The following is a 144,179-nucleotide window of genomic DNA, read 5'->3' on the forward strand; positions in this document are numbered from 1 at the left end:
GGTTCAAGTGATTGTCCAGCCTCAGCCTCCCAAGTAGCTGGTATTATAGTTGCCCGCCACCACACCCGGCTAATTTTTGTGTTTTTAGTAGAGACGGGGTTTCACCATGTTGGCCAGGCTGGTCTTGAACTCCTGACCTCAAGTGATCTGCCTGCCTCGGCCTCCCAAAATGTTGGTATTACACGTGTCAGCCACCAGGCCCAGCCCCTGCCTCATTTCTCAGTCAGGAAGTTACAAGTAAATAAACAGCAAATAACTAGTTTCTTTTTAAATAATGTCTAAATGTTCATTACCGTTACTAGATCCTGTTGCAAAGTGTTCTGAACTGAAACAGCAGAGTAAAAACCATTTGTTATGTACATTTTAAAAGAAAGGTGAGGGTGGGGGCAGTAAAGACCTTTAAAGACAAATGCACTGAAAGAGGACAGAGAGATCCTAATGTGTGTGTTCAGAAAACCACCCACTGGCTGTGATTATTTCTTTTTGGCTGACCTGGCACCAAAATGCTCTGTGCAGTGAGTCACCATGAACAGCGGGTTACAGTCAGCTTTAGGTTATCTGTGGTGATGCAGAAAAGCACACACAGGCAGTGGTAAATCTAAGAAATTATATTTGGTCTCTGGTATGCATTTTATATATGTGTATTTTCTTTTTCTTGGCAGGAGACTTACCTTCTTAATTATGTTTCCCTTAGGCTATTATTAAAATGAGTCTACATTCCCCAAGCACACCCCACTGACAGCCATAGGAAGGCAGCCCATAAGTGACAGGGTAAGATCTACCTGGTATTTAGTGTTTGAAAATACACAATCACTTAATAAATCTGTGTGTAGGTTTGTGTACACACACACACACACACACACACACACACACACACACACACGTCTTCTAATCCTACTATGCAAGAAACACAGGAATTAAGAATAACATGGAGTGGCAACAAAGTTGCTGCCAAAGCCTTCCCCAAAGACCAGAGAACACGATCATAAAAGCCTCCTGGGGTCATCACACATATACCTTTCTCTTTACTCTTTAAGCACACTTATTATCTTTCATCAGCTTTTACCTAGTAGGATTGATGCGTGAAGATCTTTGTCTTTCCAACAACCCTGTGCTTTTTTTCAGAATTCCTAACATTTAAGAAATGTCAAAAGTAGAGTGGAATGTACATTTAATTGCACATGTGGACGCTCATGCTGAGGAATTCATTTCTTTAGATTTTACTGAACTCAGAAGTCTCTCAAACACTGATTCATAAAAATTCAACTTTACAAGAAAACTGAAGTTGGAACAATTTATTTGCATATTCTAATAACTGAACCATTGGATGCAGTAACCAAGGTGTAGTTAAACATTTTCCTAGTACCCTCATCTCTATTCTGTGTGGTGGTTGATGCTGCTTCAAGGCATCTGGACTTTTTTTTTTTTTTGGCTTAGAAGTAATTTTTTATTACAGATTCTATAATTCTGTTTAATATCATGATAGCTTTATTTCTTACTTCTTTTTTTTTTATTCTACTTTAGGTTTTAGGGTACATGTGCACAATGTGCAGGTTTGTTACATATGTATCCATGTGCCATGTTGATTTCCTGCACCCATTAACTCGTCATTTAGCATTAGGTGTATCTCCTAATGTTGTCCCTCCCCACTCCCCCAACCCCACAACAGTCCCCGGAGTGTGATGTTCCCCTTCCTGTGTCCATGAGTTCTCATTGTTCAATTCCCACCCATGAGTGAGAACATGCAGTGTTTGGTTTTTTGTCCTTGCAATAGTTTACTGAGAATGATGTTTTCCAGTTTCATCCATGTCCCTACAAAGGGCATGAACTCATCATTTTTTATGGCTGCATAGTATTCCATGGTGTATATGTGCCACATTTTCTTAATCCAGTCTATCGTTGTTGGACATTTGGGTTGGTTCCAAGTCTTTGCTATTGTGAATAGTGCCTCAATAAACATACGTGTGCATGTGTCTTTATAGCAGTATGATTTATAGTCCTTTGGGTATATACCCAGTAATGGGATGGCTGGGTCAAATCGTATTTCTAGTTCTAGATCCCTGAGGAATCGCCACACTGACTTCCACAATGGTTGAACTAGTTGACAGTCCCACCAACAGTGTAAAAGTGTTCCTATTTCTCCACATCCTCTCCAGCACCTGTTGTTTCCTGACTTTTTAATGATGGCCATTCTAACTGGTGTGAGATGGTATCTCACTGTGGTTTTGATTTGCATTTCTCTGATGGCCAGTGATGATGAGCATTTCTTCATGTGTTTTTTGGCTGCATAAATGTCTTCTTTTGAGAAGTGTCTGTTCATGTCCTTTGCCCACTTTTTGATGGACCTAATAGACATCTACAGAACTCTCCACCCCAAGTCAACAGAATATACATTTTTTTCAGCACCACACCACACCTATTCCAAAATTGACCACATAGTTGGAAGTAAAGCTCTCCTCAGCAAATGTAAAAGAACAGAAATTATAACAAACTGTCTCTCAGACCACAGTGCAATCAAACTAGAACTCAGGATTAAGAAACTCACTCAAAACCGCTCAACTACATGGAAACTGAACAACCTGCTCCTGAATGACTATTGGGTACATAATGAAATGAAGGCAGAAATAAAGATGTTCTTTGAAACCAACGAGGACAAAGACACAACATACCAGAATCTCTGGGACACATTCAAAGCAGTGTGTAGAGGGAAATTTATAGCACTAAATGCCCACAAGAGAAAGCAGGAAAGATCCAAAATTGACACCCTAACATCACAATTAAAAGAACTAGAAAAGCAAGAGCAAACACATTCAAAAGCTAGCAGAAGGCTAGAAATAACTAAAATCAGAGCAGAACTGAAGGAAATAGAGACACAAAAAACCCTTCAAAAAATTAGTGAATCCAGGAGCTGGTTTTTTGAAAAGATCAACAAAATTGATAGAACGCTAGCAAGACTAATAAAGAAGAAAAGAGAGAAGAATCAAATAGATGCAATAAAAAATGAAAAAGGGGATATCACCACCGATCCCACAGAAATACAATCTACCATCAGAGAATACTACAAACACCTCTATGCAAATAAACTAGAAAATCTAGAAGAAATGGATAAATTCCTCGACAAATACACCCTCCCAACACTAAATCAGGAAGAAGTTGAATCTCTGAATAGACCAATAACAGGTTCTGAAATTGTGGCAATAATCAATAGCTTACCAACCAAAAAGAGTCCAGGACCTGATGGATTCACAGCCGAATTCTACCAGATGTACAAGGAGGAACTGGTACCATTCCTTCTGAAATTATTCCAATCGATAGAAAAAGAGGGAATCCTCCCTAACACATTTTATGAAGCCAGCATCGTCCTGATACCAAAGCCTGGCAGAGACATAACCAAAAAAGAGAATTTCAGACCAATATCCTTGATGAACATTGATGTAAAAATCCTCAATAAAATACTGGCAAACCGAATCCAGCAGCACATCAAAAAGCTTATCCACCATAATCAAGTGGGCTTCATCCCTGGGATGCAAGGCTGGTTCAACATACGCAAATCAATAAATGTAATCCAGCATATAAACAGAACCAAAGACAAAAACCACATGATTATCTCAATGGATGCAGAAAAGGCCTTTGACAAAATTCAACAACCCTTCATGCTAAAAGCTCTCAATAAATTAGGTATTGATGTGACGTATCTCCAAATAATAAGAGCTATCTACGACAAACCCACAGCCAATATCATACTGAATGGGCAACAACTGGAAGCATTCCCTCTGAAAACTGGCACAAGACAGGGATGCCCTCTCTCACCGCTCCTATTCAGCATCTGGACTTTTGAAATCATTGAAAGTACTTCAAGGCCAGTGTGGTGGCTCATGCCTGTAATCCCAGCACTGTGGGAGGCCAAGGCAGGAGAACTGCTTGAAGCCAGGAATTGAAGACCAGCTTGGGCAACATGGCAATACCCTGTCTTTACCAAAAAAAAAAAAAAAAAAAAAAAGCTGAGTATGGTGGCGTGTGCCTGTAGTCCCAGCTACTTAGGAGCCTGAGGTGGAAGGATCACTCAAGCACAGGAGTCCAAGGTTGCAGTGAGCTCTGATGGTGCCACTGCACTCCAGCCCGGGTGACAGAGTAATACCCTGTCTCAAAAAAAGAGAATACTTTATTAAAATAGAATAAGAGTAAATTCCAGGTCACAACAGCTCCTGTGAACCATTCCTAAGCATGAACAGTAGTATTAATGTGCTGTGTTCTGAGAGGATCTTCCGAACTGCTTTGGCTAATGTCTTCTGCACTAGAGATGATATGAAAACAAACTACCAAAAATAAACCTTAACAAAAACAGTGAGCATCCAAATTGTACACTCTGGGGTTATAGTGCTATAATGCCAAACTATTCCTCACTCTATTCAATGTTTGTTTCTTGAAAAACTACTTAATCTGGGCCAAAATGCAGTAAAACACAACATGTGCTACCACTGAGAAGCCATGCCTTTAGAATAGGAATCCTAAACTTAATTACAGAGCTGTATCCTTAGAGTCTCCTATTCTCAATATTCAAAAAATTAACCTAAAGAAATAGGACATTATAAGCATAAAATGCTGCCTTTCTGATGGGTGCAGTGGCTCATGCCTGCAATTCCAGCACTTTGGGAGGCCGAGGTGGGAGGATCACTTGAGCCCAGGAGTTCAAGACCAGCCTGGCCAACATGGTGAAATCCTGTCTCTACTAAAAATACAAAATTAGCTGGATGTGGTGGCACACACCTCATAACCCCAGCTACTCATGAGGCTGAGGTGGGAAGATTGCTTCAGCCAGAAGGCGGAGGTTGCGGTGAGCCGAGATTGCGCCACTGCACTCTAGCCTAGGGGACGCAGGGAGCCTCTGTCTCAAAAAAAAAAAAACAACCCACAAACAAAAATCAAACAAAAACGCTACCTTTTATATGACAAAAAGGAGTAAACTTCTATTCATATTCGCTTGTATATGCATAAATAAACTTTGGAAGAAGACACATAAGTAACTAGTAAGAGCTTACTTGGAGTGTGGGGACAACTTGGCAGATGGACGCAGCAACGGGAGGAAAATTCACTCAGTCTCTTGATGTATGTTCTGTTTTTTAAACCCTGTCAATATATTACCTAATTAAAAACTAAGTACACAAGTAAATATTATTTGGCATTTGGCTCACTGATAGACTAGAATTCCTGTTACCAAATGTCATCTCTCAGATATTTTTCACATACATAAAAAGGAATTTTAGAAGAATTTTAGGAGTTAAAAAGTAGAAACTGAGTTTGTGAAGTGTATCATGGTGTGCAGTTATATTTTTTCCCATGAAGTTCAAAGTCAGAAGAATTTTATGAGTACTTAAGGTAGAAAGTTACATTTGGCTTAGCAGTGACATTACGCGCACACACACACACACACACACACACCCTCCTCTAGTAGATAACTGTTAGTATTTTGCCATTGAAAGTAATGGCAAAAACTGCAGTTACTTTTGCACTACCTAATAACCTACTACCCTTTAGCTATGTAAATAGACATATTCTGCTAACAAAGGGGAAGCAGAAATTTGTGTAGCACCATTCACACCTATTTTTATTTTGATTCTGTAATCACAAATGACAATTTTTACTTCATGTGAACTGTTAGGTTTTCAACACTCAGTAACTAAACTTTAGAAATCTACGTCAATCCTTCGCAGTGTCTTTTAATCAAAACAACAGGTGCTAGTTACGATTTTTGAAATAAAATATAAATCTAAGAGTTGTAAAATGTTTCTTTAAGGTACAGAGTAAGTGACGTGTTTTAAAGAAAAATAATTTATAAATGACTTTGTAAAACACAAGCCCTTCACATGCTGTTAACTTTGGAAAAGTCAGGTCTTCTCCTAACAAGGCTTTTATTCTACTTCATACTCCAAACTCCTAAGGTTTTAAAATATTCAACTTGCCTTTCTTCTTTTTTGGGGAGTGGGGGTGAGCTTGCCAGCTGGTTAGAAGCCAAGTTATCCAGTCAGACCTGAATGGAAAAATCTATGATTTGTTTATTTCATAGTTGAAGTTCAAAAGCGAGAGACAATTTAAATAATAAAAGAGTAACAGGAAAAAATGCAAAGAAAGAAAACAAATCAGTAAGAGTTTAGAAGAACCTTCAAGAATATTTAATTCGGAAAATGTTATTGGTTTAGAGAATTTGACTGGAAGAAAACAGCTGGGCAGAGTTCAAGGTTTTAAATTAAAAACAATCTAACAAGGTCTATGGGGATAACTCTCTGAGCCATATTTTGGAGACCAGATTCATTTCTACCAAGTAAAAGTAATAGCAGCCTAAGCTAAAAAGGAAATTCCTCACAACTGAGGTAGTTACTAAGTATCAGCACATTTTCCAAGTTCTCACAAGGCCCCTTAGCTATTTACAATCTATTTTCCCTCATATATAAATGGAGTGCCTTTTCAATTTTATGTCTTCTGTGATTTGTTTAAAAAAAAAAACACTTATACACACCAGCCAGAATATGCCTATTTTATTAACATCATGCTTTAATAAATAACTGGCTACTTCTAATAAAATTAAGCCTCTGTTTACAACAGCCCCCAATATTCCATTTTGACCACTCTGCAGAATTTGGTGTAAAAAGTTGAATGAAATGTAGACCCTGAGCTATCAAGTAATTATGTTTCAATATAAAAATAGAGAATTACTCTTACAACTGAAGATTGAACAATAACACAAACAACCTCTTTGTGGGTTTTAGGTTCGGTAAAATTAGTCGGGAACTTAATGGCTGTCTAAAGCAGGAAGAGACAGAATTTTAGTCTTTCTGAAGACTTCTGGGAACTCCTTTGAAAGTGATTTGTTACATTATCAGAGTTTTATGAGCTATCATTTGGTAAGGACACAAGGAAGGGATTCCCAAGGCAGTTGTTAGTCTTTGGCCTGGGACAACAGATATGGCCATGGCCTTTGCCACTTCACCCACGTGGCTAAAGGTCACCACTAAGATGTAGTATTCTCAGCTCTACCTACTCCCACCCCACCCCATCCCCCAAGAAAAACAACACGTACAAACATCTGGACACCTAGTTCTCCCCTAAATGGGCTCCTTGGCTGATATCTTGGATCATAGCACATTGCTGTGAACCATGGCAAGTCCTTTGTTTTACTGATAAGAGGGGGCTGGATAAGAAAAAGACTCAAATGAGACACCTTACACTCTCTTAAAACAAAAACTGGGATCCCAAAACAAATGGAGATACACATGCACAGACAAAAACTTTGCCCGAGTGTTGACAGCTATTCCCTGAGCCCAGGCTGCACCCCAGTTCTGGCTAGCTCTCAGACAGCTCCCTGTACATAGTTGGGTTTGAAATCTCAACCACTCTAACAAAGGGGATTAAATGAGATTGTTGGTCACTTATTGCTGCCATTAGGTTATTAATTCCAATAGGGTCAGTGTGAAAATGAAAACTAGCACAGGGTGGGCTAGCTAACCTGCCTGGTTTTAAAAAAAACACCCCCAAACCCAAGTGTGAACATGTGATAACTGGGACATCCTGAATGCCTTCTATCTTTCAAGGGGGATGATATCCAGAATCTTTTTCTAAATGGGTTACATTTTATGTATAAGTGGGTTCAAGAAATGGACCTAGAGTGATCTTAGCTATGTAATTCAACTCATTCAAAGCAGTAGTCTGCAGTCTCTTCCAATTATCACCAATAAATGAAGCACGTATAACCTTCTTCTCAGATTGATGCTTTGAATACAATCTGACAAGTGGCTCAGAAGCCTGCTTGTGCCCTCACATTCTGTCCTAACTTAATAATAATTAAAAAAAAAGAAAATAACCTCCACGTCTCTCCAGATAAGGCAACTAAAATAACAGGGAGAAATGGAAATTTTACTGCTTTTTGGGCTTTTTCTTTTAATAAGATAACATGATAAATAAAACCTGCTTCTGTACAGCTATTTAATATTTCAGAAATACGTACATGTTACATGCCAAGAAGGGACCCTGGTTTGCTTGTAAGAAACAAGGCGAGATCATAGTTGGAAAAAAAAACCCACAAACGAAATGAGAAAAAAACATACAAACAAATAATAGAGTGATAAAATCACAAATGCACAACTAACTATAGTTCTGTACCTACACTGTTAGCCACGTTTAACATGGTTTGGGGGAGCAGGAACCAACTCAATGCACAGTCCCTTTTCCTCCCAAAACTGAATGAAAAAACAAAGTCAGCATTTCTTAAACCAGTGGCCACATAGTAAAAACTGTACATTGTTGTCCATTCATTTAAAAAGCAAAGTCACTAGGATGGTAGAAAAGTGATAACTGGTGCCTTTTAACTTTTTGATGAACACTTTTTCTCAGAGTTTGAGAATTATCTCCACTCTCTCTGCATAACCAGGAACAAGATGCAGAAGACAGTGAGGAGGTAGGCCTGTGCCCCAGGACGGACACCAGCACTGTCGGCTTTCTCATTGGCACTCTTCCCAGCATGGTCAGTGGCATTGTAGTCAAACTCTGAAGGGCACTGCTGATACTCACAGCCACTTCCACTTCCTTCTCCACTACTTTCATCACCTAGTTTAAAAAAAATGGAATAGAGATTTCATTCCACTTGTTCTCATCAGAAGACATACAAGAGCAATTTGTACTTTCAAACCACAAATGCTTACTGATATCAAAGAAGTCCACGTCATTCCCATTGTATGCATTCTTCATCTTGCTGGTCATCACTCGAAGAGCCATGATTTGACGAAGGATCAGTATGTCTGGTTTGCTGGTGTCAACCTGGACCTCTGGGTTGTTGCCCTGGTTGGCCAATCCATTTCCTGTCACTGCAAACAGGTACCTGGAATGTAAAATGACCCCAGTAAGATGATTCGTAAAGCGAAAAGATTTTATCTGTCTGCCCCACAAAGTGCTGGGATTACAGGCGTGAAGATTATGAAGATTATACAAGAGATTATCAAATATTTCTGCTAGATTCTAGTATTTCCACTAAGCAAAATTAGATGGAAGTTCTTCAATTCCTAATGAACTCTAATCTTTCTTGTTCCTGTGGATTCCTCATTTCTCCAATTTGATGGAAACCTTCTTGAAAGCTATCGCAGCACTTTTGGAGGCTGAGGTGGGTGGATCACTTGAGGTCAGGCATTCGAGACCAACCTGGCCAACATAGCGAAACCCTGTCTCTACTAAAAATATAAAAATGAGCTGAGTTTGGTGGTGTGTGCCTGTAATCCCAGATACTCAGGAAGCTGACACAGGAGAATCACTTGAACCCAGGAGGCGAAGGCTGCAGTGAGCCGAGATTGCACCACTGCATTGCAGCAGCAGAGATTGCAGTGAGGTTGCAGTGAGCCAAGATTGCGCCACTGCATTCTAGCAGGGTGATAGTGATACTCTGTCGAAGGAAGGAAGGAAGGAAGGAAGGAAGGAAGGAAGGAAGGAAGGAAGCTAGCTATTCCTCTTGAGGAGGATGGTGGGTTGAAGTAAAGAAGTACGGGTACTGGCTGGGCGCGGTGGCTCACACCTGTAATCCCAGCACTTTGGGAGGCCGAGGCAGGCAGATCACAAGGACAGGAGATCGAGACCATCCTGGCTAACATGGTGAAACCCCATCTCTACTAAAAATACAAAAAAAAAAAAATTAGCTGGGCATGATGGCAGGCACCTGTAGTCCTAGCTATTCAGGAGGCTGAGGCAGGAGAATCGCTTGAACCCAGGAGGCAGAGGTTGCAGTGAGCCGAGATTGCGCCACGACACTCCAGCTTGGGCAAAAGAGCGAGACTCCATCTCAAACAAACAAACAAAAAAAAGTATGGGTACTTCTCTAAGTTACTGAGCGTCTAAAGGAGGGACACAGGGCATCAAGTCAGAGAATGGAACCTTTGAGAACCGGTTATTTATGAGGCTAGGCCATTGGGCAAAGAGCCACAGGCATTAAATATTTTAAAAATAATGACACCATTGGAACGGCCCTAATACGAGACTATAACTACTGTCAAACTTTTGACTCAGCACTCTTTGTAAGTAACTGGGTGCCTTCTCAACACTCCTAGTGCAAAAAGCCTGTTCCTAAGAACGCCTAGAAGCCTTCCATGTTATTGCTACCTACTGTGAATTGCTTCCTGATGCCTCGGTTGACAATTGACAGAACCCTCTCTGAAGGTCACCCAGGCATCTAGGAAGGGAGAAACTTCAAATTCATTCAACAGACACTAACCTGCTTTTGCCTTTCCCATTCCAGCAGTCATCCTCATTGCCATTTCCTGCAGCCATCCTCTCATCGTTGCAAACGTTGCTCGGAAGGGAGGACCAGAATTTCTTGGCCTGTTTCAGTTTCTCCTTGACATCAGTAACCTAATTATGAAACAACAAAAAAAAAGATCATTGTAAGACAAGACAAAACTACCTACAAGTGTGGCTTCTGGCCATTTCCCAAGTATCTCCAGAGTGATATGCAATTCATTTTCAACTTTAGTTAGAAGAGGAAGATGCAACTCCAATTCGTATCTTAGAAGTACAAAACCACTCAAATGAATATTTGAAATGCAAGCTCCAAAGGAGTGGCCTAGACCCTTGTCCACCTCATTGTAAGTACCATCTGAGACCTACCAGGTTCCATGCCCTGTAGGCACAAAGATAACATGCAGTCTCTTCTCCTAAGGCTTTCAGAGTCAGGATCAAGCACGTATATTATGCACTCTGTGAAACATAGCTGCTATTGCTCTTTCTCTCCATCCCTGTCTCCTCAGGCTCCCTCTTCTGTGTTCCTACTACTGTAGGAATAGTTTCTTACATTTTTGTAGCATATTACTGTGGATAAAGCAATTTGCCTACAGTTATTCACTCTTCTCCCATCTCAGCGTTTACTAAACATCATTTTATGTTAATAAGCCTGGAACATCTACTTCTCCCTCTTTGCCTCCTTGTTGGTGCCTTTTGAGAACAAAGATCTGCCTTATTTCTCTGAGCTTCTCTGTGCCTAGCACAGTGATGGGCACATAGTAGATGTTCAGTAAATGCACAGTGAATCTAAAGAGAAGTTTTGAGACAAGACTTATTGCATCGTAACTCCTTGACTACTCAGGAACTTTCCGGGCTAGAAAATGGGACAGGCAGATTGACTGACATCCACATCCTATTTGCTTGAAAAGTGACACCTGAAAGACCCACACTTGTTAGCCTTCCAGCTAAAAATTCATTTTGAGCAAGAGTTTTCAGTTCTTTGTCATTAAACACGGCCCTTCCTGCCAAAATGCTCACCAGTCGGTCCAAACTAGTGCCAGCTGCTGTGGTTGGGCGTTCCTCGGGGTGATGTGGTCTGAAGCGAGCACTGAAGGCACTTTCAGAGATGGAACGAGAAATTCGTCCAGCTGGGAGGGCCTTGGGGGATCCACATCCCTGGAAAACCTGCATTAGAGTAAGTGTCGTCATGTTAGGGAAGTCACTCCCAAGGCGGGGGGCGGGGGGAGGGGGAGGTCCCTAGCTCCCGTTTCCAGCATCCTGCCTTCATTACCTTCTGAGACACTTGAACACTATTATCCTGCATGTTCATAATAGCATCAGAAATCTTCACATCGATGGGATCCATGACCGATTCAATGTTGAAAGGACCCTCTAGCCTCTCTGCCACCATCAGCATAGCATCTAATACGAGGTTTGGGGAAGAACAATACAGCATAAAAAGTCAATCATTAGTTTGGCCTTGGGTAAATCAATCTGATTCTTTTTTCTGTCTGTTTCCTGCATGGGGGCAGGGGAAGTAAGGCATGGATCATAATGAATTCTTATTTTTATATCTATTTCCCTTACACCAAACTGCATTTAGTCACTATGTATCACTAGCTCTCTAAAGTGTGAAATGGCCAGATGAAGGCTTAGTTCTACAGCAAGGAAACCCAATCAGAAACTTTCCTCAATACTGATTATTTGTGTGTCAGCTACTGTCACTGTAAGGCTCTTAGTTAGCTCCCAGATGACAAACCTAAGGCTGGAGACAAAATAACATGCCAGTTCTCCCAGAGACTTCCCTAGGATCTTCTCGTTTCACATTCCATTTATAAGACTCAAAAACATAAATTAGTTAAGATGCTGGCATATTAATTCTTTTCTTTCTTTTTTAAAAACAAAACACCTCAGATCCTTGAGTGCACCGTTGGATAATACAAATGAAAGGGTTCCTAGGAATTCTAATGACTTTTCAAATAATAAAACTTTGAATAATCCAATTTTTGTATTAAGAAAAACTTCTCATTGCAAATACAATGGCTTCAATTTATCTTAAGGCATGTACCTCCTTTTTTTTCCAAGTGAGAAGATGACACAAGACACAGTACACAAAATTAGTGGGCTCACAGTATATATCTTCACCGATTATCCTGCTTTAGACTCTGGAGTAGCATGGCATTTTCCAGTAAGCACTGAATCGCTTCAATAAAATACACTGTCTTTGTTTCCTTGCCATATATGTCTCTTAGGATTATGAGGCTTAGTATTTTTGCCTGCTACCTGTTTTACAAAATTAGAACTTGGAAAGGAAAACCCCAAATGACAAAAAGGATGCTTCATTAATGACAAACAGTGAACTTTTAAACTTGTTTATTCCCCCTTTACACTCTAGTGCTTAGTGCATGGCAAGAAAGGAGTTAGACCCACATTATCTATCATCTTCAGGTAGTGCAAGGATGGTTACTAGAAAGAAGGGCTAGTTTCAGAAGATTGTGTCCTTCCCAAAGAACACCGCTGACAACTGCAGCCCCCAGCTGAGCTTCTACCTAAGCTTTCTAGTGGAAAGGAGCATAGGCATCACCGTATCAATGAAACCAAATCTAGTCATCAACCTTTCACCTTCAACCTAGAACAAATGCTACACAACATTTTAATGCACGGGGTCATTTCTCTAAACTACAATTCCGATGTCACAAACCACAAATAGATTTCCGTGAAATGCAATCTTTAAAACAGTAATAACAAATGAAGTTTCAGAATGCATTGTGGTAAGCGCCAATCAAGTGATGCTTCTAACTCTAAGTAAGGGCTGAAAGCATGAATATACCATTGTACTAGAGGAGAGAAAAAAAATGCTTTTGATGTGCTAGCAAAAGGAGACTTTTGTAAACAAGTGGAGCACAACTTAAATGTGTTCATCATTGTCAAATCATCAGGGCTGCCACGTACAGAAAGCACATTCCTTCGTAAGCTGAGAAGAAATCACCTGCTCCCAATAAAAATATTATGAACAGACAGATTAATAAACATCTAAAATGCAGACGTTTAAATAACAACAACAACAACAACAACAACAACAACAACACCCAGTGCATTTTGTAACTCCTTATTCCCCTAGTGGCAAGGAATGGCCAGATCACTAATGTGTTTGTGAAAGACTGAAAGGAAACATAAACCCCAATTCTTCTGGCTATTTGGCGTCTTTGTAAACTCTGAGCCAGCCGGCTATACACAAGAGCCTGGGAATGGAGGGGGAAGCTGGGCCTTTGTTGGGGCCGGTGCCATGGCGTTGCGTGTTGCGCAGCTGAAGAATGCGACTGAAGAGCATTCTGCCTGCAGTCTGCAGCCCGGGAGCCAAAGCTGCCTCTAACCCCTGGAGGAAGTCATGATTGGCTATCAATCGGCTCTTCTGTAACAGCAGCCAGCCCTGATAAGAAGCCTCAAGAGAAAGCCAAAGATGATTGGTTTGGAGTTTGGGTTTTCTTCGGGCTGATACGAGCCACGGAGGCCCTTGTTTGCGGGATATCTGACTGGCTCCTGCCTCCTGCCAGGACCTGGCTGGTGCCCCCGCCAGCAATCCCAATACTAAATTCCCACTGGCAGCAACATGCGACATTAATAGGGTTGGCCCTGAGTCAAATGAGTGTTAACACAGCTACAGTATGTGATGGAGAACAAGTTGCACCTTAGCATAATTTATGATTCTCCAGAAACTGACTTTTGTTGGTGGGGGCAAGGGAGGTATTTGGTTTATATTTCCAAGTGAAGGTTTCATATAAACCAGCCTCTTATAAAACCAAGTTCTAAGGTGTTTTAACTATTTGGATCCATCCTGATAAAAGGTTGACAAGACTTCAACATTTACTAAAGGGTCTCGATTCATGGCCAGTTACAGATGCAGTTAAGAGAGGAGAGGAAGAGCATGGCAACAAGAAGACGGATTTGGAAAACCGGTTCATCCTTAGTCTCTTAAAGGGTCTAGTCCAACTGCATGATTTCAGTGCTCAAGACACTGGCACTGAGTCTCCCCCAACACCTCCAGCAACAAAGCATCCCCTTCTCACTAGGGAAAGCGATTCCTTTTGCATTGTGCTGCCAATAATCAGAAACCCACATCTTCAGCCCCCCGACCTGACTGGAAGAACAAAAGGCAGTTTCCCGACTTAACCCCAAGATCTGATTTAAAGAAGGGGGAAAAAGCCCTTGACCATTCATTAGCTGCAGTCATTTAAAGGGGAAAGAAAAATTCCTTGCAAAGAGAAAAAAAAAGAGAGAGAGACAAGAAATAAAAAAAAGAATTTACAGCAGAGGCATGTAAATTGGAACTGAATTCTACAACCACAAAGCAGATTAATTAAACCCTTGTGAAAAATTCATGAAAAAGCACTGGAGATTAACAATGTCTATTACTCCTGGTCTTTTGTATCTGCTTATTAGAAATAAAGAATAGTATACCCATTAAAAACAAACTTTAGATACAATTATATACCTCACCCCTCCAAAAAGTTATCACTTAAAATAACTGGGGAAAAATCGATTCAGAAATCCTATCAACTTCTACTTGGGTTTAATTTTGTTTCTTCAAAGATAACAAATGTAATTTTAAAAATGCACAACAAGAACAACAACAGCAACTTAAGTCCTCTTTGTTTTAGAGTAACTGATTTAAAACATCAATTAAGAAAGCCAGAGTGTGGTTTTGATTTGATATGGACCTGTAAACTCTAGGAAAAACACGTAGGAACATTTGTATTTTAATATAAGGATATGAGTTTAGTTATAGTTGCTGCTAGACATGTTACAGTATCAAAATAGTGGCAAGGGCCATGCCCTTCTGCATTCCATTCCCAATGTGTCTGTAGAAAAGTTAGCAAAATTCGATCACTGTCACCATACATTTTTTTGGTACCATATGGCAAATTCTACTACCTTGCCTGGAGAAACAGTGAATTATAGGGGAAATTGAAAAGGATCACCAACTTTCTTTAAAAATTCAATTTTGCAAAAGTGAACTGCAAACTTGACATTTGGGTGTGGGGATGAGTGTGGGATTAAAAAGAGAGAGAGAAAACAAAAACAGCGACTTTTAGATCTGGAAATTCTATGGGTTTTTACTTCCATGAGAAATATTTTGAATCAACAATCTCTCCCATGGCTTCATTCTGGCCATGATGTGCCATTTGGCCTGTGTGTCTTTGCTGGTCTTATGCCTTCCCTTTCATGAGATTCTGCTTTTCTGTGTGTAGAAGATTTTTTCAGGTCTTCTAGCTTTGAGCTATTTAGGCTACAATTGTGCTGAAGTGCTTAATATTCACATCTTTTTTTTCCCCCTGTGTCAGTGTTCTTAAGAATCTGTTGGAGCCAATTTATTGATGCACTTTCAAACGGAGTTAATATGGTAATTAGCTCTCACACAGACTAAAACGCATTCCCCAACCTTAACACTCCTCACCTCCCCCCCCAAAAATCAAGTCAGAAAACTGCATGCATGTTCCCATGATTTGGACAAATAAGTGAAAAACAGGTGCTTATAAAGACACTCAAATTCGGCAATTATGCAAAGGTGACTAGGGTGGGGAAAAACGTGAGTTTCTTTTTGTGAGCTGTTAGTATGTGTGTGTGGTCCTACTAACACTCAGCATAAGGAACTTCAACACTGGTTACTGTTGCTTCAGGCATCAAGGTAATTGACAACTGGACATTTAAATTCTCCTTAATTTCTCCTTTCCCCAAAATCATAACTAACCTTCTCAGCAATTGGCCACTTCATTTACATTGCTGTCTGGGTTCCGAGAATGGTTTTCTAGGTGGAATATATATGCAGGAATACGTATCCCTTAAATTCTCAGGGCTAAAGTCCTTTCACTCTCACCAGAGCAGACTACTACTGCTAAATCGTATACAGAAACAGAATCCCTGAATTTCTCAATCAGATTTCACCTGATCCAAATAACAAATGCATATCTGGCCGGTTTGCAGAAGATTTGGTTGCAGTGTAACAGATATAACATTTTAAAAGCCACTTTCACAACTCCATGAGGACTGTACTCCAGCATTTACATGGATACAAGCCTATCATCATCAACATAACCGACTTTTAGGGGGAAAATATCAAAAAGACACTTTCTCAGGGAGTGGCTCATGCCTGTAATCCCAGGGCTTTTGGGGGACTGAGGGTGGGAGGATCGCTTGAACCCAGGAGTTTCAGGTTACATAGAGCTATGATTGTGCTGCTATACTCCAGCCTAGGTGACAGAAAGAGACTCTGTCTCAGAAAAAGGCATTTTCTCATTATTAAAACCTGGCAGCCACTGTATCTATTACCTTCAGAAATGCCACCATTAGTTTGAGGGAACATTCACTTGTAGTAATGTTTTTACTATTCTCAAAGTAGTTGAGCATAGTCAGGATTCTGACAAACTCTAAATAACTAACACTAAAACAAACAAATTTCATAGCTGCCAATTACAACATTCCTTGTGACTGGAAGCTAGGCTATCTCCAGCAACACAAATATGTTAGCCACTTGCTCACCTATGAAATTGTTCCATTCAAAATCGAGATCCCCTTGGTTGGCCAAACAGCCTCTCATGATGTTTGAGCAGTAGTTGTAACATGGCTTCACAGTCACGAGACCCCGGCAGTGGGAGCAGTAGATCATCTTCAACAGGGCATGGGTACACTGGGCTGTGGGGTTTACCTAATGTGTGAAAAGAAAAAAAGACAGTAGTGGCAGGGATAAAATAGAGACAGAAATTGCTTCTATCACATTGACACTGAAGGCTCGGCCATGAACTTAAGAATGAGTTGTGATTGATCACAATTAGTAAGCCCGGACCACCTCCTGAAGACATAGATTAGATAAAAGATACGTGTTGGGACAGGGGAGAGGAGGGAGATGACCCAAAACAAACAAGGTGCACCAACTCCCACCCTGTAAACACACATTCCTCCCCCACCCCCTTCCCTCCTGGAGTCTCTCTCTCACACACACATAAATTGCTCAGTTATCTCAAAATCCTTTTACAAATAACTATGCAGGGTGAGCCATGAAATGCAGTGGAGGAGACTATCTTCATGTGCCCACCATGCACGCCCTGCTAATAGCCTCAACCATCAGTGTTTGTCTTTGCCAGACTGGAACAGAAGCACATCTTCTTCTGAATTACATTGACTATAAGGCTGTCCTTTGAACCCTAACCCCAAATCAAGGTTTAGAAGGGTACCTACAGTGTCTTCTGCTCTGTGCCAAGAGCTGTGCAGAAAGCAAAGTTAATATATTCTACAAGGCACAATATGAGTAATCTTAAACTTAGGGGGTGTGTGAAGGTTTTCCAAGGCTTGGGAGTACTAAAGCACAGAGTGTTCATGGAACACTTGATGAAAGAGGTGGGGCTTTGGTTAAATTTTCAAGAAAGGGGCTGGACTTCAGTGATCAAACAAAGGGAGAGCATCCTGAGTAAGTTCAATGAAATGAACAAAACCTGTAGGAGAGTACAGGACATATCACTGCATCTCAGAATGGGGTTGGGGAATTGTGGGAAATAAGGTCAGGTACACAGGAGTATGTGTGTGGCCAGAATTTAGAGAGGCTTAAACATCAGGCAGAAACTGGGACACCAGTTGCCGGGCATGGTGGCTCACGCCTGTAATCTCAGCACTTTGGGAGGCTGAGGCGGGCAGAGCACGAGGTCAGGAGTTCGAGACCAGCCTGGCCAGCATGGTGAAACCCCGTCTCTACTAAAAATACAAAAATTAGCCAGGCATGGTGGTGTGTGCCTGTAGTCCCAGCTACTTAGGAGGCTGAGGCAGGAGAATTGCTTGAACCCGGGAGACGGAGGTTGCAGTGAGCCGAGATCTTACCACTACACTCCAGCCTGTGTGACAGAGTGAGACTCTGTCTGAAAGAAAGAAAGAAAGAAAGAAGGAAGGAAGGAAGGAAGGAAGGAAGGAAGGAAAGAAAGAAAGAAAGAAAGAAAGAAAGAAAGAAAGAAAGAAAGAAGAGAGAGAGAGAGAAAGAAAGACAGACAAACTGGGACACCATATGGCAGGACACATGGGGCTACGACTGGAAGTTTGTGAGGAAGGAAATAAAGAAAGACAGAAACATTACCCAAGTCAGATTGGGCTGGCTGTCCTCTCCAGAGAAATGGGACTTCATTTCATCTAGTTTTATAAAGTGAAATTATTTAGGGTGTAGAAGAGCTGATTCCATCCGGTCACTTGTTTTCCTCAATGCTTAGAAAGGATTGGGGCTAGGTATAGCATTCTAGCAGCTAATTAAAAGTTCCTGTCTCCTCATTCTCTCTGCCCCACCCTCCTCTTTTGGAGTCAGTATCAGAGGATTAGTGCATTCTTCTGTGTAAGTACCCACCAGTTCTGCAAACACAGACTTTTGGAGGCAGATACCACCACAAGGAAGATATGCTGGGATGCAGGGCAGCCCGGCAATGCACTTCACCTGCTCTGGAGTGTTACTTTGGATATCACTTTATCAGCAGTGCCCTTAGGAACAGGAACAGGGGATTAGTGGTGTCAGGAGAAAAAATAAAACAGTCAGGCTCCTACGTGATGCATGCGCACATCCATTCCCCTCATCCCAAACAAGGCTCTAGCCTAAAAGGGGGGAATACGTGTAACAATAAAATGGTAATTGTATACACTACCTTACCAAGAATTAAGATTTTTCCACAGTTTTAACCATTCCCAAATGTTTTCCTAGGCACTAAATTAGTCCTAACTATGTATTAATGTACAGTAAAATTTTGGCTAACCAATATACCCTGGAGGAATGGCCTTTTCTGGATAGCCAGATTTGCTGGACAGCTAAAAGTTAATTCCTTTGAAGTCACAGATTGTTAAGACTTCCCTACATGTCCCCCTCTCCTTTTATAAAGGAGCAAACAGGACTGGAGTGGGGAGGTGGCCTGAGAAGCATAGGATCACAGAAGTCTTAGAGTTGGAAGGGACCAGAGAGATCACTGAGTGTTGCTCTCATATTTGATAGGTAAGAAAACCAAAGCCAAAGCCAAAGAGATTAAGCAACTTGCTGACAGTCACCTCACAACAGCAGATTCCAGTACTGTACCTTATCAAGCATTTGTGATGAAAAGATTTCCCAGATGTATCACGTTTCCCTGCCAGATGACAGGAAACTGTAATCTTAGGCACTGGTTATTTTCTACTTTAGTAATTTAGTTGGGTTCCACATTGATGAGACTGCAAAATGGCTAGATTTTAAAGAGGTAAAAGTTATGCAAGTAGCTATGAAATGAAAAAAAATCACTGAATAGCACGTGACATCTGTTGAATATTATGCTTATGAAAAAAAATCACTGAATAGCACGTGACATCTGTTGAATATTATGCTTAAGAGGAGACAATGCCCTCGTAAGAAGAAACGTAGAAAGCTAAGGGGTCAACAAATAGTTACTGAGCACCTACTATGTGCCAGGGATTATTCTGGAATGCATTTGAATTTAGGTAACAAGGCAAGTTAAGAATTTCTGTATTAGAATACAAAACCTGTTCTACAAAATACAAAGCAATTCCAAAGTGGTACAGGACTTTAGGAAATGAGCAAAAAGTTTAGACCCAAAATAGTTATATTCAGAAAACACCTTTTTTTTTTTTTTTCCAAAGAAGTCCTTTCTCATTCTTTTAAAAAATAACTCTAGGAAGTGGTTCATTGTATTCTTAGTTCAATTGCAAGTCAAATCATTTATGCAACAGACCTTGTAGTACCCTCCCCTAAAATAGGCTGATGGAGGCTCAAGTTTTAAAAAGAGACCAAACTAAATGACACAGTAGAGTTTTATTAAGGGAAATTATGATGCTGAGTTTGGCAGAGTTCTTCCATTTCATTATTTGGCTAAGTGCTGGCTCATGCTCTGTACATGATTTGTTGTGTAACTACCAAAAATGGTCACAGGCGACTCAGCTATAACATGCTAGGGAAATACTAAATAATACCAGAACTGAAAAGAGAGATGAGGAAGTTATAAGAAAAATGGAAAGAGAAAGGACACATAAAATATCAAAGTTAGAAAAAAAATCTGTCTTTTGTCTCATAACCACTAGTCAGACCACCATGCACTATTTCATATGAAGGGAATTCAGAATCTGGGAAGCAAATCCGTTTTAGTGGGATGAGGCCCTAATATAAAGGGAAGAGTTTTAAAACAGTCACGAGACCTAAAGAAACAGGTCTCCCCTGCAAAGTCTCATCCCCCTAGAAGAAACAGCAATAATGCTAGCACTGCCCAGGCCTTTGGGCCCCACCCTTGTCGACCTGCCCAGGCTCAGAACGGTGAGCCCAGAGTGTCAAGGACTCTGGACTACCCTAGTGAGTAAATAAAATGGCTGCCTCTCTTTTGGAGTCTTTAAGAGCCAAAAGTGTGCCACCACCATGGAAGAAAAAGCTACACAGTATATGGCACATGTTGAGTACCCTTTATCAAAAATGCTTGGGACAAGAAGTGTTTGGGTTTTTTTTTTTTTTTTTTGATTCTGGAATATTTGCATTATACTTATGGTTTGAGCACCTCTAAACCAAACACCCAAAATCTGAAATGCTCCAATGAGCATTTCTTTAAGCATCAGGTTGGTATTCAAAAAGTTTCAGATTTAGAGCATTTAGGATCTTAAATTTTCAGATTTGGCATGTTCAATCTGCAACTTTAATTTAAGCTCTCTAGTGGAGCTTCTGGTGAAAGTCCAAGATCTCCTGGATCCAATGGTGACACTTACTGTCACATGGTAATATACCAGGCACTGCTGGGGGCTCTTTCATTAGCCCTCAATGGTCTCTCCACACTATTAGGGGCAAACCTTTCACCCTTAAGCAAATATAACAGTGGACTAAGTCAGACTTTGTTCTGGGGCTTTATTCATTTTGAATAGAAATTCAAGTTCATTCACATTCTACTCCCTGGTAACCCTCAAAATCAATTACTTATTTTGAGTCTTCAAAAACTTATTTGCTGAAGTAGATTTATTCCATAAGACCCAAAACCAAGCAGTAGATCATGCCACACAGGGATTAACAAAAAGGTCTTCCTTTAATCTTCAGTTATGTATTTATTCTCCATGACATGGCATGGCGTGCCACTTAAATTGTTCAATTTGATTGCTACCTTGGGGCACAGCTCTTGACTAACATTTGATATGTTTTTTTCTTTTATTTAGAAGGGTTGGTTGAGCCTAGATATTAGTAAGTTCCAGAATCCTTGGGGCTGGGGTAAGAGCAGGGGTAGGAGTTATGACTACTTTTTACGAAAGTCACATTTTTCAGACCTCTCTTAATGATTTAATAGTTATTTATTAAAATCATATGAAGAAACGGGAAAAGAAAAACTGTACACTCCTCCCTTCCCCCTTTAAATAAAAAGAATGGTTTAATGATCTCTTAAAGAAAATGCTTCTTTAGCTTTTATGGTTTCATATCATGAGGGTTTTGATGTCAAGATTCAAGAGAAAATTTTTCTGTTCTATGGCAGAGTTACTACTGATAGATTTTACTGGATTTTATTGGTTTCTGTGACACATTTACACAGTATTTAGTATGTGCCAGGTTCTGTTCTCAGTACTCTACATGTATTAACTCATTTAAGCCTCAAAATAATCACACAACATGAGTATTATCTCATTTCACAGATGAGGAAGTGGAGCCCCAAAGAGATTAAGGGACTCACACAAGGTCTTCCACTAAATGGCCAAACCAGGATTTGAATCTAGGCAATTTGGTTCCAGAGTAGGTGTACTTGACTTCCATGATATGTACCTAAATGGCTTCTTTTGAGTAACAGACTATAGGAACCTTGATGGCAGTACATAAGCCTAATCCTTTTGCCAGAGCTCCTAGAACTAGTACAGTATCTCCATGTACAATGTACACTCCACTATGGAGCTGGATGTTTTCTAGTGACAATTTTCAGTTTTCAATGTTTATTGACCAAATGAATCAATTTTTATGTTGGAGGGTAATTTAGGATGCAACTGTTCTACATGGAGCAGTATGTCACTAGATACTTGGATAACATTGTTTAGTAAAACAATAATGACTTACTGAGCCAGTGCTGTGTATTTAGAACTGTTCAAGGTGCTGCGGATGAAAAAAATGATATGAATATATATGTATTACTCATCAGTCCCCGCTCAAAGAATTCAAAGGCTCAAGAAAACACTGCTGGATGCGAAGAGAAAAAAGTTCACTTGAACAAAACCAACCAGAAAACAATTACATATTTTACCAATTTTAACGTTTTGAAAGAACTATAGCTAAAGCAGAGACGATCAATTCCAACTATAAAACGGGACGTAATGTGCATAAAAATAAAAAGATTTCTACATTATTTACATAAGAATTAGGTTTGATTCATTTATTTTTGTGGGGTGGTATGATAGAAAGGGAATATCATCTGGACTGAGTACTTCCATATTAACTCATATTTCAAAATCAATCTCAGTTATTGACTCATAATGACAATACATTGATACCAAATTTCCAAGCCTATAAAATCCTTCAAGACTGACCGAGGTCTTTCTTAATGATAAAGTAACTGTAGGAGGTACCTTAAAATTTAATATTTTAGCAGCCAATCTATGTTTCATGATAAAAGTCAGTGTGTATGTGGGGGGGAAGACGCCTCATTTCCTTCTCAACTTATTAAAACTCTTTTAAAAATACTCATTCTTGCCTTCCTCAGGATATATACATTTATCATGACATCTGCATGCTATATCTGCTATAAAAAGCCTTTTCTGCAAAGACTCTTTTCACATACATTGAGACTTTCTATCCAATAACCTGCATTTTCCAAACACCACATTAAAAACTACTGCAAGCAGCCTGAAAAAAAAAAAAAATGCTGGAACAGAACTCTTCACACAGCCTGGATTTCATTTCAGTAATTCAGAACGAGCCTTAAGCCACATTACACAGTGATGATAGTCAACACGCTGTACTGAAGCTAGAAATGCATTTCCTTTTAGTTTATTTCACCTCCTAACATACATTCATTGCACTATTTGTTGTTTTTGTTTTTTGCACAGACAATAGTAGCAAGCAAGCAGAAAAGGTCTATATTTTATCTGTTGCTTGGTAACAAAAGCACCCGATAGAAATAACAGAACTATTCCCGAAATTACGGTAAGAGTGATAGGGAACCCACACTTGCCATGGGATGTGATGAGTTTCTTCAACAATTTCCTAACCAGTTTTGAATTCAATGCATATACATACACAAAGAAAGGAGGATGAGAAGTTCCTAATGATTCCTCTAATAATAAAATCTAAAAAGCATAACAAAATATTCAGTCAGGAATATTTCTGGAGATGTTGTAGATAAAATTGAAGCTTCATAAATACTTGAAACGTGTCTTGTCTTTCTTTCAAATTATTAGACTCAGTTAACACTTATAAGTCAAACCCCTTGAAAAGGGCTCTATTTTTGTTTTGTGAGTATGTAAACTCAATTTATTCAATTTGACACCTCCTGTACTCCTACCATCCTCACCCCTTCCCCACTCCATAGCTTGAGTCCCATCTTCCTCTTTGCAATTCTAGATTTTAATATTGTGAGTGGAAAAGAATATTGAGAGTTGAATATGTGTCTACACTTTGCTTCTTAAAAGCTTTTTGCATTGACTATTTTTAAAATTTATATTTATAACGATTTTGGGAAGTGGTAAAATAGTTTGTTTAGTACTCTTGTAGGCTTCTTGGTTTCCCACAGTTAATTCTGAGAATGATGTCCAGAAGAATGCAACACGGGGAAGGCACAACTGCTTACTTCCCCTTAACCTGGGAGGTGGGGAGATGCAAAACTAAGGCAAATAGAAATAAAGAGGGAGCAATGAAAATTGTTTTCAAGGCAGGACAGTCATTTAGACATCCCAATGGTGAGGCACTGATTTCTAATTATAGCTTCTGTAGTTTGGGGTGGAGTGTAGACATAGTCCCATTATGTCAGTGTTAATTGAAACCATGAGAATGCAACTCTCTTTGGCATAGGAGCTATTAATTTTCATGATGCATGTAACCACTTGTACATTTCTGAAAGACCACAACAGACTTCATCCTTCCAGGCAAAACTGCTGCTACAAGCAGGTAAACAAGAAATGTATCACGAACCATGACAAATAACGATGGAATAAGTAATACAAAGATGTGTAGTACAAGGGTGTTCTTGAACCATCTGTTACTAATTAAAGGGGCTTTGGGGAAGTTTGAATTGTAAAGCTCAATGGAGTGAGCTGAAGTCACTGGAGATATGGGCCCAGAAAAAACAAAAGCAAGACAAGTGTACTTCAACTATGAAGTGCCTTTCTCTTGAAGTAACTTAAGCTTGCTGGTGCTAATGGCCTTGCAAAGGTTCAGTGATAATCAAATCATTGCTCAACTTTTAACTGCAACCCCTTTGCTGCAAAAGTAAACTGGACATCCACTCACGAAGAGAAAGTGGGAACATCTCTAAGTATGCAAACAAGACCATGATGCTTTTTATATTTCACTTTAAAGACCTCTTTGTAGGCCGGGCACAGTGGCTTATGCCTGTAATCCCAGCACTTTGGGAGGCTAAGGTGGGAGGATAACTTGAGCCCAGGAATTCGAGACCAGCCTGGGCAACATAACAAGACCCCCATCTCTACAAAAAATAAAAAATTAGCTGGGTGTGGTGGCACGTACCTGTAGTGCTAGCTATTTGGGAGGCTGAGGCAGGAAGACTGCTTCAGTCCCAGAGGCTAAGGCTGCAGTGAGCCATGATCATGCCACTGCACTCCAGCCTGGGTGACAGAGCAAGACCCTATGTCAAAAAAAAAAAAAAAAAAAAAAAAAAAAGAAAGAAAGAAAGAAAGAAAGACCTCTTTGTAGACGAAGTGGCTGATGAGGTGGCTCTCTTCAATTAGGGAACACATTCCTTACTTTGAAAGGTCTTTTTTTCAGGCCCGAAGCAATTAATATTATTAGGCACCAAAAGAAGAAACGTTCGTTTCTTGGGTTGTTCTAGATCCACTTGCAAACTGTGCTTCTTGGGCAAGGGTTAGCAGAGGTGGGAACCCATATATATAAAAAGCATTACTTGGGTATCCAAACTGGTAGAGAATCTTATTTATAAATTAATCAAATGAATTTTTCAACATGTTCATTTTGAAATGTTTTTGATAGCCAGATCCTTTTTTTTTTTTTTTTTTTTTTTTTTTTTTTTTTTTTGAGACGGAGTCTCGCTCTGTCGCCCAGGCTGGAGTGCAGTGGCACAATCTCGGCTCACTGCAAGCTCCGCCTCCCAGGTTCACACCATTCTCCTGCCTCAGCCTCTCCGAGTAGCTGGGACTACAGGCACCCGCCACCACGCCCGGCTAATTTTTTGTATTTTTAGTAGAGACGGGGTTTCACTGTGTTAGCCAGGATGGTCTCCATCTCCTGACCTCATGATCTGCCCGCCTCGGCCTCCCAAAGTGCTGGGATTACAAGCGTGAGCCACCATGCCCGGCCACGATAGCCAGATCCTTTATTGTCTTCCCAAAACCACTGTATCTCAAATTTTTTAACTGGCTGTCATACTCCAAAAATTAATGTAATAAATATTTTCTCAGGTATGCAAGTATGCCTTGCATGCTTGTATGCAGATGCATTCCACAGATGGTAGATATTTATAGAATTCTTGTTTCAGCACCTTTAGAAACTGACTTGATGCCTATATGCTTTATTCATTTAGATAATATAATTAATTTAATTAAAGGGTTTGATTTCAATTCAGTCCTTAAATTTAGAAGTTCAGTTGTGAAGCAAAAACATTGTCTTTTTTAGGCATTCCCAGTTGTGACCACAATACTTACAAGTAGCCACAAAACTTTATTTTCAGCTAAAAAATTGGCAAGTTATGTTTTACTCTATGTAAATTCAGCCATATTGCTCCTATTCACTGTCTTCCCATACAACTACACAATTATCTCTTAGGCTGACATGAGAATATAATGACTATAGAATAGAGATCAAGTCTAAAAACAAAAATTGCTAGGGTTATATTTAGAAAGTAAATTTTTCAAGGCCAGGCGTGGTGGCTCATGCCTATAATTCCAGCACTTTGGGAGGCCGAGGTGGGCGAATCACCTGAGGTCGGGAGTTCAAGACCAGCCTGACCAACATGGAGAAACCCCACCTCTACTAAAAATACAAAATTAGTCGGGTATGGGCGCATGCCTGTAATCCCAGCTACTTGGGAGGCTGAGGCAGGAGAATTGCTTGAACCCGGGAGATGGAGGTTGCAGTGAGTCGAGATTGTGCCATTGCACTCCAGCCTGGGCAGCAAGAGCGAAACTCTGTCTCAAAAAAAAAAAAAAAAAAAAAGTAAATTTCTCTAAGAATTTAACAATACTAAGGTAGACAGGGAATCTTTTTCTTTCTATTAAGAAAAATTCATGCCAAAAGCAACATCAGAAAGTGATTATGCCTGTAATCCCAGTGCTTTGGGAAGCTGAGGTGGGAGGATCGCTTGAGGCCAGGAGTTCAAGACCAGCCTGAGCAACATAGTGTGACTCTGTCTCTACAAAAAACAAACAACCAACCAACAACAACAACCACAAAAACCCAAAAATTACCCAGGCATGATGGGTACTCACTCAGGAGGCTGAGGCAGGAGGATTGCTGGAGCCCAGGAGATCGAGGCTGCAGTGAGCTATGATCGTGCCACTGCGCTCCAGCCTGGGTGAAAGTGCGAGATCCTGCCTCTTTTAAAAAAGAAAGGAGAAAGAAAAAGTGATTGTGACTATTTCACATTGGGTCACATACCTTTGTTGCATAAGTAAGGATGTCTGAATCTTAAATAAAAAGTCAAGCTTCTTGGTTTCCCACGGTTAATTCTGAGAACGATGTCCAGAAGAACGCAACACAGGGAAGGCACAACTGCTTACTTCCCCGTAACCTGGGAGGTAGCGAGACGCAAAACAAAGGCAAGCCTTTTCTAGCCTTCAGTCCTCTAACCTGCAATCAATTGTCTCTAAACTTCTCAGTTTGGCTACCCTGCCCATCCATGTTTGTAGGTTCAGTTCTCTAAAGTAGCTCTAACCTTGCAAAGTGAGGCTAACACCAAGGCAGGCTTGAGTCTGCTGTCTGGCCCTTTTTCTCCAAGAATCAACACTGAAACTCGAAGGGGAGAGGGTTAACATAAAGCAAGTACTTTTCAAACTAGCAAAGGGCTCTTGACTCTCTTCTCTTTGACACAAGTGCACACGCACATGCACATGCATGCACAGATGTCCAAATCACACGGCAGTGTCTTTCTGCCCTTTCAGTGGAGGATGAACATGAGGAATTGTTGAAGGAGGGCAAATGTGCTGGGTGTACCACAATGCAAACAACTTTGATCTGATTCACTGTGCACTGTTTTAGGGATTCTGACAAAAGTATGTCCAAGATTAATAATGGTTGCTGGGGTTGGCAGAAGTTCAAGAATCAGATATTATTCCTTTAATTATAACAATCACCTCCCCACTTACCCTCAACTCCACCCTCATATGCCCCAATAAATATTTGCAATTTACGATGAAAATATCAAAGAAGGAGTGAACAAAAACATACTAGAAAGAATTGTTTCCTGACAGTTTATGGCCTGGAGATGAGAGAGAGAACAAACAACATAACAAATGCAATCAATCAACTAATCCTTATTATCACCCAATTCTAACAAGAAAAATCCCATGAGCACCTATTTTTCATAATAAACCATTCTTTAGCATCTTTATCTTCACTCTGGTGAATATAAGTTTTCTCTCCAACTAGAATGACCCGCGTATCCTGGCCAGTCCACGACAGTCCTGGTTGCTTATTAACAATTAGTGACACCTGGCCAGCACGGTGGCTCATGCCTGTAATCCCAGCACTTTGGGAGGCAGAGGCAGTCAGATCACCTGAGGTCAGGAGTTCAAGACCAGCCTGGCTAACATGGTGAAATCCAATCTCTACTAAAAATACAAAAATTAGCTGAGTGTGGTGGCACATGCCTGTAATCCCAGCTACCAGGGAGGCTGAGGCAGGAGAATCGTCTGAGCCTGGGAGGTGGAGGTTGCAGTGAGCAGAGATCTCGCCACTGCACTCAAGCCTGGGTGACAGTGCGAGAGTCCAAAAAAAAAAAGAAAAAATTAGCGACACCTGTTGTCGTCTGAGCCTGGGAAGTGGAGGTTGCAGTGAGCGGAGATCTCGCCACTGCACTCAAGCCTGGGCGACAGAGTGAGACTCTGTCAAAAAAAAAAAAAAAAAAAAAAAAAGTGACACCTGTTGTCTGTGAATAATTTGTTAATAAGCACCTCCTGATTTAGACAGTAAGTGTCCTGTTTGGACAATAAATTATATGGTCACCCTAACTGTAGATAAACTGTAAGAGGCAATCAGGTGTCTATTTTCACGTTTGTAGTGCTGTCCAGTTTTTATGCTGTCCATTCTTCCAGTCCTCAAAACAACCATATGGCCTCGGCAGAATCTGCTGTTGTTGTGCATCCAGGCTTTTTAGCAATGGCCTACAATTTGGCTTTCCCTTTGAGGGACTAAAGTTGACAGCACTAAGATCAGTCTTGCAAAGATCACTTTGCCCCAGTATATTTATGTTTCTTCCCTGGTATCAACTTATGGAAAGGTAGAGGTGGTAGGGTCTTCAAGAAGTTTTCAGATTTCATTTGGGGGAGGGGAATGGCAGTGAAGGAGCAGTGGAACCCCTTTCCCCTTGAAATCTTGCTCAGATCCCTACTGTGTGAAGTCAAAGAAAGCAAAGATTCTCTGGTGGAACTGGGAGATATAAAGGCACAGTTGCATAGTCTCACCCACAAAAGACTTCCTTCTCCGTTGCTTCTACACAAGGAGGCCCCTAAAGCAATATCCTGCTCAAGAACAGAGTCTATTGGCCAGGCGTGGTGGCTCTCACCTGTAATCCCAGCACTCTGACAGGCCAAGACAGGCGGATCCCTTGAGGCCAGGAGTTCGAGACCAGCCTGGCCAACATGGTGAAACCTCGTCTCTACTACAAATACAAAAAATTAGCCAGGCGTGCTGGCACATGCCTGTAATCCCAGCTACTAGGGAGGCTGAGGCAGGAGAATTGCTTGAGCCCCGGAGGTGGAGGTTGCAAGTGAGCTGAGATCCTGCCACTGCACTCTGGCCTGGACAACAGAGCAAGACCCTGTCCCCACCTCCCAAAAAAAAGAACAGAGTCTATCTAGTCCAATTTGCTTAATTTCCCAATGAGGAAACAGGTTCATTTCATCAGCTCCTAATCACATATTACAATTTCACTTTCTGTATTAGTAATTCTACAAAGTCATAAGTCAACAGCAGTGTGGTCCACACTAATTGTCGTAGAAACCTGTCTTCCAAAGAGCTCTGAGTACACCTTCTAACAAGGAAACATATGCTCACAGAGATTAAATGCTTTCCTAGACTATAACTAGTAGGCTCACAGTCACACAAAACAACCAAATGTGGAGCCTGTGTGTATGTTTGTTTGTGTAGAAAGGAAGTAGAATAAGAGCTAAAATGGGTATGGCAGTATTAACCCACTTTTAAGATTCCTGAGTAAACATATATTCCCCCTTCTAAGAATAGCTACAAAAAAAAAAACCACAATAATAATGATAGGTGAAGATTCTGATCACAGTATTGTTTAGTAACTCTAAAACGTACATGTGTAAGGACAGTGTGTGGGAGAGAAGAGGTAAGAGAGGAAGAAAAGGCTGCTATTGAGCCAACAGAATTCTGGTGATTTATTTTTCTACCTTTCCCAAACGTTCTTTTAACATGAAACAAAACAAAACAAAAACAAAACAGAGAAGACAAAGAGTGCTTACCACGGAGACCTTGCTCACGACATCTCCCGCAACCGCTAAGCCTTGAGCAAAAGTACGGGCTGCTACAAAGGCACGAGTAACCTGGAGCTTCAATTTGCGAGGGACATCTCCGAAGGGCTTCAGCTGCTCCGTATACTTGCTCACACATTCCAGATACTCATCTGTAAAGTGGTACTGGGAGTTCACCAGGCGGAACATCCGCTCCAGGAGGCGAGCCCAGAAGTCATTTAGCATTTCTTCCAGGTTCACATTTCCTACCACGTAGTAACGTTTCAACTCTACGAAGAGATCTTTAAATAGCTCAGAATTTTGCATGTATAAATGGCCATATGTCTTCACAAACATATCATTCAGGGATTTCTCTGCATTTTCAAGTAGTTCTTTGAAGAATTCTAAAACCAACACCAAAAAAAAGAAAAGAAAAATGAAGAGTTTTCAGTGTTTAAATAACTGCTTTTCCAGTAAATTTGAAAACTGGAAAAAAAACCACACAATTAAATTGGAAAACACGTTTGTACACAGGGTGAATTTCTTTTGGGGAATGTGGCATCTCAGATCATTTGCCAATGAAAGGAAACCTGTGTCACAAAGTTACCTACATAGGTGTCTGAGAGAGGAAAAAAATGAAAATTTAAACCAACAACTTCTCAGGAGTCAGTACAATACACACATTCTCTCATTCTGTCTCTCACTTTCTCTCTGTCATAGGTGGATAAAGAAACACTGGAAAAAATGTGCACATGAAGTCTAAAACATGAGATTTCCCTCAACTTTTTACTTAAGAATCTAAGCCAAAGTTAACCATGCCTTCTAATTGTAACCTAAGAGCAGGACAGGTGTTTTCAAAAGTTGTTATTTTACTTGGGCCTGAATTTTTTTTCATTTCTCCTTTTCATTTATCTATATGATCATGCACTATAGCTGCCTGGAAAATGCTTGAGGCTAAAAAACATAATCAAACACCCCTACAAGCAAGCACATAAGTTTTCTGAAAATAAGTTCCTGGGTGTTTCTCTATGACAGTAGCACAAATTGGGAGTATCCAGCTTGATCCTGGGTTTCTAAGGGATTTATACAATAACATCATGAGACTCTTTTCAATATTCCTTCTGATAGTGTGTGTGTGTGTGAGTGTGTGTGTGTGTGTGTGTGTGAGAGAGAGAGAGAGAAAGAGAGAGAGAGAGGGAGAGCACATGTATAATGGACTTAATAAATACAGTATATTTATGAGACAACATAAAAAAACTGAAAAATGTAAATGAGAATATCTGGTTATTTCAGATTTACTTTTTGGCCACCATACAGCCACAGCCTAAGTGTTAGAGATTTTAATCTCTTAACTACAAATGGCAAACTAGTTTTCTCCTGAAGCGTTCCTCAGGAACTTCAATGAAAAAACAAGCCAACGGTGTACCTGTAACATTAATCATTCTTAAAGAATCTCTTGCCTGGTATAAAAATAAACACCTCATGATATCAAGTTTATAAGCAGGAAATATAACAAATACCAAAGCAAAATATAAGGACCACATCAAATAAGAAACTGCCTCTGAGTAAATATGGAACAGAAAAGAAAATATGACACCTACTTCAAAGCCAGAACATTGGTGAGCTTATCAAAATGCAATAGTTCTACAAAACCGTTCTCTTCTCACATTGGGTGGGCAACTCAAGAGACTGGCCACTAATTCCAAATAGCTTTTCAAAACCTGGACTGAAGAAACTGAATACTTTTGCAGGGAGATGTATGTGTGTGACTTTCCTGACATGCCAAGAGATTCTATACCTATGTCTCTCAGCCCCTAACTCATCACTTAGTGATTCCTTGAGGCCTGAGAATGAAGTCCACAGTCCTCCCTGGTTCCAGCTTTTCAAACATTGTAGGTATGGCTTCTGTGGGTTTTTTTTTCTTTGCTTCTCTCCTTTTCCTTTTATCTAGTTCTTTTCTCTACTATTGCTTGCCTTTTATTTACTGGGCTTTCTTCAGAGAAACAAAGGGAAATGGACTTCCTCTGCACAGTAAACAAATAGGCAGGTCAACTCATCCGCATTACAAGTGTGCAGCCTGACATTTTTACCAAAGCTCTCTCCCTGAAAGTGAGTGGGCAGAAACTGCACAAAGAGTTAGGTGAACAATATAAGAAGCATACCAATCAGCTACCTAGGATGGCCTTTTATTTTCTCCAAAATCCCGAGTGGTTCTCAAAGTGTGGGCCTGGGACCAGCAGGATCAGCATCACCTGGGCACTTGCTATAAATGCACATTCTCGGCCCCACCCCAGACTTACTGAATCAGAAACCCTGGAGGGTTCCTTTTGCTGGGCATCATTCCATTTCTGCTATGGGTACTCTCAGCACCAGCTAGGCAACTGGCTTGTCTATAGGCCAAATGGCTTGGTGGACAGGCCAAAATTTTCAGCTATCTGTGATTCTGATATACCCTAAAGTTTGAAAACAACTGCTCTAGCTGCTGAAACTTCTCCCATTTCACCTATCAGTTGCAATCACCAACAACTCAGGGGCTGTGTTGAGTGTGAAGCAGTCAGGACAAGCATTAATGTTTTAATTAAGAGAAAATATCTTTCCAATCAATTGTATTTTCAAATAAATTTATTGCATTCCTAGGAATGACTTTTTTATTGTCTTGGGGACAAATTTTCTTGTGTGGAACTCTCTCAACTAAGTGTTAACATAGATGATTAAATGTATGCAGTACTTTTTAGAGTTCAAAGTTGAGAAGGGACCTTAAATGCCATCTGGTCCATGTCCCACACCATGCTTGAATTTTGCTAGCATCCTTGCCAAGTGGTGATTGCTCATGGAGGGCATAAAAGGCACACGTGGGTTGCGTTATTACATGACCGGTGTGTTGCACACATAGCTATCACATATTGGAAAAATAAAGCTTTGTCATCATTGAGAACAATATGCAAGCCTTGTGTGTCAATCCAGTGCTATTAATATTTCATGATCAAAAAGAGTGGATTCCAACAGCAACCACAGGTCCTTCCTTATATTGAATTTTTATTATATTGCTCATAAAATTGGCACATATCAGCAGAAATTGGACATTCAGAATTATTTGACTTGTGCTTTCAGACTCATTTAGTAAGTAATTCTCAAAACTAACTTGCATTTTTAAGGAACGTCACCTAGAGTCATGTTGGTTTTTAGGGGTGGGGTGAGGTACGGTGTGACATTTCAAGCTTAGTTTTAATTTAAAACTTCTAATAAATGTCAAAGTTTAGCCTTTTGACAAAGTGCTGCAAGTCAAACAAATACTAAATCACTGAACACTTTACGGAAAAAGTAAAATATTATCTATCTTGGAGTTCCTCATTCAGGTCAAGAGCTTATGGGTGGATGCAGCCATATATAACATAGCTACTTTGGAGTACAAGAGAAATGGCCTAATGAAGAGGAGACCGATTTGAAACTGACATGCCCCTGTCCAACATCCACCATGGACCATACTTTGGTTTCCATGACTCACATTCTGTCTAGAAAAGTTTTTTTTTTTTTTTTTTTGGTGCGTGTGTGTGTGTGTGTGTGTGTTTATGCTAGTGTGTACTTTAAGAGCCTAGCTTGGTGCTATATACATACTAAATCCTAATTCATTTCATCATTCAGAAAATTTATTTTCTTTCCTTCACATTTTAAAAGGCTCTTTAATGTGGCTATATAAGTTGCAAATATAAAGACCATTTGGGTGAGCATGTGGTTAATAAATGCTTGAGAAATTCTATAAAACTGATATAACGAGTTAAAACGTCACAATTTCTCCAAATGGGTATGCAATTTGACAAGTATGTACTGAGTGGCTCTTATGGGCTCAAATCAAAGCACATGGTGTTTTGCCATGCATCTTAACCTTCTTCCTGCACAATCAGACCATAATGAAAATTTCTGGTTAGATAAATTTCCCCCATCCAATTCACCTTTACCATACACTGCCACTCTCCACATACGGTTTTATGAGAATACCAGAGATTTTTTAAACATCTATAAAATTGTTAATCCCTCATTACATGCAAAAAGTTCCTAAATACTCATATATTTAATCTATGAGAGTCAACCAGACAAAAATCAGGGGATCCAGAAGACCCAGACTCATTTCTTTTTAGATGGATTCTTACTAGCCCTGTTGCTTGGGACTATTCTACCTATGCCTTTTGCCTCAAAGGGACCTCATAAGGATGGCAGACATCATTTAAATTCTAAAATCCATAGCAATTAGGTACAATATCAACCAAAGCATAATAATTTGCTATTAGAAAGAAGGAGAAAAAATCCTTTTGCATCTGTTCCTCCTATTAAACTAGCAGCTCGCATGTTCTTGCATAATTCTTTCACATCCCCAATCCTCCTTTCTATTCCCATGACATTTACTTCTACAATGAGGAATGAAGCATAAATTAGCCATTCAGATCCTGGTCCACAGCCATCAATAGCAACTTCAGTAATCGCTGCAATGTTCATCTCCATTTTTTTTTTAATCATTCTCAGAACTCAGAATCAGGGTCAGATCTTAACTGCTGAAGAAGAGCTGTACAGGCCCTAGACACCTAGCAATCATCACTCATAATCATTATGCCTGAAACTAATTACAATACACTTGGTGACTAAGAGAGAACCAGCCAAGAGCAATGTAAACCAGGATTCCACAACGATCAAAAGCCAAGCGAATTGGAAGTTAGATCTGTGCAGCAATTGCTTGTATTCATGTAAAAATGCTGCTCAGGGAATCTGTTTTAAGTAAAGCTACTGGTGTCTGAAATAAAGTTTGAGAGGTGGTGGTTTGCAAGGATTTGAAATATATAGTGTTTGTGTTCAGCGTTTATTTGCCCTTCAATTTTCAGTTTGAAGGCTTAAGTATATACGTTCTAAAGATAAAGCAGCTGCTACTCCTTGAACTCATGAATGGCCACTCAACACAGGATGGAAATAAACACTGTAACATGCTATGAATCTACAGCAGGAGGACACAGTGGGAAAAACAGGAGATCTCTCACTTGGGGACTGTACGACCTTGCTTGGGCAAAAGGCCTAATCTCTCTGAGCCTCTTTTATCCCATCCATAAAATGGGGCTATTATCACTCACCTCATATGGATAATGCTTGGCATAAAGTAGATGCTCAACAAATAAACATTATTACTAATATGTGAGATGATAGTGTTGTCACTCTTAGAGTTTCTTTGTATCTACAATCCTTTAAAAAAAATCTTTAAAGACTGGTTTTTATCTTTCCTAGTGGAGTCAAACATTATCCATCTGAGGGGACATAAATGAAGCCAAAGCTGCTGGAGGTCTTCTAAGAAGACCCAAGGCCTTATAAAATTGGGAACTGTTTATCCTAAGGGAAATGTTTAATGGTTCTATCTTTAAAGGTTGTGAAATGTCCCAGACATCCATGAGGGTGGGAGTGACTGCTGGGTGAAAAATAGGGAATGGGGAAACCTCACCCTTGAGAAGAGAGCTTACATTATATTAAACAAGAGAATATCATACACACACCACACACATACAAAAAATAAGAATTAATCAGCAGGTCAACACCCCCCACCCATGTATTTCATTTACATACTACCTTCTTTGCCAGAAGTCCACTTGGTATAAGGATTGAGCTAGGGAAGTGTAAGTACTTTCCAGTTCTAAAATCTAATCATTCTACATGCAAGTAGTACTAATTTAACATGGGAAAAACTAGAGTGAAAAGACAAAACTTTTCCATATAAAAGTTTTCTATGTAAATATCCTGTCTTTTAAAAACGAGAAGAACGTCATGTACTTCTGGAACTTCTATCCCCAGCTACTTGTCTTGTATCAAATAAACATTCAAAATTCTTGAAATAGGCCAAAGAACCTCCAGTTCTGCTACTAAATGCCACATTAGTTGCTCCTTTATAAACAATCAACTGGCTATTGATTAATGAACTAGAATGCATTCTAGAATTAACCCATAACCTTAAGAGATTGGGGCCCTTTTCATTTGATCCATTTTTTTTGGTGCTATAAATTACCACCTGGTATTTACATTATTAGGAAGCTGCCTTTTACATATAAGGATTGATTTTTCTCTTACTATAAATGCTGTATTTCATACCCCTGGTGTGGCATGCAAACATTAAGTTACTAGATCAACAGAATGCTGAAAAAAGAAGCCTCCTTGTAAATGCTACAAATCATACCTTTCAAACTTCTAAGAAAATTTAAAGAGTTACACCCATCTACTCTTTCACCTAAGATCAAGTAATTAATGAAGAACAGCAAACATAAGCATATAAAAATGTAAGGAAAAAAAGGAAAAGCAGCAAGCATTTTACTGACAACCCGAAATTTGGTTTATCACTATCTCCTCCTGTTTTGCTTTTTTGGTAAAGTCTGCATATGTTTTTTTGTTTGTTTTTTAAACAGGCATTTTTTCTCGAGCATGGCATAATCTCACTCTTCTAAAGAGTGCCTAGTGCAGGCTGGTGTACCAAAAGATCATATACTCAACTTATGCTTATCAATTGATAGCAAATCAATATGCTGCTCCTTGGCCAGGTGCAGCAGCTCACACCTGTAATCTCAACACTTTAGGAGCCCAAGGTGGGAGGACTGCTTGAAGCTAGGAGTTTTAGACTACCCTGAAAAGTGAGACCCCATCTCTACAAAAATTTAAAAACTTAGCCAGGCATGGTGCTGCATGCCTGTAGTCCTAGCTACTAGGGAGGCTGAGATGGGAGAATCACTTAAGCCCAGGAGTTCAAGGCTGCAGTGAGCTATGATTACACCACTGCACTCCAGCCTGGGCAACAGAGTGAGACCCTAAGTCTAAGGGAAAAAAAAAAAACAGGCTGCTCCTTGGTAGACAGGCCAATCACCAGCTGTAGCTCTTATTAGGAGCTATTAGCATATCACAGAGTACTAGGGGATTCTGCCAAAATAAGATCAGCCTTTCTTCCCAAAGTTGCTTTTATTCGTGAACACATTTTGAATGCTAAGGCTCCAAGGGAATAAATACAATGTTTACTGATGGCCCCCATCTTTGGCTAATGTGGCCAGGGACACAGGCTCAGTATTGTAAGGTCCCTTTTGCTGAGCATCATTCCATTTCTACTAAGGGCACTCTCAGTACCAGCTAGGCAATTGGCTTTAGCATGCCCAGAGTTCTGTGCATTCAGAAATGCCCAGAGAAGGTTTCAGACACATATAAGTAAGCTAGGGAGCTGGAGGAGCCATTGCAAGTGTTCCTTCCATGTACCAACCTCTATGTGGATCAGTCAGAGAGGTACCATATAGCTTCAAATACACATCTCATAATAGAGTCTATCTGTTAATAATCTAATGTCAAGAGAAAAATCAGGCCATGCACAGTGGCTCACGCCTGTAATCCCAGCACTTTGAGAGGCCGAGGTGGGCAGATCACCTGAGGTCAGGAGTTCGAGACCAGCCTGACCAATATGGTGAAACTCTGTCTCTACTAAAAATACAAAAATTAGCCAGGTGTGGTGGCATGTGCCTGTAATCCCAGCTATTTGGGAGGCTGAGGCATGAGAATCACTTGAAGTGGTTGAAGTGAGCCGAGACTGAGCCACTGCACTCCAGCCTGGCCAACAGAGTGAGACTGTCTCAAAAAAAAAAAAAAAAAAAAAAAAAAAAAAAAAAAAAAAAAAAAAAAAAACAAACAAAACAGAACATGAAACAGCAAATCATTATGATACCAATTTGCATGTATGTATATGCATTATCTATGTACACAAAAAGATGAGGCAAATACAAGAGTGACGGTTGGGTGATGGGGATCAATGATAATTTTTTTCATTCTATCTTTCTTGATTTTGTTCCCCCAGATATTTCAGTGACATTTTACAATCAGAAAAGTGATATACCTTCATGCTTTCAAAAGTAACTTTATTTCTCTTTATTCCCTTCATTCTATTTAACCACTGGAGGATTTGATGTATTTTTCTACTTTTCCAAATTTTCTACAGTGATCACTGTAATACTTAATAAAAAGAAAAACATTATTTTAAAACTTCGCCAAAGCAGTTTCCATATTTTTCATAAAGAAATATATAATTTTTTTTCTAAAAAGTATTCCTCATTATAGCAACTTGAAAAATATGGACAGGTATGAAGAAAATATAAATATAATCCCCACTGCTAAAAGACAGTAACAATGGCTTATCAAATTTCCTTCCTCCCTTTTTCCTATGAAAATACACGTTGTTACATGGTTGAAATAAAAATCTATTTACACCGTGTTCTTATGTAACACTATATGGTTAGCATTTTCTATGTGATTAAAACTTCTTCAGAAGCATCATTTTTTTTTTCGAGACAGAGTCTTGCTCTGTCACCCAGGCTGGAGTGCAGCGGTGTGATCTCGACTCACTGCAACCTCCACCTCTCTGGTTCAAGTGAGTCTCCTGCCTCAACCTCCCGAGTAGCTGGGATTACAGGCTTGCACCACCACACCTGGCTAATTTTTTTATTTTAGTAGAGACGGTGTTTCACCATGTTGGCCAGGCTCGTCTCAAACTCCTGACTTCAAGTGATCCACCCATTTTGGCCTCCCAAACTGCTAGGATGACAGGCGTGAGCCACTGCACCCAGCAGAAGCATCATTTTTAATGACTGCATACAATGACACCACATGGACGGAGAATAATGTAATCATTGTGGGGCATGCAAGCTTATTTCCAATTTCCTACCACTAGCAATAATGCTGTGATGAACATCCTATTAACATTGTACATAAGTGTTTATGCAGATCTTTCTTTCCTTGGGATGCACATCCAGAAGTGGAATTACTAAATCAATGAGTATGAACATATTCAAAACTGCTGACACATTGCCAAATCTATCTGCAGAAAGGGTGTGTCCATGTACCATCCTTGCTGTTAGAGTCATATTTATTATAAGAGTTTCCATTGCTCTGCTAATTCTTCCAAGAGAGAGGGTGATGAAGATGGGTGTGGACAATGAACAAGAAAGGGCTGAAGCCTGTCTGGATAGGGAATTCTCTCAGTCAATCGGTTGGAGTCCGTGCTAGATCAACTAAGCCCTATTCTTTGCCTGGACAGACAGACACATAGAAGTAGAGCAGGCAGTGATGAACAATATTCCAAACTCCCAGGCCCAAAGAGCAATGAACCAACAGAGTTGATAAAAGCAGTTCATTTGAAGCTCCTCTATGTATTTACTTCCCTCCAGACAGATCCATTGCTTCTTGCTGATGTCATGCCTTGTGAAGAAGTCAAAGCTAATAGGAGAGGCCCAAAGTTAAAGTGCTTTGGGCTCTGTATAAGCTAGCTGCACATGCATTTTCAATCTGATGAGATAGCCAATGCTACAGCCACAATTGGTCACACTTCAGATAACAACTCAAAAGGCAGAAAACCTTTGTCAATAGAGAAATGTGTGCATTTTGTCTGAGCTTTTGATTTGATTACAGTAAGCTGGCAGTGGCTCATTCTGGTCAAGTTTCACAGAGAGATTATAAAAGAATTAGCAAAAGTAGCTGGCTTTTTAGTCTCTTTCATATGGAAAGAAAAGAAAATAGAATCATAAAGGAAAGAGTAGCAGTGCTTTCAAACTAAATCAGAGACCACTGGCATAATCTGGAAGAAACACTGCATTTGCAGGAAGGCCAGAAGGCCTCATGTCTTTCTCTGTACTTTCGAGGCTACTCAGCCTATGAAATGTTGCCCACTGTACTGTAGCAGAGGTTTTAGAAAGCAGTGATTTTTTTTAACGTCTTAATGAAATGTGAGGTGAGGATTAAAAGCCAATCAATGTTGTATATTATGCTATGCATATCTATGACACACTTATAGACTTTTTCCAATCTAAAACCCTCTCAGGGGATCTTTAGTAAGTGTGACTATATAAACGACAATAATCTATCTATATAGGTAGAAAATAGTTAAAGTCAGGGGTCAGGAAAATTCCAGAAATTTCAGCTTAGTCAATGGCCATGAAGCTTATCTGGACATATTTGTCTTTTAAGGTTAGCAGACAGCTCGCTTCCACTGAGGTCATGCCTTTCACGGGCATATAAATTTTAATGCCTCCCACTCACTGAGCCTCTGCACTGGTTAATGGCTAATATGAACTACAGAAAATTTGCAGTTAGTGATTAAAACGCAGATTCTGCTAAGTCTGAAGAGTGCTTCGTGCCCTGCCTCTGTGAAGTGATAGGAAACAAGGGGCCTTAGGGTTTAAGGGAAGGGTAACTGCTTGGTTTACACTTGGCCCATGCAGATAGATGGGACAGACAATTATTTCTTTTGTGTGCGTTTTAAGCTAATTCAGAAAATTTCTACTATTATTCAAGTTAACAAGCTTCAGGCTCATGGGAGGGTTTTTCAAAGACCTGGTGAAAGTAGCTGAGAGTTAAAAAATGATAGACGGAAAATAGAGGGTACCATACAGACGGCTAATTAACATCTTGTAAGGCCTTTCACTAAAGCAGCTGGTCTAGTCACATGTTTAAAAGATTCACAGAATTGGTAGAATTGAAAGGGTTTTAGAGAGCATCTAGCTCAACCCCCTCATTTTATGGATGGGAAAACTGAGACTCAATTAATTGCCCCAGGTCACAGTCACAGTGGGTTCACTGCAGAACTAGGATGATAATTCACTGAGCACTGCCTCCCATCTAAAGTTATTAAATTTGCTCTAAAAATGATAAATTAAAGGAGTTTTCCCAAAAGACTAGCATCAGACAACATACATTTCCTTAGTTCTTTAAACATGCAGAATATCTACAGTTTGATACAGGCAGTTATGTAGCAATGACATTACTTCATAGCTATAACATCATTTTTACTATGTAATTCAGGAATACATTTAACATGGCAGCTGTAATCACCTTAACCTATTTGGGATTTTAACTATGCTTCTTTTAAAAACAACTATTTTCTCACAAAATGCCAGGCATTTGGGGGCGGATCTTTATGCTGTGGTCCCAAAACACGGATTATGCCCCACTTCTATTTCTATTCCCTTTGCCAAGCAATTTTCCCTAACTCCCTCCTGAATTAAGTATGTGATTAGCATATTCATGAGATGACTGATTCAGCTAAGTTAATTAGCAGCTCTACTATCAAAAAATTCCCAGAATTGGCCAAGAGGGGGAGCAGCTAGCTCTGTCACTACCACAATTTGGCTCTGTGTCTCCAGCAGAAAACAGATTTCTGGTATTAAACATCCTAAAAGTTAAAAAGTGGGTTTAAAAAATGACAGCATAGGAAAACACAGAAGCCAGTCTTTAAACTCAGTGATATAGATTTAAAATATAAGAAATCTGATAATTTTTGAGGGGGAGGAAGTGTTCTCTTGTACTTCACCCAAATCCAAACACTCACACACACGAGTTTATACCTTAAAAACTGATATAGACTGTACAGTCTCTTGAGATGTGCAAATGATAGAAAATTAAAAGTACAGAACAAAAAAGGGCCTTAGAGGTAAGGGAACTGGGGACTCATCTCTCAAATCCAATGACTCCAAAAATGTCAGAGCTGGCACTAGAACCCTGACCAGGGTCAATTGAGGAAGAATGATGGAAAACTGGGATAATGGGATAATTTCCGGTAACAGAAGGCTAACTCTCTACAAGCCCCCAAACTTTATTTTTGTTGAAAAGTTTTTTTTTTTCAATAATTACTTTAAAAGTAATTATTTCTACCTTAGAAAGAAGTGGCATCTCATAGACACAGACAGGTTTTTTGATGATAGACAAAGTTGTCTGGGGTCAAGGTCACCACTTTGAATTTACACTGTAAGCTTGCAGATGACAAAAGGTACTCCCTTGAAGTTGCTTGACCCATAATATTTCCATGTGTCCTTTTACTATTTCCTTACTATATGTCCCCAGCTGTCTCTGTGCGACTTCACTGCTCCATCTTGGTTCCCTACCACCATCTTTTTAGTCTGCCCAACTTTCTCTCTTCAATTCACACCAAGAGCCAGGGTTTAGCTATTATAATAGTTTGGATAATTCTTTGACCAAAGCATCCACCCTTGAATTTCTGAGAGTCAAGACATATCCTATAGCCTGTTAATCAATGCCCTTGGATCGGCAGGCATTGAGAATTACTGGCAAGTCCTAATTGACAGCCTTAAAAATTAGTCAATCATCGCCAGGCACGGTGGCTCACACCTGTAATCCCAGCACTTTGGGAGGCTGAGGTGGGTGGATCACCTGAGGTCAGGAGTTCGAGACTAGCCTGGCCAACATGGTGAAACCCCGTCTCTACTAAAAATACAAAAATTAGCTGGGTGTGGTGGTGTGTGCCTGTAATCCCAGCTACTTGGGAGGCTGAGACAGGAGAATCGCTTGAACCCAGGAGGCAGAGGTTGCAGTGAGCTGAGATTGCACCACTGCACTCCAGCCTGGACAACAGAGCAAGGCTCCATCTCAAAACAAACAAAAAAAAATTTGTCAATCAATGCAGCATCCACTAGGGGACTATGATTTGGTGGGTACCAGTCAACTAAGGTTTTACCATATAAAATTATCTCATTGTTTCTGTAACCTAACGTGGAGAAAATGTGCAAAGTATTCTGGCATTCCAGTATTCCAGCATTCCAGTATATTGATCTCCAGATCAAGTACATTTCAGCTACTACCTGTTAAAAAAAAAAAAAACTTGTATCTATGTTCCCTAACTTTATGCCGTATTTTATGTTATATTATTTTATTTGTTTTGAGACAGGGTCTTGTTCTGTTGCCTAGGCTGGAGTGCAGTGGCGTGATCTTGGCTCACTGTAGCCTTGAACTGCCAGGCTCAAGTGATCCTCTCACCTCAACCTCCCAAGTAGCTGGGACTATAGGTGCACACCACCACTCATGGCTAATTTTCGTATTTTTAGTAGAGACAGGGTTTCGCCACATTGCTCAGGCTGGTCTCAAACTCCTGGGCTCAAGCAATCTGCCCGCCATGGCCTCCCAAAGTGCTGGGATTACAGGCATGAGCCACCATGCCCAGCCTATGCCATATTTTAATTTGAAGTCAGAAAAAACACTGGAGTTTCATAATCATTAAAGTTTTGAAACTAATCAAGGCACAGTGTTAACATATTTATTGAATGTGAAGCCTGGTAGGGAAGAGCAAGAAAAACTGTTTTTCTATCCTTTTTAAAAAACACATGTTAACACTTACTAATAAAGTTTCTCTGTATGGTTTAAGAAGAAAACAACAACAACAACAACAAAACACTACACATTGGAATCATAGTAGTGCTATAAAACCATGGGGAGTGAGAAGGGAAAAGAATAGCTAAACCAGTAGGCCCATAGGCAATGACCGTAGGCTCCCTGACAGGAAGATACAAGTCTAACAAGAGGGCCGGGCGCGGTGGCTCATGCTTGTAATCCTAGCACTTTGGGAGGCCGAGGTGGGCGGATCACGAGGTCAGAAGATCGAGACCACGGTGAAACCCCATCTCTACTAAAAATACAAAAAATTAGCCGGGCGTGGTGGCGGGCACCTGTAGTTCCAGGTACTCGGAGAGGCTGGGGCAGGAGAATGGCGTGAACCTGGGAGGCGGAGCTTGCAGTGAGCCGAGATCGCGCCACTGCACTCCAGCCTGGGTGACAGAGCAAGACTCCGTCTCAAAAAAAAAATAAATAAAATAAAATAAACAAGTCTAACAAGAAATGAGGTGACTTGCAGTAGAAGTGGAAACAACTTTATCTCCACTACATTGTGCTGCCAACAGGAGAGTCATTTCTAAAGAGCAGATTTTTTTTTTCCTTCTAAATTCCATTATGAAGCCCCTAAGTGGTGATTTTTAAATATCAACATCTTAAGTTTTCAAAAATGACCATTTAATTATCTTTCTAAGTTTTCTCCCCAAAGTAAAAGAAAAGGCTTAGGTTATTATCTTGAATGAGAAATGCCATGGTCAAGAAAACACCATTCTTTTCAATAATAATAATTCAGCGATCAGGAGAGACGGGAGGTCTAATGATAGATTTTGCCAATAACACCCATATTCACATGGTATTAACATACTGTTAAATACTTTTAACAGCTACAGCATATAGGTAGGGGGATACAGGTAATAAGAAGGATATATAGATATATAAATTGTTCCCATTTATCCAGGGAAAGGTGATAGAACTAAGACACAATTTTGCACATAGCATGTTTGAAAAAATGGGTAGGATCAACGGCATACTACATAGACAGTGTTTTAGTTCAACTACATTATAGATTAAATATGCTTTTGTGGTCTCACCTGGGAACCTAACACTTATTAAATTGGCTATAAGTTTGAAATAACACATCTCAGAGCCAACATTTGAAATACGACCTGTTCTTTAACTTAGGACTGCCTTATCAGCTATAACAAATCTAATTTAGTCTAACTTTCTCACCATGGTAACAAGCCCTTTGCAGAAATACTCAAAGACATTTCATATCTAGAAAATTTGTCTTGTACTTCTTCACCACACATAATGTCAAGAAAAGCATGCTTCAAAGGTACTATGTAATTAGAATGGCCTTTAAAACAGGCACAAAGGAAATCATTCCTCTTAAAACTAAATCTACTTCATAAAAATCTTCAAACTGAGTGAACAGCACCAGGGAAAAGAATCCTGAGGTGTTTTGGACTCCATATTCTATTTTTTAAAGTCTGTTATCTGTACCATTGTTCAGATAGGATCAAAGTACACTGTCAATTGGCTCATATTGGCTATTTCTTCAATATTAAGAGAAAGTGTGCCTATAAGAAGCCACGTCTGGCATAGGTGATTAGAATGGGTTCTGTCATGGCTTTTACACAGAAAGACTATGCCAGAGCTTCAGCTAATGTGAGGTTGGATGGAGCCCAGCTTAATGAAGACTATAGTAAAATAGCTACTTTTGGGTCTCTGCTGCATGGAAACTCAAGAACTTTAATCCTGCCTGTGTTCTGCAAAACTTTTAGGAATTCTAGTTGTCTTTGGGGATCCATTTTGAAATGTAATTTGAAGTCCAGCATCTGTAAATTCTCTTTATTTTGACTAAGACAGTTTTCAGATGCCTGCTTTTTATTAGGAGGTCTTTTTTTTTTTTAAGGGACTTGCGTCAACAACACTATTCTGTGTTCACCCAAGAAAATAAATGAAAGCATTTAAGTTAAACTAATCTATTTTTTGGCTCCTTGTGACCATATTTCCATAATGCCTACCATACAGATTCCAGTGCATCCGGAAGTATTCTAGCCATAAAGCTACAGGGTAAATTCATCTCTGGTATCCAACAAGGACAACATCTTGGGAGAAAACTTAAGCACTGAGGGAGCAGAGGAGCTGTGAAAAAGCTACAGTACAGACCTAACTGCTGGCTCTTACATATGACTTGAATAACATACCATCAAACTTCTTGTAACGTGAAGCAAAGACAGCTTGCAAATGATTGCACTGTTCGCTGACCACACTTTTGAAATCATCTTTACTTTGCAGGCTGTACTTCTCCTCCATCTCTTGAGAGCAGCAGGTAGAACCCTGGGGACAGATCTTCAAATGATCACCTGCAAGATAAAAAGTAGGACAGTCAATGTCTATCATCATTCATCAAGTCCAAGAGGGAAGGGTTTGATTTAGGTTCATTTCAACCTGTGAGGCTCCTGCAAAGCCCCAGGCATCATGTGTATCTAACAAGTTCCAGGAAGCCTAAAAATATTCATTTCCTTTTTGAGAAAATAAAATAATAAAGCCCTCTCCAAAAAGCAAAAGAACTTTCCAATCAGAGAGATGGCTAAACCAACAGGAAAACTGGTGTAGTCAATAAACAATATAATATTCCGTGTCAAGTAAAGTCTCTTTTATAAATTCCCAGAGATTCTCATATTCTATGCTAAATATTGCAAAAGTCATACAAATGAGACACAGTTTTTCCAGATTTGGGAGTTTACACTCCAAGAGAGATTGTCCTTAATGACGAATGATTTATAAAATATGTGACACAGTCAAAAACTGAGCAAATACATGTGCAATAATTATACTGTGGGGAAACAAAGGGATTTGTGCATTTCAAGGGTTGTCAGCAAAGAGGAAACTATAGGGGTTTATGCTGGATAATCTGAGGCTATGATAAATCACAAAGGGGTGATGGTAATCCTCAATCATTGAGTTTAAGACTTTTTTTATCCAATGTATTCTGTGCAGATGTCAGAGACTATATCTACCATATGATTCTGTGTATGTAGCATCATCTCAGTATAAACCAACAAGTTCCAATAAACGCCTTTATGTAGTGATGCAACCCCAAGAGTCAAGGGAAATGCCAAAGACACATCACTCCACAGCAACCCAACCCACGAAGTATCTCCCTCCCTTATACCAACTGCATTTGGCTTGCAGTTTGGAGGTGAGGGTTGGGCGGGGGGTTTTTTCTATATGCCCCAGAGTTCCCCCCTTGTTCTCCTCTGTCACAGAACAAAATTGTGCTTTGAAGAGACAATGTCTCTTCCCTTATAATGACCACAAGATGCAATGCCACTCAAAAATAAACCCCACTAGCTACTATCACTTCAGTCTCTCCAATATTAATTGGTGTGGTATAATTTTGTACACGTTTACAAGGATTGACTTTCACTGTTCCTTCTGCTGTTGCTGTCCGTGTTCTATGCAAGTCAAAAGGGGTCTGAAAGGAGAGATGATCTGAGGAACTCAGGAGTGAGTATACTGAAGACATGTGAACCTGTCAATGGTAAGTGTGACCAATCAACAAAGGGATGGGGAATTAAAAGCTAATCATTCAAACAACACTAATCATGGAAAACGAAATGGTCCATGAGCTGGCCATTGCTGCTTCTTGGCCATGTGTACTTACAGGAAATAGGGCTTCACCTAATGGAGATATCAAAGCAGCTTTAGGGTAGCAGGGTATTTCAGATAAAATTGAGCTGGCAATTTATTTGACTAACACTAGATTGTCAACTGCACATATGCAAATAATTATATAATCATATATGTTCCCGATCATTCTTCCTTCCTGGCAATTAAAAAGTAGGGAGAATGTTACTGCCCCCAAAAAAGGGGAGTATGCAGCATTAAAGGACCATGTAAGGAAGGCAGAAAGAGCAACAATCTTCAAATAACTTCCTCATCCAGAAACTGCTAAAAGTTTATTTTGACATTTCTGAAAACCTTGGTCAATAAATAATTCTACTAACAGAAAAAAAGAAAAAAAAAAAGGTTGTGTAATCAAGTTTAGAGCTGTGAGGCTGCAGAGTATCTTAGATCTCATTAGTGACAGAAGAGGGGTTGCTAAGGCTCGGTTTTATGGAAACACCTTTGTTACAACCAAAAACAAAACTCCCTCTGCACTGGCTTAACAAGTTCACAGCAGGCCTTCGGTACTGGGACACATAATTAACACAGAAAGATTCAGTTGTCTCTTGGTTTCAGGGTTGAGGTAAGGGTTCCCTCTATTACAGTCTTAACACATAAAACAATATGAAGGCCCCCAAAAAGTACAGTGCTGTCGCTATATTAAATAATACATACTATACTCATACCCCCTACAGAAAATGAATTGGAATGCTCAGAATGAGAACCCACATAGGATGATTTAAATGAATTACTTCATAATAAAGACTTTAAATAAAATTCTTAAAGATTGTTATAAGCTAAAATTCATCATAGGATAGGCTGTTTTTTCAAGCACCTGCAAAGATTCCATTGTGGTACGCATGAATTTTCAAGGCAAAATAACTTGTAAGTTTGGAAAATAAACTATGCTCACCTAATGTTAACAGGGTTCACACATAATAAAGGGTCACTTACTGGATCCTATCAAAACAGGTTTCTAAGTTCACAGAAAAGTACCCATCCTTTTTCCCTGCCCCCAATGTACATGGGTACATGCACAAACACATGCGTACACACACACATACACCTCAAAGCAAGAAAATACTAAGAGACAGCAGGAAATAATAATTTTCTCTGTTGAAGAAGGTGCTAGATGTTGACAGGTTTAAACTCACCCACAGGGAATTTATACTAAGGATACACCCTTCAAAAACGGGTAGCAGCAATAAAAGTTTTCCTAGTAACCTGGTCCGAGTGGATGGCACCATTTACACTGGCACACATAAAAGGCCCAGAGTGGCCCATGCACTCCACCCATCTCATCTCCACCAGTGACCTTCAAGCAGAACCTTATTGAGACTTGCTGATATGGAACACTGGGGCACGTCTTTGTTTTGGCACTGTGTTTTTTTTTTTTTTTTTTTTTTTTTTTTTTTTTTTTTTTGAGACAGTCTCACTCCACTGCCCAGGCTGGAGTGCAGTGTCGTGATCTCGGCTCAATGCAACCTCCGCCTCCCGGGTTCAAGGGATTCTCATGCCTCAGCCTCCCAAGTAACTGGGATTACAGGCATGCGCCACCACACCTGGCTAATTTTTGTATTTTTAGTAGAGACAGGGTTTCACCATGTTGGCCAGGCTGGTCTCGAACTCCTGACCTCAGGTGATCCACCCGCCTTGGCCTCCCAAAGTGCTGGGATTACAGGCGCGAGCCACCATGCCCGGCCTGCAATATCTAATTTTAAAAAGAAAAAAATAGTGCACTTTCCTCTCAGAGAGATCTTTCCAGGAAGATTTTGTCTAATGGTGAAAGGCTTGCCTTATGTAAAGGACAACAGGGTAGATACTTGGCTAATGTTTCTGCTGGCAAAGTCGTCTGCCCCTCAGTGCAAAGTTCACGCTTTGGGCCATATAGCCCTGAATGCACCACTTAGCCTGTCTGCATTTCTAAAAAGCGTTACTTGAAAATGTAATTTGACATTGTTGCCAAAAGCCCTGTGACACATGTAGTCCAAGACACACTTGTGAATTAAACCCTAAGACATTCTTGGGCTACTGGGGATTCGGTGCCATAACTAGTTAGTACTAATGAGAAGCACAGGGAGGAAAAGGAGGACAAGTCTGGATACATTTGAAAATGAAATTATAGCTCCCTGTTCTGGTAAAAAATCTTTGAAGACTCAAGCAACTAATTAAGTTTTTTTTTTAACTTGAATATTTCTACTTTAAGCACCCAAAATGGTTTATTTTGAAAGCTAGGGTGTGCATATTATTTGAAAGCATTCTGTCTTATGTGTTTGAGACTGCTTCTAAAATGCTGTGTCTGAGTGAGAAATCTTTTCTTTCTGGAGATTTCCTTTCTAAGCCCGGTGATCTTATATTCTTCTCATTGAAGAAAGATGCCACGATTTTTCCTTTAGGCTGAGAGAGCTGAACACGAGGACAACAGAATAAAGATAGGACAGGTAGACAGCCACTGTGGGGGTAGCATTGGACACTTGCACTTTTTAACAAGGGCTCTAGGTGATTCTGACCCTTCCTTAAGGATTGTTGTTAGAAAGGTTTCTGAATTCCAGCTGTGGAACAGCTGGGTATAGCAGTTGACCAGTTAGTCTACTACCTTAGTGAATAGTAGATTATGATCTACAACTGCCATTTCTCTCCCCTATTTCCCTAATTCAATCTCCTGCTTCCATGACTCTTGACATACAGTTTCTTCTTCATGTATCGCTTCTAGTCCCTTAAGACTCTCCTGTCTGCTTTCCACTCTCTTTTCACTCTAATCATGTAGTTCTTTCTTATCCCACCCCACCTCTTAAATGGTGCATAATATGAAACTGAAGGTTTTTTTTATTTGTTATACTTGTTGAGAATTCCTTGTTCTTAATTTAAAAAGCAGGTGAATTCAATGCTTTATGGTTTTCTAAGGAAGCACCTAAATTAAGTTGCTTTTTGTACATGGCCCTTGATTAGTTTTTTTCTTTGTGGGTCAGTGGCCCTCAATAGAAAAAAGGTCCCCCAGCCCTGTCCTAGGAGACTTGGATGGGATTCAATGAAGCATGCTTTTAAAGCTTAACTCTCTGGCATTAAAAACAAACAAAAAAAATCACTCGAAAGAGCCAAACTTTTTTCAATCACACTAGCTCTATGTAATTTCTCTTTAGTCTTAATATCAATGCCTTAGTTTTCAAAGCTGAACAAAGACAATCACAATAAATTACTCTCAATCCTGCTGAGTGTGTATTGGTTCTTTTTTTTGAAGCACTTCAAATCAATGGTTAAAAAGTAGGCATTGAATATGAGGAATCTATTCCATCATTTAACAGCGCTCTGAGGCAATCTGTGAAACTGTGCTTTCTCATTTTATCTCATTTACTCCTCTCACCAAAGGCTGGCTCTGATGTACAAATGGGGTGCAGCTAATGTTCGTTTATTTTCAGTTGCTCATAACTCAGCTTCCCATAGAAAATGTTATAAATGGTAGACAGGTTCTCAGGCCAGCCCTCAGCTTATTTACTACTAACTTGACTATTTTCTCCTTCTTTCTTTCTTTTTCTTTATTTTCTTTCTTCTTTCTTTCTTTTTGTTTATTTTCTTTCTTTCTTTTCTTTTTTTTCTTTTTTTTTTTTTTTGGATGGAGTTTCGCTCTTGTTGCCCAGGCTGGAGTGCAATGGCGTGATCTCAGATCACTGCAACCTCTGCCTCCCGGGTTCAAGCAATTCTCCTGCCTCGGCCTCTCGAGTAGCTGGGATTACAGGCATGCGCCACCACACCCGGCTAATTTTTTATTTTTAGTAGAGACGGGGTTTCTCCATGTTGGTCAGGCTGGCCTCAAACTCCCAACCTCAGGTGATCTGCCCGCCTCAGCCTCCCAAAGTGCTGGGATTACAGGTGTGACCCACCGTGCCCGGCGACTATTTGCAACTATGTCTAACAACCATTTTCTATATCTCTCTCAGAAAATACATTTAGAAATTCAACTAGATGCCAAGAAAGTGTCTCTCTAATTCTCGCACTTTTTTGGGAGGTGGGGCAGTAATAGAGGAATACTGGTAGTTACCACTTAGGGGTCAGCTTTCTTTCTGTACCTGCAGGAAATAAAGAAAATCTCTAGTGTTTACTCCCCCAGTGTCCTAAATGGAGAAAACAGAGCCAGAAAACATTGCAAGACACTGGTAGAGAACCCAGGCTTTGCCTGCACCAGTGGGATATTTAAGGCAGACACTCTTGGTACTTGGACTAATTTTACCAATAAAGCAACCAAAAGCCTTTGGTAAATAAGAGAGACAAACTGTTCCTTAAGGGTAAGGACCACAGTGAGGAACATTTGACAAGAACAGACTGGAAAGCACTATGTAAACTGCAAACATAAGAGACTATGATTTTGCATTGGCCTTTCTTGAAGAGTGCCTCACTTAAGTTGAAGAAAACTTAGCTCTCTACAAGGGGTTTTTTTAAGGAGTGAATTTAAAAGGTTCCAAATATTTAAAACTACTTGGATCTTTTATTCTGCAGAGATAACAGCAGCAGTCTAGGGATAATTAAGTTTGATCTAGAAGTCAGGAATATGGGTTTGAAGCCCAGCTCTACATGATTGGGAAGCTTCTGGTAAAGACTCTTGGGAAAGTCAGTTACCCACTGGAACCTTAAAATGAAAAAAGCCCTTTGAAAACAAGGAGGTATTATGTAAATGTAAGACAGTACAATTGCAAAACAAAGAAAGAAACGAACATCTCTTACGCTCTGATAAGCTACCGAAGTTTCATGTTAAGAACCATTTCTGACAACTTGTACTAGGTGAGGGAGGGGGGCCAGAAAAGCAGCAACTTGTTAAGTTCAGCGTAAAGCTGCCTCCTCACACATTTAAAGTTTGGTCTAAAGGTTTCTCCGTACATAGTGAACTGTAACCTAAACTGGGTGTGTAAACAGACTGTAACTTGCTCTTGCACCAATCACAGGTGGCCAATGGTTCAAACCATGTTCAAATAAGGAAATCACTGAGCTGTAACCAACTCAGCTGTTTCTGTACCTCACTTCTGTTTCCTGGACATCACTTTTCCTTTTCTGTCCATAAATCCTCTCCAACTACATGACAGTACTGGAATCCCTCTGAACATATTCTGGTTGTGGGGTGATCAATTTGCAAATCATTCTTTGCTCAGTTAAATTCTGTTAATTTGTCTGTTACCAGTAGAGTGTCTTGACTGCAAGTTGTCCAGGTTCTTGGTGTTTTGAACAAAGAATTGGACAAAATGTACAGCAAAGCAAGGAAAGAATGAAGCAACAAAAGCAGAGATTTACAGAAAATTAAAGTACACTCCACAGGGTGGGAGCCACCCAAGCAGTGGCTCGTGGGCCCCAGTTACAGAATCTTCTGGGGTCCAAATACCCGCTAGAGGTTTCGATTGGCCACTTGGTGTTTACCCCATGCAAATGAAGTAGTGCCCTGCAATCAGAGGCTAAAATGAAGTTACAAAGTTACACTCCTATGCAAATGTCTGATTGGGAAAGCAACCAATCAGAGGTACTTTCAATTTTCCTCCTGCCATGCAGAAAAAGGGGGAAGGCGGGGCAGGGCGTGGTGTTGCAAAGGAAGTAGCCTCTGGTCCTTTTGTCACTTAAGCATGGAAAGTTGGGGTTTTCCTTTCAATTTAGTTATAGGAAGTCAGCATGAATCAGCCTCAGGTTCCCTGCCTCCAGACCCTGTTCTCCTGCCTCATGTCCGAAGTTTTTCTTTTAACAAACTTTTCTCTTCTAGCTAGTTCAGAAAGATGTGGAAATAGGGCACATCAAGGAGTTGAACGGCATGCATATGTGATGGTGAACTGATGGCGGCCAAGCCATCAACCAAGGGATTCAAAGGGCCATCAAAAGCGAAGCCACAGGAGCTTAAGGAGACATGATGAGGAAATACAATGTGATATCCTGGAAGGGATCCTGGAACAGAATAAGTACATTGTGGGGAAAAAAACTAAGGAAATCAAACAAAAAGTTGTATGCGAATGTTCATAGCAGCATTATTCATAATAGCCAAATTTCCATCAGCAAATAAATGGATAAACAAAATGTGGTCTACTGTATCTGTATAATAGAATATTACTCAGCCATTGGAAGGAAGGAAATTCAGATACATGTTACAACATGGACGAATCTCAAAAACACTAAGTGAAAAAAATCCACATTTATATAAAATGTCCAGCATAAGCAAATCTAGAGATAGAATGTAAATTCTTGGTTGCCCAAGGCTGGGGGAGAGGGGAAAGAATGAAAGTGAGGACGCCAGCTAAAAGGTACGGGGTTTCTCTTGGGGGTGATGAGAAATTGATTTTGGTGATGGAGGTACAACCTTGTAGATATACTAAGTCACTGTACACTTCAAATAGGTGAATTATTTGTTATATTAACTATATCCCAATAAGATAGTTACCAAAAAACTCAGGGAATCAGAATTAAGTGTAGGCTTTAGTTCATAATTATGCATCAATATTGGTTCATCAATCATGAGAAATATACCACCCTAATGTAAGATGTTAATAACGAGATACTGGGGGTGAGATATAGGAAAGTCTATGTGCTATCTTCCCAAATTCTGTAAATGTAAAACTCTTCTATTAGAAGTTTTTTTTTTTTTTTTTTTTAAGAAAAGCAAGTCTTGGCTTTCAAATTAAAAAGCATAAATACATGTGGCCAGCGGGGAAAAACTTTCATCATGCTTTCAAAAATATAAATACTTGATGTAATTCTAATATTGGGGAGCTGTATTAAGCTATTATTTGCTGGAGCAATTTTCCTAATCCCTCAATTGCTACTTTACTCTTTTTCTAATTTTTATTGTTCTAAACATAAAATAATTCCTTGCTGTTGGTCTAAAGCATTACCAAAATAGTTTCTGTTCATTTCTTAGATTTAGATCTAAATTCATGTAGCCACAAAGTGAACTAAAACACAGGTTGCTATATAACTCCAGCCCCTCTAAGCTACCTAAGACCCCATAAGGAACATACAATGCTCTGCTTCACGGGAACAAAGAAAGAAAATCTCTAAAGGTTTTTAATAACTCCAGGGAGGTGGGGAGACGTGTACATTAATCCATCCTCCCTCCTTCCAAAAAGGAGTGAAATTACTGCATAAAATGTGCTATGCGCATCCAAAGCCTGGAGTCATCTGACCTTAATAACAAAGCATGTAAATTACAGTCATTATGCAGATGTATGATTTGAGATCACCTACCAATCAGTAGGAGAAATGCAGCCAGTTAGCATTTTGCAAAACCTTGCCAAAATATAGCTCTGGAGGGCTTAAGACTGCCAATTATTTCTAGGTCCACTAATCCTGCAAGGTAGTATAGAGAAGGCCAGTCAGAAACACATATATTCAATAATCAGTTTTATTATATTTTTCTAAGAATAACTTTATGTAAGTGTAGTTTGAAGAGTTAGGGTTGCTACTTTAAAACTCCACACTTCATTTCAATGAGCTTATAACAGCTTTAAACTGCACTCCAGATAGAAATCAATCAAGGCTTCTTATTGCTTTTTAAATGATAAGCAAATTGTCAACCAAGGTTAATATCTGACAATCTTAGATCCCCATTTTAACTGTACCAAAAGTTTATTAAGGCACACCAAACCAAACTGAGTGAATGGCCTGAAATGCACACTTTGACCTTGTGTTGCCATCACTTCTGAGCAGCTGAAGCAACTGCATCTATTTTGCACATTTACAACCACTACCTCCAGGACTCAAAAGGAATAGTAATACTACCAGTGATTAACCCAAAACTCTCCAAAAATTCTGAGGCTCCTGTAAATACTTTCTAAGCAGTGCTAATAAAAGGCTCACAGAAGTGTGCTGGGGGCCCTTGCGGGACAGCAAGGAGCAGACAGGAAAAGACAGAGCTCTCTTACTTGTTTTGCAACTAACAAAGGAGATCTTTTCTGTCAATAATTCAGGCGCACATATCTTGGTAGCATCGTTTGAGAATTTCTCTTAAGTAGCAATTATGATTCTCACTAGGCTCATAATCTAACAGATGGCCTAGGGATAAATAAATGATTCCAAATGCCTCTATGGATTTCATACTCATTCAAGTGATTTGAAGGAGTCACATGTGAGTTTCAAGCTCTTTAAGAGAAAAACAAATACACAGACTTTGAAGGTGTTTGTTACATAGTGCCTATGAAATTAAGATTTCCACAACTCTCCTCAAAGTCCTTCTTGTTTTACTGGTGAATTTTTCTCATACTCCCACTCCCCTAACTTGGTTTTCTTTTTACAGAGAGTGAGATGAGAGACTGTATAGAGACTGAGATTCCCAGGGTTGATCACGTCTATTAGAGCCCCAGTGATACATTCAGCTATGAATAAAAAGCAGCCTAGACAGAAAACGCCATTGGTGAGGATTTTTTTTCCCTCTGGAACCTGTACCCCCAAGCCACACATCATAATCGTTGGTAGACCAAGGCCTTAGCAGAGCCATCTCTGAGACAGCTGATCAGACCTGGCTTGGAAGGTCATGGTGATTCCCAGAGTAGGAGAGGGCTAGCCGCCAGCACTTTGCCCTTTCTTTGCATCTCCAGTGACTGCCCCAGTGGGCAGTCTCCTGCACACCATTACAGAAGACCTCGGAGAAAGCAAAAGGAGGAAGGTATCCTCAGGCAGACATCAGAGACACCCCTTTCCTCCTCCCCCGGGGGCTGAATCAACACTGACTTCTAACAGCAGATGATTTTCCATATTATTTCCAAATAATCTCTAAAGAAGATCCTGGGAATCTCATTCTCAGATAGCCTGCCACAGCCATTTAGAATTCACAGGAATATCCAAAATGGTCAACAGCTGAATTTGCTGCAAGTGTAGAAGAAAATACAGTTGGTGGGTGGGGAGGCTCACAGATATCAGACATTTCAGACACTTGCTCTAATTGAATGATTAAAGTCTGCCTTTTTACATACATTCCATGGACTGTGTGAGTCATGACAATTTGTTGTTGTTGTTGAGACACAGGGTCTTGCTTTGTCACCCAGGATGGAGCGCAGTGGCGTGAGCATAGCTCACTGCAGTCTCGACCTCCTGGGCTCAAGTGATCTTCCCACCTCAGCCTCTCGAGTAGCTGGGACTACAGGCATGTGCCACCGCACCCGGTTAATTTTTGTATTTTTTGTAGAGATGGGGTTTCACTACATTGCCCAGGCTGGTCTCGAACTCCTGGCTCATGCAATCCTCCCCCTCAGCCTCCCAAAGTGCTGAGATTACAGGCATGAGCCACTGCACTCGGCCGAGTCATGACAACTTTTAACATCAAATTATCTTCTCTTTTTTAGTAATTGCTTTCAGCTTAAACAAAAGGGAAGGTAAAAGCTGTCTTTAGCTTCTCTTAACCCTCCTTTTCACAATATACCCAAAATTTCTCCCCTCAAAATACAGCATGATAAGAGGTTTTCAGTAAATTTACTGTCTAGAAAAAATATACCAGAAGAATAACATATTCATTCATCATTAATTCTCCAAAAGATATTTCTCCAAATGGCTATCTAGAAAGCCTTTATGTAAACCCACCAATGGCAAAGTCCACTTCCTCACATAAAGAAAAATGATTCTGGGATGGGCACAGTGGCTCATGCCTGTAATCCTAGCACTTTGGGAGGTCAAAGTGGGAGGATCGCTTCAGCCCATGAATTCAAGATCAGCATGGGCAACATAGTGAGACCGTGTCTCTACAAAAAATTTAAAAATTAGCCAGGCATGGTGGCACACACCTGTAGTCCCAGCTAGTCAGGGAGGCTGAGGTGGGAGAATCGCCTGAGCCCAGGAGGCTGAGGCTGTAGTGAGCCATGATCATGCCACTGCACTCAAGCCTTGGGGTGGGGGTGGGGGTGGGAGGGGAGTGTTTCATTCTGAAAACAAAACAAAACAAACAAACAACAACTAAAAACAAAAAACAGTGATCCATGCAAACCATTCCTCAAAATTCTAACTAGGCATCAATAAAATGGTGCACAGGAAAGTAAGATTTACATTTTTAATGTTTGTGCTTAATTACATCCTTTAAAACCCACTTCCACAAAATTCTTGCTAAAGGTCATAGTTAAGTTATGGCTTACTCTGATACAGATCTGCACTGAAGGACTCTTAATAAGTCCCAGTTCCTATGGATATGGACATGAGCCACAGTTGACCAGGGGCTAATTTTATAACATGAGAGAAAAATTCTCCTGAACCTTGGAATGGGCAGATGAGGGAGGGGCAGAGCCCTCCTCATACTCCCCACCGTTTTGTAAGGCTGAGTTTCCCCAGCCCTCGCAATTGGCCATGAAGAGTCTTCAAGCAGCATGTTATGCAATATGAAGCATGCCATTTTCAGTAAAAGCAAAATAAAAACAAAAACTCCTCCTCACCCATTATCTAAAGCCCTAGCACCTGGGCCACATTCCATACAATTTATTACCATTTAATAGGCTCTTTGTTATTTAGAAAAGTTTTATTGACAAATGTAAAGATTTCAATGTGTACTTCCTCTTCTAGGTCAGTTCCTGGAGCTTTAAGTAAAACTTGTCTCAGTCCTAATTTTGGAGTGAAAGCCACTGTTGATGTTGCTATTCAGAGAATTACCTGTGTTTACCCCTTACCCTTTGTTTCCTGCCTCAAAGTCAATCATAATATTTGACTAAACAGTCCCACAATTCTATGGTGTGCCAGTTATTTTCAGTTTCCTTGGCTTGGTGTGAACCCCCCGCCTCAACTGCCCCCCCCCCCCCCCCCCGCCGCCAAGAAAAGCTTTTTGAAAACCTAAATGGATCGCGTGCACTGGTTTTCCTTTCTCTACATATGCATTAGCCACTTGAGAAACACAAGGTCACTAGCAAAGCACAGATTCCCCTTATTTAACGAAGTTGCCTTTCCTGGAAGACTGAGTTTGCTTAAGTTTTCAATGTCCTCAGCCTTTTAGACTCTACCAGCTTGCCTTTATTAGTGAGGCACCCCAGGTCTGACTGGGACTTATCCTAGTGTCTTCTTAACACCATTTGATTCTCCAATCTCACCTTTCAGAACCTTTCCTTTAGAATCAGACCCGTTAATTAACTACATTTGATTTATTCATTAGGATTAGAAAATCCAGTATATTTACCACTTCGTGAACTAGTTACTTCAACTAGACCACTGCAAGAGATTATCTAGGAATGGAACTCTGCCCTAACATTTTCCCCAAGTCTAAGTCAAAGATTTGATTCACTTCTCTCAAACTAACCTTTGACCCGATTTGGCAACACAAAAACATTGTTGGTGCTTAATGCAGTATTTATCAAGTGACTCTTATGTGCCAGATGCCATCCATCAGTGCAGAAAATACAAAAGGCTTGGTCTCCGCCCTCTTGAAAATTACAAGATGAACAGACATGGATTTTATTGTTGTTCTCTAGGCTTTTTCTCTCTCCTTATTCTATAATGTGAATTCCTCCAACCCCCTCCCCACCACAAGATCTCTGATGTCCTCTAATCTTATCTTGGAACAACTCAAGTCCAAAAGACAGGAGAGATGACGCTAGATCAGGCAAATCAACTCAACCCATGTTTCTTCTCACTTTGGAACTTCAACAGATGTGCCATAGGAGGTGCCTTTGGATAAAGTAGGAGAGAATTGCACACTCAGATATAACCTATACATTGCCATATATACTATGTCCATTTTTGAGACAACCAAAACTACTGAAGGCATTATCTCGGACTCAGAGCAAAATCTGACAAGGCAAGGGTGAATAAAACTCCTTGGGGACCTAGTTCTGCTGCCTTTCTTGGTCAACAAAGCAAAATCGGCAGAACAAAGACTTCCCACACACATGCTGTTTCACTTCCTTGGCTTGACAAATCAGAAGTCACTAAACATTCAAATCTCCTTTTAAGAAAAAAAAAAAAAAATCTCAGACAGTGTTAGTGCTTTGATTTTTAAAGGCCCTAACCTGGTCACTTGATAACAAGCTTCCCTAAACCTATATTCGGATAGTCAATAAATTATTGGCATAGCTCCATTCAATTTTTGTAGTAGAGGTCTCACCAGAGGAGAGCTTCTATGTCCTCAAGTGACTGATACATACTCAACAATGAACAATTTGAGATACTACCCAGTGCCTCTCCACACACTAGGAATAATCCCTGTTTTTTTCTAGGCTCTAAAACACCCTGATAAAAAGGTGCCTGAAATCAAAGGCAAGGTATTGATTAGCCAATTCTTCAGCTGGGCTGCCATGCAGCCACCCGCCATTTTCCTCTGGTTTCTTAAGTACCAAAGGAAAGGAAAAATAAAGCCAGATCTTAGGTGCTATATTAAGGTATTAATGTGTCTACTTATTCATGACATAAAAAAATTTACTCCCTTAGAGAAGAAGATGGAAAAGTTATTGCCTCTTTGTCAGCAAGTGACACAGAAAAGAGAGAAACCAGTCATTTACTACACATTCAAGTCAGGCCTGTTCAATTCCTAGCCATCTTCAGATAACCCTAACCATACCAGGGCCCTCTTAGGCACCACTGGGCCAAAGAGATAGATACGAATGCTCCAGAAAGTGCACTGCAGGTGTCCTGGCCTTCTTTACTGCAGAACTAACCAAGAATGAAACAGCTGCGTGTTACCATTTTTGCTTTTGGTATGAATGAAAGGATAGGAGCCACTCTAATTTGAGCCTCTAAGAACTTAGGGTTGCTTCCATGGGGCTGATGTTGGAGTCACTATACAATGTAATGCCTGTCACAGGACCTAAGAGAGACATCAGCACTTCAGAAATCTGGCCCACAGACAAGCTTGAGACCTGATGCTCACAAATTGAAAGTATCAGACAGCTTTCTCTGACCTGGTGCAACTGGGTGAGTGGGTGCTCATTCCGTTACTTCAATGTCTAGCTTGCCCTCTCTAACTCTTTTTGGTAATGCGCCAACTGCTCACTCATAAACCAATTGATTTGGTCAAACATTTGATCCCAAAGAAGTTCCAATTACTCCTCTACTCCTAGAATGTGGCCTGTCAGCTACTTTAGGATGAGCAACAAACATGGGGGATGGGGAAGTTCTTTCTCTCTTACTCCTGCACATTAAAGGCCTGCAGGAGTGAGAGAAAAAGAAATGGAAAGAAATGGGCCAAAGGAGGGAAGGAGAAAAAAAAGACAGTATATATGACCAAGGGCCCAGGAGTGGGAGAGTCACCTACAACTGATGCAAGTGGTGATCAGGCACCAGGGCCTTTCGTTCTATGGTAACTCCCATCAAGCACAGGGACACGTTTTTCTCCCTAGTTTCCATTACACAGAGCCTGCAGATGGCACGCAGCATTACTACTGCAATTATTGACTATAATTATCATGAAAAGTCTTTGATGTGATAGCAAAAATTATTAAAATAGCCTTTCTTAGAAAAGAAGGGCAATAAATACAACCTCATTTGGAAAATTCAAGGACCTAATTTTGCACCAGGACCTTCTGCCAGAAAAGAGTAAGCCACTTTAATATACTTGTTTTTAGCCCCTCTCCTTGAGGATGTTTCATCCTATGTGGAAAACACATAATGGTATGCAGTTCGGGATATATTTTAAGAGTACACTTAAGGTACTTCAAAGGAAAATAAAAAAATAAACCTCCTTTCAGATACACACATATTTACATAAGCTCCTAGTTTTTCCTGATCCCACAGTAACCAATGAGAGGCAACTGTTTTTTAAACTGCCTTCAAGGATGAGAACAAATGACAACTGAATTAAATGTCGGTCTTGTTTTAAAGATAATACTTGGCAGCAGTGCTGTGCTTATCGGTTTGAAATAGTAAACACTGTAGTGTACTTTAAAAAGTATCAGTACTAGAAGTACGAAAGAACAGAGAACAGCCCACTTTGTTCTCTTTATCTTTCATTGGATCATAAACCATGCAAGGTCATGTTTTATTTTTTTAATCTAGCTACTCTTATGTTTTAACTCTCAGTCAAGACAGCATAATCCTAAATTGTATGCAATGCTACAGCAGCACATACATTAAATCATATACTGAAATCAGTTTCAATGTGGGGAAGAACGGCCTTTCAAAGGCTGAAGCCAAACTAAATGTCCAGCATTATAAGACCTGATTTTTCCAAGTGAACTGCCTAAATTAGAATGAGTTCCACCAGGCTATCCAGAAAACATGCTTATGTTTTTGCCCATGAGTGTTTCTATTAATATTTTTTATATATGACAATTAACACAGCCCAGTACAAAGACCAACTAACCGAACCCAAATTTACTTGACTAGAGTTAAGCTCAGTCATGCAGAATGACTATACTAGAACTGCATGAGCTTGAAAAAGAACAATAGTTCAATCTCAAGTTTCATAAATATACATAGGAAAAAGGTGCTCAGTAGCGGTCCCAAGGCTACCAAGTGTGTCAGTGCTGTTAGAAGAGTTTTAAACCAATAAGCAAAATGCATCATGACTATTTCTTAATATAGGCTCATTTTGTAATAGTGTGTTATGTTTGTAGCCACAAATCATGGAGCTATAAAGGTTCATCTCATAATAATGAAACAATGCTTTTTTATAAGAGTATATATTCTACTTGCCCATACCACCAAGTCATTCGGTCAAATGGAAGCTCCTCTCTCACCACGTGATGCCTGCTCCCCTTCCCCTTCCACCATAAGTGAACGCTTCCTGTGGCCCTCACCAGAAGCAGATACTGACAATATGCTTCTTGTACAGCCTGCAGAACCATGAGCCAAATAAATCTCTTTTCTTTATAAATTACCCAGCCTCAGGTATTCCTTCATAGCAACACAAATGGACTAAGACACTCCACATCACCAAGGATCCTCAATCAGAACAGTTCATCAAAAAGCAAATGGATAAAGTCACAACAAGTGGGAAACTCAAGAGAACAGAAAAGCTTGTCTGGAGCATGATTTACTATCTAACTACATACTGTATAGTATATATGTCAGAACAATGTGGAAAATTAGCTATAAATGTTTTGACTGGACTCTCTGTTCTGAGTCTCTGAGGCAGGGAGGCATCATGTTATATGGAAAGCGTAACAGCTTCAGAGGTAAATAAGCCCAAGTTTAGGCTAAGTTCTTTCTTAATTAGAAAAATAATTTTTAGGGCCAGGTGCAGTGGGTCATGCCTGTAATCCCAGCACTTTGGGAGGCCAAGGCAGGCGGATCACTTGAGGCCAGGAGTTCGAGACCAGTCTGGGCAACATGGCAAAACCCTGTCTCTACTAAAAGTACAAAAACTAGCCAGGCACAGTGGTGCCTGCCTGTAGTTCCAGCTACTCGGGAGGCTGAGGCAGGAGGATTGCTTGAGCCTGGGAGGCGGAGGTTGCAGTGAACCAAGATAGCACCACTGCACTCCAGCCTGGGCTGGAGTCTTCTTTTGAGGAAGACTCTCTCAAAAAAAAAAAAAAAAAAAAAAAAAAAAAAAAAAAAAAAAAAAAAAAAAAAAAAAAATTTTTTTTTTTAGAGATGGCATCTCTGTCACCCACACTGGAGTGCAGTGGCATCATCATAGCTCACTGTACCCTCAAACTCCTGTGTTCAAATGATCCTCCCACCTCAGCCTCCTGAACAGTTAGGACTACAGGTATGCACCATCACATCTGGTATTTTTTTCGTTTTTTAAGAGACAGGGTCTCACTGTGTTGCTCGGGCTAGTCTGAAACTCCCAATCTCAAGTACAAGCCACCTCATGGTGGCTGGGATGATAGGCCCACGCCACCACGCCCAGCTTAGGCTCAGTTCTGTTGCTTACCAACTGTGCAATTTTGAGCCACCCTCCTAACTTCTCTGAGACTAGTTCATCTTCTGTAAAATGGGGACAAGAGCAGAACCTACCTCAGAGAGTTGTTAGAAGCATTAAAATTATACAGTATACCTCAATCAACAGTAGCTATTATTATGAACACTGATATCAGAAGATGCTATATATTTCTCAGAAAGGGGATCCTTTCTATGTTTCAGAGTTCAGCTATGTTTAACCAATGGGGGAGTGTTTGTTTTCTTGTTGTTGCTATTGTTATCATTACTATTATTTTAGTCTTTGGAAATATTTATTTCTAAAAATTACAGACCAAATGGAAATTTAGCTTTATTTAGCAGAAAGACAAAACAGTCCCTTGATAAAAATTCAGGCTACAACCTGCAATACTGCTCTAGGATTATGAGCTACAGAATCTTTTCTTTAGCTTTTGAAATGGTTCTGTTATAAGCTTTGAGAGATTAAAGAAAAACAAAATATTAAAGGTTGATTCTTATGAGAGTGCCATTATTTTAGGCCAAATAGGTCAAATATCAGCAATTTCACATAGTCTGACAGAATATTTTGGGGAATCAATTTAGCAACAATATCCAAAGGTTTCTACATATAAATATGATTCATTTGCATCCTGGAATACCTAACTCATGAATAAAATTCAAAAGATTAAGACAAGACACTATTTGCTTGAGTAGATATGCATCTGACTTTACAAAAATATTGTGTGCCCAGAATATGCACTGTGTCTGCTGCACTATCCTGACAAATGATCAACTTCTTCCTAATAGCCAATCATTTTGTTGAAAGAACTCTCCGCTCTATGAAATAAAGGCAGATGCTTTGGAAATTTAGACTAAGGATAAATGTATGTCAAATAAAAACAAACAAAAAAATTCCACCCGGAGATGAAGGGAGTTTGCTCCCTATCACATCAAAGGAAGGGAGAACAAAGATGGAAATGACAGCCTCTGTACCACTGTGATGCATTTAAGTGCTGATTTTTTTTATGTTGCTGATGAGAGTATATCGACCTTAGAGTGTCTGTCAGTTTATCACCGGATCACCTCCCTTATACTCTCTTTATGTCTTAAATATTTCTGTCAAATAGGTCTTCCTCTACTCAGCTTTAGATTGGTACCACAGATTTCCCTCCATTATCCTCTTACATTTGTGTGTAAGGTTCACAGACATGAATGAAAAAAAAAATCATCAGCATAATACTTACCTGCCAAGATCTACAGCCAAGATTTGGAGACACGAAAAATGATTACTTCCTGAACAAGTGTTTCTAGAACAGGAGCACTAGGGATGGAGGGGGGAAGGGAAGAAAGAACAGGTGTCCCAAGAGACACCTGGCCTTGGTCTTGAGTAGTATATAGGACTTAGGACACCAAGTAAGTGTGGATAAGCAAATGTGTAATGGTGACCACACAGCAATATTAAATTTAACAACATGATGAGAGAGGAAAAGTACAACCCCATTACATAGTTTTTGCTATATTAGAGTAAGAATCTGTGACAAAAGCAGGGCATTACTGAGGGAGTTCGGAAAGTAAACAACCCTCAAGATGCCTGGAGACTGGTTTAAAAAGGGGAAAGAAAAAAACTTACTTATAGTTGCCCCAGAATAATTACTTATATTGGTGGGGGAGGTGGCGGGGACTGGAGAGAGAAGAGAACCTTCATTGTGGTTAAAAGGCAGAAGAAAAAGCAGTGGTGATTAAAGAAAAACAGTCCAGAGAAGGAACAGAGAAAATCCTGTAAGGCACAGCAGGTTAAACACAAAATGAAATCTAGGCAGGAGCAACTTGCAAGAGATTGCAAAGCCAATAGTAAGAGGCTCTTTTGCTCTATCAAAGCGGGGAAGCCAGTTAGAGGAACCACTTAATCACAGTCACAGGGCTAAAAAGGAGATGGTGGAGAGACTGAATGAATTCTTTGTCTTGTAAGGAGATGCGCATTTCCAAACCAGAACACTGAACTCGGCAGGTCAGAGGTACTAGATCAAATAGTGGTAAACATGATGCCCTGCATCTAATCAACAAACCAGGAGTAGATAAATCACTGGGACCAGATGGTATCCACCAGCCAGTTTTGAAGTAACTCAAGAGTGAAATTGTTTTGGCCAACATGTGTAGGCTGTCTTTACAAACAGCCACTGTGCCCGAGACTGGTGCTTATCAATGTGATTCCTATTCATAAGAGGGGTTCTAGAAGGGACCCTGCGAAGTAGAAACCAGTAAATCTAATTTCCATATCAAGCAGGCTGGCCAACTTTACAGGAAAGGTGAAATCACTACACATTTATGAAAATAAGGCCTATGGTGGGGGGGAGAGAAAACCAAGTATTTTGGCAAAGGAGAAAAATCTAATAAACCAGGGCTCTTGGGGTGGGTAGTGCGAGTAGAATATATGAATAAAGGGGACCCTGAGGATATAATTTATACAAAGCGTGCTAAAAACACAACAGAAAGTATTATCATGTTATCTACATTACTGTGCATTGTCATTGAATCTTAAAGGACACAGACAAATGAGATAAGGAAAATTCAGATGTTAGATGAAAAGGTCAGGGCAATTATTTGCTTTATAAGAGGTTAGGAAGACAAATGAAAATAGATTAAGGCTCAGTGTGCAAAGACAGGAATATTATTTCTTTTAATCAAACATATGGAGAGGCTTTAAAATGGTTGTCTCTTTTATCACCTACTGATATACTAAATGTATTCAATAAACAACCCTAGAAGTATAGCAATGGCTTGCTTATACATTACTTCAAATTGTGGGATGACCCAATAAGCAAGGGAAGCCTTGGGTTTGCCGAAAAAAAAAAAAAAGAAGAAGAAGAAGAAACATTCAAAGTCTGTGAAATTTACTGTAGAAGACTGAAGCCACCCTCTGGAACATAGCCTTTATTTTGTACACAAATACTCCAGTTGCATATTTAACTAACTCTACTGTCTGATTTCTAGACATTCAGTTCTGCACTGGGTTAAAAAGGGTCAAAGAGTGAACCCAAATCAATGACAGCAGAAGTGACAGCTGAAAAGGAAGGCAGAAGCAACTGCAGCAGAACAGTCTGGGGCCATTTAACTTGGGGGCAAATAGTTCCTCATACTTCAAAGAGCCCTAAGGACATTGCTGTATTAGAGCATCATTTATTAAATGATTCTCATAATGATGACCCTGAGTGTTTTTTAACTGATTACAGTTTTTATCCTTCTGTTTAATAAGTTAGGAGAATAAATATTTTAGAAATATTTTCATTGAAATATTTAAAACATGTTTAAAAGATAGTTTGATAGGTAAAGGAAAAATCTCTTACTCATAACATTTTCTTGGCCGGGTGCGGTGACTCACGCTTGTAATCCCAGCACTTTGGGAGGCCGAGGCGGGCGGATCACGAGGTCAGGACATCGAGACCACGGTGAAACCCCGTCTCTACTAAAAATACAAAAAAATTAGCCGAGCGTGCTGGCGGGCGCCTGTAGTTTCAGCTACTCAGGAGGCTGAGGCAGGAGAATGGCGTGAACCCAGGAGGCGGAGCTTGCAGTGAGCCAAGATCACGCCACTGCACTCCAGCCTGGGCCACAGAAGCGAGACTCCAACTCAAAAAAAAAAAAAAAAAAAAAATTTTCTTTTCAGATGAAGTAAGATAACTAAGACATTATTTTAAAGCTATAAGCAAAAGGTCAACAGTTGGTATAGGCTGCAACTTAACAGCTTCAGAAAAGTGCTAGATGTTATAGAAAACAGACCTAAGAGGTGATTTATTAAGGAAAACTGGTTTGTTTGATATACATTTATAACCTTTGAAATGTTCCAAAAAAGAACATTCATTTTCCCTCTACCTGAGTGTGATGTCCTTGCTGGTGATACGCTACCAGAAAACTGACCCATGCAGCAAGGCTGTTACTTTCAAAGGGCATCAAACAGCTGGCTCACATTACTAAAAATATCAATCCCAGAAGATATAGAAGAAAAGAGCTAAGTAAACATGCAAATAGGGTTTATATCTTAGAATGGGCTTATTTATTTCTTGAAACACATAGTTTGCCATTTGGGAAGAGAGATTCTGCTAAATACACTTCACACCATTCTTGAGTTCTCTCAAGACAACTTGGACTCAATGGAGGAAATAGATCCAAAACTCAAGAAAAAAAAAAATAAGATGATTAAGTAGAGCCAACTCTCAAACCACATGCCTTAGAACAAGCTGCTGCATACACCAGAAAAGCACCATTGCTGGTCTTTGTCATTAATTAAATGTGTTAAGTGCTCCAGGGAAATGAAATGACACAAAACCTGGGTAACCTTGAAGGCTGAAATAATAAATTTTCTAGAAAACAAAACTGCATAAATTGTATCGTTCATTTTCCTGTAAATTAGAGTGCCCAAAAGCAAAAGTTGCTCTTCTCTCACAAAAGAGAAAGAATGAGGAGGCCGGATTCTGAGTAAGAAAAAAACTCCAAAACAAATTAAATACAATAATAGAAGCAAAGAGCTTGAAAAATATAGACAAGGCCCAATGCAATGGCTCATACCTGTAATCCCAGCACTTTGGGGAGGCTGAGGCAGGAGGATTGCTTGAGCTCAAGAGTTCAAGACCAGCCTGGGCAATAGATTGAGACCTCGTCGCTATATAAAACTTAAAAATTAGCTGGGCATGGTGGGGTGCGCCTGTGGTCTCAGTTACATAGGAGACTGAGGCAGGAGGATCACTTGAGCCCAGGAGGTCGAGGCTTCAGTGAGCTGTAACTGCGCCACTGCACTCCAGCCTGGGTGACACAGTAAGACTCTGTCTCAAAAAAAAAAAAAAAAAAAAAAAAAAAAAAAGAAAGGAAGGAAAGGAGAGGAAGGAAAAATACAGACAGAGAAGGGAAGAGAAGAGGCAAGAAAAAACAGTGGGTCACTCATTTTTGCTCTAAAAATGCCAATGTACCAAATGTCACATGCCGTATCTGTGCCCTACATGTAACATAAACATAATACAAATGTTCTACATTTGAAAGAACAAGTTAAGAATGGTTTTACAATTTTAAATGGCATTGATTTTGAGATTGAACTTTGATAAAAACCCAGCACTGCTCCCAATTTATAAGGCATTTTATAAATGGACGTGTGTGTGGTCATAGATGGCACTTAGCACTGATATTTGGGGATCATTTCTTTAGAACAATGCCTTCTTAACATTTCCTACTTCTTAGCAGAATCAGACACTAAAAGCACCAGAGTAATGCCCTGCTAAAGAAGGGATGAAAAGCTTACAATATTGCCAGCATTTCTGGAAGGAACAAACATCCTCTGTGAGAGTTGTCCTGAAAACAGCCCTGTGTGATGGCTCACACAATCTTTATTTCATGAAAACCTACACAATGATGACTTTTCAGTGAAAGCTTGTAAACTGCTTGTTTCCTCTCTGAGTGATGAATGAGTGCTGCTGTGGTCCTAGAAGAGGTTTCTGGGCTCCCTCAAGCTCCCATCCATTGCACAACTGTCTCCCACTACAAAGAACAGGTAAATCCGGACAAAAAAGCCAGGCTGACGGTAGAATGGGGCAAAAAGGTGTTCCTTCTAGAAAAGCAAATGTCAGCTACGATTTGCTACTCTGACAGAGAGAGCTGGGAATGCCATGGCAGAGAGGCCAAGGAGTGTCTGGCTAAGCTGTAGTCAAAACCCTGCCTGGTTCAGTATTAGGAATTAACCACACATGCACATCCTCACCCTGAGGAATGTTTCTGTGTTTTAAAATCTTTTATTATTACCATTTTTTAGTTATTTTTAGTATTTTTGTTTTGTTTTGTTTTTTGCAGGAATGAGGTCTCACTATGTTGCCCAGGCTGGTCTAGAATTCCTGGGCTCAAGTGATACACCTGTCTCAGTCACCCTAAAGTGCTGGGATTACAGGCATGAACCACCACATCTGCCTGGCCTATTTCTGTTTTTAAACATACAGCTCTTTTTTCTCTTGTCCTTCCCCAAACACTCTCAATCATTTAATTATGAAAAGGATATACAGTTTTTCTCACTCCTCTATTCCCAACATCTACAAGGTTGCATAGTAGAAATGCATTTGGTAGGACGAGAACCCTGGTCTCCTGTGGTCCAGCTTTTGATTTTCTTTTTCCCCATCCCTTATCAGTCAGGCAAACCACGCTGTTAGCGTTAGAGTACTACAGATCCGAAACTCAAGTGAATAATGTCCTGCTGGGCATGTTGCTTGCTCCCCTCTCCAGAAATTGCCCCCCCGTCATGTTTTAAAATTTAATTCACATATTGCACAATACACTCATTTAAAGTGTACACTTCATTGAGTTTTAGTATATTCACAGGGCTGTTCCACCACTATCTAATCCCAGAACATTTCCATTACCCCAAAAAGAAATCCTGTGCCTATTAGCAGTCACCCCTCCAACCCTTCCCCAACACACACACCAGCCCTGGGCAAGCATAATCTATTTTCTGTCTCTATGAATTTGCCTATTTTGTACATTTCATATAAAAAGATTCATGCATATTGTAATCTTTCTGAACTGGCTTTTTTCAAAAACATAGTGTTTCAAGGTTCATCCATGTTGTAGCATGTATCAGTACTTCATTCCTATTTATGGCTGTATAATATTCCATTTCATGGGTATGCCACATTTTGTTATCTATTCAACAGTTGATATCGATATTTAGGTTGTTTCCACCTTTTGGCAACTGTGAATAATGCTGCTACCAACATGTCTATATTATTTGATTTTTATTCTGATGCTGGATATATTTGATATAGAAACCCTTTTAGAACACTAAAATCTCAAGAATTTCCAAAGTTAGAATGAGTCCCAACCCTCACCCCAGTATAGGGTTTCAATTCTGTTGGGTTTATACCTAGGAATGGAATTGCTGGGTCATAGGAACCAAAAATTCTATGTTAAACTTTCTGAGGAAATGCCATTCACAGACATTCTGGAGTGAAGAATTCCATCTGGACTGGCCTTACATGTAAGCTTAACACAAGTTATTGGTCTCCACAAGCTGATGTTTCATACCGCTCAGGCAACCAGAAACAACAATAGCATTTAAATTGGGAGTGATGACCAAAACAAAACAAAACAAACTCCAAAACAAGGGTTTTAATCCCTCGAATAAGAAAACACACTTAAATTTAGTCACTACTTCCTGTTTTCAACCTAAAATTTAGACAGGGCATTCTGAACTTCAATATACACACATAATTGTAAAAGTAGAATGAAATAGTAAATAAGAATCAGATAACCCTCTGTTTAATAACTTTCGTGTGAATTACATCTTTCAGAAATGGTAAAGGGAACACATAATCAACTCTCAGGATCAGAACACAACAAATTATTCCAAAGATAGCTAGACATGAATGCTGCTGAAAATCTAAGAATACTCACTGTTCCAAACACAGCTAAAATACGTGCTTCCTAGTAGCTAAGAAATTTAAGACTGTTTCATTCTATATCAAGATGTTCTACTAATACAGCGAGTGCAAACATTATCAACTTATTTTAGAAGCCTGGCATGGGTGGGTAAATGTCATTCTTGTCAAAAGATGGTGGGAGGCAGCAATTGGCCTTTCTGGGGGGAGTCACAGAGCTTGTTGATTTCTTTTCTCTCTGAAAATTCTTTTTATTCATTACTCAGGCTGCTGGGCAGAGCATTTTCCCTGATTACAGCTGTGGAATTTTAGCTCCAAAGCCGAGTAAGTTTTTTTTGTTAAAGCTTCTCAACTTTTTTTTCTTAATGTTTTATTTTATTGCAACTGCAGTTTTGGTGGCTGCCTGTAGACACACCCTGTGGTTTCCACCTAATTATTAAAACTTGATCTTTTTATGACAATTTCATCAACCTTTCACCACTACAGTGTTTGCTTTGCCTCTACCTTCACCAACTCTTTTCTTTCTCTAGTCATTCAACCAACATTGAGTAACTAGAATACATCAGGTACAGTGCCAAATGCTAAAGATAAAAATGAGCACATTCTCTGCCCTCAGGGAGCTCAGAGTCTAATGTGGATCATGTCATATATCCACCTCTTCTTACTTCCATTTCCATTGCAGTTATAACAATATTTTACCAAGCCTCCAAGTCAAAACTACCTATTTGAGAGGCTGCTGAGTTTCCGATCTGGGTCTCTGAAGCCTCCCTACCCTCAAGCAGACCCTCCAACTAACGGCTCTATCATACTCAAATTATTTGATTTTTAATCTGATGCTGGATGCAAACAATGATAGTAAAGATGCTTCAGAACACTAACATCTTAGGAATCTCTATTAAAGAAATAAAAGTTAGAATGCATTTATTTTCAAAGATCTAAACCTGCAGACTGATTTCTCTTTAGTTTTTAGTAGAAGAGGAAATAAGCCTGTTAAAACCTCTTTCCTCAATAGTTACAGTTGTTTCACATACTTTTCTCTGCAAAAAGATGGAGCAACATCCTATACTGGATGTTAGGTTACAGGGCACACTTTTTAGTCAGTAAGATCAGAAATGGCAGATGACTGGATAATGAAATGTTAATAAGCAATCCCTCAAGAGCTGGACAGAAAGGATATAACACTACAGCAGAACATTCATCAGCCTTCCAAGTGTTTACATGCTATGAGAGCAGCCTTCCCAAGTCCTTATCAGCTTCATGGATTTCAGAGGGCAAAAGTATGTAACGAAGGCATGAATCAGGTATGCACTGAGATGATTCAAGTGTAAAAGCATGTCAGATCATAATATCAAGTTCCAAGACCAAAGCTCCAAATGTTATTACATAATGGCACACACATATGTTTTCAATGGTTCAGTTCTGTGATTCCCAGCCTATGGATCTTAGAGATATTTCCAGAAGTTTATGGATTTATAGTTCTGCCAAGTACCTTCTGCACACTGAATACTGTCTCACTTATAGAGCACACCACTGGTTTTCTCAGACTACAAAAGGTTGGGCTCCACTACAGCCAGCACTAAGCACTACAGTGCCTGGGATCTTCAGAGAATAGAACACAGGCCAGCTTGTGAGACTGTGGGCAGAAAAAGTGGCAGGTAAACCTCAGTAAGCCAGTGTACTTAAGAAAAATTATCAAAATGATTTATAATAGGATGGTGAACAACTCTTTCTAGAGTGTGGGCCTGGCCTCTTACTGCATCTGTGTGTGTAGCCAGGGTAGAAGTAAGTGATATTCGAAATGATGGCCCTGAGGTGCCACTGAGGCAGGAGAATAGGGTCTGGAGACAGGGAACCTAAGGCCAATTCACGGTGAATTGAAAGGAAAACCCCAACTTTCCACACCTAAGTAACAAAAGGACCAGAGAGGCTACTCCCTTTGCAAACCCCCATCCCTTACAGAGTGGCAGATGGAAAATTGAAAGTACCTCTGATTGGTTGCTTTCCACAATCAATCAGATTGCAAGCCAAGTCTTCATTTGCATAGGAGTATAACCTTGTAACTTCACTTTAGCCTCTGATTGGTTGCATAAGGTGTAACCTTTGTAACTTCACTTCAGCCTCTGATTGCCAGCCACTACTTTATTTACATGGGGTGTACACCAAGTGGCCAATAAGAAACCTCTAGGGGGTATTTGGACTCCAGAAGATTCTGTAACCAGGGCCCTTGAGCCGCTGCTCAGGTGGCTCCCACCCTGTGGAGTATACTTTAATTTTCAATAAATCTCTGCTTTCATTGCTTCTTTTATTCCTTGCTTTGCTGTGAATTTTGTCCAATCCTTTGTTCAAAACACCAAGAACTTGGACAACTTGCAGTCAATACCCTCCATTGGTAACACCATCAGAATCAGATTAAATTCTACTCTGCATGATCCTTTTCAGACATTGGGGTATAGGGCTTTCTTGCCTCTTTGTAAAGTGCTCTTGCAGTGTATATGTAACCTGCTTAGCCAGGAGATCGACTTGATGGTGTCTCCTTCCTCAACCTTAGGCTAAGTTATATCTAGGAAAAAATGTAAAGTTCTCCTAATCTTTTCTTCCTAAGCAAAACTATTTTAAATCATTTTTAATTAGCAAGTTCTTTTTGTGAATATACTGTTTCCTGTTCCTAGGGTGACCATAAATTATAGGCCAAACCAGGACACATGGGAGAGTGAAAGAAGGTGACATTAACAATTATGCTGAGGACTGGGTGTGGTGGTTAATGCCTATAATCCCAGCACTTTGGGAGGCCAAGGCGGGAGAATGCTTGAGCCCGGGAGTTTGAGATCAGCCTGGGCAACATAGCAAGACCCAGTATCTACAAAAAATTAAAAAATTACCTGGGCATGGTGGTGCCAGCCTGTAGTCCCAGCTACTTGGGAGGCTGAAGTGAGAGGATCACCTGAGCCCAGGAGGTTCAGGCTGCAGTGAGCCATGATTGTGCCACTGCACTCCAGGTAAGTTGACAAAGCCAGACCAGACCCTGTCTCCAAACAAGAACAACAACAACAACAACTATGCTAGGACAGCAGGTGTAAAGCTGAACTGTGCTAGGCGAACTGGAACAATGAGCCCCTTTCTTACCTATAATTTTTCAAGAAAAGTGGCAGGCACAGTGGCCCAGCACTTTGACAGGCAGAGGCAGGAGGACTGCTTGAGGCCAGGAGTTTTAGGCTGCAGCAAGCTATGACTGTACCACTGCACTCCAGCCTAGGTGACAAAGTGAGACCCCATCTCTTTTTTAGAAATGTAAAAAGAAAATTATCTATTTGCTGAGATTTTTTTGAATAAAATGATAAAAATCATGGCATACCTGTTAAACACCATGTTACCTATCTTCCAATCGTGAATCATCTTAAAACACTATTAGAGATTAACTGGATGTGTTGTCTTCTTGGCAGCATATGAAGTTTTACTTTAATTTCAATTATGTGGATAGCCAACCTAGGCCCAAGACACCTTGGAGGCAGCAACACTTCATTTACACAGCTCTGCAGCACATTTCCCAGGACTCCAAACATCCACGGTGATTGTGGAATTCATTCTAGCCTCCGTATCCAAGACTAAGGGAAGGTTTTCAATTCATAAAAGGACTGTTAATAAAATTTACCATTTTTCTATGTGTTTTGTGTTCTCGTATCATCTAAAAATTGTGTTGATTCACTTAGAACTTCACTTTAAAGATTTTTTTAAGAACATGGTAATTTTATCATCTAAGAATATAAAGAAAAATTACTTCAATATAACATTGAGTAACATTATTATTATTATTATTTTAGACAAAGTCTAGCTCTGTTGCCCAGGCTGGAGTGCAGTGGCGCAATCTTGGCTCACTGCAACCTCTGCCTACCGAGTTCAAGACATTCTCCTGCCTCAGCCTCCCGAGTAGCTGGGACTACAGGTGCCCGCCACCACACCCAGCTAATTTTTTGTATTTTTAGTAGAGATGGGGTTTCTCCATGTTGGCCAGGCTGGTCTCGAACTCCTGACCTCAGGTGATCTGCCTGCCTTAGCCTCCCAACATGCTGGGATTACAGACCTGAGCCACCACGCCCGACCGAGTAACATTATTTTTATACTTTGACATGGTTTCTTAATTTTGTTCACATATCCAAGTCTAGGTACTACCTTAAACATAAGAATCACAGCAGATATCATAAATTACAGTATCTTATGATATGCAAAATCAGGAAATTAATCTTATTCTACTCACAATAATTTTATATAAAACTACCTCTTTTAATCCCCCCAGAGCACACCACTAATTTAATCTTTGTTACTGCTGTATGTTTGCTTTAAATCCTGTTACTGCATTCCTTCATGCAATCAAGTGCCCTTTAAAAACTAGTATATCAGTTACATTTGCCTCCTCTGAGAGAGGTTATGACCCTTTTATACCCTGTGGGGCTTTTGACCCTAGTTCCTGTTTTTCTTATATTTCTGTTAAGTTACAGTTCCCCCAGAACAATTGTCGCTCAAATAAGATAACTAGAGTCTGTCTTAAATGATATTGAACTTTTTCCCATTAGACAGTGCGAGTTAAGCAAAGAAACCTAACATAGTAGTACGATGCATTTGATAAAGAGTGACATGAAAAGCTAGTCAAGAATATCGAAATATTTTAAAAATACTTTGCTCACAATGTGAATTATAATGCAGCCATTTTGTACTATTCTCTCCTAAATCAATTTAAATTGAACACCGAAGTATTCATAAAGCTTTCTTTGCAGGATAATTATTTCTGCATATGATATGATTATTTAAGTGAGGATTCTTGAAAAGCAAGTAACTAGTTAGGGGTGCAGTACTGGGCATTTAATTATCCTAACGGATTGTGAAAAGCAAGAGGTCAAGAATTGGAGTTTAAATAAATCATTTTCATCAGAAAATTGTTTAATGACCTATGAAATACTGAACCAAGGAATCTGGAGTTGAGTACTCACATACCAGCTGTGACTAATATTACTATTAACAACCCACCATTCAAGAGGCAGATCAAAATAATTAACACTCAACTTGATAAAAAAAAAAAAGTTAAATCACTCCCATATGATTGCTTTTAAAATAAGCATGTTACGTCAACTAGTTGATTACTTCATTAAAAATCAAAGTTGACAAGGTAGATGGAGTGGAGGTGGGAGGTCAGCTCTCTCAAGCCAGTACATATGAAATAAAATTTCAAAGTCAAGTGTCTTCTTACCAAATGCTTTAAAACAAAAACAGAAGAGCACGCCTCAAAACCCACCCACATCGCTTCAAAAATAAGTTTTTGCCCTGAGAATAGAAGATATGCAATCTGAGGTTTTTGTTCACGTCAGAAGCAACAGCAGCAAAATCTGTCCCCAAAATTTTCTGGTAAAAAGTCAACAATCTGTTTTGTCTTTTACTGTTAACCCAAAACAAAACATGGCTGGAGGGAAGACAGAGGGGAGCCATTTTGCAAGAATTGGTTAAGACTTCCAAGGATATTTCATTTGATGGAGAAAGACAATTTTCTAGAGAATGATTTGAAATAAAGAAGCAAATAACTATTGATGGAGCACTGGAAAACCTCATCATTTTGGCTAATCTGCATCAACTGATAATTCCTATACCTATAAAGTTCTTCAGGGTTTTCGTTTGTTTTTGAGATTGGAGCTTATTTTTTCATACCTTCACTGTTCCAATGGAACAGTTCCATCATCTCTACTTTTCAACCTGGATCACATTTCCAGGCTTACACAACAGATACTTGAAATGCTCCAGTTGTAATAAGCCTTTATTCTCCTTGGATGTTCTTCGACCTCCAGAAGCCACTTACAGATTTAACTAATTTCCCTTCTAAGGATTGAATGACCACTAGTTCAATAACTATTTGAGGACCTAGTTCTACATTCAGAAAAAAATCCATAGAACTGCTAACCAAAAGAGATGTCCTTTTAAGACTGTAGCTCTTGGGGGTGGGGTGAGGGGAACTCAAAGCAAAAAGGAAGTTTCAATTACTTTGTGAAGTGAAGCAGAAAAATTAAGTGAGATCCAAGAAAACTTTATTAGCTATGACAAGCAATCCTTAATGCTTTTGTTTCATGAGTGCTCAGAAACCTTTGCTAAAATATTTGAAAACTCATCCAACTATGGCATCCCAACTTAGTTAATACGTGCGTCTCTGTGGGTGTGTATACACCCAGACACACACCTGTACACACACATACAATGTCTTAAAGCAAATTCCCATTCACTATGTTTTATGAGCACCATTAAGAAATTAAGAAAAGTCCTAAGACTCCTTCCTGTTCAAATATAAATGTAATTGGAAACTATGGCAAAGTTTTAAACTGTTAACTAAAAGTCTACTTTCATTTTTGACTTCTAGGGCTCAGACTAGCCTCAAAAGCTCTTCCCAGAGTTTGCAATGACCAGTGGAACAAACAAGACAGTATAAAACTATAAATCGCTAAGAAGCAATTTGTTCTGTGTTATTTTCTTAAGGCAAATATGTAGTCCTTTGAATTCTGGTGTTCATTATTTTAAATTACTTTCCATTTCAGAACTTAAAAACTCACATACACATGTATTACTACAAACTCTTGCTTTACTCAAATCACTGTTGTCTTTTTGGAGAGATCAGCAGCCCTCCCCGCCCTGATGCTAAAATATGCTCAGGTTTTGTAACCTAAACAAACTCATCAAATAAAAGCCTGCAGCCATCATTTCTAAATATAAATAAAGCCATCTTTATACACAAAATTTGTCCTTAATGGGTATAGCATTTCTTTGACAAAAAAAAAAATTGCTTGAGTTGATTTCTCTTTGTCCAAATTGGTTAATATAAATATAACAAACCTTAGGCCATTATACCACTTACAATGTTTTTCAAAGGGAGAGGCAATTAACTTATCCAACAGAAACTGAGGCCCCAAGATAAGCAATTTACTTCCCAGGACGTTCTCAGTCATTCTAAAATGGAGCCAAGGTCTGCAGGTGATTTCATTGAAATGAGTGCTGCTCCTATCCCAAACACAATCCACTCCACCCAGACCCTGGGACAACAGCTTAAAAGAGGTATGGGAGGCCGGGCGCAGTGGCCCACACCTGTAATTCCAGCACTTTAGGAGGCCGAGGTGGGCGGATTACCTGAGGTCAGGAGTTTGAGACCAGCCTGGCCAACATGGTGAAACCACATCTCTACTAAAAATACAAAATTAGCTGGGTGTGGTGGCAGGCACTTGTAATCCCAGCTACTCAGGAGGCTGAGGCAGGAGAATCGCTTGAACCTGAGAGGCGGAGGTTGCTGTGAGCCAAGATTGCGCCACTGCACTCCAGCCTGGGCAACACAGCGAGACTCCGTCCTTAAAAAAAAAAAAAAAAAAAGAGGTTATAGGAAACCCCATTTTTTCTTTTAACTTTCCAAAGGTATTTCTGTTTTGTAAGGAGCCCCCAAGAATATCTGTACGTGTATCCTTAGGGGTTCCTTACAAAACAGAAATATGTGTAGTAGGGAGAGTACTCTAGGAGAGACAGTCATGCCAGCTCTGAAAAGAGAAGCCCTTTCAAAGTCCCTCCTTTTTCTTATCAATTCCTTTTCTACTCACCCACCACCATCTTTTACAAAGGTCCACCTGCCTTGATAGTTCAAAGTAGAATGAAATGACAATTCTCCACTCCCCACCCTATGATTCAGAGGTTAAGCTCAACTAATACCTCATAATTGCTGAACTGGAAGTTTTGCGAAGCCCTTTGATAAGGTCTCTGGTACAAATTAGGAGCATTTTAGGCTTCTGCTTAAGAGCATGCACGTGTCTTACAAAGTGCTGCACTTCCTGCTTATCACACTTTTTGAAAGTTGCTAGGATATTTTAGATAGTTAGCTTTGAAAGTTCAAAGCAATTTTCAATATTCTGCTCCTTAGTGTGTGGCTTTTAAAGTCCTATTGTTGGACAGCATGAAAGCCAAATGACTCTACAGGTTTCACTTTTGAGTTTTTGCTGATACCAGAGGGATGTGAACATATGCTGTGCCTTGAAATGCTCTGAATTCCTTGAGTATCTCCATTAACACTTTATTGACACCTTCTCAACTTCTGTATCAGGCCCACTGTTATGGCAATTGGAGGGGTTTGAGATGGAATCTCTTTACTTCCACATATTTTTGGACTGACAATAGCAGTGTACTAGATTGCAAGTAAAAGCACTCCCTACCAGATGTTCATCCTCAGATAAAGAAGAAAGGAACTAAAGAGAATCAAAGCAGCTACTTGGAGTACTGTTTTCTATGCCATTTTTAGAAAACAATAAATAAAAACATGTTATCTAAACCTTCCATTTTCTTCCCTAAAACATAAAGCCTCATCTTGTTTTCTCCTGGATAGGAATCGAACATACAACACAAGAAACAGAAGGTAGGGAGAAATGCATCCATTTCTGCTATGTACACAAGATGGGATACACCTAGAATTTATTCTGAGATCAGCTTTACTTGCTATTTTTAAAATGATTCTACAGTTGGGTTATTGAAGACACACACACACACACACACACACACAGAGCATAAATAAGCTCAATTAGTTCATAGTGACAGATGTGTCAAAAAGGTATGGTAATTCCATCTTAACAGTATTGCTTAAGTTCATTCATTCAGTGACACTGAGTGTTTATGTGGCAGGCAGGCAGGCATCAGGCTGAGCGCTGGGGTTACAAAATCTCAACCTCAAGGGAACTTCCAGTTCTTGGGGTTTCCCATCACCAGGGCTCAGGGGCAAAGGGTAGTTGATGATCTGCCAAAAACGGGGTTGTAGAAAGTCAGAGATCAGAAAGGCAATTCACTTCAAGGTTGTCCAAGGTCCCTTTCTGGAGTCTCTAGAATAGGAAAAGAGAGGTAAACTATCTCCAACTTTGACACTAAAGTAATTAGTGACATGTCAAATTAATGGAGGAAAATGAGCAAACATCAGGCAGGCCACTGTCAAGGTGAGCAAGTGAGCAGCCACATGACTCTTCTTATCACTGGAAAGTGATCGTAGACTGGGCCCTCAGAACATCATTCCATAGACAGAAAGCAGATTAATGGTTGCCTAGGGCAGAAAGAGAGGGAGGGAGATGAGGGGTGACTGCTAATGGTACACAGTTAATTTGGGGGGGTGATAAAAATGTTCTAAATAGACTGAGGTAATGGTTGCACAACTCCATGAATATACTAAAAACCACTGAATTGTACACTTTAATGAGGTGAGTTTTATAGTATATGAATTATATATCAGTAAAGCTGGGGGAAAGACACCAATCCATGATAGTGCTGAGCTGCAAGTGTTTGGCAACGTGGGGGAGAGTTTGAGAAAACCCATAGCCACCAAAGGGATAAAACAAGCCTGCTCTTTATATAAAAGGGTAATTTGCAGCCGGGCGCGGTGGCTCACGCTTGTAATCCCAGCACTTTGGGAGGCCGAGGCGGGCGAATCACGAGGTCAGGAGATCGAGACCATGGTGAAACCCCGTCTCTACTAAAAATACAAAAAATTAGCTGGGCGTGGTGGCGGGCGCCTGTAGTCCCAGCTACTCGGAGAGGCTGAGGCAGGAGAATGGCATGAACCCGGGAGGTGGAGCTTGCAGTGAGCCGAGATTGCGCCACTGCACTCCAGCCTGGGTGACACAGCGAGACTCCTTCTCAAAAAAAAAAAAAAAAAAAAGGGTAATTTGCTTTTGCCTAGAGTGACATGTGCTATTATCAAACTCATGAACACTATGAAGAAAAGTTTTAGAGAAGGGCAGCAAAAATTAAAGGAATAGGAAGGGAGAAGCCCAGTGGGAGGAATAGACTAAAGGTGGAAGGTAGGTAGGGAAAGAGAAAGGAAATGTGCAAAGTCACAAAGAGTAGGGCCAGGGTGAACCAAGAACCTCTTTAAGTAAGGAAAGGGGCAAAAGCAACCTACAGTCTGTTATACATGTAGAGAGGAAACAAGACCTCTTGAGTTGATCTGACTGTATGACCTTGAGAAAAAATCAGTGACCCTTCTTGGGCTCCCACTTCCCAGCCTTCAAATGCAATGTGATTCTTAATTATGCTCAAATCCTCTCTGATTAATCAAGTGGAGCCCTTAAAGAACCAGGAGCTCCTCATAGCAGGGCTATCATATTCTGCTCTGAGTCTACAATACAGAAATGTATTAAGAAAGTCATTTCACAGGTATGTGGATGGCATTTAAATGGATTTGTGTTTCACATGAGATATCCAAACGCTCCAATTATCCATAGGGTTTTAAGACCTTGGCAAAACTTTCGATGAACCTTGTTGGTTTAGGCTGGAAAAACTCCCCAGCAATCTTCAGGTTTGTTATGAAATTGTTGTAGTCTATTATAAGACTGTATATTTTTTGCTGCCTGGTTGGCCAATATGGTCTGAAACAATATAAACACTTCCACTTCCACATACTGCACAATAAAGCATCTTCAAAGCTTCTGACCATTTCAGACCTCAATTTGTAAATATCATCTATCATGCATGACAAAGTATCTCACAGGATTAATACAATCATTGAAATTCTGCCAACATTTGTGTACTGTGGGATTACAGAAACTGAACTACGCACCCCTGGTATGTGTATATGCAGCAGTCTATAGCTTTTTGATTTGTTAATGTGTCCTCTGGGAAACAATGCTAATGGAAGCAGTTCAGAGTTAAGTCCTCCCTAAGTACCACAAGAAACATGGTAAAAAGATGTATAAAGGCATTTTTTGTACATTTACACTAATGAGTAGTTTGTGAAAAATGCAAACATCTACCTATCTATTGTAATACAATCAGATTTGCAAAAACAATTTGTTCATAATCATGGAATAAATACTATTTTTAAAAGGTTAAAAACCATCAAAACTAAAAAGAAAAAATCCTTAATAGGAAAACCACTTTACAACTGAGGCAATTTCCATTTCTTAACAATATTAAACAAGCAAAACTGCAAGTAGTTACACATTTTTGAAAACAAACCACTTGTACTTGAGAATACCATAGTCTCTGGCCATTTAGAAATCCAATTCTCATGCTCTGCTCAGAGGAGCCAACCCTCCTCCTTTCTTTTTCTTTCCAGCCACTGAAAAGCATACTTTTTCTTTTTTTAAGAATGACAAATGCTAACCCAGGAAAGCATGTGGTGCCTCTAACTTGTGCAACTATTTAAAATGAGTATCCAGATTTGAACCTTACTTCATATTGTCCATTTCAACAGTCCTTAAAATATTTTATTGGTCCTGATACTGGTCTAATCCCCTCCATAGCAGCAGAATCACAAAAGTACACTAGGGGATTATGCAGTAGGGTCTGCAACAGTAAAAACTCGTTTAGGAAGGGAGAGAAGAATGTAACTTGAAATAAGACAGAGAGAAATGGGCCCTCTTCAAATTTCCCAGCACAGCTTTGAGAGCTGTCCTATAGCCAAGTCTCCCCAGGGTTCTCCTAATCCTCGGCAGCCACTGAAGAGAGCCAGGATGAAACTTTTTTCTGAACAAAGAAAACTGAAAAGGGCCAAGTCTCAAAGTCACAGGCTCCCAGCTCGCCACTGGCTCAAAGCCAAGAAGAGCCCGTGTGCTCAAGCCAGCAGCCATGCAGCTAATGGACAGACAGCAGGCTGAGAAGGGCACTGTGTATGTTGGAGAGGGAGGCACACAACCCACCCGGGCTCTCCCCTGCCACCCAGGGCCACAGGGCTGCTCTCTCTGTCCCCCAGCCCTCACCAATGGCATTTTACACTCGCTTCCAGCAATTAAGTCCCCGTATCTGACATGATAATCCCCTGGCATGTGTGCATACATACGTGTGCTTGTGTGTGCATGTGTGCACATGCATCTTTGGCTGACATAAGCATTCCTACCTCCATGATGGAATCTAACACAAATATCCTTGCAGATATAAGACATTCATGTTGAGAGTTCTCTCAGTGTCAAGTGACTTAATGTGTTGGTAGCTCAGAGTTTTCCCAGCTGTAAAACAGAACCAGTTCATGCACTGCAGTGGTTTATTGAAAGAAGGCAATAAAAATGGCAGTAAAGCACTCTGTAACCGTGACCTGTATTGCCTCGGCACTATACACACGGGGTCGACAGCCCCATCCCCTTGCACTTGTGAGCTGGTTCTCTGGAAGTGTTCTTCCATGCCTTCATGTGTTGGCTTTTGGGTTCTGTCTCCTGAAGGAACTGGGAAGGCTGGCTGTCTTTGCTTTTGTCTCACCCCTACATGGGACATTGACAAGGAGGCACCGGGCAGATAGTCAATGTCTGCGGCCTGCAAACATGGACACAGACAACAGTGAGGACGCTCCTCCTGGAAGGCCTTCAACCTCAGAGCAACTGGACAAGCAGAACAGCTTGGTGTTTTGTTCTTCTTTTTCCACTCCTAGATCCACGGGTCAGACTCCTGCCTTCCATACTGTCCCAGCTTTTTCCTCCATTTTCCTTGAAAAGGTGCTAGTTTCTTTACTAGCATAAGCACCTACCTCTAGTTCTTCGAGACCCTCGGGATGGGAGGCATTAGGGAAAGAGAGAGGAAAACATATCCAAGGAAGCTAATCTACACCAGGGCTCCGCCAACTGTGGGATCATGACCTCCAAAGAACCTGGAGAGAATTTCAAGGGGGTCAGAGGCCCTGGTGCCCAGAGCCTAAGACCTCCCAACATCTGTTGTCAGTGAGGGTAGCGCAGCCTTTTTAATACAATTTCCTCACATGCAACAGCACCAGTTCTTTTTTCAGCCCTTAAGTGTACCCAACACCCACTCCCATATGACCTCATCTCCCAGTACTATCCAAATTATTGTCCCATTACATTGTCCTGTAGTGCTCATTTCCCTTGGCAGCAGGGTTGAACAAAGAATTTAAATTTTAAGAGGAATGCTATGTGTTTCCAGTCTTTGCTGCCCTATCATGAACACCATCCATCAGTTGGAACTTCAAAAAAATATTTTATGATGCTTATATTAATAGTTAACAACATGCATTGAGCATTTGTTATGTGTCAGGCACCATGCCAAGCACTATATTATCTATATTAGCCCCTTTGATCTTCACAACTCAATGAGGTAGGTACAGAACTATTATCTTACCCTCCCCCCCATTTAAACATATGAATCCTGGAACAGAGTCACTAAGGAACTTGTCCAAGTTCAGAGCTAATAAGTGGCAGTGAGGCTCTAGAGACTACACTTTAAAAAATTCTTTCATGAGATATAATTCACATACCATACAATTCATCTGTTTAAAGTATACCACGCTTTTCTTTTTCTTTCTTTTTTATTTTTGCTTTTGAGACAGGCTCTCGCTCTGTCACCCTGGCTGGAGTGCAGTGGTGTGACCATGGCTCACTGCAGCTTTAACCTCCTGGGTTCACGCGATCCTCCCACCTCAGCTTCCAGAGTAGCTGGGACTACAGGGGTGCACCACCACAGCCGGCTAATTTTTGTAGAGACAGGTTTTTGTCATGTTGCCAATGCTGGTCTCAAACTCCTGGGCTCAAGTGATCTGCCCACCTTGGCCTCCCAAAATTTACAGGCATGAGCCATCATGCCCAGCCCATGCAATGGTTTTTAGTGTATTCAAAGTTGAACTATCTCTTCGGCCATCACCGCAAGCATTAATAGAACATTTTTATTACACCAAAAAGAAACCCCGGGGGCCGGGCGCGGTGCTTCACACCTGTAATCCCAGCACTTTGCGAGGCCGAGGTGGGCGGATCACGAGGTCAGGAGATCAAGACCATCCTGGCTAACACGGTGAAATCCCATCTCTACTAAAAATACAAAAAAATTAGCTGGGCGTGGTGGCAGGCACCTGTAGTTCCAGCTACTCGGGAGGCTGAGGCAGGAGAATGGCATGAACCTAGGAGGTGGAGCTTGCAGTGAGCCGAGATCACACCACTGCACTCCAGCCTGGGCGACAGTGCAAGACCCCGTCTCGAAAAAAAAAAAAAAAAATCCCATACCTTAACTATCACTCCCTAAATCTTAGCCACTGATCCTACTGTCTATGGATTTCCTTATGCTGGACATTTCAAAGAATTGGAATCATACAAAATGTGGTTCCAGAGCCCATACTCTTAACTACTACCTGACACAGAGGAAGAGGAGGTTGCCCATTGACAAATCTCTGACACATGTTCTTTCACCAAGCCAAAAAGCCCTATTACCAACACCATCCCATCACAACATGAGACACCCTGCAGCATGCTTCTGTTGTTGGCAGGAGGTGTGGCTTGGCAGGCAATTGCTGGGGCCCTTGAGAAGTAATTAGGAGATGACATGGCCTAAGAAAATGAGCACAGATTCTGGAGTCAGAAAGATGTGGGTTCACTTCATACACTGCTGGTGGGAATGTAAACTGTAGTTGCCGCCGTGGAAAATGCTTTGGCATTTCCTCAAAAGGTAAAACACAGAATTACCATATGGCCCAATAATTCCAATCTAAGAAAACTGAAAACAGGTGTTCACATACAGAGCTGTATACAAACGTTCACAGCAGCACTATTCACCATAGCCAAAAGGCAGAAGCAACCTAAGCACCCCATCAACTGATGAATGGATAATGAAATTGTGGTATGTCCATACAGTGCAATATTCTTCAGCCACCATGAAGGGAATCAAGTGCCAGTAGATTACGCTAAGTGAAAGAAACTAGACACAAAAGTCATATATTGTATGATTCCATTTATATGAAATGTCTAGAATGAGCAAATCCAGAGAGACTGAAAGCAGATTAGTGGTTGCCAGGGGCTGGGGGGAGGGGGGAATGAGAAGTGGTATCTTAATGGGTACAGAACTTTACTTTTGAAGTCATGAAAATGTTCTAGAACTAGATAGACTTAATGGTTGGATGACACTATTTATATACTAAATGCCACTGATATTTTAAGTTGATTGAAATGGTAAATTTTGTGTTATGTGAGTTTCAATAAAAAAAAAATGAAATCGTTTAAAAATGAAAGATCTGGGTTCAAATCCATGCTGACTGATCCTGTACAAGTGACTTAGAGAAGTCTTAGTTCCCTTATATGGAAAGTGGGGGAGGGGTCATTTTACAGGGTTTTGTGAGGATTAAAGGAGATAACCCATAAAAATCACAATGCTGGCACATAGAAAGTGCTTAAGAAAGAGAAACAATTGGTCAGCCAAGAATAAAAACCACTGCCCTCGCTCTCTAGGCAAAAATACCATATGTCCTATTTTCCACCTCAAACAGTTACATCTCTGTAGACTACAGCAATCCTAAATAGCAAACAATAACAGAATAACATGAAAACTGGACTTCGTTGACCTGGAGACTGAGGAGTCCTGAATTTTCTTTACAAAAACTTCGAAAGTGCCAGATCCTAACTCCAAGGTCCCATTCCTAATCAAGCAGTGGAGTCCTATACATGTGATGTGGGCCGGGCATGGTGGCTGACACCTGTAATCCCAGCACTTTGGGAGGCCAAGGCGGGAGGATCACTTGAGGCCAGGAGTTTGAGACCAGCCTGGCTAAGATGGCAAAACCCCATCTCTACTAAAGGTACAAATATTAGCCAAGGGTGGTGGCGGGTGCCTGTAATCCCAGCTACTCAGGAGGCTGAGGTGGGAGAATCACTTGAACCCGGGAGGCGGAGGTTGCAGTGAGCCGAGATCGCATCACTGCACTCCAGCCTGGGCGACAGATCAAGACTCTGTCTGCCTGTACCACCCCCACCCCCACCCCTAAAACAAGTAATGCAGTTCCTCGATGGCAAGAAGTTGTAAGGCTAAGGATCTATCTCAGCCAATCTTTGGAACACCCCAAAACTTTCCAAGAATAATATAGCCCCTCTGAATCCAAAGCGTCTTTAGTGAGGGAATTACAGGAAGTGATATACATAGAGGAGAACAGTTTTAGTTTGAGAAGAATCCCTCCCGCCAAACTGAATATAAGGTATTTATTTCCTGGAACAGAAGGGCAGCATTTTGTTGTTGTTGTTGAAACACTTATCTATATACATTTATATGCAATGTGGATGTCTATTTTTGAAAATAAATTCCTTTCTAAGGTGTTGTTTTCCCTTGGTAAATGAGTCTTTAACACGACTGAAAGCTTCCCCAGCAAGAGATGGTTTCCATAATCCGTGAGGGGCAAATTGCACACAAAACAGATGTAGACACAACTGAATACAGTCCTGCTAAGATCCAATGCCAGAGATTAGAAAGAAGATGTGCTTCCAATACGCTTTTAATTACTTTATGAAGACAGTCCACTTGAGGGCTCAAATATGCAGTGAGCCCTAGTTAGACAAGCTCCAGATAATCCTTCTAGAGCTCAGCCCTGGCGGATGCCTCATCCACACCAGCAATTTTTAGTATGCAGTAACTCTTACCAGCCCAGCACCCCTCCCTCAATATAGAACCAGAAGTCTACTCTTTGCATACTAACTGGCCCTCGTAAGCAGCACAAGAGGCACATGGTAGAAAAAATGGACAGGTGATAAAAGAACTGGGGTCAGTGGGCCCCAGATACCAACACTTCTGGGCAGCACATACAAAGAAGATCATATGTGAGCAGCTACTATGAGGATGAAAGGAACATATGCTCAAGAATGCAACAAAGGATATTAGTTACAGTCTATTATGCTATCACATTTATTTTGAAAATGTGAATTTGTTTCAATGCAATCGATATATTAAGGAAGAAGTTGAGCATAATGAAAATTTCACGTTTCCTTATGCGTGAGCTTGTCTTCCAGAAATAGGAGGTGAATGCAGGAAACTGCAACCAGCTGTACCCAGCCATGTAGAAATACGCAAAACACATACATTAAACATCCACCAGCTCCCTCAGTCCAGTGGTATGAGCCACCCCTACCTCCGCAGTTAGTGCTACAGCTTTCCATCAGATTTCAGATAACTCTCCATCCACCACTTCATAATAACTCACACAAGCTGGAACCCTTCTTACTTCCCTGTCCACAGGCAAACTTCAGATGTCCTCAAGGTCACATGCCATATGTATGGCAATATTTGTGTATTTCTTAACCATTTAGCATGCGTGAAACTGTGCTCCTGAGTTTCTTCGGTTCCTTTTTACTTTTTTGATGTGTCAGTGGATAAGTTTGTTAGCGTTGTGCCCTAACCCCAATTTTCCCATAACGCCTATTGTTGTCTTACCACACAATTTGGCATAGTACAGTGATTTTTAGAAATGACTATGTTGTGTTATAGTGAACTGACTATACTTTCCTGCAAGGTTTGTGCATTCGGTGTGTTAAATGGCACATGTAGTTGATCAGTCTCACTTTTTACACGCCCTTTCACCAGAATCACGTTAATAAAAGTGAATCCTTCAGCAAGCCCAAGGGAACATATACCAGGCATAATCTGACTTAAGCCCTACATATCTAAATGGAATATGTAATCAAAACCAAAATGTCCAGCTAACCAAATTAACACTTGTCATAGGATGAAAAAGTATTAAGATCATAAGAAAACAACTTGATTACAAAACAGGCAAAAGGTGGGCCGGGTGCAGTGACTCTTGCTTGTATTCCCAGCACTTTCGGAGGCCAAGGCAGGCAGATTACGAGGTCAGGAGATCGAGACCATCCTGGCTAACATGGTGAAACCTCATTTCTACTAAAAAATACAAAAAAATAGCTGGGCATAGTGGTGGGCGCCTGTAGTCCCAGCTACTTGGGAGGCTGAGGCAGGAGAATGGCGTGAACCCAGGAGGCAGAGCTTGCAGTGAGCTAAGATCGTGCCACTGCACTCCAGCCTGGGTGACAGAGGAGACTCCGTCTCAAAAACAAACAAACAAACAAACAAAAAAAAACAGGCAAAAGGTCTCAGCAAACTCTTCACTGAAGATATATGGTAAATAAGCATGTGAAAATATGTTCAACATCATATGTCATCAGGGAATTGCAAATGAAAACAACAGTGAGGCATGTAATGGTATCTCACAACTCCAAATGCTGGCAAGGATATAGCGCAACAGAAACTCTCATTGTTGGTGCGAATGTAACATGGTACAGCCACTTTGGAAGGCAGTTTGGCAGTTTTTTACAAAACCAAACACACCCTTATCATATGATCTAGCAACTGCTCTCCTTGGTATTTATTCAAATGAGCTGAAAACATATTCACACAAAACCTTGCACACAGATGTTTACAGTAGCTTATTCCTAATTGCCAAAATTTGCCAAAACTTGGAAGCAACTAAGATGTCCTTCAGTAGGTGAATCTATGGCTCATCCAGACAAGAGAATATTATTTGGTACTAAAATGAAATGAACTATCAAGCCAAGAAAAGACATAAAGAAACCTTAAATGCATATTACTAAGTGAAAGAAGTCAATCTGAAAAGGCTACGTACTGTTTCCAACTATATGACATATGGAATGTCATATAGATTCCAACTATATGACATTCTGGAAAAGACATAACTATAGAGACAGTCAAAAAGATGAGTGGCTGCCAGGAGTTGATGGAAGGAAGGGATGAACAGGTGGAGCACAGAGGAATTTTAGGGTAGTGAAACTACCCTGTCTGATACAATAATGATGGATGCATGTCACTATATTTGTCCAAGCCCACAGAACGTACAACATCAAGAGTGAACCCTACTGTTGCCTGGAGGCAGGGGCTCACACCTGTAATCCCAGCACTTTGGGAGGTGGAGGCAGGCGGATCTCTTGAGGCCAGGAGATCGAGACCAGCCTGGGCAACATGGAAACCCTGTCTCTACTAAAAATATTGTAAAAACTAGGCAGGTGTTGTGGTGCATGCCTGTAATTCCAGCTACTTAGGAGGCTGAGGCAGAAGAATCGCTTGAGCCCGGGGGGCGAAGGTTGCAGTGAACCGAGATCACACCACTGCACTCCAGCCTAAGCGGCAAAGCAAGACTATCTCAAAAAACAAGTGAATCCTACTGTAAACGTACAGACTTTGGGTGATGATGACATGTCAATGTAGGTTCACTGACTGTAACAAATGCACCACTGTGGTGGGGAACGGTAATCATGGGGGAGGCTATGCATGTGTTGGGGTAGAAGGTACATGAAAACTCTCTGTACTATTGTAACAATACAACGCGAGAATTTTCTTCAGGGAACTGGAAATGCACAGAGACATGCACTTTAATGTGTCCAAATGAACTAGACAATCCCCACTACCCGGAGCAAATGGCCATGCGCAAGATAAAAATGTAAAAGGCCTAACAAATTCTGACAATTTTAACTCCTTTGTAAAAAGGAGCCATACAGCCTTTTTCTTTTTTCTTTTTTCCTGGAAGGAATAGTGCTATTGATTTTTCAAAAGTTAATAAGTTTTAAGGATCTCTGTCAAACGAAGCCATTTCCTTCAGATGAAAACAGGAGAGTGGCCATACCCTGTTGTTAAAACCTGCAGTGAATTAAAGTCATTTCTTTAAAAAAAAAAAGTTTTTTCCCCTGAGAATCTCAAAGTTCAAACTTTGAAAGAGGAAAGAGGAGATGAGAGGAACTTTAGGTTGCTATAAATGTCTCAGTCTTCGGTTTGAAAGGTTACGTAAGGATGCACAATTACCTGAGTAGGAGTGAGAGCCCAAGCCAAAAGCAGACTCTGAGCATTGTCCTGGTACATGTGGAGCATTTCTGTAAAACATTTCCAGAAGGCTCCAGAAGGCTCAGGCCCCGGGCTATAGCGTGACAGGTACAAGCAGGAACCCTGAAAGGTCCCAGGTCGGGCATCATTTCCCAAGGGTGTCATCAAAGACCTCAAGGGTAAAAAGGAGTGCTGAGAAGCTACCAAGACAGATCTCAGGCAAACCCTTCCCTTACACCTCCTGCAAATCTCTTACTAACCAGTGTTCCCTTTTCTGACCTACCACTGGCTCCCAACACAACAGAAAGAGTATCTGTGCTAGCTGTCAAGCTGGACTCTGTTTAAACACTCTCTCTGCATAGTCTCTAACCCAGCAGGAAAGAACCGACTTTTGGGACCTCTGCAGAAGCCCTCTGAAACTCCCATAGGCCTCAGGTCAGAGCCAGAGAACCCTAAATCAAGACTCATAATGAACTCACATCTGTTTGTACAAAAATATTAAAATGCATCTTAATACAGGTAACTAACTGATGTCCCCAAGAGTCTAGGATTACCTCGTTATCACTGTCCTGCACCTTTCCAGTTGTGAGTGAATAAAGTAAGTGTATTTAAGTACAACACAGCCTGTATCTCGCAGGAAGGCATTCTTTTTGACTTGTTGTAGAGCATTCAGTTCAAGGACTCAGTATTGCTTGGGATTGCAAACAGGGTGACTTGCAGTGACATTTGCAAGCCATATACTCTTCAAGGCATTTTTATGGGTTGTCAGGTTGGGGGAGATGGGGAAAAGAGCATAAAAGTGTTCATAATCTACATGGTCTTAGAAGAAATGTAAGGAACACTGAAGAATTCAGTTGTTAAACATCGGGAACAGTCAAAAGGTCTGGCTAATTTGCTTTTGATTTTTACTTGAAAGTATTTATCATCAGAATAGAAGTAACTGTCATAATAATGGCAATGCCTCACATACATATGGTGCTTAAAGCATCTTCACATATATTATCATTTTGTCTGCACCATAACTCTTGAAGGCATTATCCTATTTCACAGTTACAGAAACTATGGTTCAGTTTCTGATCAGAAAAATGAAGATAAAAATACTCTTCTCTGAGATGCTTGTGAAGTTAATAACAGATTCATCAAAATTAAGTACTTAAAGTTCCTGGCCCCAAGCTTAACCCAGAACAGGCATTCCAATACTAGTTAAAATGCAAGTCATCTAATTGCTGAGCTTTTATTCCTTTCCCACATCACCACCCCAACAGTGAGGCAGCCAAAACTAACGTTTGATTTGTGGGTGTATTATACATGTGTACATATTATTAGGCTAATGCTAAAATGAAAGGACATTCCCAAAATACCAGCTAGGCAGGGGAACAGGACTGGGATTGAGGCTTTGCTGATATTTGTTTTCTGTGCAGCAACTTTCCTATGTGGGGGCCTAGGGAGGAGGGGGCTTTTAAATAGCTTTAACAGTAAGCACTGGAGTCAATTTTAACTCAAAAAATAAAAATAAATAAAATAAATAAATAAAAAATAAAAATAAAAAAAACTCTAGCCCAGCACAGTGGCTCATGCCTGTAATCTCGGCACTTTGGGAGGCTGAGGTGGGAGGATCGCTTGAGCCAAGAAGGTCAAGGTTGCAGTGAGTTATGATTGTACCACTGCAGTCCAGCCTGGGTGACAGAAAGATCCTGTCTCAAAAGAAAAAAAAAGATTCTCAGCAGTTCTTTCAGATGATTCTACCAGGGACACAAATGGAATAGGAAAATGTTTAAACAAAGAATACATATTTGCTTGTTTAAATTAAAATTGCTCTAGGCACATTATCAGGAAACTTTATCTGAAAAGTAATTGGGCAAAGCCTAAGGGATCTTAATTTTAATACAAAATGTTTCAGATAGAATGAAAGGGACATGATTTTATTCTGTTTCAAAGAACAGCAATAAAGACTCTGATGACCCTGTATTATATACAATATGCAGCTCCTAATGACATTAATGGAAATGGGAGGCAGGTGCATATTCTCGGAGACTAAAGAACAACCTGAGACATGGCTATTAAGTCAGAGATCTGTCTATTCAGATGCTCCCTGGCCTCCCCTGTTTTAAGGACCATCTCAATAACTAGCAGTTTTGTTAGAGCATTAATAGTCCTAATTCACTCTGACATACTTGAACTAAAAGTATCTATTCTCTGAGTACAAAGACTACTACCCCACCCCCAGTTTCTAGTCCATTTAGTTTATGGTTTTGAGATAAGAGCCAATTTTATGCAGAATTAGATTTTGGGAAAAAATAACCCACATACTAATCCACCCAATGCTTTTGGACACCAAGCTAATTCTCATGGCCATTAGAGGGAAGGTTCTGTCTTAATACTTGAAGGAGGAGGCAGCCATAAGCCCATAGTCCCTCCCTCTGAGTGTTCAATCAGGGAGTTTCATGCAACCTGACATGTTGGTGTCAGAAGAAGTTGGAATCTTCACTACATAAAAAAAGGAATACCTACACCGCTAGCGAGCTGGCTGTTTCAATCTGTGCTGACATAGGATTCAACTGTACCCCGACAGGATCCTGTTTTCACATACATCCACTAAATCTTACTTGGCTATAGCATATCAGCCTCGGTTCACAAGAGCAAAGTGGCTTTATGGACAAAGGCCTACAGTTATCCTTAGGGTGGGCTGAGAGGCTCTACTTTGGTCTCCCAGTATTTCCTGTTATTGTAGTAATGCTGCATGAAAGAAAACAGTGGGTTTCAATTATATGCTGCGAATAATGTCCCAAAGCATTTTGCAGGGATATTAATTCCTTCTTATTTATAGTTGTCTGCCAGAATGTAAACAGTAGAGAATTGGAAGCATTTCACCAAAGAAAAGGAATGACAGAAAAAGGAAGAAAAGGAGAGAGAGAGAGAAAAGAAAAAAGAAGAAAGAAAACAGAAAAAAAGGAAAGAAGGAGAAAAAAAGAAGGAAAAGTGCACAGAAGACTAAATGAGATTTTCATTTCAACCTTGTTAGTGAATTATAGCTTATGAGTTTAAGATATTATTCTCAAATTCTTTCCTGAAAGGTTTAGGAATAATTATATAGGACTTAAAGGACAGGCAATGCCAGATAAACCTAATAAGTCTATCATTTGTAATAGAGGCAGTGTTTCCTGTAAATGAGAGCTGGATTTCATTTCATAATCATACTTCGAAATGTTTGTTGATTATTAATCACATGGTACATTGGACTTGTGAGGTCATAGCTTTTTATTTTCCTAACTCTAGTGCAGCACCGATAGGGCTCAAATGCTTGAATTGAGTTCCCCAATAGCTTCTTCAGTTTCTAACATTAAGTATCCATCGAGCTCAGTGTAAATCATCCCTAGCTATGTTATTTTCATGTTAAGACTTAAGCTCAAAACTAGATGGATCAGGAACTGTTTTTCCCACAACTTTGTGTGGTCTAAAAGCCTTATGGGACAAGTCTTCTGCAAGGCTCTTCTATGCCATAGATGACAACAAATCTTTTCAATAGATAGATACACAGATTTGTTGCTAAAGGGACTTTAGCAATGCTGGCCATAAGGTAGGTGGCAGGCTGGAATATACACTTACCTGTGGCCACAAATGGGCGAAGTCCTTACTTTAAAAGCTTCACAGTGAAAAGACCCTTTACGTACCTACCAGTGACCGGTCTTAACCTTCTGTGTTTTTAATCCACTTGATGTTGAGGGAAAAATGTGCTTCAAAGCCTAACATACCCACTGTTGTTATATCAAAGTGCTACAACAAAGATGATGCCTTGGAACAGGCTTCTGGAAATGTATGACTTTTCTTAACGGAAAGGAAACTGGGCATTTTCCAAACTGAGTTAATAATACTTATTGAGCCCCTGTACTATATGTAAGGCATGATAGGGGATTATAAAGCTGAGCAAGATATAATGCCTGATGACTTCAAGGAGTTTACATTCCTGTAGAAGTAATAAAACCAACAGCCAACTTTTTGTTTTTTTTTGAAACGGAGTCTTGCTCTGTTGCCCAGGCTGGAGTGCAGTGGTATGATCTCCACTCACTGCAAGCTCCGCCTCTTGGGTTCACACAGGTGCCCGCCACTATGCCTGGCTATTTTTTTGTATTTTTAGTAGAGACGGGGTTTCACCATGTTAGCCAGGATGGTCTTGATCTCCTGACCTCGTGATCCACCTGCCTCGGCCTCCCAAAGTGCTGGGATTACAGGCGTGAACCACCACACCCAGCCAGCCAACTCTTTTTAAGAGATGGACTCTCACTATGTTGCTCAGGCTGGAGTGCAGTGGCTATTCAAAGGCACAATACTAGCACACTATAACCCCAAACTCCTGGGCTCAAGTGATCCTTCTGCCTCAGCACCAGCACAGCTACTCATAGCTTTTTTTTTTTTGAGACACGGTCCTAGTCTGTCACCCAGACTGAAGTGCAGTGGCACAATCTGAGCTCACTGCCACCTCCACCTCCTGGGCTGAAGCCATCCTCCCACCTCAGCCTCCTGAATACCTGGAACTACGGGCATGCGCCACTATACCTAGCTAATTTTTTTGTATTCTCAGTAGAGACAGCGTTTCATCATGTTGCCCAGGCTGGTCTCGAACTCCTGAATTCAAGTGATCCACCTGCTTCGGCCTCCCAAACTGCTGGGATTACAGGTATGAACCACCACACCCAGCCACCAATTTTAATATAAGGTAGAATATTGCCTTGAGGACTGGAACTGCGTCTGTCTCACTCTCTCATATCCCTAGTAACTGACACCTAGCTGGGCACACAGGAGATATTTGATAAATGCTTACAGAATAAATGAATGAACAATTCATCATTCTAATGTCCATTCATTCATTCATGGCAAAATGCTATGGGGCAAAGGCAATTTCCAGATGGGCATCTGAGAAAACAGATGCAAAGATCTACAAGAGATGAGAAGGACTGTTAATCAGCAGAAGTAGGGAGGGCAAAATTTAAGCTAAAGGAAGAACACGTGTATAAAGGCCTGCGGGCGACACGAGAAGACAGTCCCGGCTGTTTTGGGGAAACAGCTCATCTGGTTTCACTATATGTAGAGTACAGCGAGTAGGAAGAGGGGGACATCAAATTGAGAAAGGTAGAAAGATGGGATGGAAATAACCCAGGGTCTCTACCCAAGATGACTCTGTTGTGACCACGAAATATACATGTGGCCAGCGCCATGGACTGTGGGTACATACTGCTGTTGGACCTGATAGCCTGAAAGACTCTTCTGAACATAATGAGCGCTCATGGGTGTTAGATTTCGGGCAGGAGCATCCTAAAGCAAATTTTGAGTAAGACGACTTATCTGAATGTTAATGCCTTGACATTTAACCTTCTGAAGGAAGAACTGCTGGGTTCAAATTCACACTCAACGACTATGCACTCACATAAGGGGAGCAGGGTCTCCACAGTCTTTCAGAAGTTCATGCACAACATTCCAGGCACTGGCTGAGGCAGCATGTTCTTCCCAGTGCGCAACTTCAAGCAGAGAAGCTTGAAGTGAGAGAGGCACACCCAAGCCAGCGTTCTCGTTATGATCTAAGCTACAGGTCGAACTCCAGCTGTCTCAAAAAAGCTCCACAGCCTACCTCTTCACCTCAAACTGCTTTTTTTGATCTTTTCTAAAATGAGGTCTCTTCTGATGTACACATAACTTGCCTCCCTTTCCTCCTCTCACCCACCTACTCATCTTTCATAATGAATTAGCGTATTAACTAATGTCTAGCCTAAGACGAATGGGGACATAGTAACACATTACCTATCTGGAACCTAAATATAAGCCCCCAAAGGGTTTCATCAGCCAAAAATCCATGCACCACAGCCATAGGAGAAGCCCTCCCCTCACAGCTTTATGTATACTGACTTGGCATAGAGTTTCAATGAGCTTAACGCTATAGTTCCAAAGAGCACAAGGGAAGTAGCCAAGGAGGGACAGGAGTTGCTAAAAGCGAGCAAGCTAACAGCAGTACAGAATGACAGCTGACAGCAAGGAAGGAGACAAAAACCATTCAGAAAGCTCAGTTACCCAGAACTGCTCATTTCAAGGTTTTATTATATTCAAGAATACATATGCAATGAGGAAAGAGCTTTCCTCTTATTCCCCTTATCTTTCCAGATCATCTCGTCAGCTCTCAACGCATTTGCAGTGAAACACAGACTATTATAGCTGGAAAGGATCCTAGTAATATAATCAAGTTTAACGCCCTCCTTTCATGAACACCAGGAACAAGACCTTGATGTGCTCACTTGTTGAATGCCCATCCCCCAGCTGGTCAGCAGCAAGGCAGGGACTAGCATCCAGGCTTCCTGATCCCCAAAGGCTCTTTCTCCTGCCTGGCAGTGATGTTTGTGTACTCATGTTATAGCTGCGTCCACTTAGAATAGGAAAAAAGAAATCAGCCTAGAGTCTAGTGTAAATATTGAAATTTGATAACATCAAACCGGAAAGAAAATATTTTAGAACTTCTGAAAAGGTCAGTAAAAGGAATTAAAAGCTATGTATACTGTCAAGTTTCTAGAAACCCATCCCGAATCAAATTTTTATTATTGTTGTTGTTGTTATCATCTGCCTACACTTAGAAGCTTGAGACACCTTCCCTAATGAGGGCTCTAAGTTACAGTGAATCCCTAAAAGGCCATGCAACAAACATCCCTTCATAACAGAAAGCTTTCTCTGCCTCAGCAGATGGCCCTTTTTCCAAGCAGTCTTTGTTAACAACAGTTCTAATACAAAAAGGCAATGCGGGCTGCTTTTTGCTCCCGGTTTCTACCCTTACTGATCACTTCCTTTCCTCCCAAGAGGCCACTTGTAAACCAGGACTGGGATAGAACAAGAAGAGAAGGTCTGGAAAAGAAAGGCCTGGATCCCAAATCCTTTTAGTTCTGTATTGTTGGAGCTTCCGTGGTTTTCTGCTGGTTAATTTTGTAAATCAATTTGGACCTTACATATTGTTCTTAATTATTAACAGGCTTTAATCTGTTAAATGTACTGCAGTCAACAATACCCAAAAAAATTGCTTCATGAACACAAGGAGGGCATGGGAATCAGAAAAGAATACATTCTACTACCTTTCTGCAAAGCACCTGGAACATTATTGTATAATTCTGGGCTGTGCACATCAAGCAAGATATAAGCTGAACTGAGAGCTCAGCTGAGGGCAACTGACATTACTGCAGAGTCAGGGAAAGGGTGGGATAAGAAGTGAGGAGAGTATGATACAGGAAAGAAGACTTAAAGGGAAACATTCATCATTCTCACTCCTGTGGCATAATAAAGGCCCATTAACCCTACAAATGACAATCTAGGGAAGCTACCAAAGGTTAGAAGAGGTGAGGAGTTGTATTCACTTACAATAGGTCCAGCATGATGGCTCATGCCTGTAATCCCAGCACTTTGGGAGGCCGATGCTGGTGGATTACCTGAGGTCAGGAATTCGAGACCAGCCTGGGTAACATGGTGAAACCCCGTCTCTACTAAAAATACAAAAATTAGCTGGGCGTGGTGGCGCATGCCTGTAATTCCAGTTACTCAGGAGGCTAAGGCACAAGAATTGCTTGAACCCGGGAGGCAGAGGTTGCAGTGAGCCAAGATTGCGCCACTGCACTCCAGCCTGGGAGACAGAGCAAGACTCTGTCTCAAAATAAATAAATAAATATTCACTTACAATAAAGAGAAGCACTATCTTATATCCAGTAGCCAGTCAATAGTCAATCTGTTATTCCTAGAGGTGGGATAAACTAAAGAAAGCATGGCTAAAGCAAATCAGGGCTACTGGGAGATATCCCTGAACACCCTGGGACCATCTGAGATAACTACACTGGCGTGGACCCTGTGGCTTATCCAATGAGACAGCTCCTACTGATAAGGACACCTAGCTTTTCAATGACTTATCACTCTTGTTCATTACAGGAAATTAATCTATACAGCTGCATCTTGTATGTCCCAATTGTGTTTCCATTGGGGGTGCCCCAGCCTTTTAAGGTAAAGAAAGACACAGAAATGGTCCTAAAAAGGATACAGCTGTCTTCCAACTTCAGGCTTTATTGGCAAACTCCTTTTCAAAAACAAAAAAAAAAAGGAGAGCATAATAACCACTTGCCATTTGTCAGCCCCAAAAGAAGCGGCTAAACTCTTTCCTCTCCTTCCGCTTATATGGCCCTCCTCCTTTACCCCACCCTTTGAGCACCTCTTTCACCAACCACCTGTCAAAATAAAGCGAGCCATGGATCTTTCAAAAACTGACACTGGAAAGAAGCCGTTGGATGATTTCTTTCCAGGACCCGTTGAAAGATAAAAGATGAGGCAGACAATTTAAAAGGCGAGACTGTACCCTCCGGATCACAAAGCTGAAAGCAGGCAAACCGTGGAAGCCAATGACACAGGAAACGCCCTTTGACCAGAGACAGACACTAGGCATAGCAAAGTTATTTTCAATAAAGAATAAGAAACTGAATTAAGCCATTTCACAACTAATAGTCATAGAATCATTTCATTGTAAAAAAGTGGGAGAGGAGGGAGAATGGAGGGTTATTACGAGCTCCTCCTTTTAGAAACAATGACACTGCTTTCTAGGAAGTTCTGTTCAGATGACAAATGTTTTAGGAAGGGTTTTGTTTGGGGTTTCTTTCCTTTGTTTTATTTTTAAAAGTGAGACACACAGACATATGGGAAACCCTCTTCCAATCAAAGGGACAGAAGAACCACAAGAAAAGGCACTACCCTTCAAGCAACTAATTTGTAGTTCAGGTTTAACCCACTCTCCCACCAGCCAACAGTTTAGCTGTTTCTGGGAATATTGCTGAACTAGGTTTTTAGAAACCAGAGTAGATGCAGGTTCCTGGCCAGAACTAAGAAAAAGGGTGAATTTGGGAAGTGCTTAGAGAAAAAAAAAAAAAACCTGAACTCTCAGAACTAATGCCCTGGGTTCAACTTCATATTTCCTTCCCTCCCCTACACACCTGTAAGCAGAGGAATTTGGCATGTGCTGATGTTAGACTAGGCTTTAGGCATAAGGGGAACGTTTCCTTCCTTTCAACCTTCTGAAAGAAAGAAAAAAAAAGAAATGTATCATAAAATTGAACTTAAGGAAGGTATTCAACAGAAGCCAAACACACAGGAATGATCATTGCTGTATTCCAATATAAAACCAAACACACAAAAACACACATTCAAAACACCAAAAATAATCTAAATATCCATTTGTGGTACATATAATAGATTACAGTATATTAACTTCAGGGAATATTATTCAGCCATTTGCAATTTTTAACTGTATAAAACCACAAAAGCATTTTTACAGTTGTTATATTAAAAACAGCAGATACACCCAGTAATACATACCACAATTTAAGCCATATAAAAACATATGCACGCCGGGCACAGAGGCTCACGCCTGTAATCCCAGCACTTAGGGAGGCCAAGGTGGGCAGATAACTTGAGGTCAGGAGTTGGAGACCAGCCTGGCCAACATGGTGAAACCCTGTCTCTACTAAAAATACAAAAATTAGTCAGGCATGGTAGCGGGTGCCTTTAATCCCACATACATGGGAGGCTGAGGCAGGAGAATCGCTTGAACTGGGAGGTGGAGGTTGCAGTGAGCCGAGATTGCACCACTTCACTCCAGCCTGGGTGACAGAGCAAGACTCTGTCTCAAAAAAAAAAAAAAAAAAAAAAAAAAAAAATATATATATATATATATATGCAGGTAAGACTGGATTGTGATATGTAAAACATACCTAAGTTACTCTTATCACTACTGTTATTCTATCATCTCTTCAACTGGAAAACATTTATCCTACCATAAACCATAATCTCTGGAGGTCTGATGACAGTATGACAACTCTCAGTGCCAGGTACAAAGTCCTGAGAGCAGAGTTGATCAGGGCAAGAAGAAAAGAGGGGCTGAAGAAGAGGAGGAGATGCTGTCCAGCTCACTCCAATTATTTCACTTCCAAGTTCTAAAGTGGCTTCAGTACACAGGTTCTTGCTTCTCCAGTGTGCAACTTTTTTCCAGGTTTCTGGCCACTGGAGGTGGCTGTATTTATTATTGTCATCATGGTGTTGGTAGCTACTTATCAGGAGAACCCTGACTCAGAGACTAAGAGATATGAACTCATACACAAGAAAGAAGCAGTTACCACTAAAGACAGGAAGAGTTTGATTCTTTAGTCTAAAGACCCAAGACAACACCATGGACCTAAAATCCTGACTTTCTCACCTGTCGTTTTGGTTGATCTTCTATTGGAAGATCAGTAGAAGAAATAGCCATATGAAATTATGTTGACAACACTGATTATTAAGCTGTTTAGTGTCGTTTACATAACAGCCTCCATAATACATTCTTTCTAGATTGAGCAACAAGAAAATACCTTGCTTGAAGAGCTCTTATGTTTCTTTTTATCAGATAAACAAAAAATGCATAACCAGTTGGTGTTCCTGTTTTACCCCAGCTACCCGCAAGCCCACAGTTCATTCACTGTAATAGCCTTTCAAAATTCTTTACTCCATTTAAAATTCTCCACTCCATCCTCCATCTTTTTTATTTTCTGTTTACATTAAATGGGTTAATCTACATGATGCATTCAAAATAGGCCCATAGTGAGTGCTCAGTAGTTGTTACCTATTGTTATTAAAATAATAATAACAATTATCACCATGATTGTATGAATCCTATTGAATATGATCAAATAATTTTAATTCGGAGAGGCTGAGGCAGGAGAATGGCGTGAACCCGGGAGGCGGAGCTTTCAGTGAGCCGAGACTGCGCCACTGCACTCCAGCCTGGGCGACAGAGCAAGACTCCGTCTCAAAAATAAAAAAAAAAAAAAAAAAAAAAAAAAAAAAAAAAAAATTTTGGCCAGGCATGGTGGCTCACGCCTGTAAGCTCAGCATTTTGGGAGGCCAAGGTGGGTGTATTACCTGAGCTGAGGAGTTCAAGACCAGCCTGACCAACATGGTGAAACCCTGTCTCTACTAAAAAAATACAAAATTAGCCGGGTATGGTGGTGCATGCCTGTAATCCCAGCTACTTGGGAGGCTGAGGCAGGAGAATTGCTTGAACCCTGGAGGCAGAGGTTGCAATGAGCCAAGATCATGCCACTGCACTCCAGCCTGGGCAATGGAGTAAGACTCCATCTCAAAAATAAAAAAATGAATTTTTTTTAAACTTTGGAAGAGAATGGTGTGAATTTTTTTAAAGTTTCAGGCCCTGCTGGACTTTCTGTAAAAATTAAAGACATATGGTTCAAGAATCAGTTACCACTTCTTTTTAAAACTGCACCCCTGATGTTTGAGAGATCAACAGATTACTATTACTAAAGCAATTAGGGGGCTGATGAAATCATGTTAGCCCCTTATGTTCTTAATGAAAAAAATTATCAATATTGACTGATTAAAAGAAAACAAATATTAGGAAAAGAAGAGAGATATGAGATGAGAAAGGACAGGTCAAGTTTACAATAAATTGTTTGAAAAGGAACACTGGCACAAAGTCAACTGCTTCAGTGGACAGAATTCAACATAACTAAGAAACCTAAGTTATATGGTATTAGAAGAAATCTCCAATACTTTACATTTATTTAGTGTAAAATGCTGTTATTCTTTCTTAATGATCAAAATTTTCCTTCATTTCAAAAGAAATGACTATCACAACTGAAATACTTTAAGTACAAATTAATGGTCCCTAGGAAACTGCCTGCAGTTGAGGTTATACTTTCAACAACAGCATATACTACTAAATATACAACATTAGAAAAATTCAAGGTTTGACACAACTCTCTGATCACACATCTAGTAACTGTTGAAAATAGCGATAAATTCCTTCACCATCAATTTTTGTTCAGAAAACGACTTAATACTTGAGGCAATTTATATTTGGCAAAATGTAGGATCTAAATCTACATTCCCTAAATGTCACCCCAGGAAGCCACAAAGCACTGGCATAACACTCATGCATATAACACAGATTCAAAGACATTTCTGAAATCAATAACTGCGCCAAATGCAATCATTTCTCTTTATTCTTAGTGATCAGCTTGCATTCCCTTCACATTAAAAACACATCTCATTTTTTTTAGTTGTTTTTCCTTTCTGCAAAATATGAGGATACAACAGCTGCTAGGACTTCAAGAAGAAAAACAAATATCCTGTCCTAACAGCCGAGTTGCCATTAGTCTCTCGTTAATATGGTCAATTACAGAAATGTCTTCTATAAATTTGACTTATTGGAGGGAATATGGGCTGAATTATACAGTATTTTTAAAGAAACATGAACTTATCACTTTCGAACACAAAGTGACCGCAGGAAGTATTGCCAACTAAAGCAACTTAAAGACCTACTTTAATAAACAGATATTTTTGTAATTAACACAATGGTTTTGATTACAATGGTTGTTCCTGAGGTGTTTGGGAATAGTCTCTTTCCCTATGTAGGTGTTAAACATTTCCTGATATAATATTTACACCATTTATTTGCTTAACAAACCTTTCATTACAGACCCAGCAGAGAGATAAGCATGCTTATCCCCAGAATCTCATTATATATTACTTCATTCTTGAGCTTAGAAGCAACCAAGAAAATCTCAGCACTTCAAGAGAAACACTAAAAGATTACTGGTAAAAATGGCAAATGCTTTATCTGTTTCTAAACTAAAGCAGAGGCCGGGCACAGCAGCTCACACCTGTAATCCCAGCACTTTGGGAGGCCAAGGCAGGCAGATCACTTGAGCCCAGAAGCTTGAGACCAGCCTGGGCAACATGGCAAAACCCCATCTCTACAAAAAATACGAAAATTAGCCAGGTGTGGTGGCACACGCCTCTAGTCCCAGCACTTTGGGAAGCCACGGCAGGCAGATCACTTGAAGGAGTTCGAGACTGGTCTGGGCGATATGGCAAAACTCCCTCTCTACAAAAAATATAAAATTAGCCAGGCATGGTGGTGTGTGCCTGTGATCTCAGCTACTTGGGAGGGTGAGGTGGGAGGATCATCTAAGGCTGGGAGGTTGAGGCTGCAGGGAGCCATGATCACACCACTGCCCTCAAGGGTGGGTGACAGAGTGAGACCTTGTCCCAAAAAAAAAAAAAAAAAAGAAAAGTAAAAATGAAAATAAAGCAGAGACAATCACATACCCATAAACTTAAAGCTAAGTTTAGATAGTTAAAGATTGGTTTGCCCTATCATAAACTCATGCAGCTCAGCCCACACCCTGAGTGCCTCCTAGCATATGGACCATTAGAGCCATTATAAGATAAATTAAACACTTCTATTCTTAATCAGAAAACTTATCCTTATAATAACAGTAAGCTGAGGCCGGGCACAGTGGCTCACGCCTGTAATCCCAGCACTTTGGGAAGCCAAGGCGGGCAGATCACCTGAGCTCAGGAGTTCGAGACCAGCCTGAGCAACATGGTGAATCCCTGTCTCTACTAAAAATCCAAAAATTAGCTGGGCGTGGTGGTGGCTCACACCTGTAATCCCAGCTACTTGGGAGGCTGAGGCAGGAGAATCACTTGAACCCAGGAGGCATAAGTTGCCGTGAGCTGAGATTGCCCCATTGCACTCCAGCCTGGGTGACAGAGAGAGACTCGGTCTCAAACAAACAAAATATAGTAAGCCTATAGTATTTAAAATAGGGCATATACAATAATCTTCATATTTAAATTCATATTTAAAGTAAGGCTCACCTTAGTCTTCATATTTAAGCAAACTTGCCCCTTGCCTACAAACTTGCTCCCAATTTACAACAACGCAGTCGGTTCACTGCATTAAATGGAGAGCTTGGGGCTTCAGCCTTTGTCATGGCTATGTAGTCTGCCCTTCAGAAGAGGGGTCCACATTAGAAAATAGCTAAAAATACTTGCTTGTAACCCGGAAACACTGGGATGTCACAGCTACTCATGTACCTCTAGGTAAAACTGTCAGGCATCCGAGCTAGTGTCTCTATACATACCCCAGCCTCAGGGTTCCTCATTAGGACTTTGAATTTCTGAACAAACTAAGAAATAGGGATCTTGGCCGGATGCGGTGGCTCACGCCTCTAATCCCAGCACTTTGGGAGGCCGAGGTGGGCGGATCACGAGGTCAGGATATCGAGACCATCCTGGCTAACACAGTGAAACCCTGTCTCTACTAAAAATACAAAAAATTAGCCGGGCGCGGTGGCAGGTGCCTGTAGTCCCAGCTACTCAGAGAGGCTGAGGCAGGAAAATGGCGTGAACCCGGGAGGCGGAGCTTGCAGTGAGCGGAGATTGCGCCACTGCACTCCAGCCTGGGCGACAGAGCAAGACTCCGTCTCAAAAAAAAAAAAAAGAAAGAAATAGGGATCTATCAGCCAGGCGCCGTGGCTCACGCCTGTAATCCCAGCACTTCGGGAGGTTGAAGTGGGTGAGTACACCTGAGATAAGGAGTTCGAGACCAGCCTGGCCAACATGGTAAAGCCCTTCCTCTACTAAAAATACAAAATTAGCCATGTGTGGTGGCATGCACCCGCACCACGTAATCCCAGTTACTCGGGAGGCTGAGGCAGGAGAATCACTTGAACCCGGGAGGTGGAAGTTGCAGTGAGACAAGATTGTGCCACTGCACTTTAGCCTGGGTAACAGACTGAGACTCTGTCTGAGGAAAAAAAAAAAAAAAGAAATAGGGACCTATCTCACAGTGTTCATCTAAAATTCTGGAAAAAAAAATCTTTCTTGAAATACGGAAGACTGTTCTCAGAGCAGCAGCATGTGGCAAGGAAGGCTCCTTCCCATCCTGTTTTGATAACTGCTAAGACTTATCACTCAGGCTGCATTTGCTTAGAATCCTAATCTCCCTGGCCAGCCTATGCACTTGCTCCCTGCACAGCCAGGACCCTCCTCTCCTTGAGACAACCTGCCCACTCGGTCACCATTGATAAAGGCTTGGAGAGGGAAGGAATCTTGTCACCAATTGACAGGTGCATTCCATCCATATTTTGCTAAACCAGAGTTTTACTATTGCAGGGCCAGGGGGCTTCATCTTGAGCCACTCACCAATCAAATGACAGTATTTCTGTGGTCTCTATGAAAATGAGAGTGGACTCAGACCTTTCATAAAAGCCTAAAGGCTTTAGCACTAATTGTCTGGTACCTTTGCAGACCACCTAGAGGACAGAAAACAACAGTGCAAAGTGACACAAGCGTTAACTTTGCATTTTCCAGTGCCCCTGTAAAGCCAATCCTTAAAATGATGGCCACAATATTGTAAACAAATGTGAACCTGAAAGAGCCAATCCTTCAAGGTGGATCCCAAGTGGTTAACTGGGCCTAAATTTAAAATAGATTCAAGTGGTCATTTGCTAGCTAAAGGTGACATACTTCCTCTGAGTTTCCTGAATACACCCACGTCCATTTAACTTTGGGACTTTCAGAACTCCCCTGAAGCAACCAATCAGAGCTCACCTGTACCAACCAATCAGGACTCACTTGTATCAACCAATCAGGGCTCAGCTGAGTCAACCAATTGGAATTAACCAAATTTCAGTCTTTCATTTGCATAACACTTGCTTAGGAACCTAGGTGGGAACTTTTGCCCTAAAACCAGAATCCAGCCAGGCTCAGTGGCTCACACCTGTAATCCCAACATTTTGGGAGCCCAAGGTGGGCAGATCACTTGAGGCCAGGAGTCTGAGCTCAGCCTGGCCAACATGGCAAAACCCCATCTCTACAAAAATTATCAGGGAGTGGTGGTGTGCACCTGTAGTTCCAGCTACTTGGGAGGCTGAATTGGGAGAATTGTTTGAACCTGGGAGGCAGAGGCTACAGTGAGCCAAGATCACACCACTGCACTCCAGCCTGGGCGACAGAGCAAGACTCTGTCCCAAAACAAAAACAAAAACAACAACAATCAGAAACCAGAATCCTCTCTTCGGTCTCTGGAATGTGCACTTTTGTTTTACATTGAAGGATGTGTCTCCCCAGTTTACAAACTGTTCACTGGAATGAAGTCTTTTTCCTCCAAATTCTTTTTCAGAGAACTTTTGTTCACAATATGCAACCAGAGAAAGTGTTCCATGTAAGCCAGGATAACTCGGGCCTATCTTCCCTGCACCACTGCACAAGTGCTCTAGGACTCATCTCAGGATCCACTGCCAGAAACACAAACCCTGGCCATTCACTGGGGGCGGGAGCTTGTGATGATGTAAAAAGCACTGCTCCTAGAAAATGAGAAGGCCTTATAGGCCCATAATGTTCAAGAAAATTATGCTTTGCCCTGATTGCCATTCCCTTACCCCACATCCAAGACCAAGGGCTTCTCCTTGGAAGTAGTTATCACAACTGTAACTAATTACCAATTTTCAGAATTATTGAATCAATGTCTGTCTCACCATTTAGACTGTGAGCTCCATAAGTGTGAGACCTGGCTTGTATCCTTTTTATTCACTGTTCTATCCCCAGTGCCTAGCAATTAATAGGCACTTGCTAAATATCTGCTGAATGAATGAATCCAGCCTAGGCACCCCCTTTCTACAGATGGCAGTTCATATGTATAATCTCATATTCACAAGTCCTAAAGAGTCAGCTATGCCCTCTGAAAGCTTTTTTCCTAAAAGCAACCTATTTACAAGGAGTACTCATTCATGTATTCATTCAACAAATATTTTTGAGTATTAGCCAATGTGGTAGACGTTGGGTATAGGGCAGTGAATAAAAGAGGCAAAGCCCCTGCCCACAGGTCAGGTGGTGATAACTAAGAAGAAGAAAGCAGAGAGGAAGAAGGACGAAGTATACAAATATATGTGTGTGTCTGCAGGGGGTGGGGGGGGTGGGAGTAACCTATTTTATACAGAGACCAGGAAAAGCTTCTCTATTAAGGTGATAGGTAATCAAAGCCCTGAAACATGTGAGGGAGTGAACCATGCTGCTATCTGGCGGCAGGGTGTTCAAGGCACTGAAAATAAGAAGTGCAAAGGCCCCTGAATGTGCCTGGTGTGCTTGAAGGAAAACAGAGAGACCAACATGGCTAGAGTGGGATGGGACCTTAAAGATAAACCCTGAGAAGAGAAGACTTCGTGGGCTGGCACAGGAGAAAGCAGATGTGCTCATAAGCCTTGATTTTCACTCTGGTTGGCATGGGGAACCACTGGAGCATTTTGAGCAAAGGAGTGATATGATCTAAGTTTAAGAGAATACCATCACACTGGTTGCTATGCTGAGAACACAGGCTGGGGAGAGCCAGAGCCAGAGAGCTAGAGCAGGAGAACTGATATGGGCGACTGCAATAATCCAGGCAAGAGGTAATGAGGGGTGAGACCAGGATAGTAGTCACTGAGATGGTAAGATGACAAATTTTACATATATCTTGAAAGCAGAGCCCAAAGGTAGAGATTATGAAACATTAGCTAAGCTGAAACATATCCCATCCAGTCACCTAAATCTGTATTCAGATTACAAGAAAATTGATGCAGTCCCTTATTTTGGAAGGTTGTTATTTCATCATTTGCTCTCCAACCTAAAGAATACAAGAACATCTTCTAAGACTGCCTCACCGCTTAATAATCCATTGACCTCATACCAGAAGAGCCTCCCAGAATGTGTCCAGGCCCATCAGATCTGAGAGGGCAGAAAGAAAAGTTAGTTCCAAACTGTGGGTAAACAACAAGGCGGAACATTAACCAACCAGCCAGCTGGGGGCATTTAATTCAAATTCAGTTTAAAGTGAACTCATTTCACTACTCCCCTTTAAAAAAAATCTCCCCATAAACACAAAGAACTAATCCTTACCATAGCCTCCAACATCCCGGTGACAGGTGATGTTTAAGGACCATTTCTAAAGTACGCTGGTAAAAAGTTGTCTTATTTTGCTTTTTAAAATCTTAGCACAGGGAAATCTTCCATAATTAAGGCAATTTAAACAATAGTAGATAATAATTTGACTAGAAATTGTAAGGAATGTAATGACTGCTTATTCTGGCACCAAAAAAACAGGACTTTCTGTGAAGTCACTGCCAAGAAAAATGATACTCCCACTCAGACTGGACCACTGCAAGTAGTAACTGCTAACCACATGCTTTACACTGCAGTTTGCAAGGGCACAGTGCTTTGTTTTCATCTCTGACCAAACACCAGACTGAAAACTCAATGGAGACAAATGTGTGGTGAAGTAGAAACAATAACTGAAGGGAAAAAAAATATTCTGGTGGCTTAATGCTTGCTGGGATGATGACGTCAAGGGTTTGGTGAACTAAGGAAACGTCTACAGTCCAAAAGAAACCACTTCCAGCCTGCTCTGGTAGGCAGAAGTGAACAGAAGAAAGAAGACAGGCTTTAAGAGGCCTGCAAAAGCCAAACTGACAAAGCGGCTTTGCAAAGAACGAACTAGCATCAAAATAATGGTTGTGATGAAGCAGAGATCAAGCCCTGACCCAAGCCTCCAGGAGAAGAAGACGGAAGTGAGCACCTAGTAGAAAGGCTGATGCAACAAAAAGGGGCAAAGGTAGCCTCTTCTAAAAGCACCTCTGAGGCCAGGTGCGGTGGCTCATGCCTGTAATCCCAGCACTTTGGGAGGCCGAGGCAGGCCGATCACCTGAGGTCAGGGGTTCCAGACCAGCCTGGCTAACACGGTGAAACCCATCTCTACTAAAAATACCAAAATTAGCCGAGCATGGTGGCGGGTGCCTGTAGTCCCAGCTGCACAGGAGGCTGGGGCAGGAGAATCACTTGAACCCAGGAGGCAGAGGTTGCAGTGAGCCGAGATTATGCCGTTGCACTCCAGCCTGGGCAACAAGAGTCAAACTACGTCTCAAAAGGAAAAAAAAAAAAAGAAAAAGTACTTCTGCAGACACAGCCAAGTTCCTGCTAATGTCTGGAACAGACAGCGTAAGAAGTAGCAACGATTTGTCTACCGGGATTAAAACAGACCACATGAAATACTAAGCGCCCACCTCCAAGCAAGCCAAGAAAGAGCACCACACTCTAGGTTAAGGGGTAAAAAAACATGTTTTCCTTTTCCTTTCCTTACTTAGACATCTAGTACTGTATGTATGCAAAAGTTAAAAAATAAATGAGATAGCTTAAAATAATTAGATTTAAAATGGGGTTATCTTAGCCTGTTTGGGCTGCTAAAACAAAATACCAAAGATTGGGTGGCTTCTAAACAACAGAAATTTATTGCTTGCAGTTCTGGAGGCCAGGAAGTCCAAGATCAAGATGCTGGTAGATTGGGTTCTGGTAAGGGCATGCTTCCTCATAGAGGGCCATCTTCTCACCGTAATTTCATGTGGCGCAAGTGTTAACGGTTTTCTCTGGGGCCTCTTTTATAAGGGCACTAATCACATTCATGAGGGTTTACCTCCCAGAGACTCCACTTCCTAATACCATCACCTTGAGGGTTAAGATTTCAACATATGAATTTTAGAAGAATATAGTAAGAGCACAGCAGATGTGAATAAAAATATCTCATCCTGGAATGAGTACAGAAGCAAAAAGTCATGCTTAACGTTCTTGAGCACCTACCACATGCCATGCAGTGTGTTAGGAACTGGGGATACATGGTCTCTCAGATCTGGCATGATAGGGCACATAGAGCTGCCTTTTTTTTTTTTTTTTTTTTGACAGAGTCTCACTCTGTTGCCCAGGCTGGAGTGTAGTGGTGTGATCTTGGCTTGCTGCAATCTCTGCCTCCTGGGTTCAAGCAATCCTTGTGCCTCAGCCTCCCAGATAGCTGGGATTACAGGTGCATACCACCACACCCAGCTAATTTTTGTGTTTTTAGTCGAGACGGGGTTTCAGCATGTTGGCCAGGCTGGTCTTGAACTCCTGGCCTCAAGTGATCTGCCTGCCTTGACCTCCCAAAGTGATGGGATTACAGGCGAGAGCCACCATGCCCAGCCAAGCTTTGCTTTTTTTTAAGGTTCAAATAGCTACATGGTCAGACACCATCCTTAACTTCTAGTGTTTCTTATGATTATACATTTACCAAGTTTGGTAAATGTTTACAAGGGAAACCAATATTCAAATGTGTCACCCTTAACTAGGAACCAACTGTTGTTGACTTCAGGCCAAAACTCAGTTTCCTAAACTGACCACAGCAGGTAGTACAGTATCAGGAACTAAGTTGAACTTGGATGTTCTAGAGGGCTTTCAAAAGAAGGTGCAGAGGGGCTGGGCGCCGTGGCTCACGCCTGTAACCCCAGCACTTTGGGAGGCCGAGGTGGGCGGATCATGAGGTCAGGAGTTCAAGACCAGCATGACCAACATGGAGAAACCCCGTCTCTACTAAAAAAAATACAAAAATTAGCCAGGCGTGGTGGGGCACACCTGTAATCTCAGCTGCTCAGGAGGCTAAGGCAGAAGAATCGCTTGAACCCGGGAGGTGGAGGTTGCAGTGAGCAGAGAATGAGCCATTGCACTCCAGCCTGGGCAACAGAGCAAGACTCTGCCTCAAAAAAAAAAGGTGCAGAGGGGCCGGGCGTGGTGGCTCATGCCTATCCCAGCACTTTGGGAGGCCAAGGCAGGATCACTTAAGGCCAGGAGTTCGAGACCAGCTTGGCCAACATGGTGAAAGCCTATCTCTACTAAAAATATAAAAATTAGCTGGACGTGGTGGTGCACGCCTATAATCACAGCTACTCCGAAGGCTGAGGCAGGATAATCTCTTGAACCTGGGTGGCAGAGGTTGCAGTGAGCAGAGATCATGCCACTGCATTCCAGCCTGGACAAAAGAATGAGACCCTGTCTCAAAAAAGGAAAAAAAAAAAAAAAAGAAGGTGCAGAGGAACAAAATCATAAACCACAAGCTCTGAGGTGAAAAAGCCACTGAATTAATAATATACAATTTTTAACACCTTTTTTTTTAATAAAAAGACAAAGTGACATGTAGATTGACTCCTTGTTGATCCAGCACTGTTGGGAAACTGGGTGCTCTAGACAGGTAAATGTGTAAGTTAACTAAATTTCCCCCCCCCTTTTTTTTTTTTGAGACGGAGTCTCGCTCTGTCACCCAGGCTGGAGTGCAGTGGCGCAATCTCGGCTCACTGCAAGCTCCGCCTCCCGGGTTCATGCCATTCTCCTGCCTCAGCCTCTCCGAGTAGCTGGGACTACAGGCGCCCGCCACCATGCCCAGCTACTTTTTTTGTATTTTTAGTAGAGACGGGGTTTCACCGTGGTCTCGATCTCCTGACCTCATGATCCGCCCACCTCGGCCTCCCAAAGTGCTGGGATTACAAGCGTGAGCCACCGCGCCTGGCCAATTTCCCCCTTTTTTAAGGGTAGTTTTCATATTTTGAATATTTCCAATAGAACTTTTTTTTTTTTTTTTGAGACAGAGTTTCACTCTTGTTGCCCAAGCTAGAGTGCAATGGCTCGATCCCAGCTCACCGCAACCTCCACCTCCTGGGTTCAACTGATTCTCCTGCCTCAGCCTCCCGAGTAGCTGGGATTACAAGCATGTGCCACCACGCCTGGCTAATTTTGGCATTTTTAGTAGAGATGGGGTTTCTCCATGTTGGTCAGGCTGGTCTCGAACTCCCAACCTCAGGTGATCCGCCCATCTCGGCCTCCCAAAGTGCTTGGATTACAGGCGTGAGCCACCGTGCCTAGTAATGGAGCTCTTTCTAAAATGTACTTTCTGAACTTTTAAATCAGAATAAGCCAAACACCATTATTTAATACTGTAATGAAATATACCAGTGCCCTTGATGGTTATGGTTACAAAGGTGGTTTTGAGCATTCACCCATTCTAGGAGATCTCAAACTGCCAAGATCAGCAAGTTCTGGGTCTCCCGTTCAGCTTCTGGTCACCCTCCAACTGTCCTCTCTCACTTCTTCCAGATGTCACGTCTTACCTGCCTCTAACATGATCCCTTCCTGTGATTCCCATCGGCCCCCAACCAGTACTATTTGCTACTTCTAATCTGCCATAGACTGGGAAACTGGATAACCAAAGCATGTTTTCTTCTCACGTATAAACCCTATCTACCTAATTTGAATGCAAGCTCCTCAAAAGCTTGATTCCTGCTTGACACCTCTTGGAATCCCCTGCACCCAGCATACTGCTCTGGAGACAGAAGCCATTCAATGATTGCTGATAATAAATTTCTGAAGGTCTTTTCTCCACATAGAATGCATGGGCTTTATGACAGCTGTTTCCATCATTTGGCTTTTCTGCTTACTTCCACATTCCCAGCTGTGTTCTGGATGGTTGCACCAGCTAGAAGCCTAGGGATTTACTGTACTTCTATTTCTTGATAAGATACTTGAAGAGAATAAACACATGGCAAAGAGGACATTAAAGTAAGGGATAAAGAGATTTCTTTTAATTTTACCAATAAAGAAAAAGGGAAGAAATATCACCTAGCATGTTGACACTTAATCAATAAATGACAGCAAGGCTGGATTCCTTTCTAATTCTTTCCAAAGTATTCTCATTGTGCTTGTCTTATGTCTCTACCTGCAGCAAAGCATCACTCAGTTGTGGTTCACACTTATATCTTGATTGAAAACATTTTCCTCCATGTTTGACACACCTTTCTCTTAAATCCAAGTTAGCCAAAATTAAAACAACCATGCACTGATTCTAAACTAAAGGCTTTATCTCAAACAACACTTTGTGATGAATCTCATTGGAAAATTTAGAATAATAGAATCTCAGAGATGGAAGGGACCTAGGCCAGGCATGGTGGCTCACGCCTGTCATCCCAGCACTTTGGGAGGCCGAGGCAGGCGGATCACAAGGTCAGGAGTTCGAGACCAGCCTGGCCAACATGACAAAACCCTGTCTCTACTAAAAATATAAAAAATTAGCCAGGAGTGGTGGTGCGCTCCTGTAATCTCGGCTACTCGGGAGGCTGAGGCAGGAGAATCAGTTGAACCCAGGAGGTGGAGGTTGCAGTGAGTGAAGATCATGCCATTGCACCCAGCCTTGGCGACAGAGCAAGACTTCGTCTCAAAAAAAGAAAAAAAAATTAAGAAAAATCTACCATGGGCCAGGCACAGTGGCTCACGCCTGTAATATCAACACTTTGGGAGGCCAAGGTGGGTGGATCACTTGAGGCCAGGAGTTCAAGACCAGCCTGGCCAACATGGTGAATCCCCATCTCTACTAAAAATACAAAAAATCAGCCGGGTGTGGCAGCACACACCTGTAGTCCCAGCTACTCGGGAGGCTGAGGCAGAAGGATCGCTTGAACCCAGGAAGTGGAGGCTGCAGTAAGTTGAGATCATGCCATTGCACTCCAGCCTGGGTGACAAGAGCAAGACTCCATCTCAAAAAAAAAATACACACACACACACACACACACACATCCATCCATCCATCCATTCATCCATCCATCCATTCATCCATCCATCCATTCATCCATCCATCCATCATGGCCTAGTCCTTCCTGAAAAAAGTATTATTTCATTGGTATGGGGTGGTACCCAGGCATTAGTATATTTTAAAAGCTCCCCAGGTGCCAGGTAGTTCAATTTCACCCCATTTTTCAGAGAGGGAAGAACCTCACCAAAGGTATTTGACAACAAATTTGCCAGAGTTAGGCTAGAACTACTCATCCCAATAAGCCATGTCTTCTCCATGTAAACTACTCCATCTACAACAGTGGAGTCTCTTCCCTCCCTCACTCTTCCTCTTTGTCCAACTATCCCCACCTATCTCAAAGTAAATATATTTTCTGAATATTCTTTGCCTTAGAATCCCATTGCATAATTTTTAAAAACCTAAATGATGTATGTCTGCTTCCCTGTATCCTCATGCTTTTTTTTCCACACAAAGAACCCCGAGAGATCAATCAGGCACGGTTTACCCTTAAAGAAGCCATATTGCTTCTCCCCAGATAGGTTGGACTCAACCTACCCTTTTCACCATTATTATCACACATGCCATCTTTCAAATCCCTTGCAAGGTTCAACTTCAATTCTCTGTCAGCCCACTTAATTTCTAGTTTGTACCTCAGCCTTGTCAAACCTAGTGGACTTCCCTCTTCTGGCTTAAACTCTTTCTATTTTGTGAAAGATGCCTTTTTCCCTGAAGCAGCCTCTTTTACTCTGCCAGTTAGTCATGCCGGGTTCTTTTTTTCTTCCCCCAAGCAGTTGGTCTTTTTGATGTCTGGCACACATTTATCTGGGCTTCCAATAAGATGTTTTTACATAGTTTCCAGGCTTCCTGGAGGTTATTGACTTTTTTAACTCTCCCATTCAATTTTTTCCCCTAATTTCTAACATTTGTTAGAGTTTCTTTTTCAAAAGTTGAATACCTGGCTGATGCAGCTCTTTGATTTTTCTCTCCCACCAGATTGCTGAATTAAATGCATCAGAACTTAAACATACTATTTCAAATTACCTCCAGGATGGAATCGCTTCATGCATTTTCTGCACTTTCATGTTCTCTATAGTAAGCAACAGATGTTTAACCAAGTAGATTTGAAAATGCTAGTTTTTACCTGTTTGTATTTTAGTATGTCTGTTTATATAAAATATTCTGATACCCTTCAAAGCTTGTGTTCTTCTTGGTAAAGACAATAAACTTGAGTTTTTTGTGTATTAAAAGGTAACTGATGCACACTGAACAAGCTCTATGTTCTGAATCTAATGTGGTAAATTTGCTCTAAATTGCCTAATCACAACAGTCTCAACTGTTCATTCTTTAAAGAAGTGTATTTCAAGGCATTAAGAAAAACAATTCTGAATCTTTCTGAAAAATTCCTGGCCAGTGCAGTAGCTCATGCCTGTAATCCCAGCACTTTGGGAGGCCAAGGTGGGTGGATCGCCTGAGGTCAGGAGTTCAAGACCAGCCTGACCAACATGGAGAAACTCCGTCTCTACTAAAAACACAAAATTAGCCAGGCATGGTGGTGCATGCCTGTAATCCCAGCTACTCTGGAGGCTGAGGCAGGAGAATCACTTGAACTGGAGGCAGAGGTTGCGGAGAGCCGAGATCGTGCCATTGCACTCCAGCCTGGGCAACAAGAGCAAAACTCTGTCTCAAAAAAAAAAAAGAAAATCCTATAAGCATTCAGTTATTAATGAAGTAGTAAAGACAAGCACTCCCCCAAAAGTATAAAAACGTTCTCCAACCTATACCAGCATATGCAGATTTACTTTAAATTTATTTTACTTCAAAGTGTTTAGATCCAGGCCTGAACGGTGGTTCATGCCTGTAATTCCAGCACTTTGGGAGGCTGGATCATTTGAGGTCAGCAGTTCGAGACCAGCCTGGCCAACATGGTGAAACCACGTCTCTACTAAAAACACAAAAATTAGCCGGGTATGGTGGCACACGCCTATAATCCCAGCTACTCGGGAGGCTGAGGCAAGAGAATCCTTTGAACCCAGGAGGTGGAGATTACAGTGAGCTGAGATCACGCGACTGCAATCCAGCCTGGGCAACAGAGCGAAACTCCATCTCGAAAAAAAAAAAAAAAATTAGCCAGGCGGTAGTGGCTCATGCCTATAATCCCAGCTACTCTGGAGGCTGAGGAAGGAGAATTGCTTGAGCCTGGGAGGCAGAGGTTGCGATCAGGCAAGATCACGCCACTGCACTCCAGTCTGGGCAACAGTGAGACCCTGTCTTAAAAAAAAAAAAAGTGTTTAGATCCAAAAGATTCCTAGGAGATCAACAGACCATGGAATGACAATCTATCATCATCAAGGCAGTATAATCTCATTGTAGCACTAGTGTCTGACAGAGAACACAATAGAATTGTCTATGTCATTCTCCCACTTGTTTAACAAATATTGCACTGACCTACCACACTCGGTACTGCTACCCACAGACAAGACCAGGAGTTGCCGTCTTTGCCCTCAAGTTGCTTCCAGTTGAGGAGAGAAGACGAACACGTGCCTGCACACAGTTAACTATAATACAAGGCAGTTATGTACAAAGACCATGGACTGGTTCCAACAGGGAATTAGGAAGAAGTGGGCACATAACCCTGGAGAGTTCAGAAGTGACTCAATGAAAGAAGTATCATTTGAGATGCTTGGAGCCACTGAAGCTCAAAGCACAGGAATGACTCTAACCAAAGCAGTGATGTAAGGAAATTAAGCTGGCGATGTTCAGGATAGAACAGGGATTTAGGAAGGGGGGACAGACAAGAGGCAGGTAGACCAGTTAAGAACTATTTAAAAAGAGTCTGCTGACAGACCTCCCTGTCTTTATCTCTTGCCTCGCCAACCCTTAACCCAAAGAGCCACTAGTTATCTTCCTAAAACAGCTTGACTGACGACATTCCCCTCCCTCAGAAACCCTCATTGGCTCTTCAATTGTATTGTCCAGGAAATACAATTTATATTCCTTCTACCATTAACACTAGATTGTCTATGTCTGGGTTTGACATTTTGTCTACAAAAGATGTGACTGGATCCTCTCCACTATAACGCGAAAATTGTGCTGTTTTGATGATGGTCCCTTACTAGTTAGCTGAAGGTCCTCCCATACTTTATATCTCAATAACCTCTGTGGGAATAGAGAAGGTACTTTCTTGTCTTACTATCTGTACAACATAGCATGAACTATACTCTAGAACAGATAAGACCTGGGTTCAAATCCCACCTCTGTTATTCACTAGCTATAAGATTGTGAACATATTTCATAATCCCTTTGAATTTGTTTTCTTGTCTGTAAAATGGAGATGATAATTCTGATGTCATATGGTTGTTGTGGGTTTTAAATGAGACAATCATGAAAGTTCCTTGGTATAGGGCCAGGCCCAGAGAAAGCATTCAATAGCTACGAACTCTTATCATGAGGCCAAAATACATTTTTAAAAACATAAATCAGAAAAAAACCTCAGTGCTAAAACAGTTAATGTCATTGGGGAGCCAGAGAGACTCACTTCCAACTGCCTCAGGTTAACATCAATGTTGTTTCCCTTGTACACATAACAAAAAACTTCCTTTTTCATTCCTCAGTCTAGTCTCCAGTTAATCCTGAAGTTGCATGCAACCCAACGTGAATCAAATAAAAAAGGAAAACAGTAATTATGCTGAATCAGACATTTTATATTTATATGTTCTAACCAGAGATTGAGCTGCATAAGCCAGAACTTTAACTAAATTCTTTTTTGAACATGTCCAGAAGATACCTCCTGTAAACTACTTGGGACAATTTCTACAGTGATAGGCCCTGTGGCTCAATTCGACCCTCCCCAACTGAAACACAGAACCAAACTGATGATTCCAACAAAACAGGAGATCACAAATTCATTGCAAAATCCAACACATTACTTAAGGTGGGGAAGGGGGAATACAAATCTTAAAGACACACGCTGTGTGTAATATATAATCAACTCACTATTAGAAAGTATTGCTAACTCTCCAACAGACATACACGCGCACTTTTTTTCCACGTAGTCGTAACAGCTTATAGGTGTCCTGGAATCCTTTGTGCATGTACATATGCATGTGTGTGTGAGCACATGATCATAGGTGCATTGCTCATGAACACAAAAGGGAACAAGAAATAAAAACTCCAAAACTGCAACTAGGGCACAAAGTTCTGAGTATCATTCAATGTCATTGTGAAGAGGACCTTTGGCAAGTTCACGAACGCTTCTAACCCATTGCCTCACTCTTAAAAACAATTTCAACATAGATGAGTAATAAAATGCCCATTGTTGCATACCCTTTACCTTTGTCTTTATGGAGGGAGGCATAACGAAAATGGTTAGATTTTTAAACTTATTTTCATTAGTATTTTCATTTTTACTAGTGAACTAGCTTTACCCAGTTAATATTCTATAGTATTAAGAGTCCTAAAACCCCTTCTCTCTTTGAAATGCCTGGGCACTCCCTTCTTGTCATCTGTATCGCTTGTATGGCACTTATCACCACTGTGTTGTATTCTAATTTTGTGTGTGCCTGGCTTATCTCCCTACTAATAGGAAAGGTCCTGGTGGCAGAAGCCCCTCCTGCCTTTCTTGCTGTCTCCACAATGCTGAGCAGAGGATACTGCACATAGTAGGCGCTCCAAAAGCACATGGCCATTGAAAGCTGAACAAAAACATAATCTTTGTGTTAAAGATCCCTTTTGATCATGGCACCTGGACTCAGCATTATTTGAAAAGTACAGGGGTCAAGCAGACAGGCAATGCAGGACCTCAGTTGGAAGCCCTGCCAGCATGATGTACTCCCTGACACCCTTGAGAGCACATCAGATTATCCTATGATCTATAAAGACTGAGACTCCTCCAGAACATGGAGTATTCTTAAAGCCTGTTCAAACCTCTAGAAGGCAAGTGCAAGGCCATCTGGAATAAAACATTAAACTTGGGCTGCGCCTGGGGCTCAATGAGCTAGGTACCCAGACTTTGTGATACTTCACCTGGAAAATGATCCTGGGTGTTTTGCACTGAAAAAAGCACATCCCCCATCCCAGGGAAAGTGCCTGGCAATTAATCCATCCAGACCTAGGCTGAATACAAGTCACTATATTGACTATCCCCCTTAAAAAATGACCAAAATTATCTGAGTGTAGCCCAGAGAAGACAAGGCTAATGTATGCATCTGGAGAGGCCAGGGTGATGGTAAAGATTACGCCTGTTTCTATACTGGCCGTCTAAAGGTATTTACTTGGGTCTGTCTGTGTTGTGACAGTGTCCTAGACTCAAATGAATGCCTCTAACACTCCACATTTTTGAGCCATTCAGTCATGCATTTTTGTTATTGTTGAAAGTGGTGCGAAATTGCACTGCATGAGCTAAAGTCCTTGGTGGTCTTCCAAGGATTCCAGCTAAAAAGGCACTTCCTTTGTTCCTCAGGAGAATGCAGTCCAGTAGGTCATTCAAAAGGGGAAATAAAAGCAGCAGCCCTGGGAGGGAGATGAAGGACAAGACAAAAAGAATAAAATGTTTTGGGTGTGAGCACATTAGCTTCCATTTCCTGCTGCTGGTCACTAATAACTCCCCTATCTTTGGCATGGGGGAATGTCCAGATAGACATATGCAAAATATCCCTCAGGTGATTTCTGCGGATGATGACAATCAAAGGGAACACCTAGCACAGAGTCTCTGAGCACCCTTCAAGCTTCCTTTTTCCTGAGATGCTGGCTGGGGAAGATGCCCTGCCACAGCGAAAGACTGCACAGAGCAAAGTTGGGGAAACTGGGGAGGGCAGTTTCACAACCCCACTCGCTGAATGCCTGCAGTCAGTATCAAAGGCACATATTGTTTGCATGAGCAGAAGATGAAACCTTGTCACATTCCCATTAAGTGCAGAGCTGCATCTACCCCTTCAAAATGTGGGAATGATAACTGTAACCTTCACGCCAATCATCTCCGCTGTGCCCAGGCCCAAACTGTGCAGGGCACAAAGGCCCCAGGTTTGACCTGCAGAGTCCCCAAGCTTCAGCGGCTGCTGGCTCACTTCATTTTTTTTCTGGCGGGGCAGGAGGAAGGGAAAGAAAGAGGGCTTTTCAGGGCTCTACAACCAATAAAATCGTGCTGCTTTGAGGACATACTTGAGCTCCCCAAAATACAGGCAGCTGAAGGGCAAACAGTGTCTAATCAGCAGTGAGCATGTTATTTGGTAACTGCCAAGGTGCAGTGGGCGCCTGGGCTGCTCCAACAATTTCTTCGCTTCTATTTCTAGACAGACGCCAGTTACACTCCAAAAGTGCCCAGCAACTTCCCTCAATTACCTTTGTAATTTATATGTAATTGACGGCTGCACTTAATCTCCAAGGTTATTAATAGCCCTTCCAAAAAATGACCCCCAAATCTTCCTAAGCCTTTGGAAGCGCCTGGTTGAAATTACAGTATTTCCTTTGCTGGCTGCCGGCCCCCTGCCCACCCCACCCGGAGACCAGCACGGCAAGGGAAAGGCGCGCTCCACTCACTTCCATGAAAGGTTCGGGGTGGAGGCTCAGCCCCCCGGGCTCGAATCTCTCACTCCTCCGTTAGATTACGCTGGCCACCAGCCAGCTAGATTCGTGGTGCTTTCTGAGTCCCCAGGGCGAACGGGCTACCTGCGCGGCCGGCGGGGCTGCGCGCAACAGTTGGCCGCTGCGAAGAAGAGAGTGCGACCCGGCGGAGACCCGGCCGGACACCGCCGCCAGCCTCGCTGGGAGGGACGCAGGGCACCCGCCGAACGCTGCCTCCCCAGCGCTCCGAGAGGGGCTTTCACAAATACCCCCATACACCCCCCATCCCACCCCACCGGCGCCAAAATCCGGTGAACTTTTTCACAGGCTAAGCCGTCTCTATTTGCATAACCATCTCCAAACTGAGATTCAGGTTTCCTGTAATCAGTCCTTTCAAAGGTCTGTAATTGAAAAGTGCAATTAACCCTTAAAACGAGGTAAGAAAAAAGAAAGAGGAGAAAAATACTCCTCTGGTCCGATACCTTCCGGAAACTGGGAGAGTTCCCAAAAGTCAGGGTTTGGAGGGGTGGAGAGTGGGGGTAGTCGTTTGCTTTTTAAAGGCGACTTCTAAAGCCGTTGCGGCTACTAAAACTCCTAATCCGCGTCAGCGGTGCAAGAGAGGCGGGGAGAGAGTTTTAAAAGAACATCAATGAAACATCAATTCAAGTTCCACGTTTTGCGACCCCCACAACCTAGCAAGCTCCGGAAGGTTTCCCTCCACCACACCCCGCTGGCGACCCTCACCCCCACCCGGCCTCTCGTCACCCATACAACAAAGCAGGGCGTCCTATAAGGAGTTCAACCCGGAAAAGGAGAGGTAGCCGGTGACACGCACTTTGAGGGCCAGAGTCCTCAGGGGCTTCCCGGGAAGGCGAATAATGTAAGGGGGAGAAGAGGAGCGGGGGGGGGAGAAGAGGAGCGGAGGGGTGGAGCGGAGCGCGACAGTCGCACCGGGCAACCCGGCGGCGCCCCTCCGCTCGCAGTACTGGGAAGCGGGGAGCGCTGCGCCCGCGGGGAACGTCCTGCACCCGGGCTGCCTGGCTCTCTCGCTCGCTCGCTCCTGCCCTCTCGACTGCCCACTTCTCCCTCTAGTGTACCTGCGTCCGGCGTAGGGGGCGGCGGGGCGGGGGAAGGGAGTTGCAGCCCCCCTTCCCGAGGTGTCGGTCTCTGCACCCACCTCCCGGGGGTGCCCACCTACCGTTGATCTCGTGGAGGGGGGCATCGTTCTTGTTGAAGCCTTTGGACACGTAAAGACGTCGCACTTCCGAGCAACTTTTCGACTTGAGCTCGGCAGCCAGCAGCGCGGCGCTGAGCACTGCCAGGGTGCAGAGAAGCGCGGGCAAGCCGAACCGTGCCATGGTGCGGGCCGAGGCGGACGCGTTCCCACCTTTGGGACCGGACGGGAAGCGGCGCTACGGCAGCGGGCCGAGGGCTGGCGGAGTCGGGGACTAGCGAGTGGAGCTGGAGGGAGAAGGAGTTGGAGTTGGTGGAAGAGGCGAGCAGGCGGAGGAGACGCGGGGCGAAAAGTAGACCTGGGCCTCGCGTCAGGCAACGGTCCCCAGTGCCAGGCTCCGGGCCAGGGGAGAAGGAGAAGGAGGGCGTGGAGGCGGCGCGCGGCCCAGGCAAGCAGAGGCGCGGGCCGGTGACCTCGGGGTTCCGCGGGGCAGCGAACCCGGCAAGCTGACTGGCCGGCGAGGCGGGGACGCGGGGAAGGAGGGAAGGGTGGCAGGCGCCGCGGGGACCGCAGAGGGTGTGGGCGGCGGCGGGCGTTCGCTGCGCGCTGCTTGGGCTGCCCTGCGCTGGTCCGCTCGTCCGGCTGGACTCGGCTCGGCTGACTCTGCCCTCCGCCGCGCGGCTGTGCCCTTCTCAGCTCTGCTGCTGATTGACTGGCCGGCGTGCGCGGCGACGCTCCGCAAACTTGGCCAAGCGGGCGGCACTCGGGGGGAGGGGGCGGGCGTCGGAGGGGGGGCCAGAGACAGGCGGGAGCACGCTGGGCCGGGCCGGGAGAAAACCTGGAAGCCGGGTTGGATCCGGAGCGGCCAAATCCACTTCCTAGGGGGCCGCACCGGGCGCCCGGCGCTCCTTCGCGTGACACGCCCCACCCGGCTCCTCCTTCCTCCCCTCCTCCTCGGAGGCGGGGAGCCAGCCCACCGCCCCCCAACCGCAAAGGGAAGGCCAACTACTCCGGGCTGAAGGGCCCAGGTTCTGGGGAACGGGACGGCCTGGGACTTGCCCCGAAGCCCACATCTGAGCCGCAGGCCTTCTTGCGCGCGGCCACCTGACCCGCCGCCTATGGGCAAAAGCCGCGCGGAGCCCTCCCGCCGCGATATCCGCCTCCCTGCTGCCATCCCGCACCCGCGGACGCTCCTATCCGCGCAGCTCCCGGGCTGGGCGGGGAAGGCGCATTACTTGCATTGTTTCGCTGCAGGCAGCAGGGGGATTTGGGGCTCCGAACTCGTCCTAGAGCCTCACCTGGTCTCCCCAGACCTGCTTCCCATAGGACGGTACTCGTGAAACACCAATTTGTCCAGGACCCCATCAGGCATTCTCCTTCCCGCATCCGCAACACTCCAACCCCTCGACGCCACTCCCACCCCCCGACCCGGTTCTACTACGAGTCTAACCGAACCCTGAAGCGGGAGAAATCCCCAACCGCGAGGTGAGGGGGCAAAGTCAGGATTGACCGCAGAGATCTTGGAGACCATTTGGCCCAACCCTTCCTTCTATTAAGTAGGGGAACTGGGGCCCAGAAATGGGAAGCGACTTGGTAAATAGCACGCCGGGGAAGGGGGCGTCCAGAACCCGGGACTCTTGACTCTCGAATTTCATGGAATAATGGTAGTCCAGGACCCCCAAACCCCCTACTCCCTCAAGCCCCTTGAGAGAGACTGACACCCCTCTGGGACTCAGTCCCCACTTTTCCACCAGAAAACTGGAAATGGGCGAGACTTCCCATCTTGCAAGCTTTGTCAGATTCCATTAATGAGTGTTTTTTGAAGCTCCCAGGGCTCCTTAAATGAAGGGAACTGTGCAGCTCGGGAACTTGTCATTACCGTTGTTATTGTTACAGTCTGCTTTAAGAGGTTGGGGTGAGAAGTGCCTCAGACACCTCGGGAGTGTGCTGGGAACTGGGCAGATAAAAAGGGCTGGAACTTATTATTTGGCTAGACTCTCAATTCCCATAAAATTACATAGGGCAAAGATACGAACCATCATTACAGTTATCACCCTCAGAGGGTTTGTTGAGACTTTCTCCACTGTTGTTTGTAAACCACGTTGACATGGCTGGCTATGAAGAGCTGTTGTTTTGAATGCCCGCTTGCAGACTCTTCTACATTTTGTTAACAGACCATCAACATAAACAGATAGATTGTGACCCGTCTATAACTGTGACTTCCAATTTCTGTGGGCTGGCTGAACATTTAACTCTGAAACTAGAAGAGCAGTTTTTTTTTTAATGTGCAAACTCAACTACAATTGAATTTCCTGCCATTTTCAAGACTTTCCTTAAACTGGTAACCATCAAGTCCTGAAGGCATTGCTAGGGCTTAGCTGAGCACTTTTAATTTTCATTGATTGATACATTTACTTAAAGATGTTCTTCACCAAGGAGAATATGCTCTGAGATGCAACCAACATTATTATAAAATGGAAACCAGTGACCATAAGAGAGAAAATGATACTCCTGAACCATGAAGGCCAATTCAGAAAGCTGCTTCTCACACCAAGGCTGGGAGGAACTCATTCGTTGCCGCCGCCCCCGCCCCCGCCCCCGCCCTCCCCAGGTTTACTCCAGCTCTTCCTCATAATGTATTATTAACCCAAACTTGAGCCTTTTTCACCAGAAAGAGTAACCTCTGGCTACAAACAGATCTGGACAAGTCTGAACTTTACCAAGGGAAGCAGGAACCCCAAGCCGTGCTCAGAGGCGGCTCCCACTTCAAAGCCTCCTTTCATTTAAATACAAACAGGGTGAACAACTGGCAATCTACGAAACAAATACCATCCAGAAGGGAAGCTTTTCAGATGGGCCAGAATTCCTTCCCTCTCCCACTCCCATCCCTGCTGTCTTCAGAAGAGTCTTCTTAGTGGAGATGCACCTACTCCTTGTAAGTTCTCTCAACGCCGAAAAATGAATTGGAGGCTGCATGTTGACTGCAAAAATCAATGACTTCTCAGGCTGATTAACCTTCATGTAACTTTTTTTTTTTTTTTTTTTGCTTTTTAGGATTGTGGTTAAAAGCACACACATATGCAATTTGGTACCATTTTAATCATTTTGAAATGCACACTTCAGTGGCATTTAGTACAATCATAATGTACAATCATCACCACTAGTTACAGAACATTTTCATCACTCCAAAAGGAGACCACATACCCATTAAGCACTCAAAGTTCATTCTCTTCTCCCTCCAGTCCCTACAAACCACTAATCTGCTTTGTCTCTATGGATTTGCCTATTCCAGACATTTTGTAGAAATGGAATCATACGATACAGGGCTTTTGTGTCTGACTTCTTCCACTTAGCATCATGTTTTCAAGGTCCATCCATATGGTAACATGTATCAGTACTTCATTCCTTTTTATGACTGAATAATGTTCCATTTACAGATATACAACATTTTGGTCATATAGCACTTTACAAATTTGCACAGTGCTTCCAGATGCACCCTCATATCTTAGAACATTTTGTTTTTTGTTTGTTTGTTTGTTTTTTGTTTGTTTTTAATTGATAAGCAAACCAAGTCTCAGCAAGGTTCTGTGGCTTCTCCACAGCCACAGAGCTCTTGGATGGCTAAACCAAGACTGAAATCTAAGGCCTCTGACCAAATCCCATGCTATTTTTGTTGTTGTTGTTGATCAGAGAACACAGTGCTCTGGGTCTCTTTTACTCTCAGCAGTGAATGTACAGCTGCCAAGGTCCTGTGAAAGTATCCTTGTTTTAGATTGATAAATGTTCATTGAACACCTCCTATGTGCCTGACAATGTTCAGTCCTAGAGGAAGGGAAGATGTGTAAGCCAAAAGGAGTTTACAGTTTTATAAACGGTGTGCAAAGGCTTGCTTAGGTAGAATGCACTAATGGTATACTTGTTTTTCCCAGGTCAGGAATTTCCCCTGATGTGACACTGGGAGGGAGAGGGTACATTTGCTGGTGGGCAGAGAGAACAAAGAATGCATTCCTATGCTTCTGTCCTCCAATCCAAGAGAACTGGTTGAGCCAGGTCTACTCTCTCAGCTTTGAGGACACTTCTCATGGCCTGCTGGGGAGCTACCCTGATTTCCAAATATGGGGCTGGGAAGAACCAAGCCTGGGCACAGTGGCTCATATCTGTTAGGAGGCCGAGGCAGGGGGATTGCTTGAGCCTAGGAATTCAAGACCAGCCTAGGTAACATAGTGAGACTCTTGTCTCTACAACAAAATAAAAATTATCCAGGCATGGTGGCGCACACCTGTGGTCCCAGCTACTTGGGAGGCTGAGGCAGGAGGATTGCTTGAGCCTGGGAGGTAGAGGCTGCAGTGAGCCTGGGAGGTAGAGGCTGAAGTAAACTGTGATCACACCACTGTACCACAGCCTGGGTGACAGCATGAGACCCTGTTTCAGGAAAGAGAGAAGGGAAGAGAGGAGAGGAGAGGAGAGGGGAGGGGAGGGGAGGGGAAGGGAAGGAAAGGGAGGGAAGAAAAGAAGGAAGGAAGGAAGCTCCCTCAGGGTAAGATGTTGGCCTGCAGCCCTCTAGTCTTTCCCTGTATCCAGCCCATTCCCCACACAGCCATCAGAGTGAGGCTTTGACAACATCATCTGGACAATGTCCTTCTTTCTGATTTTTGTAGAGATGTTTTGTCATGTTGCCCAGGCTGGTCTTGAACTCCCAGGCTCAAGTGATCCTCCCACCTCGGCCTCCCAAAGTGTTAGGATTATAGGTGTGAACCACTGTGCCTGCCCCCCACCTTTTTTTTTTTTTTTTTTTTTGAAACAGGCTCTGTCACCTAGGCTAGAGTACAGTTTCCACCTTCCTGGGCTCAAGCGATCCTCCCAGCTCAGCCTCCGGAGTAGCTGGGACTACAGACACATGCCACCATGCCCAGCTAATTTTTTTTTTTTTTTTTTTTGTATTTTGTAGAGACAGGGTTTCACCATTTTGCTCAGGCTACATTTCCAGCTTTCTTACTGGCCCTTCTCTATCCTGTATCCTGTGCTCTGGCCCCACAAGAATGTGTCATCATTCGCCATCTTGCATGGATTTCTCTACCTGTACCCTGCCCCTTCTTATGACTATCCTTTCATTCCCCTCCATTTCTTGGACAATTCTTTCATACTCATCCTTCAAGACTCAGCTGAGAAGTCACATCTTCTGGAAAGCTTTCCTGGATTCCTCCAAGCAGAGCTAACCCCTCCTCCTTTTAGGCCTCCAAAGCACTGTCTGCATAAAATGACTACAACACTTGCTCCTTAGCAGAGGCCGCATTTTCTTTGAGAGTTCCTCCACTACCAGCCTCCAAGATGTCTTCTAGCCTTGCTTTATTTATTTATTTATTTATTTATTTATTTATTTATTTTTGAGACAGAGCCTTGCTCTGTTGCCCAGGCTGAAGTGCAGTGGTGCAATCTCAGCTTACTGCAACCTCTGCCTACCAGGCTCAAGCAATTGTCCCACCTCAGCCTCCCAAGTGGCTGGGATCACAGGTGCACACCACCATGCTAATTTTTGTATTTTTGTAGAGACAGGGTTTTGCCATGTTGCCCAGGCTGGTCTCCAACTCCTGGACTCAAGCAATCTGCCCACCTAGGCTTCCCAAAGTGCTGGGATTACAGGCTTGAGCCACCATGCCTGGCCTTACGCTTTATTTTTATTTGCATGCCTATTGCCTAAAAGAGTACAGGTTCACCAGATGGGCAGTTTCCCTGGGGAATAAAAGACCTACATTTGTATTTGAAACCTCCTGATTTTTAAATGTTAGTGACTGCTTCAGAAGTCTTAAAACTTTGTTTGACAGATTCAGCCCATCTTCAGCCCAGATTTCACCCAGTAGCTTTCCTCCCTCGCCCCATGCCTGTCTTTCAAGCAACCAAGCAGTATCTTCTGTTTACTTTGTACAAAGGTTGGTTCTGTGAAGGCTCCAGAAACTTAAATGATAGATGCCTTTGAGGATCTGACAGCCTGTTTAGGGAGGTAGGACCCATATATACATGGAGAAAGACACTGGCAAATATAAGGCAATGCATGTATGCCAGTCATCCTGAGACAAGAGAATAGGGTCTGGAAGCAGGGAACCTAAGGCTGATTCACGCTGACTTCCTAGAACCAAGTCAAAAGGAAAAACCCAACTTTCCACACCTAAGTAACAAAAGGATCAGAGGCTACACCTTTTGCAAGTCCCCTTCCTTTTTCTGTGTAGCAGATGGAAAATTGGAAGTACCTCTGATTGGTTGCTTTTTGAAACCAATCAGACATTTGCATAGGAGTGTAACTTTGTAACTTTGCTTCAGCCTCTGATCGGTTGCTTTCCACAACAAATCAGACTTTTGCATAGGGTGTAACCTTTGTAACTTCACTTCAGCCTCTGATTGGGGGCCAAGTCTTCATTTGCATTGAAGTGTAACTTTGTAACATTATTTTAGCCTCTGATTGGTTGCTTTCCACAACCAAATGGACGTTTGCATAGGGTGTAATCTTTGTAACTCCCCTTCAGCCTCTGATTACTGGCCACTACTTCATTTCCATGCAGTGTACACCAAGTGGCCAATGGGAAACTTCTAGACGGTATTTAAATCCCAGAAAATTCTGTAACTAAGCTCTTGAGCCCTTATGCTCAGGCCCGCTCCCACCTTGTGGAGTGTACTTTCATTTTCAATAAATCTCTGCTTTTGCTGCTTCATTCTTTCCTTGCTTTGTTTGTGTGTTTTGTCTAATTCTTTGTTCAAGACACCAACAATCTGGACACCCTTCACTGGTAACAATCCCAGTTTGCTCTTTTTTTATGAAGGCTGGTTTCTTTCTTGGTCATTCTGGACATTTTTACAGAAGTGCCAGTAATTAAAGGATCAGCCACCTGGAAGGAGTTGATGTGAGTAAATTCGTTCCTGTCTCCCAATTCCATATATCCCTTCAGTATTCTTTCTTTACTGCCTGAAATTTGCTCTACCTTTCCTTCTCCCTCAGAGAGCTCCTTCGTGTTTACAGATTTAACCACCAGCTGTAGGTCCCCAGCACCCTACTTCGTTTTTGTGCCTGTGCAGTGGCTCCCAGTGCTGTAGTTGCCTGTCTCAATCACTTGGATCTATTGCATCCTCCTTTCAATTCCACAACCATCAACCCCTATCCAGGTTCCAATACCGCTTGTCTAGACTGTAGAGCCACCCTCCTAACAGATTATCTGGCCTCCAATGCTCCTCTCCATCCATCCACCGAGGGAGAGTCCCCAAATCCATCTTCCTATAACATTTATAAGCATCATACTCCTTGGTTAAAAAGTCTTTCATGGGAAGACAATATCACAATAATAACTGATATTGGTTTAGTACTGTAGAGTTTATGAATTGCTTTCACATGTATTATCTGTGAAGTATGTCATATTTTCCCTAATTTATGGATGAGGAAACACATTCAGAAATTTAAATTGAAATCCTCTGAGTCCCAGTTTGATGAAACAGCCATTTTATACTATACCCTAAGCCCAAAACTTGCCCAGGAAAACATCAAACTCAGTACAAGGCTGGTGGGTACAAGAGTGGAGATGGTAGGAACCCCTTGAGGCCTTGTGGGATGAAGGGGAGTCCACCTAGGCAAAGAGCCAGGGTGCGGAACGGGAGGCCAGCAGAGGCCTGTGAAGGCATTATCTTGAGTGAGTACAGGTTCATCTGGGAGACTATGATGAAGTAAGTTGCCAGATAATGGAGGCACATTATCCTGGGGTCACAGTGCCATCTTGAGCCTATCGACACTGAAGATTTATAAGCAGAGAGGGAGATATCAAAGTAGTACATTGGAAAGAATGATCTGAAGGGGTGGGAGGCACAGGATGGACTGAAAAGTGGCAAGTTGCAGTCTCCTCAACAAAGAGGCGAAGGCCCAACATTTCCTCATCCAGGGATTCCGTATGAAGAGCAAAAAATAAATACAGCCAGGCACAAGGGCTCATGCCTGTAATCCCAACACTTTGGGAGGCTGAGGTGGGTGGATCACTTGAGCTCAGGAGTTCAAGACCAGCAGAGGCAACATGGTGAAACCTTGTTTCTACAAAAAATAAAGAAAAAATTAGCTGGGCATGGTGGCCTCTGACTGTAGTCACAGTTACTCGAGAGATGGGAGGATTGCTTGAGCCTGGAGGTTGAGGCTGCAATGAGCTGAGATTGCACCATTGCACTCCAGCCTGGGCAACAGAGCAAAACCTTGTCTCAAAAAAAAAAAGAAAAGAAAAGAAAAGAAGGAAAGAAGAAAGGCAGTGTTACCCAATGAAAGAGGCTATGGGGCCAAGCAAACAGAGTTAAATCCTGGTTCTGCCATTTACTGTCTGTGTGTCCTTAGATAAGTAACACCCTCCCTGAGCCTTACTTTTCTCATGTGTCACACCTACACTATGAGGATTAAAAATATAGACAGATAGAGCGATAGATACATATATATAGGGCATCCCTCTTGGCCCAAAGCATGCCTAACTCATTTTTGTACCCTCAGCACCAGGCACAGAGTAGAAAATACATATACCTCAAAGTAATTGGAAAGCAATTAGCACACTGCCTGATACAAAGCATTCATTTATTTATCCATTACTCATTCCTCCATTCAACAAGTATTTACTGAGGATTGCCACTGTTTTCGGCTTTGGAGATATAGTTATGAATAAAACAAAATCCTGTCTCTCATGGGGCCTAAAAGCGGGCACTCAATACATAGTAGCTACTATTATTATTATTATGGTTGTTATAAATTCCACGTACTTCGCATTTTGCTCACACCCAGCCCTGCCAGCACTAAATGCTATTTAGTATGATAGTAAATTTATCTAATAATTTTGTATCAGGGCTCCTGAGTTACATCTGTATTGGTCCATAATTAGCATTGAATTATTAATTATTGTGTTGTAGAACAGAAAGGGATTTCAATTGCTTTCATACAATATGACCTTCTCACTACAGAGAAGGTGTTTCTTATTATTCCCATTTTCCTGACAAGATAACTGAGGCCCAAAGAGTAACATGGCCATTCTTATGTAATAATCATATAAGTGATTAGTATTCACGTTATTATTTGTGATAATAATATAAGTGATATTATTTTATACTTTACTACAGGAACAAAGATTGCATGAAGTATGCAGCTTTTGTAAAATTTACATCTTATGCCCCATGCTCATAGGAGAACAAAGACCAAAGGCAGTATAGGAAGAGAGCTGGCTAATGTTCCCTGCACCTAAGCTTTAATTTATAGTCTGATTTATAAAGAGCATTTCCAATTACTGAAAAAAGAGCCCACTTTTCAGTGAGTACACTTCCATGTGATGGCAGAACGGTTGCCATAGATATTCATTACTCTAGCTTGTTGTACATGATTTGATCTGCAGCGCATTTCAGTGTAATTGGGGGAGAGTTCCTTCTCTAATTTGCCCACTGGACGTAAATGGTTCATTCATGGAAATAAAATTATTCCTTTTTTTTTTTTTTTTTTTTTAGACAGAGTTTTGCCTGTCGCCCAGGCTAGAGTGCAATGGTGCCATCTTGGCTCACTGCAATCTCCGTCTTCCCGGTTCAAGCGATTCTCGTGCCTCAGCCTCCAGAGTAGCTGGGATTACAGGTGCCCACCACCACGCCCAACTAATTTTTTTTTTTTTTTTTTGAGACAGGGTCTGGCTCTATCACCCAGGCTGGAGTTCAGTGGCGCAATCTCAGCTCACTGCAACCTCCACCTCCTGGGTTCAGGTGATTCTCATGCCTCAGCCTTCCAAATAGCTGGGATTACAGGTGCCCGCCACAACACCTGGCTAATTTTTGTATTTTTAGTAGAGACGGGGTTTCACCATGTTGGTCAGGCTGGTCTCAAACTCCTGACCTCAAGTGATCCACTCACCTCGCCTCCCAAAGTGCTGGGATTACAGGCATGAGCCACCACGCGCGGCCATATTCTTTTGATTAAATAAAAACACTGACACTTTGAATTGGCTCTTAGATTGTTGAAGTCACTTCTGGAACATTCATTTTTCAAACATGTTTCTATTACTCTTCCACATCTCACCTGGCTGATGAGAAAATTGCACAGGCAAAAAGAGACAGGATGGAGGCAGGGAGTTTACATTATTACAGCAGAGGCTATGGGAATATGAGATCTGGAAGGGGCCTTGGCATTCTAGTCAATCCACCTCAAACTTGACCTTTCCTTTTTTGTTTTTCAAAATCTCAAGCCTGTAAAGGGCTGTCAGAGGCAAAGCACAAGGTCTGACTAGAGCAGTTGCTGTAGCAATGGTGTTTTCCAACCTTGCTTCTTCTACTTGGATTTCATATGAGAATAAGGGCTCCCAGGTATCAGGCACATTTATGGCTCAAGATTGCAAAGGACGCCTAGTGACATGTGGTAGTGCACATTGCATTTTATATTCATTCTCTACCCCATTTGGAAAAGCGGACAAGCTGTCTGGTGTCAGCTTCACTCTCCCAGGGCTCCAGGGAGCCAAAGGGCACCCTCCCCCAACTCTGGCCCTGAACTTTATGAAACCTGCTCCTCTTCAGTGAGGATCAGAAAACTGAGCTACAAAAACAGAAAGCAACAGAATGTTTTAAATGGACATGAAAATGTTCTTAATGAAGTGCCAGTTAAGCCCAACAGGTTTTTTTGGACTTGCACTTCAAACCTGGGGAGTTGGAATGAATTCCTTTTCTTCTTTTCTCCTCCTCCTCTTCTTTTTCTTACTTTTTCATAGCACCATCATCCTTGCCTTTATGTGAAGAGACAATATGCATTTTTAAGAAGTCCCAGCAGGGAGCAGGCATTTTTATTCCAAAGAGATACCGCAGATAAAAAGAGTTGGAGAGAGGGTCAGCCATAGTTTGACATTTGTCATTTTCTAACACTGATGGGCAATGTCTGCGGAACTGCTGCTGTTACTGCTGCTACAACAATAACGCATTCAAATGAGGAAGGAAACTATGAAACCTGGATAGACATTCCAAGAGTGTAGCTGAATCCAAGCTGTACACCAGCACGAGGGAGTTGACTTTTCCCATGTCCCTGTCTACTAACATATGCAAGCTTCTCTCACCCAGTCTGACATTCGATGATAATTCTATCCAACATTTTCTTAATAATTCTCAGAGGGCCTGGCGCGGTGGCTCATGCCTGTAACCCCAGCACTTTGGGAGGCCAAGGCAGGCAGATCACAAGGTCAGGAGTGCAAGACCAGCCTGACCAATATGGTGAAACCTCGTCTCTACTAAAAATACGAAATTTAGCCAGCTCACCAGGACAGTGAAAGCTCTCACTTTTCTTCTTTTTCTTCTTTTTTATAGAGACAGGGTCTCATTCTGTCACCCAGACTGTAATGCAGTGGTGTGATCACAGTTCACAGCAACCTCAGCCTCCCAGGCTCAAGCGACCCTCCCACCTCAGTCTCCCTCCCAAGCACCTGTGACCACAGGTGGGCACCACCACACTGGGCTTTTTTTTTTTTTTTTTTTTTTTGACTTTTAGTAGAGGCAGGGTCTCACTAAGTTTCCCAGGCTGGTCTTGAACTCCTGAGCTCAATCGATCCTCCTGCCTCAGTCTCCCAAAGTGCTGGGATTTCAGGCACGAACCACTGCACCTGGCCATCATTTTTCTTACTTGCTTTTTTCTTACGTGCCTAAAGTTTCCTGTCTTTTACTTGCATCGTATCTCAACTCACTTAAACAAAAGTCTTCTTTCTTCTTGTATAATTCTCAAACATTTACCAAAGCAGCTGCTCTCTACATCTGTCATCTCGGGACTTTCAAGCAAGTGTGGGTAATGACTAGAACTCAGTGCTGAGTTATCAAAGCCTGCACAGGGTGCTCAGAAGCTAGAAGAGCTGGAAGAGTGAATGCAATCAAGTTCTGGAGGGAGAGCTGAGGATCAATAAAGAGAAGTGACTGTATGTACACAGCATCATGGAATGGAACTGGTGACATTACCAGCTACAGAGCCAAGAGTGCAAAACCAGGTGGAAATTGGGTAAATGTAGAACTTGATTGGGCTGGGCTCAGTGGCTCACACCTGTAATCCCAGCACTTTGGGAGGCCAAGGCAGGTGGATCACTTGAGGTCAGGAGTTTCAGACCAGCCTGTTCTCAAAATTATCCAGGCGTCATGGTGCAGGCCTGTAATCCCAGCTACTCTGGAGGCTGGGGCAAAAGAATCACTTAAACCCAGGAAGTGGAAGTTGCAGTGAGCCGAGATCGCACCACTGCACTCCCCCCTCGGTGACAGAGCAAGACTCCATCTACAACAACAACAAAAAACCTTGATTGGGAACTAGTGAGGAAAGTCAGGGATGACAGCTACACATCCTGTTGGGGGCATGGCCCATTTTTACTAGTCAGGAGAAGCTGGGTGCCTGGCTGTCAGACTGCTTAAAGGTAACTGATTGAGGTGGTTCTCCACTCTGAGCTGATTCCTGTTAGTTGTTGCACTGTGAAGGCCCAATACTGGCTTGACTCCTTTGATGTTTCCTTAAGGCTGGTATAAGAGGTTGCTGCTAGACCCTAGATAATAGATAATAGCTATTCTTTTTATTTTTTATTTTTTTTGAGGCAGAGTCTCACTCTGTCGCCGAGGCTGGAGTGCAATGGCACGATCTCAGCTCACTGCAAGCTCTGCCTCCCGGGTTCACGCCATTCTCCTGCCTCAGCCTCCCAAGTAGCTGGGCCTACAGGTGCCTGCCACCACGCCCAGCTAATTTTTTTGTATTTTTAGTAGAAACAGGGTTTTACCGTGTTAGCCAGGATGGTCTCGATCTCCTGACCTTGTGATCCACCTGCCTTGGCCTCCCAAAGTTTTGGGATTACAGGCGTGAGCCACCGCGCCTGGCCCTTGATAATAGCTATTCTTTATTGAACTCTTGTCAGCTATACACTTCCCTAAAAATATTATGTATCCCCTTTTGAACACTTGCCATGCATTATTTAATCTTTGTGACATCCCCATGAGTAGGTTCTAAAGTGATCCCCATTTCACAGAGGAGGAAACTGAGGATCAGGGAGACTAAATCCCTAGCCCATAGGCACCCAGATGGTCAGTGGCAGGGCTGAGAGTTGTGCCCAGTTCTGATATTAAAGCCTGTACTCTGACCATCATGCTTGCTGTCCAACACTATTTGCATCCCAGTAAGACCCTGTTTAGTTTGAGGCAATCAGCAGTTGTCATGGCCTAGACCAATGAACTAAGGTGCTAAAATATTTTCTTTCTTTTTAAAAAATTGAGGTGAAGACCAGGCACAGTGGCTCACACTTATAATCCCAGCACTTTGGGAGGCCGAGGTGGGTGGATCACCTGAGGTCAGGAGTTTGAGACCAGCCTGGCCAACATGGTGAAACCCTGTCTCTACTAAAAATACAAAAAATTAGCCAGGCATGGTGGCACATGCCTGTAATTCCAGCTACTCGGGAGGCTAAGGCAGGAGAATCACTTGAACCTGAGAGGCGGAGGTTGCAGTGAGCCAAGATTGTGCCATTGCACTCCAGCCTGGGCAACAAGAGCGAAACTCCGTCTCAAAAAAAAAAAAAAAAATTTTTTTTGAGTGAAATTTACCCGTTTCCCTCTGTGGGGCCTAAAATTTACCATTTCGAAGTGAACAATTGAGGAGTGTTTTGTGCATTCACAATGTTGTACAACTGCTACCTCTAATTAGTTTCAAAACATTTCCATCACCCTAAACAAAAATGTGGTTCCCATTAAACAATAACTCCCCATTTCCTTCTCTTACCAACACTTGGTAACCTCTAATCTACTTTCTATGTCTATGAATTTGCCTATTCTAGGCGTTTCATAATAGTGAAATCACACAATATTGACCTTTTGTGTCTTGCTTCTTTCATTTAGCATGTTTTAGGGTTCATCCAAGTTGTAGCATGAATCAATACTTTATTCTTTTTTATAGCTGAATAATATTCCATTGTATGGATGGAAATACCATACTTTGTTTACCCAGTCATCCATTGATGGACATTTGGGCTATTTTCCACCTTTTTGATTATTGTGAATAAAGCTGCTGTGGGCCAGGTGCGGTGGCTCACGCTTGTAATCCCAGCACTTTGGGAGGCCGAGGCAGGCGGATCACGAGGTCAGGAGATCGAGACCACGGTGAAACCCCGTCTCTACTAAAAATACAAAAAATGAGCCGGGCGTGGTGGCGGGCGCCTGTAGTCCCAGCTACTCGGAGAGGCTGAGGCAGGAGAATGGCGTGAACCCGGGAGGCGGAGCTTGCAGTGAGCCGAGATCGCGCCACTGCACTCCAGACTGGGCGACAGAGCGAGACTCTGTCTCAAAAACAAACAAACAAAAAAAGCTGCTGTGAACATTTGTACATGTGTATTGTTTGAGTACCAATTTTCAATTATTTGTAGTATTAGCATACTTTCTTTTTTTTTTTTTTCTTCAGATGGAGTCTCACTCTGTCACCCAGGCTGGAGTGCAGTGGTACAACCTTGGCTCATTGCAACCTCCACCTTCTGGTTTCAAGTGATTCTCCTGCCTCAGCCTCCCAAGTAGCTGGGATTACAGGTGCCCACCACCACGCCCAGCTAATTTTTATATTTTTGGTAGAGGTGGGGTTTCACCATGTTGGCCAGGCTGGTCTTGAACTCCTGACCTCAGGTGATTCGCCCGCCTCAGCCTCCCAAAGTGCTGGGATTACAGGTGTGAGTCACCGTGCCCTGCGTTAGCATACTTTGTTTGACAGAGGGAGACAGGATCTCACTCTGTCATGCAGTCTGGAGTGCAGTGGTAGGATCACAGCTCCCTGCAGCCTCAATCTCCTGGGCTCAAGTGATCTTCCCACCTCATCCTTCAGAGTAGGACCACAGGTGCATGCCACCACGTGCAGATCTTTTTTTTTTTTTTTTTGGTAGACACAGTGTCTCACTATGTTGCCCAGGCTGGTCTTGAACTCCTGACCACAGCAATCCTTCCACCTCGGCCTCTCAAAGTGCTGGGATTATAGGCATGAGCCATTGTGCCTGGCCTGTTGATACACTTTTTTTAAAATAGTGAAAGACACAGTCTGTCTCTGTCACTCAGGCTAGAGTGCAGTGGCACAATCATAATTCACTGCAGCCTCATACTCCTGGGCTCAAGTGATCCTCTCACCTCAGCCTCTCAAGTAGCTGGGACTACAGACATGCACCACCATGCTCAGCTAATTTTTTTAATTTTTATTATTTTACTTTTGTAAGGATGGGGTCTCCCCATGTTGCCTAGATTGGTCTCAAACTCCTGGACTCCAGCGATCCTCCTGCCTCCGCCTCCCAAAGTGCTAGGATTGCAGGTGTGAGCCACTGTGCTTGACTGATACACTTTCTTTCTCATGGATTGTGTCTGGGTGTTATAAGTGAAAGTTCTATCCTGTTTCCCTCTGTGGGGCGGTCATTGAGTAGTCTGTCAGTAGCAAATGTTGGAGGTTGGCATGATGTGAAATTATTGGGCTGTGAGTCCTGTGGCTTCCAATTCAGTTCTAACTCTGCCACTTACCACTTTCTTGTCCCCAATTTTCTCATCTCTGGTATTTGAACTCTGAAAGTTCTGTCCAGCTCTGTCACTCAATTTTTGCACTAGACATGATCCTGGCCCTCAAAAGGCTTACAATTTTACTGGGCAGCCAAGACATGTCCCGCCAAGAGACAATTGATGGTCCACAACAGCATGTGTGCAACACCAGTAAATTAATCTTACAGGTGTTTGGAAAAAGGAGTTTTTCTTTGAGTCTACCTTCTCCATACAACATGAGGAAGCCTTTTCGATGATTTTCGAATTCCTTACTGTAATAGCTGCTGCTACACCAGTAATTTAGACGTCTTGGGCACTGCTCAGTTGGTGATATTGGCCATAGGGACCGAAGGCAGTAGTGAAAACAGAAATGTTATAAAGGTTGAATTGCGGAGCTGTCAGCAATGCCCAATTTTGGCTGCACAAAGCTAGCTGTTTGCTAGGGAATAAGGAGCAGCTGGCCTAGGTCCTCCCCCAACCTGGGGAATGGCTGCTTCCCTAAACTGAGAGAGCAGCAGCAAAAGCTTTGACCCCACTCTGCACCCGTGAAGAAACACTGCTGTACCACCTGCCTTGCAGGCCCTGTCTTCATTCCGTGAAAGCATACTACACTGCAAACTGCGGCAGCCCCTCTGTGCACTGTGTACTGCCACATCCTCTCTTTGAATTCCATTATAAATGTTACTTGACAATTGGATAAAATCACATTTCAAAGAATGCACTGGACAACATGCAGCAGGGACCCATTAAAACATTTCTTTGGTAGATACAAAAATATACTCATTTTCCCAGATTTAAATACTTCTCAGCTCTCTCCAAAGGACTGCATAACAGATGGTTTCAAAGCGAGTCACATTTACAAACAGCAGACAAAAATATGATTTAACAGATTCTCTAAGAGTTCTTCTGAGCCTTCCAGAACCAGTCTTTTTCCATGGACTCTTTTATTTCTAATTTGTGGATTCCTAACTAAAACATCTTTCTACTTGCTAACAACCTCTCTGTGTATTTCCTGGCTTGTGGAACATAAGAGTTGAAAGAAGTTCTAGAGCTATGGAGCTGGCTCTTGTGTTATTTTAGAAAATGCTACCTTGGCCTGAAAAATAGGAATCATTTAGCCCACCATGAACACTAGCCAAAAAACTGGGGGTGGGAGGTGGGAAGGAGAGAAGAAGGAGGGAGGAATAAACTGATATAGGAATTGTCACAGGAGTTATGAATCATATACACAGCCATTTAGTAAGACAAATGACGTTTCAGTTAAAGTTATCAAAACCAGAATCAACTCCTGGACAACACGTTGCTTTTGAAGTTTTGAAAAAAAGTCACGTCACAAGCATATACTATGAATAGGGGAAAAACCCCAGCCCTGGCCTGTCCTGCAAGAGCATCCACTGTTTGTGGAGACCTAAACATTAATTCACAAGGCAGGCAGTGTGTGTTAGATTCAGATAGCCAGTGGTCCTCATGGTCAGAGGAAGGGTGAGGTCATTGGGCCTTCTGTGGATGGGCTCAGGCAAGGGGAGTTATTCATACCAGAGAGGCCTCGAAGGGGTAGGAAGAGGGCTGAGGGCATACCAGATAAATAGAATAGCTTGAATAAAGGTCTAGAGCAAGCTTGTCCAATTCGCGGCCCACAGAGGCTTTGAGTGCGGCCCAACACAAATTCATAAACTTTCTTAAAACATTATGCGATTTTTTTTTTGAAAAAAATTTTAAGTGCATCAGCTATTGTTAGTGTTAGTGTATTTTATGCATGGTCGAAGACAAGTCTTCTTCCAATGTGGCCCAGAGAAGCAAAAAGATTGAACATTCCTGGCCTAGCGGATGAGGAACATTTGAGGATGGGCAGAGAGAGGAGACTGGGAGACACTTTAGCTTGGAGGAAGAGTGGACACAGAGGGAGTGTGAGGAGGAAGTGAGCAGAACCTAGGGGTTGACAGCGTAGAACCCTGCCTGTCTGGTTAGAAGGAAAGCAGGCTTGACGATGTGTGACCAATTGGATTATATTCTTACTGTGCCAATGAAGACTACGTTCTTTCTCTTACTGTTAGCTTTATCTGGAAAACTAACTGTATTTATACCATCTTTGACACATGTATTGACAGGGAGAAGAAGGAGAAGCCTGAGCAAAGCAACAATATATCTAGGCCTATTTCAGATTAATAGCACAATTGTGGGTTGTCAGAGGGAAGCCATCCACAAGGAGTTGGTGCATTTTCATCTCTTACAGTGAAATTCTCCTGTTTATTCCTCCCACTCATGTTCTAGAATTTTATTTATAACACTTTTTGGCCTGCTCTTTAAAGTGTGTGTGTGCCTCTGTGTGTGAGACTGACTGAGAAACTCAAGTACTCTATTGGGCTTTGGGCTTCTGGAAAACAGGCCCCACAGACATTCCAAGTATTCTAATCATGATCCATTATGCATAAGGAGAAGCAATAGAGACAGAGACGGTGGCCCACTGTTCTGGCTGCACCGTCTGGCATAGCTGCCTCCTGGGCTGAATATCACACGGACCAGCCTCAGCTTCCTCTCTGGCCCTAGCGAGGCTACCTGGCCCTCAGGGCCATGGAGCTTTCTGGGAGCTGTCTCACTGCACTGCAAGGGGCTTCAGGGAGTTGCCAGATCCAGTCTTATGCTGCCAGGCAGGTCCAGGATAAGACACCTCAAACAGGTGGCTAGAGGTGCCTAGAGAAGGAGAGGCTACCAGCCCTGCTGGGAACTTGGCCTAGGGTTCACCCAGCCTGACAGGCAGGAAGGGCTCCCCCAGCTCCCACGGGGTTTGCAGGGGGAGGGTGGGCCTCCTCACCCTTGTGTGTGGCCTGGAGTTTGTGGCAGCAAGCTGCAGAGGGACTCGCCCACATTAGGCCAAAGTGAGCCCAGGTGTCTTGCCTGGACAGGGCTGCTGTTTCAGTGCCAATTCTAGTCTGGGTAACCACTGCCCTTTCAATGGGGTGAAGCTTAGTGACTGAAGAGTCTTCCTATTGCAGTTTAGGACCGTGGGCTCTTCCACTGGCCCACAGGAGATAAGGAGCAGCTCAGTACTTTGCCTGGAGCTCGACAGACGGAGGATAGGCTGGATAAACTGAGATTTGCCCTCAGTTCTCTCCTGGTCTGGGTTTTCTCATTAACTGAAAGGGGGCAATGTGATGTAATTGAAAGGACATTCGATTTGAGATTGGACAAACTTGTGTTTGAATCCTTGCTCTGCCATTTTGTCCAGATGTGACCTTGGGAAAATTACTTGATCTTTCTAGGCTTCAGTTTCCTCAGTTGTAAAATGAGAATAAAAATAGCATCTTCCGGCTGGGTGCAGTGGCTCACGCCTGTAATCTCAGCACTCAGAGGTCAGGAGCTGAAGACCAGCCTGGCCAACATCTCGAAACCCCACCTCTACTAAAATTACAAAAAGAAAAAAAAATTAGCTGGGCATGGTGGTGCACACCTGTAATCCTAGCTACTCAGGAGGCTGAGGCAGGAGAATTGCTTGAACCTGGGAGGTGGAGGTTGCAGTGAGCTGAGATTGAGCCACTGCACTCTAGCCTGGGCGACAGAGTGAGACTCCGTCCCAATAATAATAATAATAATAATAATAATAATAATAATAATAATATCTTCCTCAAAAGTTGGCTGTGAAGATTAAAGGTATCTTGAACCTATATAGTGTACAGATGATAAATATTAGTAAATATTAGCTTATGCCACTATTTTTTTACCCGAATGGGTCATACAGATTCTATTTTTTGTCAATCGTTTCAAAAAACATTCAGGGACTATCTCAATTTCTGTTGATCTAAACATTGCTTTAAATAAACGTGCCACTGCCTAGAGGTTCAGACAGCATTTTGCTATAGGGAAATGGGGCTGTGATGAGAAGTCTTACAGCAGGATCTCATCGGTATATTCAGAACTTTTCATGCCTTTGGTGTTTTCTTCAGGGCCCTCTTCGAATTTCTTTTCACCACCTCACAGAAGGGCTCCAGATTGGCCTCAGAACACTGGGTAAGTTTTCATCACTGCCAAGCCAAGTGGAAGAATGCCTTCTTGTTTTTGCAGATTATTGTTTTTGAACAAATACAAAATGTTCATTTAACATAATGAACATTTAACATAATGAACATTTTGTATTTGAAAATAATCAATATCTCAGCCTGGGCAACATGGCAAATCCCCTTTTCTCAACAAAAATCAGATGGCCTGTTGTCCTGTTACCGGTGGAGGGTGTCCAGGTTCTTGGCGTTTTGAACAAAGAAGTGGAGAGAATGCACAAACAAAGCAAGAAAAGAATGAAGTAACAAAAGCAGAGATTGATTGAAAATGAAAGTACACTCCACAGGGTGGGTGTAGGCCGAAGCAGCCGCTTAAGGGCCCCAGATACAGAATCTTCTGGGGTCCAAATACCCCCTAGAGGTTTCCCATTGGCCACCTGGTGTTCATTCCATGTAAATGAAATGGTGGCCTGCAATCAGTCTGATTGGCTGCTTTCTAAGTTCTGCTTTCTGCTGAAGTGAAGTTACAAAGGACACACTCCTATGCAAACATCTGATTGGTTGCAGGAAGCAACCAATCAGAGGCTAAAGTGAAGTTACAACGTTGCACTTCTATGCAAACGAAGACTTGGCCCGTGATCAGTGTGACTGGTTGGATACAGCAATCAATCAGAGGCTGAAGTGAAGTTACAAAGCTACTTTCAATTTCCCATCTGCCAGTGCAGTAAAGGCGGGGCTTTGCAAAGAGAGTAGCCTCTGGTCCTTTTGTTACTCAGGAGTGGATAGTTAGTTCTAGGAAGTCAGTGTGAAACGGCCTTAGGTTCTCTGCCTCCAGACCCTAATCTCCTGCCTCAGTCTCAGGCTAAAGGCTGGAGGCAGAAGTGGGAGGATTGCTTGAGTTCAGGAGGTTGAGGCTGCAGTGAGCCGACATCATGCCACTGCACTCTAGCCTGGGTAAGAGTGAGACCCTGTCTCAAAAAAGAATAAAAATAATGAATATAGTCATTTAACTTCAAAAATTATATTGGAATAATGATATGTGAAGTTGTATTAAGTGAGATAATAAAGTGCCCGACATAGAGTAGGTATACAATAATTAGAAGCGTATATATATATATAAATTTTTTTTTTTTTTTTTTTTTTGCGACAGGGTCTTGCTCTGTCACCCAGCAGGCTGGAGTGCAGTGGCACGATCTCAGCTCACTGCAGCCTTGATTTCCCAGGCTCAAACAATCCTTCCGCCTCAGCCTTCTGAGTAGCTGAGACTACAGAAGCACACCACCACACCCAGCTATTTATTTTTATTTTTGTTTTTAGTAGAGATGATGTCTCGCTATGTTGCCCAGGCTGGTCTGGAACTTGTGAGCTCAAGCAATCCTCCCACCTCAGCCTCCTAAAGTGCTGAGATTACAGGCATGAGCCACCATACCTAGCCTAGCAGCTGCTATTATTATGAGTACTTCTATTACTATATTGAAGCAGAAGATGATGGGGGAGGACGCTCAAGAGGAAAGCTTTATCCTTCCTCCCCTTGACTGGAATGCTGAGCTCCAAATGGATATACATTACATCAAAGGCCTGTTCAGTCATCTTAGCAAGATTTTGAAATTCCCCCATCTGAAGTCAATGAAGTCCCCATATTTGTCAACTTGATCCTTGAGCCTGAGACCAGAGAGAAAGAGAAAGTGACTGGCCAGCCTAAAGTTCTTTGTAATTGCTCCAGACAAAAGGTTAATGAGGAAGTGGAGAGGCCCTTCCCTGGAGGACACAAAGGCCGGGCCTTCCCCTCAAGGAACTTAGACTCTCCCCTAGGCTCAATCCCCTCCCTATTATACCCACTTGTAAGTTGTTTTGTAAGTGTCCTTAAGGTTTTTCTCAAGAGAGCCACTTGGAGATCGCTAATTAGGCCTGTAAACCCATGGGAGACAAGGGCCCCTGGCTTTGATTTCTTTTGTTTCCCTCTCGCTCTCACAGAGACTAGCACAGGGCAGGGCCTCAATAGAAGTTGCTGGCTGACCTTGGAGACTTGGTCAACAGGCTAGTTAGAAGCTCCAGCTTAAGTTGTATTAAGTGGCATTCCCTGATGACTGTGGCTGGCTGGTTGGCTGGCTGGCTGGTGCAGACAGAGCCAAAGAAACCAGAGTCCCAGGCTGCCAAGGGCAGTTCAGGAGGGAAAGCCAGGCAGTGAGGAGATGGGGGTTTGGGGGAAGTGGCACCGGGGGTGGCTCAGTCATCTCCACCAGTAGATTAGATGTAATTGCCTCTACAGCATGTGCTCAGATTACCTTCTGTGCAATTGACAGCAAACTGCCTGTTAAGAGTGATGGGAGCCAAAGGGAGTGAGGGTGAAGCAGATGGGGGGTGGGTGTATATTTTGAAAAACTCGACCTTTTAAAATGCATTTAATACTGTAAACATCTTTTGATTACTGCTACTACCGCCACAGCAGAGGCACTGACTCTATGGGGTTTTATATGATATTTGCCTCTGTTGGCTAGGGATTTATTTCCCAGGTTAGCCAAATCACAACTGTCGATCGGGCACAGTGGCTCACGCCTGTAATCCCAGCACTTTGGGAGGCCGGGCAGGTAGATCACTTGAGGTCAGGAGTTCGAGACCAGCCTGGCCAACATGGTGAAACCCTGTCTCTACTAAAAATACAAAAAATTAGCCGGGCGTGGTGGCACACGCCTGTAATCCCAGCTACTCAGGAGGCTGAAGCAGGAGAATCGCTTGAATGAGGGAGGTGAAGGTTGCAGTGACCTGAGATCATGTCATTGCACTCCAGCCTGGGCGACAGAGCGAGACTTCGACTCAAGGAAAAAAAAAAGCACAACTGTCTGTCTGGTGGATAATGGAAATTCAGGGCAGCCTTTTTGTCTGCAGGGGATAGAAGACAGCATACCTGGAGTAAGGAGGCATTCCTAGTAGAGCCACTGGGATACTATGTGACTTAGGGACTGTCATATCCCGTTTAGGTTCACTTACCTCCCTACATAGAATCCTAAGGATGGAAAGACATCTAACCAACTGAATATGACCATAGCAGGTGCCCAACCAAATCTGAGAGTGGGAAAATAACGTTGCTGAGGTCTGTTGGGGGAAAAGGAAACAGATTTAATCCGTGTGGTTCCTAAAGGCGGAGCTGGGAACAAAGGGCAGAAGGTCCAAGGAGGCAGATTTCACCTCCATCTAAGAAAGAGCTTTCGAACCCATTACAGCCGTTACAATTTAAATAGGCTGCCTGCTAAGGTAATGAGTTCTCCAAGCAGGGAATTGTTTAAGTTTCTGATTTAGTCTCTCTAACCACATATCCTGCTTCTTTGCCAAAATTTGCAAAACCAAAGCCCCAACTGCTCATGATTCAAAGCGACTACATGTGAGACTCTTGACATCCTAAGCTCAGTGGCTTTTGGCTCCAGGGCCACTGCCAGACCCTGCTCTCATGTGCGGATTTCTTTCTCTAGAAATCAAAGTAGGAGCCCTCAAGCTGGTCTCCTGCTTGGGGCGTGGCTCCCATCCCAGCACTTCCTGGAGTGAGTTAAGATGTTCCTGCTTTGGCCCTCAGGGAATTGGACACTCCAGGTGTTGGCCCTTCCTTCTGGTGTTGGACTTTCCGGGTGCCAGGCAGGCCCTGCATCCCACCTGTTCAGCAACTCTCCAAGGCAAGTCCATTCCTCTGCCCCAAGGAAGATCTGCCACCAAGCAAGCTTGGCAAGGAAATACAACATGTTTACAAAACTACAAACCATTTTTCACTAGCTTGCCAGTCCCCTAAAGGTACTGTAAGAGCAAAAGACATGAAATTAGCATTCTTGACCTGTGACCCCACACAAATCATCATTCCCCAGAAAGAGTGGCTATTCACAAAGCAGAATTCAGCCATTCCCTCCTGATTGACACAACCTGGACATGTGCGTTTAAAGAGGCAGATTTAGAGCTATCCTGTGTTCCATCTAAGCTTTAAATGTATTCAGCCTTCAAATGAGTATTCATTACAAAGAAAGCGTTCAGGACTT

At 42.0% G+C, this 144,179-nt stretch overlaps 1 protein-coding gene across 1 annotated transcript; it reads right to left on the minus strand.

The window, feature by feature from the left end:
• Positions 1–7,756: 7,756 nt before the first annotated feature.
• GPC4 (glypican 4) lies at positions 7,757–121,333 on the minus strand. Its single transcript, XM_030807404.1, has 9 exons — positions 120,662–121,333; positions 45,450–45,608; positions 30,091–30,482; positions 16,789–16,954; positions 11,543–11,673; positions 11,290–11,436; positions 10,247–10,383; positions 8,694–8,869; positions 7,757–8,598 (listed from the first exon to the last, which is right to left on the minus strand). Exons 1-9 carry the CDS (start codon positions 120,819–120,821, stop codon positions 8,396–8,398), a joined length of 1,671 nt encoding a protein of 556 aa, XP_030663264.1. The 5' UTR covers positions 120,822–121,333; the 3' UTR covers positions 7,757–8,395.
• Positions 121,334–144,179: the final 22,846 nt, after the last annotated feature.

The sequence above is a fragment of the Nomascus leucogenys genome, chromosome X, assembly GCF_006542625.1.
Source record: "Nomascus leucogenys isolate Asia chromosome X, Asia_NLE_v1, whole genome shotgun sequence".
Lineage (NCBI taxonomy): Eukaryota > Metazoa > Chordata > Mammalia > Primates > Hylobatidae > Nomascus > Nomascus leucogenys.

Coding starts and splice junctions, on each gene's coding strand:
- GPC4 (XM_030807404.1), bottom strand. CDS start 120,821: ATGGCACGGTTCGGCTTGCCCGCGCTTCTCTGCACCCTGGCAGTGCTC. Junction 30,483..45,449: donor ACGTTACAAGAAGTTTGATG/GTATGTTATTCA, acceptor TGTTGGTTTTAG/AATTCTTCAAAGAACTACTT. Junction 11,674..16,788: donor TGAATGGAACAATTTCATAG/GTGAGCAAGTGG, acceptor ACCTCGTATTAG/ATGCTATGCTGATGGTGGCA.